Genomic DNA, 144,179 nt, shown 5'->3' with positions numbered 1-144,179 from the left:
TACTCCTGATAACCTTCTTTTCTTCCACTTGCTTGATGATGGCCTCCAGGATAAGCTGCTCCATCACCTTTCCCGGGATGGAGGTGAGGCTGACCGGCCTGTAGTTCCCTGGGTCCTGCTTCTTGCCCTTTTTGAAGATTGGAGTGACATTGGCCTTTCTCCAGTCCTCGGGCACCTCTCCTGTCCTCCAGGACCTCTCAAAGATGATGGAGAGTGGCTCAGCAATGACATCCGCCAGCTCCCTCAGCACTCGTGGGTGCATTCCATCGGGGCCCATGGATTTGTGGACATCCAGATCACTTAAGCGATCCCTCACACAGTCCTCCTCGACCAAGGGAAAGTCGTCCTCTTCGTAGGCTTCTTCTCTTACCTCCGGGGCCTGGGATTCCCGAGGGCCAGTCTTAGCACTGAAGACTGAAGCAAAGAAGGCATTCAGTAGCTCTGCCTTCTCTGCATCCTCCGTCACCAGGACACCCGCATCATTCAGCAGCGGCCCCATGTTGTCCCTAGCCTTCCTTTTGCTGCTGATGTAGTTGAAGAAGCCCTTCTTGTTGTTTTTGACATCCCTTGCCAGCTTCAATTCCAGGTGAGCCTTGGCCTTCCTCGTCGCATCCCTGCACGCTCTCACCATGTTTCTGTACTCTTCCCAAGTGGCCTGTCCCTCTTTCCACATGCCATGCACCTTTCTCTTCTGCCTGATCTCCGCTAGAAGCTCCTTGTTTAACCATGCAGGTCTCCTGCCTCCTTTGCTAAATTTCTTTCTCAGGGGGATGCATTGCTCCTGTGCATGGAAGAAGTGTTGTTTAAAGAGCGACCAGCACTCATGGACCCCCCTGCCTTCGAGAGCCCTGGCCCACGGGATTCCTCCCAGTAGCTCCTTGAAGAGGGCAAAGTCAGCCCTCCTGAGGTCCAGGGTTTTGATCCTGCTTATCACCCTGCTTCCTCCACGCAGGATCCTGAACTCAACCATTTCATGGTCACTGCAGCCGAGTCTACCTCCAACCTTCACATCCTCCACCAGTCCCTCCTTGTTTGTTAACACGAGGTCCAGCAGCGCGCCTTTCCTTGTTGGTTCCTCCACCACTTGCATCAGAAAGTTATCATCGATGCTCTGTAGGAACCTCCTGGATTGCGCCTGCCTAGCTGTATGGTCTTCCCAGCTGATGTCAGGGTGGTTGAAGTCCCCCATGAGAACCAGGGCCTGTGACTGTGAGGCTGCTTGCAGCTGCCTGTAGAAGGCCTCATCAACCTCCTCCTCCTGGTCAGGTGGCCTGTAGTACACACCCACCGTAATGTCACCCTTATGACCCTGTCCCTTAATTCTAACCCACAAGCTTTCAACTTGTTCCTCATTTGCCCCCAGGCCAAGCTCAATGCATTCTACTTGCTCCCTCACATATAGAGCAACTCCCCCACCTCTCCTTGTTGGCCTGTCTTTCCTAAAGAGTCTGTAGCCATCTATGACAGCATGCCAGTCATGCGAGTTGTCCCACCACGTTTCTGTGATGGCGACCAAGTCGTAGCCGTCCTGCTGTATAATGGCTTCCAGCTCCTCCTGTTTATTGCCCATGCTACGTGCATTGGTGTAAACACACTTGAGCTGGGCTGTCAATCTCACCCCTGGCCTTGGCACTCCAAGCCTAGGCTCATCCCTAGTGAGCTGGGCAATATCCCCTTCCCCCTTCGAACCTAGTTTAAAGCCCTCTCAATGAGCCCCGCCAGCTCGTGGCCAAGAATTCTTTTCCCCCTTTGAGATAGCTGAGTTCCACTTGTTGCCAGCAGGCCCGGTGCTGTGTACACCTCCCCATGATCAAAGAAGCCAAAGGATAGCACTGAGGACATCAGTATTGTCCAATTTTGCGCCAGTCAAGCCATAATAAACATTTGTACTGTGCTCTTCATGCTTTTGTTCTTAGCTAGATTTAAAGATTAGCCCTGCTTTCATCTTTTTGACAAGTTTCTTAAATCATTTGGCTTAAGATAGTTTACAGACTGTTTATAACCAGCATCACCACAAGCAGAACCAAATCCTTGACCTGGACAGCACTGAAGTGCAGAGGATTTATAACCCAGCAGTTTTCAGATACCTAAGGTAGATCCTCTAACAGATTAAGGTCAGCATTACTTTTCCATATCAGAAAGGACAGGGCCACATCTTCTAGTTTCTCATTTAGCTCTGTCTTCCACCAAGCTATAAAAGTCCTTCCTAGAGAGGAAATCCAGTGCAGGGCGATGTCAAAGCTATATCACCATACCTCTACTGCACTTCACTGGTAAGTTACTCCTTCTCCCCTATACTACCTGGAATGGTAACTTGCTTCACTTTCATTTCAACAGAAAGCAGCTACGTCTCAAGTACACACACCAGGAACAGCTATGTAGGTAAAGTAAAACACTAGCATACTGAAAATTCACATAACCTCAGTGATCTGTATATAGCAACCATTTCAGATAAGCAGGATCCTTTCCTGCACAGTTCTGAACATCATATAATAATTCACACATCTGTGAAAATATCAAGCAGATGAAAACCATGTGAAATCCAGATAGCTGCGTTTTGTACTGCCACTGAGGGTATGAGGTTGCACATAATGGGTTGCATTGAGAGGAGAGCTTCAGAAACACTGACAGTAAACAAACAAAACTTCTGAAGAGAACAAACAGAACAAACAAGTTTGATAAAGTCTGTTTTGATGTTTGTTAGGACAGCTTCTTGGGTCCCAGTGGGAAAGAAGAAACACAGAAATATGCACACTAACCCTAAGTTCTAGGCACTGATCTCACTTATACATCCCAATTTGAAGGGTTATTTGCCCAATTTGAAAAACATCATGGTATATTTCAGAAAAACATCAATAATTATTCATAGGAATTAAGAAAAATAGCTCCATCCTCTACCTGTATAGTACATTCTAGTAACAATTTAAGTATTTCTTTAAAGCCACAAGAATTAGAAAAGCTTTTATTTAAAGAAAAAAAAGACAGAAGTAAAATTTTCTATTAACTCTAAGACTGCGACTTCAACAAAAGCAAATAAGCCACATAGATATCACACGAATTAACAACACTGGGAAGACCACAACATACCTATTTTCATTCCATCTCAACACAAAATCATTACAGCATTAGCTGGGATCAGAAAACTAGTTCTGCCTTACCACAGATTAGTTCTCCACCATTTTCCCCACAGAATCAGAATATGAGGAGACATTAGCAACAACACCTGAATATGCTCCCAACCTAACTGTGCAGTGGAGAAACAAGCAGGGTGTGGGGGGAGAAAAGCTTTGTTTCTTGTATTCATTTTCTCATCTGAGTGTTATTTTCAATTAATACAAGCAGCTGTGACTCTTGCCAGGTGAAAGACATTACCATATCCCCTTTTAGGCTGAGGGCAGTCTATTCAAAACATGACACACTGTTCTAGGGCAATTAAAGTACACATACCTGGCAGAAAGAACAAAAAAATACTGGAGGGTAATATGGGGTTTTAGGGAAGAGAAAGCATGATTGGCCTAAAACAGCAGAAGTTTGCAACAATTTCTATTCATCAGGCTGGTTGCTTTACAAAAAGACAAAGTAATGTTTTGAATTGACCATTAATTGTAAAAACATGCTAAATAAGCAGTTTTACCTTCCTTTTAGAGTTCTCATCCACCAAAGCTGGCTCCACGCTGCCCATTCTCAGTCTCCATTTGGCTGAACAGGTATAAGGAAGAGATATACAGCCAAAATATTCTGTGATCCTTTCACTGTTAGTTCAGTGAGATTTCAGTTGTGTGTGAAAGGGAGGACTGACTCAGTTTCTCCACGCCTATATTGCTGCTTTCCTTCTTTCCCATTTCACTAATACATTTCACACGCAATATAATCTCTCTTTACATTCTATTGCACAATCACAAGTGATATCTGAACACAATTTTCACTATGGAAAACACTGTTTCATGGGAAAAAAGACCGTGCTCTACCAAATTTCCCTTTGAGTCTAGACAAATTTTATGACAAGGTTTTGTATTTATGAATGTAAAGATATCTTTATCTGATACAATAAAAACCTAAAAATAAAAATTGTCTTATTACAGAAGATTATGCTGAAAATTACTGATTTGTCTATGTTGTTAAATTTTATTCTAACTTTCCTATATTCGTGAAATTTGAGTAACTAGAATACAAACCCAGGATACTTTAGTATATTTGAAGTACTAAAATTTTTGCATTTACATTAAAGGTTTTTTTCACCTCTTGGACATGCATCAACCCCAGACATATAGACCAATAAATGTGTTTTTATTAAGGCTTTAAAACAATGGGGTAAATGCACTAAATACAGCTTTGTTGATCATTTAAAATTGCAAAAACTTAGCAACATCATCTGTCTTTAAGAATACAATAAAGCATACTTACAGAGGACATAATTCTTGATGATTTCACCTTATCTAGCAATTAGTGAATGAGTAATTCAAGTACAAAAACATGTTGTATTTGAATTAAAGCATGTAGCTTTGAAGAACACTGAAAGCAAATAAGAAGAGTATCGTACAAATGGAGGTGGCTAGACACATTAAGTATTGCAGGTAGCCCATAAGTTTAATTAACTATGGATTTCTAAGAGAAACTTAGGAAAAGTGATTGGAAATCTGCAAGTAAAGAAGCATCATTGCAGTTAAATATAAAACAAAATGGGTGTTCAAGAAATTCAAACAGAAATAGTTTCCTAAGGTTGTCGCAGGAACAGCATTTACACTGGTGGAGTAATACTAATCTTAGTCCACCGCATCTGCTGATGCTGCTTGCTGTGTTTGGGTAGTTAAAACCTAAAGAAAATGCCATGCAGAGATCTCAGCAGCAGATGTTGCTTAAAAGTATTTTAATGGAGATGAAACAAGCAAAAAAATCTAGCAGCTCTCACTGGGTTTCTGGGGTTTCTTTATTTTTTCCTTTGTGGAAATTAGCCACAAATCATTTTGAAAAATAATCATTTTCTCCTTTTTCTTGGGCACAGATGTCTGGCTTATTCAATTTTTACTGTCTGTCAAATCACAGAAAAAATATACACTAGAGTATTAAACAAAGCAGATACATTCTTCAGAAAGCAAGACCAACTATGGCCTTACATGTCCCATAATTTAACCACCCTCAAGACAGAGGCAATGCTTATTGGTCATTTCAGCAGTCATTACAAAAACATTAGCTCAGTTACTTAATTAGTTCATTATGTGGGTATCCAGTTTAAGCACCCGAATCCAACATACCTTATTCAACTTCATCATTGTATTTAGTCTAAAACCCACACTAAGCAGGGAGAACCACCAGCTTCAGCTCCATTTGCTGTTAAGTTCCACCTGACTCATATATAATAACATATACTCTTAAAATTATGTTTCCTTGGATTTCAGACCAATAGCAGTTGCACTTAGTTACACAAATACTTATTTTAATCTATACATAGGGTCTGTTTCTCCTTGTATTAGTTATTCACTTTTGTACCCACGTGGAGTTTTTTCTGCTTTGTACCTACAGAAGTGATGTTACAGTTAGAGGTCGATGCTTAATGGCAGAACTGTCATAGCTCATAGAATCAACAACTAAAAATGATCCTTAAGAAACTGGCAGAGCTTGATTCAGCATTATCAGAACCAGGAAGCCTGGGCAACAAAAGAATAATTTCTGCATGATCCTGCTTCAGTTTCAAAGAAAACATCAGTAATGGTAACTCATAGCAAAGAGTTTAAATCTTCTTTGCCAACCTGCATACATGTGCACGCACACACAAAAAAACACTGTCCCAGGTATAGAAGAGGAAATGTTCTGAAACTGAAAATTTCAGATCAGTACCCTACTATTATTGTCGCTTACAACTGGTATCTCTCTTCACTAAATCATATAAAACATCACTCTGTTTTGTTCCCTTGTGCTGAAAGAATATATACCAGTAGTAATGTCAATGCTGTCAATGAGCTAATTATTTCCAAGTTTTTTCCTTTGCAGAAGGACACACGCATATACCTAGTAACTTCTGAAGAAATACTATCCACGAATGTCCTTTAAATTTGTCTAAGGCAACCAGTATCAGAATTTGGCACATTTTTAAGGGTCACAAGTCTAATGTGACTTTGCCAAATTTGACATTAATCATAGAAGTAGATAATAAGAGCTGGAAAACACTGCTTCTTGCAGAAGCGGCTGGCAAAATATCTCACTCCTATTTTCCCCTGAATTTGGGCATTTCTGGTTATTGGGAGCTAGGATTTGCTGCCCCGTGTAACTTATTAGCCTACTGGAAGTCTCTTGGCACTTTTGAAGTTGGCCTCTTGACTCATGCCGATTTTGGGATTTAACTGAAAGCATCAATGTAAATGCCTGTGAGAGGCAGCAGATTCTAGCTCTGAACAGCTCTACTGTATGCAATTCAAAAATCTACGTGCCTTCATTGTTTTTGAACCCTGTACTACCTGTAGTTTTATGTTAAGGCAGCATAGTTCAGATCCCAACCTTTTTCAGAACTGACTTTGTCACTTGACTTCCGCCACCATCCGTGTCTATCTACAGACAGAGAAAGGTCTAGTTCCCTTCTCAAGGATCTCTCAGCGTACGTGACACATGCATAGGGTCAGATGTAGCCCACGGAGCAGAAGTCTATTTATTAAAGTACTTCAGGTATCTTCAAAATTTTTCACTGCTCAAAAACAACAGGTGTATTTGCATTTTTAAGGAAGGAAAGATCTAAGTATAGAAAATGATCTAAATATAGGGAAGGAATCCATTTGGTACACAGTAAGATAGGTTCTGTGTCAAGAGTATGACGGGGAAGGGCATAAAAACAGTAGTGGGAGTAGTCACAGCATTGGACAACAGGCTAACACAAGAAAAGGAAGGAGTAAAGGGAAGGAAAGATCAAGGAGAGGTGAAAAGGGCAGACTACCAGACTGGGTTCCCCTCATTGACAATAAGATACACTTAAACTTCATAGACAAGATCAAAGGATTTAGAGGTAGGCATGAAAAAAACAATGGGGTATTGTTCAATGTACAATCCTTATACAGTGGCTTTATTTGCATCATTTTAAATGGAACAAAGAGGTGAGGAGATGATACGGTGGAAGATAAAGAAGATTATGTTAAAGCAGTTAGGGAAGAGAGGCTTTAGATTACTTTCAGAGGACAATATAAAAGAATCTGATGCAAGGTGGACTCAAGGAAAGAAGAAGAAGGAGACTCTGTAGTTAGACAGTAAGATTGCAGTTCCAGGCAAGAAGCAAAGTGAAATTACAAGACTAGGTTGGGAGGGAAGACTTGTAAAGGGAAGCCTTCATCATGAGTCTGTAAGTAGGAATTTTGGGATAGATGTCGGCAATGAGAGTCTGCAGAAAAAGGGAACTAAAATTCAGCATCAGTTTGGAGTTCTAAGTTTATAGTCAGAGATTAAACCTTTGGCAGGGAATGAACTCAACAGCACAAATTAATGAAAGACATAATTTTGCTAGTTCCAAGAAAATAATTTCCATTTAACCTAATCAGTTATGCTTAGGAAAGCATCTAAACTAATTTTCAATAACCATAAGAAAATAGCGAGTAGGCGAATAGCCCTTAATTAAAAAATTTCATTTCCATGTACAAGCCCACACATTGAACAAAGTACGGAATGTGGCTCAAGTGACTTGCACAATGGTCTGACCATGAATCATTTGTCCACAGATTAATATGCAGTGTCAGCCTGTCAGCAACTTCTTTGTCACTCCCTTCACTTTCTGCAGCACTGCCAGCGGCAAAAGCTCTTGCTAAAACGGAGACTTCTTTGCAAGGGCTGCAATGTTTTGCTCTCGGATGGCACTGTAGAGGATACACTTTCGCAAGCAAAGCATGATTCCCATTCAACCCTAAGGGTAGATTCAAACCGAGTCAAAATACTCTTACAGTTGCAGTTGCTCTTTCAGCTGAAATTTTAGAATTTTCACCAACCTTTAAGAAAATGTTAAGGAAAAAAAAAAAAACTTCAGGCAACCTGACAACACTGGGACTAGGACTGAATTTTCCCCTATATTAATCAGAAAAAGTAATATGTAAGTGGAGAATTGAGATGTTGGCTCAATTTCTTTGTCATTAGACAAGAGTGTCATAACCAGTTTTGGACTTGCTTCCTATTCACGTCTTTTAAAGCAGAAGTTAAATTCAGGAACCCTGTAACAAAGTTAGAGTATGAATCACTGGAAGATTATGGGTAAAGCAATATGAAGACATGTTACTTTGCTTGTCTCCTGCCTGAGAGTGCCTACATTTCTAGTTACTCTGTGAGGAATTTTAACGGCCTTTGCTTTTAGAAAATGCTGGTAGCCTATCCTTTGAAATACTAGACCTCTTAAAAGTAATTGAAGTGGTCCCAGAAAAAAATCGAAAGCTGGTTAAATCTCCAGTAGTTAAAAAGAAAAAAAAAAAAAAGTCCTTTTGAACCCAGGAGAGTTTTTATATTTCCTTCCCCCATCTCTATGACCTTACAGAAAGATGTCTTTTGGCTTAGAGTCTAGGTTTTTATTTGAAAAAGAAATTTGTCAGATGAGGATTTAAGAGGAAAAAATTATATACTCTCAGGTTTTGCTTAATCCTGCAACAATTTCATTGATTTTCAGCTCAGTTTGTTTTGGTTGCATTTTGCTTTCCACAGAGAAAGACTGAGGTTTTAATACAGCTCAAACTCCAGAGCTAGAAATGTGATATTCCCCAGCTCTGCTCCCCTGCTCTGCAATGGTTTCTGGGGGCAGATATTTTGAGTGAATCTGTTACTAAGAGAATTGGAGTACATTTTACCATGAAGTAAATTTAGCATTGAGAGGATACAAGAATCCAACAGAAAACGCATTACCAGTATGTGTTCGAGCAACAGAGTGACTAATTCACTACTGAAAACCCCAAACTTAAGCATTAGACAGCCAAACGATTAATTCAAAACATGTTTGTTACCGGGGAGATCAGTAGTAAAATATGAATAGCCATTTAGAATTTCTTAAAGTAATTTTTCCATCCTATTAGTCCAAGAGTATTTTATACTACTGACGCTTTTAAAAAATCAAACAAACAAAAAAAAGCCCCACAACTTTTTGGCCTTTTGATTGATGAGTATCTGTATATTAACAACCAGGACACGAACATTTCTCTAATACTTGCACTCACTAACGAATGTTTTCCTGTAACTGTTAGGTTATTGTGAACTGCTACTGCAATACCACCACAAAACATCCTGCGGCTTTTGGAGATCCTTTAAGGGTTTTTCCTTTTTCCCATTTCAATTGCCGTTCACCACGGCTGCTGCTACATAGGTCAAATGACAAACTTACTGTTAAAGGGTTAAGGTATAACTTTCCATTGTTGTTTTTATCAATGATAAAACGTGACGTTTCCTGAAGATCTCTGAGCTATAAACTCAGGCTCCTATAGCTACGGCCATGCTGACCCTCACAGACAAAAACATTCCCAGGTTCGTCTGCACAAGCATTTGCATGTTGGTTTAATACTTACTGAGCTTGACTGAAAACCCGTTACCTGCTTAAATTTAGATGTTGAAACCCAGTCATGCGAAAAGGACGACTGACAACACTGACGTACAGCAGGGGAGAAAGTACGGCCCGCTGTTTATCTGCACATCACAGTACCCCTGCGGAACTACCGACTTTCACTCCGCGCAGAGAGCGGGGCTGTGCGGCCCAGAGCGGACTCGCACCGCCCGACGCCCCCAGGCCAGCGCCTCCCCTCGACGCCACCGCGGAGCGGGGGGCACCACCCCCGCCGCGCGCCGCCACCCGACGCTGCGCGCGCCGCTTCCCCCAGCCTGGAGATACCGGAGCGCCCCCTGCCGACCGAGCGGCCGCTCCGCCCAGCCCGCGCGCGGCCGTGCTCGGTTTGAAAAGCTGCAGCAGCGGAGAATTAGAGGTTGAATTTGAAGTTTTAAATTTTACCTCAGAGACAAGGATTCCTTCCCGCTCTTTCCACTGCCACCTAGCACAAATAAATCGCTTTAAATCACACGAACCGTTCAGAGCAAATGCCGAGCCAACACCGTACTACAAGCAAGGCCTTTGATTAAACAACAAAAAAACCCCACCATGTAGTGAATCAAACTGACAAGTAAATTAATCTCGAGGAGAACTACTCTCTTCTACCTGGTGATCTAACGCAGGCGCACGTGGAAGGCACAAACGAAGGCTGGGGACTGAAGGCAGTAAGATGAGTGTCAAGCCTGGAAACTTCCGCCCCACTCATGTGCTCCCCTGGGGTGTCACAGGGGCTCCAGACCTTCCCTTCGTCTCCGAGCAGTGGGAGAAACGGAGCTGCCGTACAAGTGCACACCTTTTCTTCCGTTTAATATAAAAGAACCTTCAAGCAAGCTGGGGCTTCAATAGTCTCCAGTTAAGTGACAGAAACAGAGACTTCGTTCTCAATATCACCAACTATCCTATCTTATAAATGTATATCTCAATCATCACGTAGTTAAAATGAAACACATTCTTGAATGCTGCATGAAAACACCTTGGACAACTCACAATTCCACAGCAGCATTACTGACTCGGAATCCTAGAATTAAGCGTGTGAATGACACCTAGAAACTCAGGCAAATGAGTTGCTTGTCTGAAAGGCAAAGAGATCTGTTGCAGCTCTCGCTTCTGCCAGGAAAACAGGGTTGAAGCAATACAGCATGTCCTCCCATTGGTACGAAACACTACAAAATATTTAAGGCACGTATATTTTCCACATCACCCCACCAGCAGTCACTCAATAACGTGATAATTATTGACATTTCTACAGTTTCCAGTGAAATTAAAGAGAATAATAAAATACCGTATTTCTATTGCACGACTAACAATTTAGTGAAGAACAATGACCTATGAGCATATTTCTATAGCCATTCAAAATATAGAATCAGCAGAATAAGTTATTCTAGTTTATAATGAGTGATGAATATAAGAAGTACTGTGGGTCTTGTCAGTGTTTTTTCAACATATCGAGAAAAAGAGTAAGAATGGAATAAGGAGACAATCACCATTTTATCGCCTTTACTTGCCTTTTTCTAACTAATTAGGTGACTGACAGAAAGAAATTCCCTGTATGGAAAATTCTTATATGATTTAATAAGGGTAGGAAAGAAAAACACATTCTGTAGAAATTTCCTTGCCCCCACCCTTTTTGCTCCTTCCCTCATTTCCTCCACCTTTGTCCACAAAATAATCATTTGCCTAACGGGGAAGGTTTCCTCCCACACCTCTTGGGATAATAAAACACTCTGAATACCTCATGTGCCCTCTGTGTTAGAAATGAGCACTTTCTATTTGAAAAGGACTATGCAGAAAATCAGGACTTGCTTTTCAGTTTAAGAGCTGCTGGGTAGCTAAAGTTATTTGCTAAAATTATTGCATTATTATATATGCATAACCCGTCTATAACCTCTAGACACTTCTAAACTCTGCTGTTTCACTACAGGAATTTAGAATTGGACTTACGGTCCTAAGAAGTGTAGTTAGACACGAAACAAATATGTTTGTATAAAAGTCTTGCCATAAATCGTGTTGCATATTGCACACGCTTGGACACCAGGCACACATTGTACTGGCACACTGCTGCTGTACAATCCAATACACAACATTTCTCTCAACATTTCAAATAATCTTTTAATATTGAAGAATGACTGCTACTCAACAGACAGGTACAATACATCCTTTCTCACCAACTCTCTGCTGTATTTCAGGAAAGGGTCTATGTACTTTCAGGCATTTCCCTTTGGAGAATCACAGCTCTCTTCCACGTAGGCTCTATGGCAGAAGCAGATGGAGCTGACTGAAAAGTCCCTTCAGACTTTTGTTCTTCTTACCACAGAAAAACCAAAGTAAGTCATTTTGATGCAAGTTTTTCTTCTCTTTGAAAAGAAAAATTGTGTCTTTTCATACGTTACTCATTTCTGATTTCTCCACTTTCTCCTATTTTCTTCTTGTTATGTTTGTTCTACTTTCTTCAGTGGAATCAAGAAAAAGAAGAGAGACTCTGTTTCCCTACCTCCTTTTATTTTGCACTTAAGAAGGGAATAATCCACAGAAACTGTGTAACAGCATACAAAACTCTAGTTTCTTTTCCTTTAATTCCAAATGGTGTCTTTTTTCCCCACCAGTTCTGTTAACTGCTTAACCGGAGGGAGAATTTGACATGACATTTGACATTTTTCAAGCCCCAGGGCCCAAAGCTCTTCAATTCATGCAAAGTTCTTTTCAGGATAGCACTCTGCTTGCTTAATTTTCCAGTGAAGAAGCAGTAGGAAGGGAAACAATCATCACTTATCTGAACCATGCCTAGTTTTATGCACAAATGTTTGTCATGCAGCATTTTATTCAATAATCTCTCAGTTCTTCTTGTTCTCAAATAATAAGACCAATAATCATGACACTGGAGCATTGTTAGCACATCTCTGACCACCTGCAAACACCATTAGGCTGTGTGTTCCTCCTATGCTCAATATTATCCCTAAGTAAATCATCTGAACTGAAAAGCTGACAAACACAGTAAATGTTGGGGAATGACTTAAAGGAAAAAATGAGTCAGTAACAAAGTACTCGGACTTTCTGTGACAACATACTCAGGCTACTGCTATTGTGTCCAGCAACAACACCCCGCCCCCCCCTATTTTAAGAAACAATAGCTATTACTCAAGTGAATATTGTAGTGGATATTGCTACGATATCTAAGCTTTTGGTCACAATCTTATCCCTCTGTTACTGCTATTAGGTTCCATGTCAAAGCAGCTTTAGAGGTGAACTGTGTACTATCTTAAGCAAGGATGTATTAAACATTGATGATGGTTTAACAAGGGTTAACTGAGGGTGTAACAAGAGTTAACTGTTTTACTTAACCACCCTTGTGATTAATCTAGAAAAGAAAAACAGGTCTGTGACAGACAATTATATGCCTGCATGTATGCAGGGTCAGTTGCCTACTGTCTTCAGGAGATGGCTGCATAGCCACAAACGCATTTAACATTGTCCTAAGAAAAGGCAATATGAATCTTTGTTTCCCTGTCTGTAGAATAAGGACAAAAGCAGACTTAAAAAAAAAAAAAAAAAGCTTTATGCATCATGTTACTATTTTAACTGTAACTTCGGTCCAGTTCAAATGAGGTAATTAATCATTAGCTTGTTTTTTCCTCAGAAATTCTTTGTACTGCTTTCTATTCTAAAGAGGGTACAAATAAGGACTTCAAAAGAGACATTTGTTGAGAGATCAGATGTCTGGAATCCATTCTCATTTGGCTTTCAGCGGTGCTGTACTTTGAGTGAATGGTTATACGAGTGCTGTTTTGTTACCTATATAAATCTACTGGAATAAGAAGACCAATAAGTAGAGAGATAGCATTATTCTACACTCCCACTGTGACTGAACAACAAAAAAAACACTGGCAGACAGCATCAGCTTTGGCCCTAAATCAAGAAACCTGGCATTTAAGAAAGCTAACAGACTGAATCTGATCTTTATTTTCACAGGGTTAGCACAAGCTTGTGCACTAATCTAGGCCTATTACAGATGCAAAAGGCAGCTACATCCCTTTGCTGAATTTATGCAGAGGAAGAGTTACATCTCAGTATAATGAACACCTCTGACCAGCAGCTTAACAATTTACCATGCTGTATGGACCATGGTGGCACTGAAACAGAGTATTTATTAAAGCAAAACCAGTTTAATCACAGGCTCCATCTTCCATCCAACACCTCCAAAGCATTTTATGAAAGAAAACACAGAGACTATCCAGATGTATAAACTGAACCGAATCATGTTCTCACAACAACACGCAAACTGGAATTAAAACCACTTGACTCAGTGTATTTCTAGCAGCAGCAAAGCAGGTCATAGGAGACTACGTTTGCATTAAGCATACAACTGTGCATCACAAGGTTGCTACACTCAGCAGTGCCTTACTGACTCGGCCTGTGCTAGCTGCCCTATAGTTGTACAAAACATCTTTGGAACTACACCTGCCCCCATGTTTGAAATACAGTAATCATTCCTAATACTGTCATTAGGGGAAACAAACTGACAACACAGAGAAAGCTGCGGTCTGCCACTTTTAAATCCGTGTTCACTGTATTATCTCAGAAAATGTGCTGCAGAATCAGAAAAAATTCAGAGAAAAGTAACGTGCCAAAAGAACACTCTGGAATAATTTCTATACAGGCGATAGCTAGGCAAGCAGTCCCTGGCCAGGACTTAGTAGGGATGTGACAAAAAGCTATAAATATCTGTGGCACTGACAGTGTCTAGAAATTGATTTGTTTGTTGTTTCTTCAGATAGAGTAATTATCTTCCATCATATTAAGCCACCAGAAAGAAGGCTTAAAACAAGCAAAGGAGCTTGTTTCTGTTCAGTGCATTGCTACAGATATGGAACTCCTTGCCAAAAGATGTTGCAGAGGCTGGAGTATCACAAAGTTTCAAAGGCAGACTGGGTAAGTTCATGAAGAGAAATATGTTTAAGAACACTGAATATGAGGAAAATACATGCTTTTCAGAAAGATCCTTCCTTCCTTTCAACTACTTGAAGTTCAAGTGGTTGAAGCACTGGGAGACTTCTAGGAAGAAACATCGTAATGTTTGCCCTGATCTGCTACTTCTCCCTAATCACGTTTTTGCCCCCTGTCAGACAGGACACTGGGCTAGACAGAATCTTTGGGCTGCCCTGTACAGATACTCTTTACATTCTCATCTTCTATTCATTGCTCACTAGCAAAAAACAGCCCTAAATCTTGTTATGCGTTCAGCCTTGTTGCCCACAGCAGGGGCACGCTTTTAGGAAAGTATTCACATGGGATTGCATATGTCTCTATAATCGGTCGAAAACTGCTGTGGGAAAACAAAATCACCCCATGATTAACCGGTACCATTTGAAAGCCCTCTGCTATTAGCTCAGTCCTTTGTTCCACCTCAGACTCAAAGATATACTTGACATTTTCTAGAATGTGCAGAAAATCTCAAGGCTTATAGAAAAGCTGTTTCTAGAAGTATGTGTTCTTAAGCTACTTTGCTTTTGATCTGCTTGTGTGGTATCTAGTACACATACAACACACGCAAGATTATTATTTTTTATAAGATGGAGAATGTATGATCCCTATTAATAGAGGAAGAGATGCTTCACAAAAGACACGTGAATAAAATCTGTCAGTGATAGTCTGGCCCTTCTCTTTTTTTCAGATTAGGTCTTGGTTTTGCCATTTTCATTTACATCTAGGCACTGGAATGAGAAGTGAGCTTTGAAAACATGCAGAATATACCACAGATTTACTATTTAGGTATTATAGAATTTACCACCTCTTCGCCTAGAGTATAATTTCAGAACACAGCTGCACATACTTGTGTCCCAAGGAATACAAATTTTCCATATTTATGACATTTGGAAGTCAGGAACTTGGACCCAGGATGCACAAGTTCTCTGTCTACTCCAGTCTGCTCAGAAAGGCCATACACATTTGGCAGAAATCAACAAGCACCTATCTTGAAAATTGGAACACAGTGAAGACTGTTTTAACTACCTTTCTCCCTACAGATTAATCCTGATCAAAGATGCCAAAATCTTTCCTACAGGTTTCCATAATCTATGTTGGCATTTTCAAAATTAATATAGTTTTAAAGAGTAATAAAGAAATAGAGATCTCAGCTACTCAGCCATGTGGTGGTTCTTTGGCATGCCTAAACTTGTACCCATCTGCTGGAAGAGCATTCTGGCCATTCAGCAAGGTGAAACCACACAGGCAGATGGTGCCCAATGATGGACTGTCAAATTCAAATAACCAGTTTCCAGAGAAGTATCTCCTAATGGCAAACACCAATGTATAAGCCGTTCCAAAACCATCCTACCTATTCATATCTGCTGGCAAGATGAAGACTTAAATCATATTTCTGGACACTCTGCCCCAGTACCTCCTTTTCTGCTTAGGCAACCATTTGAAGTATTCTTCTTACTATAAAGAGTTATTAGCATTCTATTTAGCACCCAAATAATTACAATCAGTTGTTTAAAAACCAAAACAACCAACCAAACGAAACTTGGCCATTCACTGTTGAGTTCCAGGACCAGGAACTTTAAGTGGTTCAGGTAAATCTTTGAAAACCAGCAATTATTAGTAATTTTAATTTACTGAAAAAAAAAATTAATCTTTTTAAGACATATATTAAAGTTACATAGTAATAATACCAAAGCAAGGTCTACATTCATTTGTACGTACATTTCTATGAAAGGCAGTGGGCTGGATCTTCCAGCACCTCAAACACAAGTCATTGCGCAGACAAAATTTTCCATTAGACAACAGTAAACAGAATAATCGAGTCCAACATCTGATTTACATAGCACAAGTCCCTGCCAAATAAGTCATATTAGCTGTATGCTTATCTGTGCTAATATTCACATTCTACAGATTAAGAGCCAGGTATGTAGAATGAATAACAAATAATTTTGCACATTCAAATCTTCAGCCTTATCTTTTACAGATAAGTGTTTTCAGGTATTGAAAGTCAGTATCCCCGGCATGGCTTTTGGGGAGAAGAAAACACTGGCCTCTACCTCTGTAGAAGGGAAGACCTCCCCACTCTGTCCGTGGAAACCAATATGTCTGCCCTAAAATGAACTTAAGAGGAGTTCAATTCATTTGCAGAACCAATTAAAAATGCATAATTACTAAATATGCTATTCTTTGGAATAATCATTGTAGCGAAACAGAGATTAATGGATAAACAGTGCACAAATATCTGAATATGCTGTGTCTTTTATCTGGTCTTTATTTTTATGAAAATTCTATGAAGAAAATTTGGCCCAAGTGTCTAGAACTGATTTTTTATCAAAACATTTACCTTTGACAGGATTTGCCATTTACTGGTTTTGTCCACAAAGTCTCAGTCAACATATTTACAAGCTCTGTGATTTTGTAATGTAACTGTTAACAGAATAAATCACTCAAGAGCTAAATTTGTACGTTTTAGAACGCATGGCTTTTGAGTCACAGCGAAGGTTGTTTTGCTAACCGTTTCCGGAAAACTTTGCCTCAGATATGGCCCATAGGTTAGTGAAAGGTAGCGTGCTGTCCTAGTTAAACCAGCTCCATACCTAAAGGTAATTATGCTGCAATATAGAAGAAACCAGACTTTTTAATATACTCCAACTGACAGCAAATGAGGGAAACACAAAAATCACAGAACACAACTTGCAGCTCTAAAGTCTATCGATACGTCACTGAATTCACACGTTAGGAAAGCAAACAGAAACTAAATACAAAAATCTGCACCAAGACTTTATGTGCATAAAGCATTTAACAAAAGAAAACAAAGGTACTGGGAAACTCCACAAAAGTAATGGTGTCACAGTGATTAAATCTTTCAGTGGCCTCACATGTATATTGTGATGAAAAACAAGCACCTACAAGCAGAATTTACAGCTCTGTCTAGTGATTAATCTTTCAAAGCTTCAGAACAGGTAAGTTTAAACGAACATCACTTACAGTTCATTTCAAATCCAAGCTCAAAGAAAACCTTTAGTCTGTGATTAGAAACATACTGGCAAAAAACTAAAGCATGATTTATCGGTCTTCTTTATTCTGCACTTCTTTAGCAGACTGTCCAAGAACACCGTTAATTCCATTTCACTGACACAGATTCTACTGAAAGTAAAGGAATGAAAGCGGGTATTTTTACAGTACGTTCAAAAGAACAGGTACACAGAATTTTCAGTGGCTGCACAAACACAACAGATCTCTTTTATATATTTTTATATATACACACACAGATCTGATTTTTTTTTTCTTTTTTCCTGAAGTGAGCTTAAATCTTCCATCTAAAATTTTCTGTTGAAAGAGGAAAACTTTCGCAACTAAGGCGAAAGATTCTTCCCTCCCACCCTAGATGAGCAGAAGAGAAGCTTTAGAGAATTTCACTGGAGGTAGTGAAATCCTGACATAAAAAATTCAATTGAAATTAGCAGTACATTCAGCTTTCTGTCATGATTTCGCTTGGGACGGTCACAGTCTGCTTCCTGCATGCTTCCCAGTGCACGCACAGACTTCCAGAAGGATGGGAAGGCAAGGCAACAACAACGCAGAACAACTTTCACTCACAGCAGGAAAGATGCTGCCTTCGTCAAGCAGCATTTCCACCACCTGCTCCCTGGCGATACCAGAAAGCAAATTCTTTCTACTTGATGTATGACAGCTATTATTAATGCTACAATAATAACATACAAATGGGTCTGGCTTGTGGATCTCGCATAACAAGCTAGTAAATTACAAGCTCCTAGAACACTGGCAAAAGAGGAATCTTAGCAATCACGCCAGTAAAGCGTTACAATGAAATTTTAAGCTGGCGTTACACTTGCATTCCTAGTACTTAAGATACATAGAACCTTACTTATTTACTTACATTACAGAAGTCAGTAAAACATTTGGCTGGCAACATCCTCCAAATCTTACTCAAGTATTCAAAGCACCAATAGGTGGCAAAGTGATATCCTTCCTGAAATCCTGTCTGTTAAGATTACATTGGGTGAAGATTTTTCTATTCAATGAATATGAAAAAGTCTAAAAGTAACCACACTCACTGTCAATATCGAACAATTTCCATTTGTTTTATACCGAACTCAGTACTGTAGGTGAAGAGTGAACATTCCAATTCACAGTTGCAGATTTTAATATTACTTGCTTTCCATTATTTATTCTTACTGGACTTCATATATATTCACTGAGATTTCCGTAAAGATCCTCAAGTGGTTTTCATTTATGAAGATCCCTCTTCTCAAGAAATTGCATTTGTCGTAGGTGAACAGTTAGCTCACTGAAAGCCCTCCCAAACTTTTCTGACTACCTAGCTTGTGTTTTTACATAATGTGCACATACACCTCCAAATATCCATTCTTTTTTCTTTTTTGTGAAAGCTGACTAGTACTACCTAATAGCCCTGAGCTTGCATAAAGAGAATGGGCCCTGTGCTACACACCTGGGCATTTATTTTAGCACTTCTTAATCCAATGGTTCTTATAGAGTCTATTTCACGACAACATTCTAGATCTCACACCCATGACTATGTAGTTTCCTTAGTATGTTACAGTAACGCACCTTCTCACACAGATTTTTAAACATGTCAAATAACTTACCACAACGAGATCTCTGGTAGTTACCATTTTGTTGACAAGAAATTATGGAATGTTGGAAGAAGAGCAAGATGCCATTCTATGACAACAATCTTTAAGAGGTCTTGCATATCTGGAACATTTATCTTAAGTACTTTCAAAAGTGTCTTTCCATTTATAACAGAAAAAAATAAATTCAAAAACGCAAAAGGTGTCCGTGCTCAAAGTATTATTATTCAGCCTTAGAAACACAGTAAAAAAGATAGAATAAAGGACATGAGATAAATATTTGCATTCCATTTACAAACACGCTGTATTCTCTTTTATTCCTATGGATATCTGTTCCTACTAACTGCAATGATAGCAGTAAGATTCATATATCTATGGTGAGCCCACCATTCAGAAAGACAATGAACAGTGAATTCCAGTTATGCAAACATGTTACTGAAAGTGTTTATTATATTCAGCATCAGAATTACGACTGAAGTGAATTTAAATAAATGCAATGTCCAAAGACTAGAATTAGCAACTGGGTTTTGTGTGTGATCCATGTATGCTCCTGATGCTTTCTACACAAACTTCTTCGTTCTGATCTTTCATACAGGCTTGCTTCCGTATCTCTTCAAACCTTTCATCTGAAATGTTCACACCAATGTTGCAAAGAATTTGTGCAATCTACAAAACAATACAATTCATGTAATTCTGGTCACCATTTTCTTTAAACTACACCGAGTCTGGCTTTTACATATATTAACGATCTCTATTTGCTAAAGGCTATTTTCCCACTCTTAAATAAAAACTAGACCACATCCTGCATCCTTAAACAAAGAAGTTCCTATTTAAGTAAATCTGAATCTTATTGGAACGAAAGCTGTGGTTTACAAAATTGTCTTTTGTTAATAAAGTAATGTTGATGGAACGTCAACACTGGAAAAATTCAACACAGAATATTCAGGGAAAAGCAAAAGTTTTTTAAAAGCCCAAAGTCAAGTCCTGTGTATCCACTGTATTTTTACTGCTTGCAGTTATCAACATAGATCAGATTATATTATTGTCTGCATCGCACAACAAGAATACTATACGTAAGATCTTCAATTGGTATAGACAAATGGGTGAACTAAGTAAAATTAAATGGTTCACATCAACTTTGTGTCTTGCTACAGTTTTACACCGAAGTAATTCAGCAGAAGTATTTTTTTTCTCCATATTTTCTCACTTGGATGCTTCCTGCTGCATGCCTCATTACACTGACCTGTTGACTCATTAGAGGAACGTGGCTTTAGAAGAATATTGACATGACTTGTGCTTTGTGAGTATTAGCAAACATTTGGCTTCTTCGATTGTATTGTGTGTGTGTGTGCACATGTGTTATATTTATGCTTTTGAGATTTTATGCACGCTTTGATAAAGCAAGACCTTTAACACAGTCAAATCAACCTTGTTGGCAATTTTTCTCTAAAACTGTCTTTTGTATAAATATAGACCTGATCCAAAGTACAGCAAATCCAAAGCTTCATCTTAGCCAATAAATCTATTACAGTTTATGCCAGCTGAAATTACAGGAGGAAAACATGGACTAAATTTTGTTTCTTTAAGCACAGGTGTTGTTTCTGTTAAATCTGTAATATTACTCATGAGGAGAACAAACCAGATTTGACCTAATGTCTTCAACAAGCTAGTGAAATTTAAAAGTTAAACTAAAAGCAATTACAGGATACCACTGCAGGGACCATAAAGGACTCCATGCTCTCATATCTTGGCTTCACCATATTAAAATAGAACTCTGTCCTGGCTCATCAACAGCCATAAAATAATCACTGACTAAACCACAGACTATCAAATACACAGACAGGGTTACACTGACCCTTACCTACTATCAATCTGATCACATTGAATATAAATTATACACTATTACTCGGTTACATAACTTCTATTCTCTTCAATAGACTAGAACGAACTCCAGTGAAGAAAACAGCAGGCCCTAGAACTATTTTGTTCTTTAGTAACACGAACAGTCACCTCATGAAACCGCTTTACAGTCAGAATTTGCATTCATTTCTACAGGCCTGTACAAAAACTGGTAGTATTAAATGACTCTGGGCTATAATAATTAGCTATTACATGTTTGAAAATATTAATGCTCTGTACCAAAGTAAATCAAAGACCGTCACTAAAATACTGAAACTGTCCATTTCATGAGTACAGGGTGAGTACTCTGAACCACACTCAGAGGTGGTTCTGTACTGAACTCTGTACAGCCTGTATAGTCTACAATGGAGGACGACATCTCCAGCCGCATTATAACTTCAGAGAAGAGTTCTATCTAGTGCTTAACGGGTATAATCAGCTTCTCAACAAAGCATTAATTCTATTTACTGTTAGCTATATTCTGCATGCACGGATTTCCTGCTTCAGAGCTAGATTATAAAATGGTAAAATGCTCATGTACACAACATTCTGACAAGCCATTTTATGGATATGCGTTGAACATCACAACACACCTTTTACATCCACAGCCACTAATTAGCAACATTCTTTTCTGTAAAATATGTACTCAAGTTCCAGATCCGCTTTCAAATGTGACTGAATATTTAATATAATGACTAGTAGAGAGGGAGAGGTTGTCAAGGTTTCTTTTTCCATTTTAGTCTGGCATTTCACATTTTCTTACAATTGTCTGATAAACTGTATTTCAGGTAATGAAGTTATCTCATAGTATTTCCTCACTAGAAAATGCATACAAATGTAGAAGCAAAAGAGTAGACAATACTGAAGAAGCAGCAAAGTTGTTTTAGTATTTATGTGGGAGGAACTCTGGGCTGTGAGGTAACAGAGTGGTAGCAGCCCCCAGAGATATCAGACAGAAAAATCACAGAGTCCCCAGGTAAGTCCCTACAGTCTCACGTCCTATCTTTCTGTTCAGAAATATGAGATGGCACAGCATTGGCGTGTGATTCCTTATAGCCTCTATCACTGTACAAGTCCTTTGTAGATCTGAGCCTATGACCGTGACTTAGCAGAGCACTTCAAAGGTATATTCAAGCAATTAGCTGAATTTTCCATTAGCAAAACCTGCAAGTTTATTTGAGGAGAGACATCTTGGGTAAAATTTTCCACTGAACATCCCTCTGTGACAGAAACTAGTTTTACACACCAGTAAAAATCTTCTTGTGGAGCTTTTTAAGACATCAACTCACAGAATCATTGCATAATTTAGGCTGGAAGAGATCTCTGGAGATCATCCATCCAACCACATAATCAAAGCAGGGCTAACTTTACCACTAAACCATGTTGCTTGGGACCTTGCTGAGAAATTGGAATATGTGCAAGGATGGAAATTTCACAAGCGCTTTGCTCTTCTCACATTGCAGAAATGATGACTCGTAGACTCTTAAGCCCTGGATTAATTACCAGCCCTCACCTGACACAGGATTTCAGCGTATGAGTAGCAACAACCTGACATATTTCTTTATATTACTTCTTGAAGTTGGATCTCAATAAAATTAATATCTACCACCTTTATGAATAATTTTGAATGTGAAGAGTACATATTTTTCAGTTAGTTGAATGGATGTAAAGAAAGATGGCAATGTTGTAATGATGAATTTTACCTGTTTATTTGATAATAAGACTTTATTTGATAATATGACTTTCCACCCCCACATGGCTAGAGATCCTTTTATCTTGGAAGAACATTCTGAAGAAATGGACTATACCTCTGCCTTTGGCCTTGTTTTAAAAAAGTCTCTTTCGTACACTCCCTTTTGACTGAAGACAGAAGGGAACAGTAACGCATAAGCATTGGCCTCATCACCATAATTAGTTCTGTCACTGATACGGCGAATTTGAGGAGCAGGAATATCTGAACGAATAGTTGGAACACCACACACTGGATAACCTGTGGAAATCAATCAACAGGTAGCATGGAAGAGCCTGTATGTAAAGACAGTGACAGGGACAATAAAACATCTTGCACGAAATGAGATCAAATTTGATACTTCATCTCACATACATTCAATAAGAATTTTTATAATTTTACTCCTTGGCTTTTTTTCATATTTTTAGCATTCCTAGCTTCAGCTACATCATGAAGCACGATAACAGGAAATATTGCAGTAATATTCTAGAACTTAACCAATGCTTCCAGCTAAAAACATTTCTAGTTGATTCCAAGAAGATATTGTTCTCCTAAAATTACTAGCATAATTTCTCAAAGACATCTAGATTAACTTTCACGTTTTGAATGGATTAACCGTGCCAAACATCCAAGCCATCCCAAGATCCAAGTCACAATCCCAAACAAATTTAGTTTAGATAAATTAATTCACTGTTGTACATTAGTACTTTTTAAACTTGTTCCTGATTTTTTCTTAAATAATGCTCAGAAGTGAGAAGTACAGTCCACTGTACTTACAAGTTGTTGGGAGACCACCTACCACAGCATTACACTGAGAATAAGTTGTCTGATAATTTGCAAATACATGATCTGTTGATCTTGTAAGCATTTTTGGTGTCTTCTCTGAGCTTCCCAGTTCTTTTAACACAAGATCTTTCTGCTTCAGCAGTGGTTCATCATTTCTTTTTGTGTCTTCAGGCAGAAGAGGAGCATCTACTTTTTTCCCTATAAACAAAAGTTATCATACAGCCAGGATTTATTAGCAGCACATCATAGACGAAGAGGTAAAAAACGTTGCTTGAATCCTTGAAAAACTATAAAGTAGATAACAGAAGGCAATTAATCTGCATATCTGATAATGATTCTATGAGATTTTTTATTTTCTCCTGATTTATGGGACATTCTCAACATGCAACACAGAATTTCAGGGTTCTGAAATACATTTGTATCTGAGGCTCCGCTGATGACAGGCAAGGACTAACTGGACTCTCTAAATCCTATCCCTTCTAAAGGAGCACCTAGTCTGCACCAGCAATGTCCTTTCAGTAGCTGTTGTAAGAACAAGAACGTCTCCACAGTTTCCCAGTACTAAGTCATCTACCCTCTGTAATTATTTTTTCTTCAAAGTCTTAATAGCCATTTTGTCTTTCCAGTTCAGAAAGTCTGCAAACTCCAGACAATTAATCAGACCATCTTTATCCAAATCACAATAGTCAAACAAGGAATCAAGGAGCTCATCATCTAGATTCAGGTTAAGCTGAAAACAGGACTTTCGCAGGTCATCCTTGTCTATCATTCCATCACCATTCTATTCTAAATAAAACAAAACAGTTGTTATAACAGCCATTATAAAAAGGCTCTATCAAAAGGAACACATACATATATGTGTTTACATATACAGATAGAGAGATACATAGTGCCAGGCACACCATTTCAGAAGAGCAAGATTGCTGAATACAAAAAGAAATCCAAAATAATTTATAAATTAAAAATCTGAATATAAAAGTGTCAATAAATAATTTTCAACAAGTAATACAGTGATTTGAGATTAAAAGAAAGTCAGTGTGACAGGGTATTGTGACAAGATAAGAATCTAATCATAAACTTTGAGGCAAAGCCCAGATTTCTTTTGAAAGTAAGGCATCAATCATTCTGTACACATTATAATTAATGTTATATGTGAAATGTCAATTATAATTTTTTTTTTCCAGAGAGAAAAAACTGAAAAGATATGAAATTCTGTTGCTTGGTGACTCAATCAAAAAGTAAAGCTTGGAATAAACTACGAACATAATCCCTTCAACTGTATTTCAAGAAGAAATACCAAATCGTGAAGAGCAAAAAATGCTAAGATTATTAATCCTCACCAGTCCCTTGCTTGCTGTTAACTTGGATACTCCAAATACTGTTGTGCATTCCATAGTATATCACAGTATATTAAACACACAATAACTATGAAGTTACCTTGTCTTTATAGTCTTCATTTATATTTGCCTTGCTATGCTTGTGTTCACAGCGCAGGAGTGCTGATGTCACACAGAATCACAGAATGTTCGGGGTTGGAAGGGACTTCTGTGGATCATCTAGTCCAAACCCCCTGCTGAAGCAGGGTCACCCAGAGCAGGTTGCACAGGACCTCGTCCAGGCTGGTCTTGAATATCTCCAGATAAAGAGAATTCACAGCCTCTCTGGGCAGCCTGTTCTAGTGCTCCATCACCCTCAGAGTGAAGAAGTTCTTCCTCATGTTTAGCTGGAACTTCCTATGCTTCAGTTTGTGCCTGTTGCACCTTGTCCTGTCGCTGGGGACCACTGAAAACAGTCTGGCCCCATCCTCTTGACACACTCCTTTATGTTTATATTTTTTCAAAGCACTAACCTTACCATAATGCCTGAATGCTTCTAGTAACAGGTCAAAATTCTCATAGTTAGCTTTCTTCAAACTCTGCCAAACTGCAGTCAAGACAGCTCTCTCTCTGTCTGTACCACGGAGGAACTCACACAGACCTCGCCAGTGAAGAAGATCACCAACTCCTATAAAAACAAACACTGCCTCAATTAGTTGCGCATATACAGCAAATGGACGTTTTAGAAAATGTCTTAAAAGTCTTCAGGAAAAGGAGAATTTCATTTTCGAGATGCTAAATTTCAGCACTGCTGAACATCCAATAAGGCCATTTCATTAAAAGATCAAATGGTCCATACGATGATGTCTCTACTCACATGCAGTTAATATACAAAATTTTGAAACATCTTAATATAGCTTCACAAATCCCTCCACCGCTTCCAAAAGCTTCTGACAGCAGTAGCAGTTACTTGATGTCCAGATAGATGAGAGCAAAAGAACATATATTATTAATCTATCACTTCCAGTCTGTCATATTTCAGGATACTTACAATAATCAATGGAAACGTCAGTGTAATATTTCAGGTAATTATATACCATTGATTTCTAGAAAGACAATGTACTATTTTTGTGTTACTCTTCCCATTTTCTATGTATCCTAACTTTATTAGTATTTCTAAACACTTTGGTACACAGAACTACAGTCTTCATCCAAGCCCCCAAGACACTAAGGTCACTTTCGAGGGTGCAAGAAGTTCATTCACAGTCCAGTAACAAACAGCAGTAACTCACCTAATCCCTTTTTAACAGCAATGTATGTGTACAATTTTCTACTTATTCATAATAAATTTTATTGTTCAGTTCCTTCTGCTGTGCCTTAGAGGATAAGCATACCTGCACATTTAAAATCTTTATTACCCTACATAGTAAAGCATGTATAAAAGTTTACACAGAATTTGAACAAGCCTCCACCGGTCTTGACTAATTAAGTAACTTTGAGCCACTTAAATTTTTTGCTGCCTAACTATTCACTGTATTCCCTAGTCATTACACATAATATTAAAACACCATCAATCCCAACACTGACTATTTGAGTTGACTAGTTTTCAAAATTTTGTCATAATGCAAATTAATATTTTTTAATTTTCATTCTGTTTTCTGTCCCTCTGCTACCTTCAAAATCTTATTATTCTTATTTATAGTTTGTTATTTTTACTCTTTTTGTGGAAGTGCTGGAAAAATCATTGAGAGGGAAGTCACATAATTGATTTAAATAGACATTTTAACTTTGTCACTTAGATGTCAAAACGAGTTTTCTGCCATTTCCCATTTTGTTTACATTCAGATACAGAGGCTTTAAAAAAATACACAACCCCCCCCCCGACATGAACATCCAAACCCTAAAGGTTCTTTATTTCTGACATTATTTTTTTTTCCATTATAGATTTAAATTCTTCTCAAATTTTTCCTCCAAAAATGTAGTGTGACTGTCAAAATTTTGTACCTTGCCTCTAAGATTTTAGGAAAATTATACACCACAAAACCAACACTAATTACTTCAGCCTGGTTTCATCAACAAGACAAGATTTTATTGTGCCCCGGAACTTACCATATTCATCTGGATGGAGTAACATTCCAAATGTATGGCCTGGGGGAACATTCATAGTTTCTGCTATACTGTCAATAAGCACATTTCTTTGTTAATTGTCAAATAGTTTATCAATGGCCAAAATAAACCCTATGCTATTATTAAAAAAAGTGATCATCTGTTATATAATTAGGGATGACACACACAGTTCACCTGAAATTTGTTTATTGGTACTCTGCTTCAAAGCTGCCATTCCACAAAAGCATTCCTTTATGAACCTGTTTAGAACATTTGCTGTTCCCAATATAACACAATCAAATGTAAACATTAACTTTTTGAACACTTATTATAAGGAAAAACATTCTATGCTAAAATATTTTTTTTCCTAACACAACAGAAATTAGTGAGAAAAGTCCTTATAACATACTAGTCAAATAATAGGAATGTTTAGGACAAACCAGATATCCAATTGAAAAAATGTTTCCAAATAAACTACTTTTGGCTAAAGTGGAAAAATTTAATCACATCTCACATGCTTTTTCACACGCAATTTTGTGTCTACCAAAACCAGCAACCAAGCCAAAGTCTACCTTGAAAACTTCGCGGTTTTATTTACCAGAAAATGAAGATGCTATTGGTAACATCAAAGAACTGTTTGCTTCTTGATTTGTAAAAGATGCAATATTCATTTTATCTCTATGTTTAGTAATTAAAATTGTTATATTAATCAGAAATCGCCATCAAAATTGAAAAGAGAATCAGTGCTTTGTTCTAAAATACAAAACAAACAAAAAAACCCACACAGAGACGGAAGCACTGTATTCTAAAAACTACTATGTGTATTTTTCTTTTATCATTTTCATATTACACATAGAATGTGGATGGTGTAAAATTCACTAAATAAAATCAGGTTAGCTTGTATCTATCATGTGATATTAGTGCTGGATTTGACCTTGCACTGCAACCCATGTTGGCTGAAAGATCATACTGCCTCAAGTTGCTTACACTCCAGGTCTACTTCACAGTAAGCTAGGACACAGTGGCTTGTGTTCACTCCCTACAGGTACTATGGGCACAGTTCTTCAGAGTCACAGAAGCCTGTGATCTTGCGCTTAAAATTAAATTTTGCTACCGAAGTCAATAATCTTGTTTGTGAGTCTTCAGATACAATTTTGCAGAAATCTAAAGCATCTGCAGACAGTCTTTGTATACATTCAGGAAGCCTAGATTTGTAGCATAGCTGGACCCTCATCACACTGTACCTTAGAACTACTGTAGCTCTTCATAGGCACTGTTTTGTAAAATTAAAAAGCTGTTCCAGGTCATCTGAGGTTTATGAAGCATTGTAATGATTCAACTGAGATCGATACATGCTGCTAGATAATAACACAGTTTAGTTCCATGTCCTTTTCCAAGGAAGTAATAAAGTGAGAATACAGGTGATGCAACAAAGATGACTAAAAATAGTGTCAGAGTAAGTAAAATGGTCAAATCCCCAAACAATAAATGCGACATTTCAGTTCTTTCAAACCTTCCTAACTGCAAAAAACAGGAAAAAACAGAATGAAGTGTTACAGCGTGCTCGTAATTTGCTTGGTGCCAATCTGATCGATTCAGATATAGACCATTTACACCACACAGACACAATAAAGCCCTCACTGGCAACTTGCATACTTATCAGCCTAATTACGGCAAGCAGAAAGTCCCCTTTCTGTAACTGAGTGCTTCAGTGGTAGCATTGAGTGCACAGTTCTAATTTTCATCCAAGACAGAAAAAGATATCAGAGACTTGGCAAACGTGAGTGAATTTTGTTCTTGGAAGGTATCTTTGCTTACTTATGGATCAAGGACTTTTCCAAGCTGAGGTTGAAATTTTTCCTTGAAATCATCACTTTGTTTTGGTACAATTTTTGCTGCTTTCTTCCTACAAATTATGAAAATAATGCTCACACATATTCATTTAACAATATTCAACAATTTTTCAGCAACATTAAAAATATTATTACATGTTAGAAGGAAACAGCAACTCCTCTGCAAGACAAACACAAATTTAGCAATTGAAAAATCTTGCTACATAAACAAAATTGTCTTTACGTAATGCTAAAGACATGTTAAGTGCTGTTATACTATGGCAGAACTGGTTTGGATAAACTGTTCTGAAAATTACTCCTTGCATTTTCTATTCAGTTCAATATAGCTAAAGATGGGATTGTAAGATGTAAAATTATCTTCAAATATGAAGACTCTTCTTGAGAACTCACTAATTAACTAGTTAACTCATTGCAACTTATGATTGCAGATCACAGAGCCAATTTAAGGATTTGGATACACTTCGCCCATCTTTAAAGTGAGGGTTTTCTATTCCATAAACAAAAGACTTGCTGAAGTTTGGCGAGTCATACTTCCTATTTATTGTTTCCCTGTGGAAAAAGTAGGCGTTTCAACCTGTATAAAATACCTCAGGAAGAAAAATGTACTAAGTATCTTCATTATTATGACAAAACAATGAAGAAACAAAAGCAAACAACTAAGTAACAATTCTGTTCAAAAAGATAACTAATCTGTTTATTAAGTAGTTAGGAATAATCTCATCGTCAAAAGTGAAGATAAAAGGCAAAATAAGAAGCAAAAACTGCTTCAGTGGTAAAACAGTTGTATGTCCTTTTACATCTGACTAAAGACAAGTCCAACAGAATTAATGAAAAAATACTAGGTAGCCTAAGTAGTAAGGGTCATGCAAACCAATCACTTTATAATGTCTGCACCGGAGCAGAGATGTGTACAATTTCATTTACTATTTGTTAAAAGAAAATGTTTTTGAGGTGCTGCACTTTCAGATATACTCTTGCTATGTTGACTACAATGGAAATTTCACCACTGACTTCACTGTAAACAAGATATTATCCTACTTGTTAATGTACCTATTAATCCAGTCTTGCCTGTAAAACGAAGTTTCACATACAAGAATATCACGTAAGTTCCCTATGTGAGTGAGCTGCAAGTACGTGTCTTGTCACAGAAAAAAATACCATTCAGTTTCTTCATGTTCTTTTCAATCACCTTTTGAAAAGAATGGTAATTGGAACTGTCAACAAATATTATTCACTATGTGCTTTCTAATAAGTGCTTCCTCTGGCTGTACTGCAGCATGGAATTTTTATGTTATTGTTCAAAACTGAGGCACAAAATTGTGGTGGTTTTTTTTTTTTTGCTGCCTGCCTGGTTTTGCCTTGGCCTCTCCATGACCTTGTGGATGGAAGTTACTAAGGAGACAGAAACAGATAATGAATAATTCCACTAAAACACCTAGTAAAGGTAGGTAAAAGGGAAATAAAATTACAAGTTTATACCAATTTATACCAATAGTATAAATTTGTACCAATAGTACTTGTAGTGGAATTTCTCAATGAGAGAACACAGGACTGTAATTTCACTTCTATGTAACTGCCTCCATGTAAAATTTACATTATTACGACTGAAATATCTGTATTGCAGTTTCTTACATGTTTGGCCTACACCTACAAAACTGTCTGTACTAGCATAATGGACAATTTTACTATACCACTAACCTTATAGAGCAGCAATGTTAAGTCTCTCAGCCTTTGGAAACGATGGAACTGGGAAAAACAGAAGTGGCTGTGAAAGTAAGACATGTATTGCCTTTCATATTCGACACTCTGTTGCTGTGCGGACTTATGAGACAAAGGGTAATCATCCCCGAGCAGACCACTTCACACAAGCACAGCCCCCAGAGGCTGAAGCAGTGGAGGCACAGCACACTGGAAGGGCAGAGACAGAGGCTGTGGGACAGACTCTCAGGCAGGCTGCTGCAGGCTGAGGAACCCGCACTCCAGAGAGCCCATCAGCAGCCTGAAATTCCTTGTAACCAGCGCTTGATGCTGAGCTCCCATCAGAAAGTCTAGCTGCCCTGAAACTCTGCTTGGATCTTGATAAAAGAGAGGAACCAGAGGCAAAAGTACTGGCATGGGTTGGGCTCACAGCCTGTGGCGTTAGCCTGAGATCACTCTCAGAGGCATAAACAATGCCAAACTCAAGAAGGAACCAGGGCATCTGTGAGTTCCTAGTTTCCTGGAAATACTTTGCTTTTCAAATAGCGTCCAACAGAAATCACAATTCCAACTCCTTCATTAAGTTCTTTTACTGTCTAATACACTCACCATGAAGTGATCTACAGTTCTAGAAACAGGTCATGCCCTCTCAGTTTCATACAAGTATTTTTTTCACATCACTACTTTTAAAAATAATTTATATTATATTAATACAGTAGAAAGAAGTAGTAGTTTATATCTCAAAAAAATAGCACACAATATGTGTTAAAGACACAAAGAAGAACAAGTGCCTTCATTTATATTAGAACTTTTCATGGGGTGTCTTATCAGCCTTTGAATTTACCCACATAATAATCATTGTGTGATACAATGTACAGGTCATGTCCTTCTCTGGATTCTTTATCCAGTTCCTCAAAAGGTTTTGGTGGATTTATAAGCTCTCCAGCTGATACATCTGGAAAGTAAGGAATAAATACATGGCTGGGGCAGGTAAGGAATCTTACAGCATCTATAGGAACCCATAGCATAATGGAATCTTACAGCATAATGACATGGGGGAGGAGATGGGGAACAAAACTGAGATGAACATAATTGTTGTAAGAGACCTATATGGTCAACACGCACATGATTCACTCCAGTCTATGCAGGAAAGAATCACAGGTCAGGGTAGTATCTTTTATTAGACCTGTTAGAATAGTTGGGAAATGGAGGGTCGGTTGTCAGCTACCTAAGCAGTTCTCCTACAAAGACAGGTCTGGATGAGAGCCAAAAGGCCTACTTGTTACCACATGTTCTCCGTTGCTTGCTTGTTCATCCTAACTGAGAAGTACTAGTACATTTTTATGCCTTTCAATACCTGCTGTAATAATAACTTCTCTATTAAGCTGGAATTGTTGGAAGCATAGAATATGTGCTAGATACTAAATTGCAGATTATCTTGCATTTAGAAGAAATATGTTTTAACACTAAACTTTCCTACCTTGGATGACTTTTGTTCCAAACGTAGTATTAATTATATCCAAGCCCTTAGGTAACATAGAAGATTGATCATGTGATTTGCCCAAGGACGCTTGACGATTACTAAAGTAGATTGCTTCTTTTTTGTCTTGTATTTTTTGTTGAAAATTAGTTTTAGGAAGTGGATTTATCAATGAAGCTGCCTAAAGACATCACAAACAACACAAGAGGCAGGAAAACCAGCAAATTTTAATCATTCGGACATCAATATGGATACCCCCTCACACATACATGAACAAAAGTCTGATCCTAAGTGTTCTAATGAGATCCGATATGATTACACTGACATAATTTTATCTACCAAGTTGCAAAACAGAACTTTACTTTGAGAGACCACTAATAATCAACTCTATGCTAAATCTCCAGCTAAATAAAATATATATTGTGAGAGAGAACTTTTTAATTTTATGTGAGTTTATGTGCTAGTTTATAAAATTTCAGACTGCAACCTTTCTGTTCTTAGCATACGTTAGAAACTATAGTCAAATTATAATATGACTAAAACTTCAGTGTGAAAATGATTATAGTTATAACATCTTTGGAATAAAGTCTGCTGGTGCTTATGATTAAAAACATCTATGGCCTAGCAGTTAAGACTATGTATTCTCTAAACAGCTACTCCCAATTCTGCCGATGGAGAATTTAAAGAAAGTATTTCAAGATATAGACTAATATTGCACCCTAAAACAACACACCAACAGAAATTACTTCAGCAGGGTTTTCAAAGCTTAGCACTAGGTTGGCCAAAGTTTTCTTCTCAGTGTACACACTGGGCTTGGGTCAATAGAAGTTACTTGTACAATTAGATCAACTTTGGGGAGGAGGGGGAATCTCAAAACAAAAAAGTTTCAAAAATGTCAAAACAGGGTATTTTGATCTTTCCAAATAATTTGATTTTTCAGGCTACTCAACAAATTAATGGGGACTCTAGACAGCATGTATTATTAGACTCTTGTTGAATGTTCTACAAAGAAATATTGAAAACAGTAGTAGCAAATACAATTGATCCAAACCCACGCTTAGAGAACTCACTAAGATTCCAACTCTTCCTCCATTTAATATTTAATTAATAATGCAAACTGAAACAGTCTTCAACAGATGGTACAGGCTAAAAAAATCAATCCATTCAACATAAAACTTCTGAGGAGGGACATCAAGAACCTGATTTTTTTCATTTTGGATATGCCTAATAAATGTCCTACTCAACATCCTCTTATATCAGGATTTATGTGCTTCAACCTGAAGACTTATTCTCAAGACCTGAACTCCTCTTTGCCTCATCTTCTTCATTTGTAAAATCGAAAACTACTCATTTACAAGCCCAGCTGATGAAATGCATCATAAAAGTGTGTTTTACTAATACAACTGTTATTTTTGGAGACTTGAACAATAATTTTGTGACAAAATCATCAATGATCTCTTCAGTTGTTTGATTACATATTACAAAAACAATTTCTGAAGCAAACAATACACACAAAATAGTCTGACATATCCAAAGCATCACCTTTTAGCTAACAAAATCAGTTTCAAAACAAAGGTAAGAAAGACTAGATAACAACCATACTGAACTATAAGCACATTCTCAGCAGTTCTCTTGCCAAGAGCTCAACAGGTTTTACCTCTGTAATCAGTAAAGAAGCAAGCAGAAAAATTTGTGGGTAGAAGACTGTTCATTAACTTAAAAGTTGAAATCAAACTAATAATTCAGTAGTCATTGCAAAAGTTATTCAATAAAAGTCACTGAACGTCAAGTGTTTTCCAGTCATGCTAATTAAATCCTATGAATTGATTTCAGAATTCAGATAATCTACAGCAGTGGTGAAATGCTGAAGCGTAAATCACCCAGCTATGTACTTTTATCCCTGACTATGAAGGAATCAGTTGCTCTTATTAAGGACATTTTTAAGCTGTCCATTCTTGAACAAATGTAAACGAGTCACACTCTTACACTGAGTGAAGAACGTGACTCTATGCCATGTGTCAAGTGAGATGCAACATCAGGATCATCTGCTCTGCCGTAGAATATTCTTTCAACACCAGGAGCTGGGTTTGTTGTATTTCGAAACTTCTGCACAGTAGCTGGAGTAACAGGCTATACAGAAGGCAAAGCAAAAACAAAAACAATTTTACACCATAACGTCACAAGATATGAATGAAAAGAAAATGTACTGCAGCCATTTCGGTGTGATTCCATGGAGGCAAGAACAAAATATGAGGACATTTTAGGGCTGTAACACACGCATATGCTCCTGCAGATGCTGATATTCTAAGGTCAGCATTGCCCAGCCTAAATTCTATCAAACCAGCAACCGAAGTAGCAAGAGTTGCTAAGTTTCAACTATTTGGTTCCATCTTTAAGATGGATAACAGCTTCTTCACCTACACTTCATGAAAAGTAGATGTTACATTTATCAACTTTGGAAACCTTTAACCTGATTCACAATTCCACCATCAATTAAGCCATTGCAGAAATTATTTTACCCACAGTTCTGGGGTTTTTTTTAATTACCCATTTAAAGGGAGACCTGCTATTTAAGGGACCCATTTGTGTCTCAGTACCCTCTGACCCTTCAGGGGCACGGGGATGCAGCAGTGGGATGCACAATTCTGAGGGGCATCCTTGATACGGAATAAGGACCTCCACCAGAAGCAATCATAATTCCCAATAATAGTCACTATAATCGTATTACCAGAGAAAGACTGTCTAAAACAATTCTATTTAGTCCCTTCTAAGCAGGCATGGCAACTTTTGTAAAACATGCAGAGTGAAAAAGAACTGCCACAAGTGTTTTACAATCCTAGCAGCTATTCTGTACGATCCCATGTGACAAAATGAACATAAGAAAAAATAAAATAGTAGTTTCTAAAGAGAATGGATGCAGAAAAAATGACCAAGGTTTCATTGATTTTCTTTTTTCTTTTTTTAGGGCCTATCTCAAAGCACAATCACTGATGGGAAATTATTACAGAAGTGTCACCAGGAGCGTCTCCAAAGCCAACTCAGCCTGAGTAAAACCTCAGCGAGGCAATTCGCAGCCGTATCGCCCGTGGGAAGCAGCTTTCCAGCCTAAACAGAACAACCAATGAGGCGTAGCCGAACCCATGGCACTAATAAGCACAACCAGCCAAACTGGGATCTGACACCTTGCACGAGATCTTGTCTAATTGTCCCCGCTTTGATAAAATGGGGAAAAAAAGGAGCCACACGCGGTTTTTTTAGGGGGACGGGGGGGAGGACATGACCGCGCCGAGATGCGCCTGCCTCGCACGCTGCCCCTCCTCCAGCCTCTTCCTTCGGCCCACGGCGAGACTCCGGCCCCAGAAAGGCGCAGAGAGCGGGCGGGAGGCTCCGCGGCAACGGTGGGACCCCTTCGGCGAAGGCACTCACGGCCGACAGGTCGGGAAACCCGTCGGTGAACTTCCCCTCGTAGACCGGCCGCAGCCGCCCCGCCATGGCGGCACGGCGCCGCGCCGGCCGCTCGCCCCGCTCGCCTGGTAACGGCGGCTCGCGGCGCCACCGCGCCCCCTGGAGGCAGCGACGGCCCGCTCGGGCGGAGCGGGCGGCGCGGCAGCCCCTCACAGCCGCCCCGCCATCTCCCTTACATCCCCCCGTCCATCTCCTTCACAGCTCCCCCCGCCATCTCCCTCACATCCCCCTGACCATCTCCCTCACAGCTCTCCCCGCCATCTGCCTCACATCCGCCCCGGCCATCTCCCTCACAGCTCCCCCCCGCTGTCTCCCTTACATCCCCCTGACCATCTCCCTCTCCCTCACACCCCCTGGAGAAAGCCAGGGAACAAATTGCACTGAGGCTATTTTGTAACCATCACGACCTAAGGAAATAATTAAGGGCCAACTGCAGAGGTAGTACGTTTCTTAGACCAAAGTCCTTGAAAATCCACCAGCTTTATGACAGATGGGCTGAGGCTTATTTGGGTTGAAAGGAGGGCTTGCGTGGTGGAAAGTCTCATCAAACTTTAAATCTTTATGAATTAGTCTACTAAAAAATACAGCCCCTTTCACAAATGCTGTCACGTGTATAAACATATTAATAAAATATTTTATACTGAGACTGTTCCTCTAGAGAAAACTGCAACTCCCATCTACACAATGGCACGGAGGTGGGTGAGAGAAGCCTGTCAGCACTACCCATGCATCAGGACACATGAATGCTCTTACTGTTCGTCTTAAATGAGTCAACACATCGTACATCTAAACTGCTGTATTTGTCTTTTAGAAGTGGATTATTTCAGAAAAGCAGCATGGGTAAGACTGAGCAAGTATCACCGCTGTTTAAAAGCCCTACAGCTCTTACAAAGACTTCTACCCTCAGGTGACATTCTGTAAACTTTCCCCTTCATCCCAGCAAAACATCTAAATGTAATCACATCCTGCTCCATTCTCTGTAGTCCTATGGTGGTAGAACTAATTTTAGAAAAACATACAGACCTTAACCGTAATTAATTAACAAACATTACCAGCTGTTGCCATTTTATTTCCTGGCTCTAACATTTGTTTGATAAGGATTTAAAATGAAGCAAGCTAGATTAAAACTGAATTCTCAGGACCCTTTCCTACAAATGGAAGATGAGAGGCTCGGGCAGCGATCACTCTCTGATGACGGGGCCACAGGGTGGCAGGGATGCCTGACTACCTGCTTTGGCTGCCAGAGGCATCGATGGTACACGTTAGTACTACGATCACCTAGCTTCTTGCACGCATGAACACAGCTCAGTCTTCTCCAGGTAACATATGTTATCTTCAGCTATTAGCTAGCAGTGGTGGTTGCTGGTGCCTTTTTTCAAAAGCAGGTTGTGTTTTTCTGCTGTAGACATGGCTGTACCACACCGTTAACACAGAACATCCATGACCACTTGGGAACCAAAGGAGCTCTTGTAAATTCTTAACATGTTCAGTTCATTTCAATCATATTTGTTGTTACTTAAAGTTTAAAGTGCTCCTGCCAAATAAAGCAATAATTGTTGGGAGTTTAATAAATAAAATATAATCTTCGGTGATGTCTTGCCTTGTGATCTGCTCCTCTGTCGGGTACAATTTCTATCTAGTAAAGGCTAAATTGTGATTTGAACAAAATTGCAGGTGTTAGAAATTAGGGATGGATTTGATCTGGTTGAGAGGAGTAACAGGGTAAGGATAAAGCTGTCAGAAGAAGAAGGAACTACAAGGAGGAAGAGCAACGTATAGTATCACAAAAATTCTATGGCAACAATAGGGCACAGGAAACTGGGACTTGAATTTCTGTTCTTGTGTTGTATTTCTAGCTGGCTATCCACCTGTGCTCAAGATATTATCATTTTTGTACGTTCTGTTATTTCTGATTTTTTTATTTTTACATTTCTTTTCCCCAGTAGATGGCCACACTTGCTAACTGAAAGAATCCACTCAGCCCTGATGGAGTGCGTTGCATCAAAGGCAGGAAAATAGAACCCGGCAATGTAAAAAGAATACCTACTGCAGAAACAAGTAGAGCAGAAGTCCTTGGCCTTCCCTGTTTTGCCCTGCTCGTTTTCTTTTTCAGCAAAGGTGGGGGTCCCTATAAATCGGTTTGAAACCTACTAACAGTATAGATGCTTCTTTTAGCCATCTTTCGCACATCTCTTCGAAGCAGACCCTAAACTCTCCCAGACTAAAAACATGCTCTTACAAATGCTCTCCTTTGCTACCCTTGTGGAAGAGGGAGATGCCTCGCTGGCTGCTTTCCACGAGAGACGCAGCCGGGTGCCAGAGAACACAAGAAAACTTTTTTATCTGCAGGAGCTGCTTCCATTTTAAATTACTATAGCAGGGTGGATACTGTAGAAAACAGGCTAGTAACAAGGTAGAGAAGAATACATTTCTTTCACTTCCTATATCAAAAAAACCCTCTACTATGAAGCTGTAAAAACTGCATTCATCTTTTCACACTCTATGAGAAAAAAATAATATTCTTAAAAAATGTGAATCTTGAAGTCACAGAAATGAAACTGAAATAGTAGTGGATGAATTTGGAAAGATTTTGCCTTCATATGAATCGCATTAAAAGTAGATAGGATTCAGCCTGGTAAAAGCCAGGCTAAGTGCATTCTCAGCCTATTGTGGGTGGATACACAATATAAGAAATGGTAGTAAAAGCTAAAGCTCCTTACCTCTATTTTCTAGGTATTTTCTGAAGTCCACAGTGCAGATAGAAAATGTGAACTGAAAGTTCCATGTAGATTTATCCAACGAAAGAGCTGCCCCTTCTCCCTTTAAGTCTGCTCATTTTAGGAATCGGTGTCATATTCATTCTTGCTCTGATTAAAAGTTAGTTGGTGTGCAGGAAGAGTATTTGTAGAGTAGAAGGCTCTGTAAATTTTAAAGATAAACTGATGAATTAACAACAAAAGAAATAGCACCCAGTAGAGCAGTATTTTCTTACTAAACAGTGCTTGTCATTAGAAAGTTGGCACTATTTGTTGGCATCCAGTTCTCGGAATTGGCCTATTTCTGTCTTGTGGAGGCTAAAACAGAGGAAAGGAAACTGCCTAAAACCCTGCATTTTACTTTCTTTATGAAGCACAAAGACCCTATGTTCTGCAACACAGGTCTCATTCTGACTATGGTGCTGGCATTGATGGCAGTCAAAGCACTAAGTTTGTAAATTCTTTAAGGTCTCTGAAGGCCAGAGAACCTGACGTAAAATGCTGCAAATTTTGTGAAATTCTTGAAGGACATTAGCCATGCTGATACACTTTGCTGTTGTTACTGCCTGGTTACTGTCATGGTTTTTTATTCATTTACAGACAGGAAATTTCTGCTTTCTATGTGCTGCACACATTCTATATGCTGTGATATGACCAAACCAATGGATGTACAGAGACAATGTACACAAGTGGAGGTAGATGACAGACAGAAAAAAGAGTATTATAGCAGATGGACACATGACAAAAAATTTGGGAAGTTCAAACAGAATAAAGAGATTCTGCACATACTCTAAAATCAGTTTCCATTTATTATTACACATCTAGTGTCAAACACAAAAAGACTGAACAGAACATATTATTATACTCTGCAGAGAAATGCTGAAATAGATAGAAATCCATCTAGTGAAATCACAACCCACTAACATAAATTATTTTGTCAACATCATCCAACAGTTTCGCTTTTCATATCTGATATATGACCCAAGCTGACATAAAATATGAAATCATGATCACAGGTAGGGCTGTCTGGGTAGTTTCAGAGCTATTCTTACACAGCTATTTATCCAGACTACAACAGAAGAAACTCTTCACCTCTAACATTCACCTGTCAAGCCCAAAATAGTTACTGGAACTCAGTCATTTGATTAGTGCTGCATGCTCTCCTGCCTCTGTTTCATACATTCACAGTGCATCTTGCTGTTTGCTGACCCCGTATGTCAGCATCAACCAGCTACGAACAATTTGGGAGTTTCACAAAGCAAAAGCGACAGACTATAGCTCTGTGTTGCTGTCAGGGAGTCAGTTAGCCAGTAGGAACCTCAACCGTGTAACACACGCTTTCTAGCAGCATGCCAGTATTGCAGCTCTGCTGTTGCGGGATCCGAGTCTCGGAGTGCATCCGTCACGTCATCCAAAGGATGAATCGCCCATACGCTTAACAGACAAAAAGCATGTGAGATTTGCATTCATGCTAGCAGTTTCAGCAAAATGGCCTATGTATCTTAAGTCTGCTCACAGGAGTCCCAAGGCCATCAAAAGGGACTTCAGGGCACTGGGGCGATTGGTTGAGGGATCAGGGGTGCAGGTGGTGTTTTCCTCCATCCCATCAGTGGCAGGGAACAGCACTGAAAGGGGCAGGAAAACTCACCTGGTTAACAGGTGGCTCAGGGACTGGTGCCATCAGTCAAATTTTGGCTTCTTTGATCATGGGGAGGTGTACACAGCACCGGGCCTGCTGGCAACAAGTGGAACTCAGCTGTCTCAAAGGGGGAAAAGAATTCTTGGCCACGAGCTGGCAGGGCTCATTGAGAGGGCTTTAAACTAGGTTCGAAGGGGGAAGGGGATATTGCCCAGCTCACTAGGGATGAGCCTAGGCTTGGAGTGCCAAGGCCAGGGGTGAGATTGACAGCCCAGCTCAAGTGTGTTTACACCAATGCACGTAGCATGGGCAATAAACAGGAGGAGCTGGAAGCCATTATACAGCAGGACGGCTACGACTTGGTCGCCATCACAGAAACGTGGTGGGACAACTCGCATGACTGGCATGCTGTCATAGATGGCTACAGACTCTTTAGGAAAGACAGGCCAACAAGGAGAGGTGGGGGAGTTGCTCTATATGTGAGGGAGCAAGTAGAATGCATTGAGCTTGGCCTGGGGGCAAATGAGGAACAAGTTGAAAGCTTGTGGGTTAGAATTAAGGGACAGGGTCATAAGGGTGACATTATGGTGGGTGTGTACTACAGGCCACCTGACCAGGAGGAGGAGGTTGATGAGGCCTTCTACAGGCAGCTGCAAGCAGCCTCACAGTCACAGGCCCTGGTTCTCATGGGGGACTTCAACCACCCTGACATCAGCTGGGAAGACCATACAGCTAGGCAGGCGCAATCCAGGAGGTTCCTACAGAGCATCGATGATAACTTTCTGATGCAAGTGGTGGAGGAACCAACAAGGAAAGGCGCGCTGCTGGACCTCGTGTTAACAAACAAGGAGGGACTGGTGGAGGATGTGAAGGTTGGAGGTAGACTCGGCTGCAGTGACCATGAAATGGTCGAGTTCAGGATCCTGCGTGGAGGAAGCAGGGCGATAAGCAGGATCAAAACCTTGGACCTCACGAAGGCTGACTTTGCCCTCTTCAAGGAGCTACTGGGAGGAATCCCGTGGGCCAGGGCTCTCGAAGGCAGGGGGGTCCATGAGTGCTGGTCGCTCATTAAACAACACTTCTTCCATGCACAGGAGCAATGCATCCCTCTGAGAAAGAAATTTAGCAAAGGAGGCAGGAGACCTGCATGGTTAAACAAGGAGCTTCTAGCGGAGATCAGGCAGAAGAGAAAGGTCCATGGAATGTGGAAAGAGGGACAGGCCACTTGGGAAGAGTACAGAAACGTGGTGAGAGCATGCAGGGATGCGACGAGGAAGGCCAAGGCTCACCTGGAATTGAAGCTGGCAAGGGATGTCAAAAACAACAAGAAGGGCTTCTTCAACTACATCAGCAGCAAAAGGAAGGCTAGGGACAACGTGGGGCCGCTGCTGAATGAGGCGGGTGTCCTGGTGACGGAGGATGCGGAGAAGGCAGCGCTACTGAATGCCTTCTTTGCTTCAGTCTTCAGTGCTAAGACTGGCCCTCAGGAATCCCAGGCCCCGGAGGTAAGAGAAGAAGCCTACAAAGAGGACGACTTTCCCTTGGTCGAGGAGGACTGTGTGAGGGATCGCTTAAGTGATCTGGATGTCCACAAATCCATGGGCCCCGATGGAATGCACCCACGAGTGCTGAGGGAGCTGGCGGATGTCATTTCTGAGGCACTCTCCATCATCTTTGAGAGGTCCTGGAGGACAGGAGAGGTGCCCGAGGACTAGAGAAAGGCCAATGTCACTCCAATCTTCAAAAAGGGCAAGAAGGAGGACCCAGGGAACTACAGGCCGGTCAGCCTCACCTCCATCCCGGGAAAGGTGATGGAGCAGCTTATCCTGGAGGCCATCATCAAGCAAGTGGAAGAAAAGAAGGTTATCAGGAGTAGTCAGCATGGATTCACCAAGGGGAAATCATGCCTGACCAATCTGATAGCTTTCTACGATGACATGACTGGCTGGGTAGACGAAGGGAGAGCCGTGGATGTTGTCTACCTTGACTTCAGCAAGGCTTTCGACACAGTCTCCCATGATATCCTCCTAGGGAAGCTGAGGAAGTGTGGGCTGGATGAGTGGTCGGTGAAGTGGATTGAGAACTGGCTGAATGGCAGAACTCAGAGGGTTGTCATCAGCGGCGCTGAGTCTAGTTAGAGGCTGGTAACTAGTGGTGTCCCTCAGAGGTCAGTACTGGGCCCAGTCTTGTTTAACTTCTTCATCAACGACCTGGATGAAGAGTTAGAATGTACCCTCAGCAAGTTTGCTGATGACACCAAACTGGGAGGTGTGGTAGATACACCAGAAGGCTGTGCTGCCATTCAGCGTGACCTGGATAGGCTGGAAAGCTGGGCAGAGAGGAACCTGATGAGGTTCAACAAAGGCAAATGCAGGGTCCTGCACCTGGGGAGGAACAACCTCATGCACCAGTACAGGCTTGGGGTGGACCTGCTGGAGAGCAGCTCTGCGGAGAGGGACCTGGGCGTCCTGGTGGACGACAGGTTAACCATGAGCCAGCAGTGTGCCCTGGCTGCCAAGAAAGCCAATGGGATCCTGGGGTGCATCAAGAAGAGTGTGGCCAGCAGGACGAGGGAGGTTCTCCTTCCCCTCTACACTGCCCTGGTGAGGCCTCACCTGGAGTACTGTGTCCAGTTCTGGGCTCCCCAGTTCACGAAAGATGAAGAGCTACTGGAGAGAGTCCAGCGGAGGACTACGAGGATAGTGAGGGGACTGGAGCATCTCCCCTACGAGGAGAGGTTGAGGGAACTGGGCTTGTTCAGCCTGAAGAAGAGAAGGCTGCGAGGGAACCTTATAAATGCCTACAAATATCTGAAGGGTGGGTGTCAGGAGGATGGGGCCAAGCTCTTTTCAGTGGTGCCCAGTGACAGGACAAGGGGCAATGGGCACAAACTGAGGCACAGGAAGTTCCGTCTGAACATGAGGAAGAACTTCTTCCCTCTGAGGGTGACGGAGCCCTGGAACAGGCTGCCCAGGGAGGTTGTGGAGTCTCCTTCTCTGGAGATATTCAAGACCCGCCTGGACAAGGTCCTGTGCAGCCTGCTGTAGGTGATCCTGCTTCGGCACGGGGGTTGGACTAGATGACCCACAGAGGTCCCTTCCAACCCCTACTATTCTGTGATTCTGTGATTTTGAACAGAAAAATTATTTCATGAGAAAATAATACTTTATCATTTTGCCCCCCTTTTATTAACGCAATTGTATCACACAAATATAATTCCTGCATCAAAAATCCCATTCGGCCTTGAATCTCAGATACATTTGCTAATCTGAAAGATTGTTCTGGATTTATAAAGTATTTATTCATCTATATTCAAAGTACAGAACACCTGATCCCTTCATATGGAATGTCAGAGTTCTGTGTTATGTTCTATATTTTCTCTCACTCTTCTCAAGTAAACTGAGCATGCGGTTTCACGTTACACCTAACCAAAGTTTACTGCTAAACAGGTGGTTCTTGGCTCTCTGTCTTCTCTGAACTCATACTCCTTTGCTCTCATCTGCACCAGATCTAGTCAGCCTGCAGCCACAGATGAGTCAGTTCGGTCAGCTGAGCCAGTAGAACACCATGTATTTTGGCAAGTAATTCTTGCATGACATCAGTGGTTGACCCAACTCACTCCACAGCTGCAGGGTATCACAACTTGCTCAAGAGGTGCACGCTTGCAGCTGGAAACAGAAATGGACTAGGATCATACCTTCCACCAGTGGCTCTTCATTTGAGTGGATTAAGTGAAAACATGAAATGCTGTGTATGACATGAGCATTTAATCTCAAAATTGAATTTAAGTTCAAGTAATTTGAAAGATTGACGTGCGGAATCAAACTTCACAACTCAGAGTTATAAAGCAGGTATGTTTATTGCGGCGCCGCGTGCAAGGAGGATCGCTCCTACTAACTTGCACACCGAGTCACAAAGCATGCACCTATTTATTACAAAGCTTATCTAAGTAGGCTGGACTATTGTAATTATTTCTAGGAATTCATTATCATACTCCACCCCCCTTTAGCACTTGCGCAGTGTCGTCTGGTGGTCGTCTGTGGGGGTCTTCTGGATGAAGGCTCATAGTCTTCCTCGCTGTGTGCTTTCACCTTTGGCTCAAAAATTCCTGAGTTGTCTGTGTTGGCTGAGTCCCAAACCATAGAAACAGTTTCAGCTAGAGAGTTGCTTCTTACAGACAACAAAGTTCTGGTTATCAGTCCTTGTTTCTCTTCGTCTGTCTCACAAGCAGTCCTTGTTAGCTACATTTGAGCCACAACAGTCCTTGTTAGCAAGATTACAAAGAGCAGAACTAAATTAATTAACAGTGTTTAACTCTTACCTTAACATAGATGCAAAGTTATATAACGAAAGCAAACTAAAGCTGTAGCAAAATCGAACTGTCAATTTCCCACATCAAGATTCAGTGTAATATTTTCATTTTTTCATCCCAAACTGTTCATGTACATACTGGGATGCAGTTAATTTTCTTCATAGCAGCCTGTATGGTGCTGTGTTTCAGATTTGTGACTAAAACAGTGTTGTTAACACAGCAATACTTCAGCTGATTCTGAACTGTGCTTGCACAGGGTCAAAGCTTTCTCTTTTTCCCCACTTTGCCACCATCCCCATCCAGGGGGTATGCTGGGGGTGGGCAAGAAACCTGGGAGGAGAACATGGCCAGGACAGCTGACCCGAACCGATCAAAGGGATATTCCATATCACATAGCACCATGCTCAGCAATAAAAATTGGAGGTAGAGGAAGAAGGAGCTGGTTTCCAAGATGACTGCTGCTTGCAGACTGGTTGGACATCAGTCTGTTTATAGGAGGTGGTGAGCGATTTCCTTCATATTGCCCTTCCCCCCTCCTCTTCCCTTCATCTCTTAAGCTCTCTTTATCTTGACTCACAAGTTTTCTTGCTTTTGTTCTTCCTGTTCTGCTCTCTGTCCTGCTGCAGCAAGGTGAGTTAGCGAGCAAGCGAGGAGCTGCCAGGTAGGCTGGATGGTGGCTGGTGCTTTGATGTTGGTGCTCATAATGTGTATAGCAAAAAAACTTCTGTTTATCAGCATTCTGATGTTTTGCTCAGCAGATCCTGCAGTCCAGTTGAACATACTGAAACCAGTCAGAGGGTTATGGCAAATAAGCAGTGCACTAGGGCAGGATTACTTGATTTAAAGGGCAACTCTTACAAATATGCTAAAAGGCAGTCTTTACTGTAAGCTTCAGCAAACTCACAGCTCAGAAAACCTGCACACTTTCAGACAAGTTTCTCTGGAGCTAGTCTGGCATTCTACATCACTGGTGAACTCAAAGTCTTTTTCACTTTTTTTAAGTTACACATTGGCCTTGTGAAAAGCATTTATGTAAGTGGTTAACTTTTACTGGGTAAAGCAGAATGGTGAAAATGTTACTCTGAGACAAGTCTGTTACCAATGGAAAAGTACATGGAAAAGAAGAATTTAAGAAGAAGAAAAGAAAAAGAACAGTCGGTTTTTATTCCATATTGGTCAATTTCCTTCTCATTCTACAAGGTCATTGGCTCTAAAATTTAACAAATAGTGAGATATTTCTAAAGCAGCACTAAAGAGTGGAGATGATTTTAAAACAAAAGGCTGGATTGATTTAAACTTTCTTTCTGTTCTCAGCATATTTCTAAAGTGGCAGGACAAACCTGCACTGGCAAGAGAATTCACTTGACAGCTAACACTGAAGTCATACATTTTACGAATGAACGGCATAATGGAGCCTTACCTCTAGTATAACACTGGCCACAGGCTTCCCTAATCTATTTTTTGCTTCAGTTAAATACATGTAGTTGAACTAAAACATGTTTTGAGAATACAGCAACATCGAATCTTAATTTGACTGAAGGAAATATCAACCTGTCAACCTCACCTCTGTGCCTGGGAAGATCATGGAACAGTTCTTCCTAGAAGCTATGCTAAGGCATATGGAGGACAGGGAGGTGACTCAAGACAGCCAGTATGGCTTCACCAGGGGCGAGTCCTGCCTGACCAACCTTGTGGCCTTCTATGATGGAGTGACTGCATCAGCAGACAATGGAAGAGCTACGGATGTTGTCTGTATGGACTTCTGTAAGACCTCTGACACAGTCTCCCCCAGCATCCTCCTCTAAATTGTAGACACACAGATTTGATGGGTGGACTGTTCAGCGAATGAGGAATTGGTTGGATGGTGGCATCCAGAGAGTAGCGGTCAATGGCTCAATGTCTGAATGGAGATTGGTGACGTGGCGTCCCTCAGGGACCAGTACTCTTTAGTATCTTCATCAATGATGTAGACAGCAAGATCAAGAGCATCCTCAGCAAGTCTGCAGATGACACCAAGCTGAGTGTTGCAGTTGACACACCCGAAGGACGGGATGCCATCCAGAAGGATCTGGAAAAGCTGGAGAAGTGGGCCTGTGTGAACCTCATGAGGTTCAACAAGGCCAAGTGCAAGATCCTTTATCTGGGTCTGGGCAACCCCCGCTATCAACATAGGCTGGGGGATGAGGGGATTGAGAGCAGCCCAGCCGAGAAGGACTTGGGGCTACTGGTGGATGAAAACTTGACATGAACCACCAATGTGCACTCGCAGCCCAGAAAGCAAACCGTATCCTGGGTTGCACCAAGACAAGTGTTGCCAGCAGGTCGAGGAAGGTGATTCTGCCACTCTACTCTGCTCTGGTGAGACGCCATCTGGAGTCCTGCATCCAGCTCTAGAGCCCCCAGCACAGGAAAGACATGGACCTGCTGGAGTGGGTCCAGAGGAGGCCACAAAAATGATTAGAGGGATGGAGCACCTCTGCTACGAGGAAAGGCTGAGAGAGTTGGGGTTCTTCAGCCTGGAGAAGGCTCCAGGGAGACCTTATAGTAGCTTTTCAGTACATAAAGAGGACTTATAAGAAAGATGGGAACAAACTTTTTAGCAAGGCCTGTTGCGACAGGACAAGGGGTAATGGCTTTAAACTAAGGGAGGACAGATTTAGACTGGATATAAGGAAGAAATTTTTTACAATGAGGGTGGTGAAACAGGTTGTCCAGAGAGGTGATAGATGCTCCCTGCCCGGAAACATTCAAGGCCAGGTTGGACGGGGCTCTGAGCAACCAGATCCAGTTGAAGGTGTCCCTGCTCACTGCAGGAGGCTTGGGCTAGATGACCTTTAAAGGTCCCTTCTTCTATGATTCTATGATGCAGTATTTCCAGTGATGGAGCATTTAAACAATCTTCAATAAATTGTAACAATGATTAAATATCATTATCGATAAACCTATTAAATGTCTTACCAGTTCTGTTTTTCATTTCCTTCAAATGCCAACTACTAGACCTTGTTACATCTGCTAGACTGAAGAAACACCTACCATGACTGTTTTGTTTCCTATACAGCCCAGTTACAGCCTGTGACCAAGCGATCCTTACCTTTCTTTCTCACCAGGTCAGCAGGTCTTTGCATCTTCCATCATGATAGAAGTTTTCCAGTCTTTCGACCATTCTTAAAGGCCATCCCTGAATTATCTTCAAATTTTTCAGAATTACTCCTCAGTTATAGACATAAAAAAGGCACACAGGATTACAAAGGCTTCACAGAATACACGAGAAACACAGAAAAACAATTATGTATGTCCAACAATCTGTACAGCAAGGTGCTATTTCATATTTGCATGTATTAAGTCAGACTGTTCGTACCCACCTACTCAGCAATCAAGACTTGTGTTAGCAACCTCTTAAGTCCTAGACTCTCCCAATAATAAGCCTACCCCTAAGGTTTTATCCGTGGTTGTTCCATTCTGAAAAAAGTTAGGTAATTCCCGATTGTAATTTGGAATTCCCTGTTCGGTTCCTTCTTTCAACTCATTCAACTAACGACTTTGGAAACCGATTCTTCCACAGCATTAAACCAGGACTCCTCCGCCCGCGTGACCCCCGGCACCGCCGGCGGCACCCCCGGGCCGCGCTGCGCCCGCCGCCCCAGGAGCGCGGGCACGAAGACGCGCGGCCGCTGCCGGGACTCCCCTCCCCGGCGCTGAGGAGAAGCAGGCGGCACGGGGCACCCTGCGGAGCGGCCCCGACCCCGTCCCCGCCGACAGGCCACCCCTGCGGGGACCGGTCGCCCCGCGGGACTGCCCCGGCCACAAGGCCCAGACAGCGAGGCGAAGCGGGGCGAAGCGGGGCGAAGCGGGCTCGGCCCCGCCTCAGGCCCCGCGTCGCGCCTCTGCTCCCTCAAGCGGCGGCGGCGCGCATCCCGCCTCGCGCCTCTCCCAGAGGCTTCCGCGCGGGCTAGCACGCGGCCACCGTTGCGGGGGCAGAGGGGGGAGGTATGGAAAGGATTCCGCCGCGTTGCCACGGTAACGGCCAGGCGGCGGGAGACGAAACAAAAGGGAGGGGGGAAAGGTGGGAAAGAAAGGGGGTCACGTGAAGGGCGGGAGAACCGGAAGCGCATGCCGCGTCCCGGCCGTGACGTGCCGGGGCGGAAGTACCTGTGCGTGCGTGCGTGTGTGTTTTGGTCGGGGCAGAGGCGGCGGAAGTCGGCGGCGGGCTGGGTGAGGCCCGGCTGCGCCCCCGCCCCTCGCTCCCACCCCTCTCCCGCGCCCCGCCGAGGAGCCGCCTCCGCTTTTCCCCCTACTCCAGCTACCCTGCCCCGGCTCACCCACCCGCCCGGACGGAGGGACGGACGGACGCACAGACAGACAGACGTCGCTGCGCCGGCGCCCGGATCCCCCCCCCCCCCCCCGCGCGCGGCCGCCGCGGCCCGGCCAGGTGAGGTGCGGAGGCGGCGGCCGGGCTGGCAGGCGGGGGGTCGCGGCGGCGGGGGGCGTGTATGTGGTTCAGGCCCCGGGCGCCGCCGCCGGCCCCTGCGGCAGCACCGGACCGCAGTGCGGGCTGTCGGGGTGGGCAGCTCGGCGTGCGGGGGGGAGAGGCTGGTCTCTCCCTGCCCGTTTCAAAATGGCGCCCTCGATTTTCCCACTTCCCCTTATTCCTGTGCCTGGAAGGGAGCCGCCGGGGAGGGGAGGTGGTGGCGGCGGCGGCGGGGGTTGGAGGGGCTGGGCCCGGGACCGCGGCGAGAAGGGGAGAGCGGAGATCCTCTCCTGCGGCCAGTTACTGCTGTCTGGGTCTAGCTGCAAGGGCAGGGTTGTTCCCTTCGGGTTCCTTCTGAGAGATGGAAGGGGAGGTTGGGAGACGCGTTCCTGGCTTTCGCCTTTGCTTGCGGGTGGAGCAGGGGCAGTGAATAAGATGGGAAGTAAAACAGTCGGCACGTCGCCATCCGGGGGATCACGGCAGGCCTGGGGAGGATCACGGCAGGCCTCGGCTACTGGGTGTGCTCCACATGAGGCTTAACTGGAACGAGGCATAAAGCTGGAGTATGGTGGAGGGATGAGCCTGTGCCCTCTTATGTTTTACAGCAGAGCTGAACTGTTAAAGAATTATCAAAATGTTCCAGACAACAGGGCCACGAAAGGCTATTTGCTCAGCATTTTCGATGGTGGGTTTTTTTTTCTTACTTTATGTTGCTTTCAGAGCTTGGAGATGGAAAAGAGAGGCTGAACAGTTAATTAAGCAGCTGAAAGTAATCAGACTCTTCCATGTAATGTTCAGACCAAGTAAAAAACATGGTGTCTTTGTTTTTTCCAGGTCGGTAGTGACTTTTCAGAGTTGCAGGCAGGCCAGATTTGCGTGTGTGTATTGTTATTCTATAATAAGAATATCAGGAAAAAGGAAGATGAAGTGAGGTGGCTAGAGACAAAGGTAATACAGTCATCAGTAATTACATTTTCTGTATGATAAACCACTTTAGCTGAAAGTATTTGGTACTATACATCATTCGTATGAGCTTATGAGATGGTTATTATCTTTAATTGGAAGGCTATGATTTTTTTGCAGTGACTGTGATTGCCTTGTTCAACGTACTGTCTCATTATGTTTCAATATAAACTGGCTTACACGTGATAAGCATTTTGATAGTTGTACGTATCACTGTCTTGAACACTCTGGTAAGATGCCACACTAATTCTGCCAGACCTGTAAGGGAATCAGGAGTGCCTGATAAATAAGGCTTTTTAGATACTGCTTTTTAAAACATTCAAGATAGTCCAGCAAAAACAAATTTGAAGTGGATAATGGTTGTAACCTCAGCATTGTACGATCTGTCTCTGTTGACGAAGTGTGAAAAAGTTTATTAGCAATTACTACTATAGTAAGTGTGTTCATGGTAAGAAACACCGTCATTTACTCTGACAGATAAAAGTAGTGGAATATTCCAGTTTTAAATTTATCATGAATTTTTGTTGTGGTCTTTGTATTTGATAACACAATCACATTCATTGTAGGAACAGTGTTAGCTGCCTTAATCTTTTTAGTAGGCTGGCTTTTGTCACTAGTGTTATTTTGATACTTCTGTATTAGCTTTCTTGTAGTTTAAAATAGGCGCTGATCTGAACACTTACATGGCTGTGGATTATGCCATTAAATTGTGAGTTTGTAGGTATTAGCTAACACTGGTATTTCATGCACAGACTCAAATGTAGTAAAATTTGTTTAGTCATCTGCTGAAATACTTATGATTCTTCTCTTTCATAAATAAAACTCATTAACAAAGACTGTCTAGCAGCATATAAATTTATCTTCTAAAGTGATGAGAATATCCAGCATCTGGTAGATTACTTGGTAGGATTAACTGGAGTACTTCTCTAATAACATGCTCCAGACTTTGTTGTTCTGACATTTCAGCATGGAGCTGCTGCCCCTTTGGGGGATATTCATGAGAAGAGTGAAAGTTCCTACTTATCAGAAGGACCTATGTGTTTGTTGTGCGCAAGACTGCAAAGTGGCCCTTGCTTTTCAATATATGATGGCGTTCTCTCATTAAACTCCACAGAAGTAAGATCTCCCTCAGTTCTATCCCTATGAAGCCATCCATCTAAGAAACTTTCGTAGTATTTTCCTCAGCAGATTTTTATATAGTTCCCTTGCATAACTTCCATACGTATCAATTTAAGAACTTGGTTCAAGTCAAACATGTATTTGCTGTTGTGTATATGAGTGAAAATGTCTTTTCAAGGTTTTCTTCCTTTGCATGTTCCAAACTTATTGGTTACAAAGTTTGCTTATCATACAGAAATGGGGAGGGAGCATGTTAGTGGATCTTTTCTGGGAGATTTTCACCAAAGCTAAGGGTAAGAAACAGGCATGGCTGCTAAGCCCTTGAAGTAACTCTTCAGAGTTGTCTTGAAAGTGATTTGTCAAAAGAGACTTGAATTTGCAGTGTGTGTAGGGTAATGATTGCAGTATTCCTCGATTCTGTGTTGTTTTTACGGTTCTCAAGGGTCATATTTTGCGGATGAGTTAAAGAACTGGAGAATTAATGTGACCTGAGGCTTGGAGCGTGCATGGGGTCTGTAGCATTGAAATCTACTTGTAAGTCCTTGTGAGGCACCGTGTTCAGCACACAAATCTAAAAAGAACAGGCCAAAAAACATTCTGTAATGGCTATCTCAAACCGTAGTACTGCTTCTCTTCAGAGTAAAAAAATCTTTTTCTCATTTTTCTTGTTTGTATGCTGGCACATTGTGAAATTACTGAAGTTTCAATATCGTCTGAAACTTTGAGATAATGATTTCCATATACACTTATAGAAGGTGTTATGACTTTTTCAATATATCAGAATAATCTGGATGTGCTCTGTCAGGTTTTCAGTCTTACATGTTTTCATCTTGAGCTGTTAAGAAGTGAGTGGTATGACTATGGCAGGTTTTATTATTAAGTTATTGGATATATTGATGTGACTATTGAATGAATGATGTTTGCAGTATGTTTCTGGGACTTGATGGCCTTCCTTGCTCTATCAGCTTGACAGCTGGTTATTTTTGTGCATAGTATCCAAGTGTCTAGAGTGAGTTCTGGGAAGGAGGGAGTGGTGTTAGAAGGGTGTAAGCTTTGACATTCTCCGATAACTACAGCTCCCGTAGCTTGGGCACCTATAAAGATTGAATTAGGTATTTTTCTTGATAACCTGTTTCAGCTTAGGGTCCTGATGGAGTTCTGCAAGGGGTAACAATTCCTGTTTTGTGAGTGATACAAATCTGAATAACGAAGAACTAACTAAATTGCCAGTTGAAACAAATAGATATTACACAAGTGAGATCAGTCTTGCCTGTTTTTCTGTCGTGCCTCCTTTTGGTCTCGATATGGGAGACAGCAAGCAAAACAGTAGTCATAGCGAGCAACCAGTGTCGTGGTTTAATTTCCTCGATGTGTGTCATCTAGAAGTCACTTGCTCCAAAGAGCACTAACATGGTCGTTGGATGTAGCCTTTATGTCTTTATTAACACTGCAGAGTCTAGAAAAACATGGGATGAATTAGGATTAAAAGGTTTTAAATTATTTCATGGTTGTCCAAAGACACTAGAATGCTACAGCAAACAGATGTATTTCATCTTAAACCAGAAATAAATTAATTGCTTTCATTACTTTTCCAAAGGAAAAGATAAACAAATGGCTAACAGTATTCTGAGCTACATGTATTTTGGCTGTGTTGCTGCTTTGTCTCTTGTAGTATAATTAGGGAGAGATTAACTGTTGTCACTGATCCATATTTATCCAAATTGCTCCGCAACTTCTGAAGTGTATTTCAGCAGCATGTGTGAGGGGGCGGAGTCTTACCTGAGAACCAACACACCAGCTGTGCATGAATTGTTTTATGCTGTAAGGATGAAAGATCTGGTATTTTTAAAATAACTAGACTCCTTCCTGTATTCTGAAATAGTCAACCAAAATTAATTTAAAGAGTCACAATTTTGATATGTAATTATCATAGAACTTAATGATGGTGGGTTATGCAGGTGCTTTTTTGCTTTGTAGAAGCATTCTTTCAGTGTGGTACACTTTCTTTTACATGTCTGTAAGAACATATATCTGAAGTGAGATATTTATTAGATCATGCTATGCAACTAAAATTAAAAAAAACCAGTTGATTTAAGGCTATCATAACAGTCAAACAGGACACAAACTCGGGAAAGACCTGGGTGAATACAGGGCTGTAATATCCTACCTGGAAGAAGCTAGATTATTTTGAGAGGTAGGGAAAAGGAGCAATATGAGCAAATAGGAGTGTTTTTAAGGTGTTGAAAATTTTTTTTTTTGAAGACCTGTATCCAAGCTCTGTGTACAGTGAGAAATAAAATATCAGTTTTTCAGCTATTCTGTTGGTGAAGAAATAATGCTAAGATTTCTTTCTCATTTACTGCATGGAAATTAATTCATAAGGGAGTAACTTAATGGAGGATGGGGCTCTGCTAGAGTGCTAGAAGCACTTTCCAGAAAAGAAGATGCTTCAGGACTTGTGTTGAGTTTACAAAAGAGAGTTAGGAAGGAGAATGAAGGCTTGGTGTCTGAGCTAGGCGTGTAATAAGCTGGAATGCTCAAGTGCCTTGTGTGTGTAAAGTGATTTGAAGTGGGAAGATGGCTAAAGACTACTGCTTGGTTTGAAATGTAGTTCCTCTATCATGAGGAAGAAAGAGCGAGATGTCATTTGAAAGTAGTAGGTTTGCTTACTTTTTTGCAACATTATGTATTAAAGCCATTTTCTGCATTAGGAGAATGTGCTCTAAACTAACTTGCTTGCATCCTAGATGCTAGAAAAGCTGAATCGCCAACAAGTGTGCAAAATTCAAGTAAAACAGCTGGAGTATGACAAAGTTTGGTTTTGTTTTTTTTTTTTAAAAAAAAGCAAAGGCTGGTTTTGTTTTTTTAATCAGAAGTACAGAATCAGATGTTTCTCTTGCTGAGAGCTGATTGACCATCACTTAGGTATATTTCCTGTGGGTTCACCTGGAATTTTGTTTTGGTTACTGGGAGGAAAGAAAATACAGAAAATTATGCCAGTCTTTCATACAGCAGTGCCTACCTGCAGAAAGATTTAATCTCTGCTGTTAAGCGTGTAAAAACATAAATCTTGGGCTCAGAACTGATACCCCAGAGTCTAAAGGCTTTGCTGACCACAACAAGTAAGTATAGTGATTTTTTTTTTTTTTAAGGAGTTTAAAAGAAGGGTAGGTAGACTAAGGGATACATTGTTCATACTTGTTCTTAACAAAGATATCTATTGTGAATATTGGTTTGCTAAGACATGTGTTGGTATTGGAAATGCCAATTTATCGTCATACGATAGTTCTCTGGTGGCTTGCACAAAGTGATCTGGAATCCTTACTGGTCAAGATGATCCAATTTTGTACATATGAAAGCCTTTGTATTTTTGCTTCTCAAAGTACAATTGTTAACTAGAGACGGTATTAATGATTTGTATGTCAAGATCTCCTGTACTTGTGTTTAAGGTAATTGCATTTAAAATACGTGATAGAAGTGAATTGATGAAGTATACTTGCAAAGAACTTGATATTGTGATGGAGTTTTCACAATTTACTCAAGTTTTCAGCATCCTTTAGTGGTACTGACTTCAGAATATTGCTTAGCAACAGCAAAAAATTATGGGCAAAATTACTATGTCTTGTCATTTAATATTTTACCAGTAATGTGAAAGTCTGAATCTGTTGTGTTACACTTCAGTCTTGATACATTAAGAAAGAAAAGACTGAAGTCTTGCAAGAAGACACGTAATTGGATTTTAATGTCCTAATTTGAAGCTTTAATGGGAAAACTGGGTATTGAAGAAGATAACTGGTGCATTTGTCATAGGCTTCATCAATAGTTGACAACAGCGATGGTAGCTGTACTCTGGACTATTGACTTTAGTAAATATTAGGACAAGTTATATATAATCCATGTTGCATTAGTGAATTAGTTTTCTCTTACTTGGCTTGTAAATCTAATATCACCCACCGTCTTTTCATAAGCAGGTTGTTACTGGCAGAAGCACCACTGAAATCTGAATCCTGGAACTTGCTTTCAAGAGCCTGAAACAAAGGACTTCTTTCTAATTTGGGCATGGCTAATCGAGGAGCAACAAGACCTAATGGGCCAAATGCTGGAAACAAAATTTGCCAGTTCAAACTAGTACTTTTAGGAGAGTCTGCAGTTGGCAAATCAAGTTTGGTGCTTCGTTTTGTAAAAGGGCAGTTTCATGAGTTTCAAGAAAGTACGATTGGAGGTGAGAAAATTATCCTGTTGATTTGTTTCACGTGGAGTTTATATTGTTATTGCCCTTGATGATCTTGAATGTAATGGCACTTCTGGAATGGGTCATTGATAGCAGGGATCAAATCTGAGCCCTGTGTCTCTAATTGAGATCTATAGCTTTCTAAGCTAAAAGTTGTGGTTGGCATGAGGCTGTAGCAAACATCCATGTCAAGTGGAGAGAGCAAACTTGTGCTTGAACTGCATAGTTTTGGAAGCTGGGCTTGATGTTACATTTTGTTTGTGCGTGGATGAGTGGCTATTTTAATTGTGCTGTATGCTTAATACATGAAATAAGTGCTTAATAAGAATTAAGAACTTGGTTTCTGTGAAAAAAAAAAAAATATTGCTGCATTTTCCAAAAATTTCTGTTGTTACTTATGGATCCTGGCTTTGCTTTTGATTTGGGAGAACTTGTTACACCTCTGAATACACCTTTCTTTGTTAATAATCACAGAATTTAATGTACTGGTTTTACATTTTGTGACTTCAAACATAAGGGATGCTGGCTCTTAGAATTTTCAAAAAGTCTTTAGCTGTGAACATATTTTATCCCCTGCCTCCCCCACCCGGTAGATTTCTTTTGTTGTATTGCGTGCTGAAGTTGTTTGTGTTTTGAGCTGTGTTCCTCCTTGGATTAAATTTAAACTTATCCTAAAACAATTTAGTGCCATATAGACTTAAATTATGGATTTTATGGATTGGTAAATATTCTCTAGTAGTCCCTGTTGCTGCTTGTATGTATCAGTCTGTTTTATTGTAATATTTATGTGAAGCCCTTTCAGTGGTCTGTATGTGTCTTTACACATGAACAGTTGTTGAAATGTAAAAAATGTACAAAGTTTACGAAAATAAATACAAGCTGAATTTCATTGGATCATTTTTTTACCCTATTTCTATCTGCTACATGTATTTATTTTGTATATCTGTCAGTATAAATGGAGAACCACTTTTTTTCTCCTTTAGCAGTCTTACTAATGCTCAGTTTTGGCTTTGTGCGTTTTAGAATGGCTTTAGGATAGATGTTAGTGTGAAAGATTTCTGTGTTACCTCATACAGCTATGTGGTAATATAGAGCGCATTCTCAAAGATATATATATATTAATTTCACAATAGAAGTGTGGGCTTTAGTTAAAAAAAGTTAAAATTAAGTGAAATTCATTGTTCAATTTCAGTTATCTCCAATTCATTTAACCTCCTTTTTTTTTTTTATTTGTTTTAGTGTCTGAGTAGAACTAGGGATAACCCGAACCCTGTTACACTGTTTAAAAACTATACGAAGGTTAAACAAGAGCTTAAGTTAAGTTTGGATATATAGAGTTTAGTGTAATCTGTTAACTTGTGCCTATACTATATAAAATAGAAACAAGGAAATGCCATATAATACAATTGAGAGATACTAAATACAGCAATGTTGAGATTCAGAAAAAGTTTTCTGTAGAGATAGCTGTCTAACTCTGTAGCTTGTAGTTGCCTAAGGCATAATTTTCTTTGTATACAGAAGGGCCTTTTAACAAAGAGAGGCTTCTGTGCATTGTGAATCTGAATAAAAACTTCTGAAAGAGTGTGGTTAAAGGCAGACATTTTGGATGGTGGTGGTGTGTTTTTGCCACCAGACTAGTGTGGCAATGCCTGTTAATTGCTGAAGACAAAGGTATGGCTGTTAAGGATGACAGGCTTTCAGATAATTAACACAGCTGATTGATTATCAATTTACTATGGCCTTGCAAGATAGATGAAAGTTACTTTGCAGAAATTAACTGGCATTTTATGGTGGTTGAAAGGTTCTTTTCAGCAAAAACATAGGGGTGTCAGAAAAAAACCCTTTGTTGTAATTCTCTTCCTAAGTACATACCTTCATTCATGGAGTGTAGATACATTCTGCTGTTGAAAAGAATAATATGTGTAAGAGCTTCAAATTCCAGGTATTTAATATCTTGTCTCTGCCTTGGAGAAATGTAATACTGATTTAGTTCTGAGGAGGAAGCCCTTAGTCTGATGCAGGATGTATGGTTTTTTCTCTTTATTTTGGTTCTGGGCTGCTTAGGGAACTACCAAGAGGAGCCTGTTTTCCAGTGCTTGGGTATTTGGCATTTATAGATTTGTGGTGATTTAACATTGGAACATCAAAGGCTTTACCTTCGCCAACCTGCCTGCTCATCTGTGATGGATGCTAATAACCCTGAAGCAGGAACACCTGACTACTTAACTAGTCAGCTTCTATATGTTAGTTACAGTGTCCTTTGTAAAGCAAGATCGACTTGCTTTTGGTTTACTGTGGTGAGTTGAAAGTTGCAGCAGTTTTGGAGTGATTCATAGGCTGTCGTGTCTTGGAATATGTGCGACAGGGTAACAGCCCAGGTATGCAAGGGTTATGGGTCAGTGCCTCTTCAGACATTTGATTTAAATTGGCCACAATCTGTCAATATGCTTAGCGGTGAGAGTCCCCAGTTCAGCCAAGCAGGGGGCTTCACTTAGCATTTCATCAAGCAGAAGGTCTTAAATTTTACTACTGGTTTGTGGAAGGAGCAAGGGCAAGCCAGTCTACAGTATTTCACTAGACGTCTGTCATGACCAGAAAAACAACTCCAAGCATTTATGCTGGATTGCTTAAACTTTCATCTGAATTCGTGGAATTGTTGCATTTTCTGCCATGAATGTACTGTAACTGGGCAAACAATGTGACTATAAAGCAAGTAATCAAGACAGCTTGTCAGACCACTGTAATAGTTATGTGTTTATTTTTAAACTTCAAAAGCTAAGGTAGAACAGATGGCTAAGTTAAAACTCAGAGTTAAGAGAACCTAGTAGAAGGAAATCTTGCTTTTCAGTGGTTTTGTTTCCCCAGGAAATTCTTGAGATTCTAGCTTAGTTTTGTAACACAGGTTTCTGTATTGGGTGGGGACTCACCTCCATATTTCTAATATGTACGTTAATCTGAATGGAAGATCATTACTAGGACTGTTTGAAAACTTGGAATAAGTTACTTACTGTTTTCTGTGATTAGAAGACCCTTAATTATCGTAATGCATTCAGCCGTAGTGGCAATGGATGCAAGTTGCCTGAAACTTCAGGCTGTCAAAATTATGCTGAAATTAATTCTTGAGATCACTTGCAAAGTCATAAATATGGCTGCTTTAAGAACAAGAACTTTTGTGAAGTGATTCTTTCTTCCATACCCAGTAGCTAAGGTGGAGTTGTCAGGAGCTGAAAATCCAGGCTTTAAGATACTATTCAAGTAATGTAAATGTGTAGAACTGTAAATAAGTGAACTGTTGGATTATAGCATGATGGGGTTCTCTGAGTAGTCTGTTGAAGCAGGATGAAATGTATCTAGAAGACTGAAGAGAAGGCTTGTGGTTACTCAGATTCACTATAACAAAAAAATGAATTCTTACCAATTATTGCTTTCTTATGTCTTTAACTTGAGGAAAGACTGGCTGTTTAAATAACTGTTCTGTGTTGATCAGTCATGGTCTGTCAGCTAATGCTTGATTCAGACCTGCTATGTTCTAATAATAAGCTTGAATTGTTGAAGGAAATCATGTTTGCATCATGTGAACAGAATTTTATATGAATATAGAGATATATGCAGACTTATAGTTTCAGCACCTCTGTCTTTTTTTGTAGCTGCTTTTCTAACCCAGACTGTATGTCTCGACGATACAACGGTAAAATTTGAAATTTGGGATACAGCTGGGCAAGAGCGGTACCACAGTTTAGCACCCATGTACTACAGAGGAGCGCAAGCAGCTATAGTGGTATACGACATTACAAATGAGGTAAGTACTGTATTAGGGAGGCGCAAGGGGGATTTGGAAGTTAGGAGTCTCGCATCGATCTTTCCATAATTTTTCTTGTGTGAATCAATTCATCATTTCATAGAATCATAGAATGGTTTGAGCTGGAAGGGACCTTTAAAGGTCATCTAGTCCAGCCCCCCTGCCATGGGCAGGGACATCTTTCACTGGATCAGGTTGCTCATTTCATACTAGACTGTGTAATGTTAAATTGTGTCTGTGAGCTATTCTTGCCAAAAGACTATTTCTAGGGTTTTTTATTGCATTAAAAAAAAGAGAGAGAAAGAAAAATTCCATTGTAGAAGTGTTTCAAACCCATCTTTAAATCAGTTCACTAGAATTGAGCTGTTACTCTCACCACAGTGCTGGTGGCAGTTTACTTCTGATGGTAAAAGATACTGTATTATTGCGAGTTACAGGTGAGGACTGGAAAGGTAGCACACGGCATTGAGACCATAACCTAAGGTTATTTGATATATTTTTGTGTGAACTTAGATCAGATAAGCTTCACTTGTTTTTGGTAATATGAGAATTAAAACCCAAAACCCTCTAAAAACCCAGAAACCATGTACTGTAATGAACAGTGGTCAGTAATTAGAAAGTGTTTTGAGACCCTTTCAATATAGCTGTTCATAAACTTGATTCTTGAGGAGAAATTAAAATTCCTGTTTTCTCTCTTAACCACTTCTCTTTCCTTACTCTGTCTACATAAAGATCTTCCTATCTTCACTTACTTTTTCAGCATTATCCCAGCTAAGCACATTTGAGAACTAAGGTAGGAATGTTTCATTTTAAAAGCTCGGTTGGCAAGTTGGAGTGTGCCTTTGGACAAAGGTAGCAGCCTTGCGTTGGCCTTTTGCTTGAAGTATAGATAACAGAGATTGGGATAATAGGTGAGTACAAAAGGATGATAACTCAGTTGCACCATTTTGCAATCATTAACAGGAGTCCTTTGCCAGAGCGAAAAACTGGGTCAAAGAACTTCAGCGACAAGCAAGTCCTAACATTGTAATAGCTTTAGCAGGAAACAAAGCTGATCTAGCTAACAAGAGAGCTGTGGATTTCCAGGTATGTGCATGACTTCTGTTTATAGAAGTAGCATTTTGTTGGAATAGAAACTAAATAAACCTACGAGGAGCTTATATTTATAGCTTAGGTACTTGTTATAGGTCATGCTGTTGAATATAAACGTCAACTGAGACTAATTAAATTATACATGCTGCTAAAAAATCTACTTCTGTACAAGTGATATGTAGCAATAGACTTCTTTGAATAATGAAGTCTGACAAATAATTTATTTGCATCGCTTTACAGCTAGTTGAATTTTTGCTCTTTGATGTGACCTCTTCCTCTCTTCTACCTGAAATTACCAGTAACTAGAGTTTCAGTGGATGAGACAGCAGTAACTCTCAGTGCAAACCATTCTCTCTGGCTTGTCAGCAGGAGAATTCTGATTATCCTGGTATGAAACAGATTGAAGTGCTTAACTTGCTTAGGCTAGACGTTGAAGCAGTGTTTAATTGTGCTTTTCATGGCATTCTTTTTGGTTTAGTGGATATATCTGTGCTCTCACTGCTACCTTTTATCTTCTAGAAAGTTTAACCAAGTCATCAGAAAATAGCTTCCAAAGCAGATAAAACTTACTGCAGGTGGTTCTGGTCCATTCCTGATTGATTGAGTTTGAATTAAGATCGTATTTATTAGTCACTGATTCTCTTAAGGTTTTAATTTGTTTGGTGTCACTGCAAGAGATACTGCTGTATGTAGTAATGAATCCTTTTGTAACTATAGGAGTCAGACTATGAAGGTTAGCAGTGTTTTAGGTACCTTTCTGCCAGAATTCAACTTGGTTTTCTAATTTTGTGCTTCCATGTCAATTGTGACATAAAGCTGTGTGATGGAAGACCTTTGTCTTCTGTGAAAAATTGTGCTATTTACGAAAAATTTCATACATGTGTGCAGTCAAAAACGTAATGAAATTTAATTATCACAGCAGAACTACTTCCATTAACAAAAAAAAAACATTTGAAAAATATCAAGATTTTAATTGTAGAAAAATTATTGTGGATTTGCACAGTCCTTGCAGGCTTGAGAATCCTTTCTCATTGCAAAGCACATTTTGGATTTCAAAGTATTCTGTTAGTTATTTCAGATATAGTTCTTCTCAGATCTTATCATACCATATCACGGATCTTATCAGATCTTACACATCTTATGAGGTGTCACTTGAATATAGAATGCTACAAATTTTTTTTTTCTGTCAGGTATTTTATACTTTGGCTTTTTGCAGATCTATTGAATACAAAGGCAGTTACATAATTAAAAGAAGCTGAGTATTCTCAGCTGAATTGGCTGACGGGAAGTGGCGAAAATAGGAAACTTTTTATGAACAGTTATGTCAGATCAAAATATGAACTGAAAAGGGAGATAACATGGCAAGATATTTAATACAGTTTGTTTTACAATTGTGAATTTGTGTCAGGATAATGAAATTGTTCTGATCCGACTCAGTTGTTGAAGGATTCAAGATAGTTCACAAACTGCCTTCTTTCCAGGGTAATAATAGACTTTCTGATATTTAATGACACTTTCTGGACCTTATTTGTTCTTGCTATCTCAGCTAGTGTTCTGGATGAGGGTTGTCTTTTCAACAAATATTTTTATCTGTTATTTAGTTTTGCCTGAGATTTTTCCGTGTGGGTATTTTCAGGATGAGTAAAGATTTTTAAGATTGCATTTCTAAATGTTTAGCTGCTTGATGGAATTGTAACTTCTTCATAGCTGATGAATAACACATTGTCATATGAGTGTTTCAACAAACTTTCTTTCACAGTGGTATAGAAATTGCTCCTTAGTAACGATAAAAGTACAGTGTGTAATGATTGTGTGATTTTTTTTGTTTTATTTTATTTTTAATTTAATGAAGTAATGCATTCTTATTTTAACTTTCAGGAAGCACAGGCTTATGCAGATGACAACAGTTTATTGTTCATGGAGACATCTGCCAAAACATCTATGAACGTAAATGAAATATTCATGGCAATTGGTGAGTTTATGAACAGACTGAGAATTTGAGGGAGTTATTTTCATGAGAATTCATACCATCTGTCTTCCTAACACAAGATCTTTGTTTTTCCCCTAAGTTATTTCTGGCACTGAAGTTTGCTTAGGCCCTTTCATATCCCTTTTGATGTTCAGAAGTCAGATAAACGTACTTGAAATGCAGTTGTACAGCTCTTGTGGCAAGCACCAGAACACTTGGGTTAACTTGGAATAGCTAAGCTAGGTTACATCTGAATTCTGTCAGCAAGTTCCATGTACCTGTTTTGATTCCATTATCAAAACTTGTACTGCTTCAAGTTCAAGCAAAATTAAGCTTTAGTTACCTACAAAAATACCCCACCTTTCCCGTGGTATAGGTAACCATAAAAAGCTTTATACAGCTTTTCTTAATTGTAGGTTGTATTTGGCATCTGTTAATCAAATTAGTGTAAGAATGTAAGTGAAAGAGTATAAATGTGTACCTTTTCATGGTATATCGCTTGCAACAGTCTCCACGCTACCCTGAATAGGTGTAGAGCCTGTAATAATGCCCCTTTTGTGAGACAGTGGTAATTGAAGCTGGAAACATTTCAAAATGGCAGAATAATGGACTTGCTTAAAAGTCAAGTATTCATTTTAGTCTAAACAAAATATTTGTTAAATACACTTTTGTTTTTAAAATTTTGTTGGAATTCCAAATGCAGCTCTCTGAAATCCGAAAATTGTGCCAAAGATGACAGTGTGTGCTTAAGTTCAATATCCAACTATAAGTAAAGGACACTTCATGTGAAAAGTCCATTTACTAATACACTTTTAGCTCTAACATAGTATCTTTACACAAATCCTTAAGACTAACATGTAATAGTAAGTATAAATTACTAAGAGATTTTGTGAATTCCATTGAGAGACAGAAAATGGTATTTCATTCTTAACAAAAGAAGGAGGAAAAAGAAAATGTGTCTTTCGGTTGGTCACCAACCTATATAATAATAACCTTAATCACAGTAGTAGCTCTACTACTGGGGAGTAGTAATGTATAGTGTCAATTAACCTTATTAAATCTGTTTCATATTTTGCATTACAGTGACCTCTTTATCCTACTTCTTTTTGTGAAAAACCGCATTGCTATCAAAATTAGAAGAGCTCTTACCTTCTGCTTTCCAAGTCAGAAAAGCAGAAGGTAGTTCGTGGTGTGGTTCAAACTTCCAGCAGATGCAAATTAAATTATCACTATAGCAACACTTTATAACAAGTACTTGCTTCATATTAACTATAAATACTGGGGGGGAAAAAACCCACAGCTGTATGAGTGGAACGTATTTTTTTCTCATAAATGCTTGAGATAGGCCTGTATTTGATGATACAGAAATGCTCAATTACACTGTTCCTGGGAAATTTTAAAATTAATTTGTTTAAAGGTACAATTTGCATCTTGTTTAAAAAAAAGACAAATTAATCCCCAAAATCTGATATTTTTTTCCACATTGATGGGTGAAATTCAGCTTTGTCAGTGCATCAGAACAAGATCTCCCTGAAGGAGAATCTTGACGAGGCTGTAAGTGTTGCATGGAACTTGGAATGGCCTTTTGCACAACATGGATGCAGTTTGTTCAGGACCATGTATAAATACGATGTTCAAAAATGGGAGAAAATGAAAAATGAGAACATGGATGGAATTGAGGGATGCAAGCTACAGCTGCTTGTAAATTGACTGCTTGACAGCTGGTTGAGAACTTCCAGTTAAAAAAAAAACTGTTAATTTACAATTCTAGAATGTATGTGTAGAATCCAGACCAGTGCTCTTTTTCTGCTGATGCTTTGTCCCTTCGTACTGTCTCAGCAGCTGGTCCAGCCTTCTGTGGGAAAGAGAGCCTAGATGAGATTACCAAGCACTCTGAGATTATCTAGCACCACAACGCATCTTGCTGATGTGTACTCTATTGGTTTTCTGGCTGTCATGCTTCCATTTCATTCCTTTTAGGAAAAGTTGTTCTTTAAAAAGCTGGCCAAAGTAGTTGCTTTGGAGTCGAAGCAACTCTAGAACAGGGATGGTGGTTGGGTCCTAGTAACATGGGCAAGATGGCAAGACTTGGCTTTCTCTCCATCACAAAATTGCTAGGAGGAGCTACTGCTCAGAATGGTAACATTTTTCACCCTTATTTTTCATGTCAATGACTGAGGAGGTACCCTGGAGCTACAAGGTCAACAAAGAAATCACAGTCAATTGACTCACAAGAGCTGGCGAGAAATGGCTTGGGGGGAAAAAAAAAAAAAAGAAGAGAGACCTGATTTAGTGCTGAGGGCCATTTTACATGTTGTATGCAAATACTTATTCTGGCTAGATAGCTGGGCAGTAGTTTGACCCGCTTCTGTCTGTTTTGTGCCTTTTCATTCCTTTTGTGTCTTTCAGCACTAACATCCTGATCTTAAAGCCTGTTCTGTGTAGGGGGATTCCCACAAGAGCCTTTGTTTACTGGCATAGCACACCTGCGCAGTTAGCATTTTGCTGTTTAAGTTACTAATGCATTTCACTCTTGAAATTTGTAGATGAGGTAGTTAATTATTAAGAAGTGTCTTATTACCAGTGCACTGAATAAAATGAGATTTTATAGTGATTATATTGATACGCTTACAGAGTAGTAAAGTGTTGACTGCTTATGTACTCAGGTGATTTAATCTTAGTACAATCTCACTTTTAACTCCTATTTCTTGTTGATTTTATAGCAAAAAAATTGCCCAAGAGTGAACCACAGAATGCAGGAGCCAACTCTGCCAGAGGAAGAGGAGTAGACCTTACTGAACCCACGCAACCACCCAAGAGTCAATGTTGTAGTAACTAACACATAATTGCTTTAAACTGTTCTGAATATTCTTCTGCTTCCTAACTGTTAATAACCATGGAATTGGAGTGCTTAACCTGGCCCAGTACAGCTTCCAAACAGTGAAGAGACTTATGATAATAGTCAAGTTCATGATACAGAGTTTTCTTTTGACTTAAATTTTTAACATGCATGTATCCACCGCTGACTGTAATGTTTCAGCAGTAGAGGAGAGATGGAAGCGGAATAAACTTCCTTCAGTTGAAAGGTTTAAAAATCGCTTACCATTAGGGGTCTAGAAGAACTGCTTTCCATGGACCTAATTGGCCAGTTCCTGTAGCCTCAATACTGATTACTGTTATAATAAATAGAATTGGGACTTTTCATAATTCTCAATTGTGCTATAAAACCTTTTTAGAAACAGGGTCTAAAAATTACTTAAACTTATTCACAGTATTGATGCAACCAGTTGTTTCTGCAAGTATCTACTGTTTAGTTATACATTCCATAGTTTATTAATTTAATTACAAATAATACTTATATTAACAATCTTAAGAACCCTATGCTTGCAGGAAAGTGGAGTTTTAGTTGGTACACTGTATGTAAATTATATCAACCCAGTTAGTTATCTGAAGGAGTCAGTGAAAAATCAAGTTTAACTTTATTTCTGGTCTGTTCAGAGGGTACAGACCAGTAAATTCAACTTTATGACTTAGGATTTTTTTTCCCCTCTACAAACTGTAAGAGCTCTTCAAGTAAAACCACAACAAACTGGGTGTCTGTGACTTCTTTCTTGTTTTTTGATCATTGCTGGCCATTACAGTTTGTTTTTCCCCTAAGGAAAAAAACAGTGCACTAATTATGTACATCCAACTTGATTTTAAATTTGGATATTAATGTACTGTAAATAGGTACTCTGCATTATAGTCTACATTTGTTTAATACTTCCTGTAATATTTAAGAGTTGCTTAAAGGTATACAGAATGTACAGTTACTTAAAGCTAACTTTTTTCCTCATCTGATCAAAGGGGGTTCTGAGTTCTAGCCTTTATGGCTAGAACAGTAATAAATGATGCTCCTGTATCTGTAACATAAGTACTGCTGTCTGTCAGTAATGAACTTTGCAACTTTGTTTTCCAAAGTACATTTTATTTTGATCTGTCCAGTATATTGCACTAATTCTTTTAGTTATTTTCATTATATGAAATCTACCAAGTGTGTCAGAAGAGATGAATTAGTCTATTTAAATGTTGAACTGATAGCAGAAACTTACCTGTGCAGATTTTAAATTTGCAGTAATCTGGGTTGAGCAAGGAAAATGACAGTTCACCAGTGTTTAGTTTTATATTGAGGTGCTCAGGTTTGAATAAAGTGGTTTAAAAAAAATTTTTTTTTTTGATTGCTGCTTCTCATTCAGAGTTTCAGAAGGTTTTACTGCATTTGCAAGGTTTCAGACAGAATGTCTGGTTTACTATGTGGCACAGCATTTAAGATGATTACAAGTAAATTCATGACAGTTAAATATAAGCTTGAACTATATGTACTGCGGCACTTCAGTTATCCTATGATAAAATTTCAAATGTTGAGGTAATTGGGTATCTTATCGCATCCATTTAGAAGTACAATCAAAATAGCAATATTATCTCTTGAACCTGCAGCTAATGCAGTCTTCACCAGTTGTTCACTAATGTAGCTTGCAGCGTCGTCATAGAGTGTCTCAGAGGTGACTCTTCCTCTTCCTGCAGTTTGTGATTTGCAATTGCACAGGTACATTTTTGTGTCCTCTTCAAACTGTGGTGGTGGTTTAGAACCCACTGGTGATACAGTCTTTAGCACTTCTTGACCTGTGTGACTTGTAGGTTTTTCACAAAATAACTTGGAGTCCATCTTTTCTGCTAGTTGTGGACTTGAGTCATAATTAGATAGGCATATTTCTGTATCTCTTGGGGACTGTTTCATGTCTTTAGACCCTATTGCCAGTACATTATCTGGCAGCTGTTCGTGGGTGCAACTTGGGTCTGTCACATGGAAAGTGTCAGTGTCTGTTTCTTCTTGCACTGCAGTCTGTGACTGTGGTGGAGGACTGTTACATAGACACACTTTTCTGTCCTCAGACTGTTTCAGTTCTTCAGAACTACTTTGTGTGCTAGAATCGGACAGTTTTATATCTCTATTCTGTGAATTTACTTCATGGTTACTGAAAAGAGGCGGTTTGGGATCAGCTTGATTTTTGTGGTCATCAGTTTGTGTAGGAGCTCCATTTTCACTTTGCGAATAGTTCCTCCTAGAACATTTTGGCTTATTTTGTTTCAGGTTGCCTTTTGAGTCAGTGAGAAAAAATTCTTTATTGGAATACAGTACCTCTATTCCATTTTGCAGATCAATAGCCTTTGAGTCATTTAAATAGTCTGCAGTGAGGGGCATCAAATACTGACACTTACACAGAGAAGTTCCATTTTGTTGAACACAGTCATACATTCTCAAATAATGAGTGAATGTTGTTAGAGTTAATGCAAGTACTTCACTGTAATCCAAAACTTCCCATAGCCCATTAGAAGCTAAAATAAGGAACTGACAAGTGTCATCAATAGGGACAGATATGGTATGAGGTACAGGTATAACGGATCTTTTCAGTACTGGATCTCCATGATGTCCAAGACCCCTTGTTGTTCTCAGGTGCCCCTCTACTAATCCGTCTGGTTCATTAGTGCTGATGTTTCCACCGTTCTGAAGTATGCGTTTTCTCTCGCTTACATTAGAAGTGCTGTGCTCTTTTGAGAGGCAGTGACTCTTCCCATTTTTACATAAGACTGCATGTGCATTACCTAAAATTGAAATAAGGTAATATTTTGAATTATAGTGTACTGAATTTTTTAAGATACTGCTGTTACATTAACAGTTAGCCTTTTGCTAAGGACTGGGGAAAAAATGAAGTCATAGTTCAATTATCTGCTGCTGCAGGCAACAATATGTCCATCAGTGAATCTGGTTCTATTTTACAGCAAAGTCTTCTCTGTTTTTTTTTCCCCTTCCATTATTCAGAAGACTATTGCAGAACCTTTTCCTTCTGACTGTAGCTGAACACTTAGGAGGAGTCTTAAGTGACATTTCATTCAGGTTAAAGTGCAGTTTGATAGAAATGTTGCACCTTGATTATTTTTTTTAAGCAAGGGTGCATATTTTTCTCAAATACCCTTTTTTTTTTTTCCTAGGAGAGTGTGTGCTTTCAAAATATTATGGCTGAATGGACTCATCAAGAAGTTTCAGGTTCACACTGTTTTTAGCAGTACGAAATTTCTAGTACCTGAAAATAATTTGGACATTGTGTAGAATTTACAGTTTACTAACATGATGCCTTAAGTTTCTTCCTTGGTTAAGCAAGAATTCTCACAGTCATCATGAGAAGTCAAGGACTGACTTCTTTCCTTTGGTAGGAATAGGTACTTTACCTTTCAACACTTTTGAAATCTAGAGGGTGAGAATGAAAAGTGTTAGAAACTGAAGCACTGCAGGTGGCTAGTCTTGTCAGACTTGAATGCAGACCGTAAAGGAAAGCAGTTCTGAAACAGATGTATTGTTTGAGATCCTCTATGGCTGTGCTGGGAGAAGACCATTTTTTGTGTTAGGGGAGGTGATTGCTCTGCTTCCATGCGTTGGCATAAGGGCAAAAGTGATGTCTTGCAGAAGGAACTTGAGTGGGATAGTAGCTTTCCAGACACTAAGCTGGCCACAGTGTGTTCATTTATATTGTATTTTTAATATCATCTGGCTAGACTAGGGCATAGATGTCTGAAAAGTGTTTTTAAGTAGGCACTGCTTATACAGGGGTTGTGTTTCTTGGAAAGTATTAACATTGCCTAGTGTAGGAGACAGCCAAGTGTCATCGGTATGAAGGCAGACTTCTCTAGAAGATGATTCAGAACATCAAACTGAAGGATACACCTTTTGTATTGATTATAGAATGTAGATGCCTTAAATTATGTTGTGTGAATGTTTGCTTGTGCTTGCTTCCCTCCTGCTTCCTGATTTCTGTGGAGAGCTGGAAGATTGTCCAAAATTTCCGTTGAACCGCCTGAGTAAGGCCACCAGCTGTAAACTTAACAAAGAGCATAATATAACCCACGTGGGACGATTTGGCCGCAAGAAAGAGTAAAATGTAGTCGCTTTTGGATGCAAGTCTCTTGTCTGCATGCCAGGGACAGGGCAAAAGAATCGACATAAACTAGCCGACCTATTGATGTGGGACTAAATGAAGAAGACAAAGCTGGCCATCGCCACCGTCTCCTGCTCCTTGTATCTTATCATCCTCTTAGGTTGCTTACCTGGTGCTGAAGGAACATGTCTGTGCTTCTGTAATAACACACTCCTGGGGGGAAAATGAAGCTTGATGTTGTGCAAATCTTTTTATTTGATGTGATACATTTGGTGGAAAATTGAGTGTATTAGATTAAATAAACGTATATTTAGAAGTGGTTTTAAAATGTGGACTTTAATGATAGAAGGCTTAAAGTATCTCAGATCAACTTCAAGCCTGAACTCAGTAGCAGAGCTTGAGTTCATAGTGTCTTTAGTTGCAGCAAGCATAAAGCCTCATCTGGGAGGGAAGGATGCAGGCTGGTAACTAGAACCAGAAAACTTAAATTGGGTGAATTCTCTACCAGATTTTCTTACCTTCTTCCTACCTCTCAAGCCTATTTTAATAAAAATGGGTTTCTTCCCCAATAAGGTGAAAACAAATGCGTTTGTTAGCTCTGAAAGCATTACAACCTTTATGTGTGTTACTCCTGTATTCTGTTAAAATTGTGACTGTGTCTCCTGCAAGAATACCCGAGCTAGCACTAAGCTACCAATTTTGATACCAGTAACAGTAAAGTTCTGGTAGCTGCAGAAGTGCTTGTTGGAGGTAGAGGAAGTACGGCTATAGCAACAAGCATCGGGAAAATGGGCGAGAGGAAAGGGAGGGGATAGGCCACTGTTACTTATTTCACTGTCAGTGCGTGTTCAAGTTGGTTTATAGTGTTCCTCAGACTGGCAGAGGATTGCATACCACTGTTAAGCAAAAATATTCTCTTTTTTTTGTTGTTAAATCTGGGGTCAGTTTTTCCAAATGTAGAGTACATTTTTGTTATGTTTTGGGTTTTTTTCCTCCTGAAGAAATGAAGCCTCCTAAATGGTTTTCTCTTACCCCAGTGATCTTTGACCCTCTTGATTAATTTCAGACAAATTTCTTATGCAGAAATATGAAGAAGTCTTTCAAGATTTGTGAACACACTCATATGAGGAGGAAAGAGTGTCCCTGTTGATGGAAAGTTGCAGTGTTAGCACACTCCTTACTAGTAGTGCTAGGGAGAGCGATAGGAAAGTGTTACAGTGCTGGGCACGTGCTTCAGGCATGTGCTTCAGGCAGAGACTGAAAGGCATGAGAGAACCTAACTGTAGACACAAATCCATCTGAAACTCTTCACCCAACAGCTTTTTTATATAATTCTGCTTTATACTCCTTTGTGGGAAAGCAAGCATCTTGCTTGTAATGTTAAAGATGTCCTGTATACACAAGAGAACTGGCAACAAAAATCACCAGGTGGAAGGGTATAATGAGTAGAGTTGCTAAGAGCTGCCAGAGCTTTGTCTAGTGTTGCCTGCAGCAGGGCTGGGTCCAGAAGCATTGGGAATGCATCAGTGTTTCTGATTGTAATTAATGACTGATTTTCTAACTATAGAAAGGCAAAGCGGGGCTCTCGTTCATGAGGAAACAGGTCTGAATAGATCTTCCATAACAACAGTAAATAACAACCAATTCCTATTTCAGAAATTAATAGTTCACATGATCCCCACAGATCGTGTTTTCAGTTTGTTGGTAGCAAAACATGGGGTCATTTGTCAATGAAATTAATATCTTAACAATGTTCCATTGACACAAGGGACTTATTAAATCTAAAATCAGAAGGCTTATGATTGTCTGCCCTAAAATGGTGACACCCTAGACCTCCTCTTGATTTAAAAAAAAAAAAAAAAAATTGTCCTTACTACTCTTTACAGAGGTCACTTGTGTATTATGGAATGTTTCTTAACTGTGTCTTTTGCATGAGTAAATTGACTTTATTGCTTTAACTCAAACATATTGAAGGTACTTATCTAATAAGCTTAATACTTACTGCCTGATACTAGTATCAGTTGCAAGGGAATTTATCATGTCTCCTTCACATTGTCAAGTTAAAACAATTGTGTCTACTGTCAACAAACCTCTAGATTATTTTTTTTCTTTTTATTGGGCAGAGGGGAAAAAAGAAATCCTAGTGTGGAATGTACATACCTACATTGGCAATGTGCAGTAACCCGGCAACACCTTTGGCTGTCCTGGCTAATGGAGTGTGTGTGGTGTTTTCAGAACGTTTTCTTTCTTCTTCCTCAGTGCCACCTGTCTCTTCGCTGGGGATTCTTTCCACCAAACAGGTAACAGCTGAGCAGCCACTCCAGCGAACTTTGGAAACCTCATTCCTTCCCAGTCGTAACAGTCTATCCATTCTCCAAAAGGACTTGGCATATGCTTTGTGAATCCATTCGTAAGTATTGGTCTTGCTGGTCTCATCATTGCCTGGTTTATCAGAGAAGATCTTCTCTTTTTCCCTGTAATCTGCATTGATTACTGTGGCAAAAGAATCCAGAATTTGCTGTTCATCCTCACTCTTTCTGTAGGAGGAATCCATTTGAGCAAGCTGGTCAAGAAATAGAAGTGGAAGCTCGGCTGCAACTGTTTCTGCAGCTGCCACACCATGAGAGCCGTCAACTAACCCCAGAAAACATGTATCTGGCCGATTTCCGTAGCTGTCAAGCACAATGAATCTGTCTTCCATGTCTGCCTGCCACTTGGAGTTTTTATCTTGGCAAATTGATAATGCTTTTATTAAAGAATTATTTACTTTCTGGAAGGTACCAGGAATATTAGGAAGATCGCAATATGATGTAGGACTGTGATTATTCATAAGCAATTCAAATGAATTATCAATCTTCTGCCTATGTGCCTCAGAATATTTAGGAATCTTGGTCAATTTTGAAATTATTTTCTGTCTCTGGGCTGTAAGTGTTTTGTTGTCAGTCTTCGAATGTGGGCTATCAAAACCCAGCAAAGTTAGGGCTTTGTGGGGTTTTTTATGATAAAGAAGCTGGTATGGATATATTGTTTGTTGACATGCAGAGCAAAAAATTGAAATGCGCTTGGAGTCATCATTCTCGGGTGCAATTGTGACCTTCTGCAGCTGATCTTCCTCATCTCTGGAACGTTCAAAATCAGGTGGGGGGTTTGTTTTGTCTGGTGATTTTTCCTCCCATGTCATTCTGTGAAAGGGTTGAATATGTTAAGAGTTATCATATTTTTGTATTCCAGTATTTTAAGATTAGGTAACACTACATTTACCTAAGCCTTGTTCTCACTCTCTTATAAACTCTTTTAATTGCATCATTGTCTGCTAATGCATACATGATCAAAAAACTGGGAAGCCCATGTGAGATGATATAAAAATTATAACAAAGAAGTATGTTAAAAATCAGTAATACAGCAAATTCAAGGAGTGAGAAGTTTGGAAATACAGCATTCGTGACAGTTTAGATTATTCTTTTACCTAGTGAGGTCTCAGTTGTTTCTTCCTTGTGATTCAAGGCATAGCCCTGTGCCTTCACACTGTTAGAACGGTAAATATAAAGTAGTTTCTCATTAGCTTTTGTGTATCTTTTCATCAGTTCCCAGACATTGTATTGGAGTGTGATTCCTACTTTAAAAAAAAAAAATTGAGATTAAGATAAAAAAAACCTGCCAATCTTGCATGGGAGATACCAATGCTTGTGGCCCTGTTTTCGTATCTCTAATCAAATCTCACTCTCATTGCTATCGGTTTTGGTTGTGAGACCTTTAGGAGTCAACTGGAAAGAAATTATTTCATACCATTGTATTTAGGCACACAGAAGATAAATTACATTTATGTGGACAATATTCTATTGTTTTTCTGGCTTGCAAGAGCTAGATTTCGCAATGTTCATGTTCCTTTAATGTAGGATGGATTTTGAATGTGTCAGTTTCTGAATGAAGACAGCGCAATGAAGAACAGAAGTATTAGGAAATGGTCCAAGTGCTGCTGGAGCTTTTAAGCCTGTGGGAAACACCCTTGCTCCCCGCGCTGCGAGACCTGCAAGCAGCAGCGCACGCTCTCCAGCCGTCAGGACGGACGGAGGGACACGCTTCGCAGCAGAGCTTGATGAAGAGCAGTGAGGCTGAGAATGTGGTGTCGGGGCCAGGAACTGCAAGCATGTAGGGTCTAACCAGCGCAAACCCCTCTGCCTGTTCCCCGGCCAAAGCTGATCTCTTCCTCCTGTCCCCACACGCCTCCTCTCTCCCACTGCAGAGCCTTGCTCCAGTCTCCCCTTCAGCCCAGTCTCTCGTTCTTGTTCCTGGATGCTGCGTTACCTCCCGAGTCCTGGGACACTCCACGCTCCTGCGCAGACGTTCTCTTCAATATCTGCTTCCCAATATGGCTCCTACTGCTAGTGATGGGGATGTGTGCATACAATGACACCTTCAGTCTGCTCCCGTTACTGGCAAAGGGAGTACTGAGAGCCAGGACAAAACACGAGACTGTTCTTAGGTCTGGCACCTGGTGCTGTGAGCGCAAGAGTCGGAGCAGCAGCGTGAGCCCCAGTGAGCTGCTCCCTGGCAGAGGCCAGCCGGTGCACAGGGAACTGCCCCAATACAGCACCTGCACGCTGGCGGGTCTCCGCTCAGCACTGGCAAACTGGTGCCTCTTTTTAAATACTGTAACTTGCTCTGATTGGGGTAAATTTACAAGAATGACAAAAGGGGAACCACTGGTGCAGTCTCAGCCAAATTTCCAAGCCCTAGTTTAAAACCTGACAATCTTAGAGCTTCTCTATAAAATAGTTATTCGAATTTTGGCTTAATACAAGCAAAATAACATATTTTTAAAATTGCATTATCAGAAAAAGGTAAACCATATTACCTGAAATTTTTTCAAATGATTCTCCTTCAGGCTTGGAAAATTTCAGTATGAACAGTTAATATCTGGCAGAGTTTTAAGTTACTGAAAACAGGAGGCGACCCTATTAGTAGCAGCACTAATAATTCTGCCTCTCATTTGAAACAGATAAGAAAACACGCTGGGTTAAGCCACGGCAATAACATACAGAGGAAACATCAGTGTTGCTTAGGCAGCAGATGAAATTAAAATTGTTCGAATGGCTGCTGTGTCCCATAAAGTGATGCGCAGCTAAGCCTTACAGCTGCTTGCGTGGCATCCTCTCGCCCTAGATCAGCACGTAACGTACATGTGCAGACACCATCATAACACAAAGTCCTGATGCCACGTGAGAAGCTCAGCTTGACGGACTGTAGCCTTTGGTAATTTCATCGTGCTTCAACCTCGTCCATTTTCTGGGTCTCTTCAAACTTGATAGAGCCCCACCTTAAAGTAACTATTTTGCAGCTGGTGTCTCTTACAGGATTTCAGCTGGGAAGTACGTTTTCTTCTCGCTCATTATTACTGTTCATCACCTCTGGGTTATAAGCATTTCCATAATTTGTTTTTCAAGGCATCCACTTTTTCCCTCTGGTGACAGCTGTTTAACAAAATTCCTTCAACTGTTTGAGAATTACAGGAGCATTAAAAGACAAAGCCCCAACCTCCTCCAGCTCCAATTAATCTTGGTAAGTCATAAAGAATCAAATGCCCCTGGTCAGCTGAGGTAGATTTCCTTTTCAACATTTTATAATTGATCTCTTCCGTAGAGGCTGATACCAGTTAAAAAACCCTTGTGATGCTGTAGTATGCCTTGTCCTTGCAGAAAGGAGCTTGCAGGTGGCTACAGCTCTCATTCTGCTGTAGGACCAGCTTATGGGAAAGTCCGTCTCTCCACAAGAAGTGAGCATCAGCCTCCTCTAGAAATGCTGCACCACTTCAGTGGGGCAAGATAAGGAGGCACCTGATTCAAACAGCAGGGAAAGATGGGCTTGCGCAGAGCCCTTTTCCTTTATTCTGCATGGTTTGGATTTCAGACTGAAAGATCACACAAGCTTTTTCATTGCTGTCATCGTGATGATGCATTCAGGCATGAGAAAAATTACGACTAATATTTACAGAAAACCTGGTAAGCTGCTTTTTGTCAGCCTGTTAAATATCAACCCATTTTATATTTAGTGTGTATAAAAAGCCCCTTGGATTAGAGACAGGAAATTGAAAAATTTCCACAAAATGCTAGTTTGACCTCAGTAAACTTAATTCATAACAAACATACTTTACAGATGTTTGTATCTCTGTAAGTGAGTGTAAGTGCTAACAAATCACAGTTTCGGAGCACCAGTAGTCCCAATTTATTACAATGTGTAAATAACTAGGATAATATACGTAATAATTCATGTAGAACAACAAGATATGCTACAACTCTTCAGTTGTAATCATTTTGTTCATAGTTATTAAAAGGGCAGCCCTGATGTTAATTTTTTACAGTATCATAGACTGCTTATGTTAATAGCTGAAAACCTTGTAAAAATTAAATTAAAAAGGAAATATTAGTCTGTATTTCCTTCTCTCCTTGCATTTCCCCCATCAGGAACAGATACAGACTCAGAAGGGATTTGCTGTCAGGTTAAAGGGTAACAGCGAGATACTGAAAACACAGTACACAAAGCTGAAGTGCTCCCAGCCTTAGAGAGTGAAAGACAAAATTCATCTTTCTAGCTCATTGCAGTTTCCCTGTGCCTATTTATGGAGCCAAAACCCAGCACTGTTTAATGTTCTGAGCTGAAAATAGAAGCACATAAAAAAAAATAGAAGATATAGAAGAATGGGGAGCAAACAGCGGTTCAAAATCGTACATGTTTTCAAGGCAAAAACCGTATTTAGTTTGCGTCACAACAAAGCGCCTCTTGGTCAGCGCTTAGTCCTGCTACTAGGGAAGGGAGGCTGCTTCACCTCCCTGCCGTATGCTGCCCTGCCTGTGAGAAGGGCAGAACCACGGCAGAGCATGAGACTGCAGGCCAGGGAAGAGGACACTGTCATCCCAGCAAACCTCGTGTTTCTGGCAACCCTCTCCAGCTGTGGCACTTGGAGATTTGCGTGCTGTTCATGCAGCAAGGTGAGGTTATTTTCTGTTTCTGCAGCTTGGCACTACAATCTCCTTTTTGAATTAATGAAGGTGTCACTAGCTGAGCTTCGAGGACCCAGGTTCTGATTAGTATCCGAACAGACGAGTTCCGTACACAGTCATCTCCCTCTGACACATGTTCGTGTCTCCACCTAGAGCGTGATTCTTCCTCACTTGCCTTTGTCACCATCAGCACTTAATTTACATGATCTCAACTCCTGAACTCCTTCCTCTGTAGGATCTGGTATTTTATTATTATTACTTATTACGTACTTAGAATCATAGAATCATGGAATGGTAAGGGTTGGAAGGGACCTTACAGATCATCTGGTTCCAAACCCCCTGCCACGAGCAGGGACATCTTCCACTAGACCAGGCTGCTCAGAGCTCCATGCAACGTGGCCTTGAACACTTCCAGGGAGGGGGCATCCACAGCTTCTCTGGGCAACCTGTTCCAGTGTTTCACCACCCTCATGGTGAAGAATTTCTTCCTAATATCTAACCTAAATCTGCCCTCTTTTAGTTTAGAGCCATTCCCCCTTATCCTATCACTACACACCCTTGTGAAAAGTCCCCCTCCATCCTTCCTGTAGGCCCCTTCAGGTACTGAAAGGCTGCTATAAGGTCACCCTGGAGTCTTCTCTTCTCCAGGTTGAACAGCCCCAACTCTCGCAGCCTGTCCTCGTAGGAGAGGTACTCCAGCCCTTGGATCGTCACTCTCCACCTGAGAAGACAAACTCATTTGCTCACCCAGCAGCCATGCCCTATGTCTTCCACCAGGTTTACCAGAGCTGGCCCTCTCATTCTCCAAACCATCTGCAGAGGGAATGATGCAGAAGGAACAAGACATCTTCTCTCAAGTGAGTCAACTTAGGTGTGCATAGTAGCCTACTTACTGTGTCCCCAGAAGGAGTGATGCAGCTTCCAGGAAGTCTTGTTATGAAAGGTGTGGGAAGAGATAAAGATGAACCTGGTGAGTCACAAGAGCATGTTGGAGGCAGAGCCTGCCTTCGCAGCTTGGGAACCCTCCCACCTCCAGACCTGATAATAGGCAAGAAAGAAGGAAGCGATTAATAATTAAAATAATTATGGAATAAATGAAGATAATTAGTCTCCTTATGCATCTTCTTAAGTGTTGTCCAAAACTGGAATCTTGGGATTCCAGGCCCACAGGTTTTGTGTCATCCTATAAAGCGGAAACAGCCCCCATCATTAGGTCTTCTTGGGTGAGAGTTATAATTTGTGAGACCGTCCACTTGGGCAGAGCTGCAGCTCCTCAGCTGGGAGGAAGCATCAAAGTGGGAAATGGGGGTAGCAAAAAAATGGCAAAACCAGCTCTTCCCACACCCCAGATATTTTACACCTGGTAGCTGGGTCTGTCTTGGTGGGGCAGAGGTGGTGGTTTGCCAACCCAACAAGTGCCCGCGTGGGGCAAGGCAAGGGGCTGCAGAAGGGCTATGAAGCATCGAGCAGGGATGGCAAGCCCACGGGGCTCAGTGTGGGAGCGGAGGCACAGCGGACACGTGAGGGTTTGAGGATCCACAAGGAGAAAGCTGTGGCAAAAGGTGGAAGATGGGTGAAGATAACATAACTGTGCCTTCTGCTTTCTCCTCCCAGCAACTCCCTGCCTCCCTCACCCCACAAAACCACAGCTGGGGTTACTGCTGTACTCCTGGGCTTCCTCTGCTTTTTCCAGCTGTACACACCACAGTTATGGTTGCTCTAGACGGAGGGTTTTAACCTGTGCAGTTTCTGTGGTTTAGCCAAGCGGTTGGCCATGGCGCTTGTGGTTGTGTCCGCAGTTCTTAGCATTTCCAAGCACTGTCCCACACAGGTAGCAGGAAAGCCCAGGAGTCAGGTTGCGTGGTCAAGTGTGCTTAGGCCAGTGTAGCTTCACCTTACAGAAATAAAAGGGATTTTCTATGCAGAGTTTTATTATCTAAATCAGTGTTATATCAAGGGTGCTAGTTGGTGGCTACTCAGGTGCAAGCAGCAGAAAGGTGGCCCCTTCCCTCCCTCCCACCCGCTGCCAGCTGAGCCTGTGCCAGTCGCCCAGAGGTCTGTAAGGCTGCCAGCACCGACCGACCTGCCCTGCGCAGGGACAAGGGGCTTAGCAGAACTGTCGAAGCACAGGCAGCCAGAGTACGCCGAGCGGGGTCCCAGAGAATTGCGGGGATCTCTGCCACATATGGAGTAGCAGGAAAAAGAGGACAAGATGTTAAAGAAAGGAATAAACAAAAAATTGTGGGGAGGCAGAAGAAAGAAAAGGTAAGGGAAAATAAATAGTACATCCCATGTTTGCGTGAAGCAATCTAGAGCTCTTGCCACCACGAAATAATGCAGTGTAAGCCTGCGTAGTGACTGCAGATGGCTAAACAGCTTTAATAAGCAGCTTCTGAACTTGGCGCACACAGTTTGCATTGTACTGGGAAAGGCAGTACATGTCCTGTGCTGCTGGAGCCCAGCCCTCAGTTTTCTCACTTGGTTTATGTTAACTCAAAACTCTGACTGCAGTCAAGAAGAGCATCCTCTGGGTAAGAAGCGAACAAAAACTGCTAACTGTGCATCATTAACAAGAAGTTTGTGTTACGAAAAGAGCAAAGACATTTTATCCATTTTTTTTCCGCATTTTTTTCCTTTAAAAACTGGGTAATTGGGGTGTGAGGTTCCCTATAACTGACAAAGGCCTAGTGGGAAGGTCTGCCATCTGCATTATTGAAGTCACATGTAAGCACCACGGGAAGCTGACAAGATGCTAGAGACAGCATAATGAACATAACTTTTGTACTGTTAATACTTCCAGTGACTCATAAAATATTGATAGCAGCCCTGAATGTGTGGTGGCCAAGAGGGAGGCCACTTCACCCACAAGGAATGCGCTAATGAAAGGAGACAATAGGATTTTATACTCGGAGAAATTCCCCGGAGGGGCAAGCGCTCCGCTTTTCACATTTGCATTGAATAGCAAGAGTATAAACAGGTGGGAGAGCAGGAAGAAAGTCCCATCTTGAGCAAAAGGAGAGGGACAGAGGGCTGTGTTGGGCACACTCGCTCCGACTAGGCTGGGAGATGGGGACGAGGGGTAGGGGTGAGCTCCCAGAGCTCGGGCGTGGGCTGGGAGGTCCCTCTCAGAGAGGCAGCGTTCAGCACTAGGCGGCTATTAGTTGAGTCATCCTTTAATTTACGTGACGAGATAGGCCCCAAAAGCCTCAAATGACAACTAGGTAATAAGCAGGCATCAGGCACACCCTAAACTGCATTTTGATTTCCTCTTTTGTGACTCAAAGAATGCAACCACCTCTTTTGCTGGAATAAATGCACGCACACGCTCTTGCATTTAAGCCTGTTGGGTGTTCGGAGTGAACTGGGGCGAGAGCAACAAACGCGAGAGCAGGCATCTCCTCGGGGCTCTCAGCAGCATGAGAGAGACCTAAGAATCCCAGGAGCTGGCACTCGTTGTCTCATCCATCTCCTGGCTTGCTTAATTTGGTGCAGATGAGTAGTCTTCTTGAAGTCACCTGGCTGCTCACCTGAGTTTGCGAGCTGAGCAGCACAGGCAGGCAGTCAGGCTTGCTCCACTCCCACCAGCGCTTGCTAAATGCCAGCTTCAGCGTCAGTTCGACTTGTGCAAACCCTCTGACATGCCCCGAAGGACAGAAACCGGAAAAAACGTGGTGAAGGTTTTCCAGACAATGCTTCGTAGTGCATGTTTAATGATGAAAAATAAGCAACAGAGCGACTCTGTTGTGCTCAAATGGAGTTATACACGCATCACAATTAGAAAATTAATATGTACTTGCTTGTGAATTCAGGCAACAGAAAAGAACAGCTTGGAAATATGAACCCAAGAATGACATCTATATACTCACACGTCAAAGCATAATTTTTTTTCTGTTTTCCTGTGCGACCTGTCATGGCCAAATTATATTCACTGAAGCCACCACAAGTTAACATAGCCCAAGTTATAATCCCATGTTTCCAGTCAGCAAATGATCTTTTCATTCCTTGTTCTTGCCAAAATTGTGAATGTAGTATTTTACCTGTCACTGGAGGAGGTTCAGGCAAAGTCAAGTTTTGTTTTTGTTTTTTTTTTAAACAATATATTTGCACAAAGGTAGAATGAGAACAATGATTTAAATCAGGCTTAAAGCTAAAAAAAAAGACTTACCTATTTGCACTTACAGAGTGATTTCTTTCTAAGCTTCTTCTCTGCAGTAGCAGGCAGTAGTTCTGCATGTGTAGTGAAATTAGTGTTTGTAAATGTTGCTATAGTAACTGTATCCGTAGCCACAGGCTGGTAGACACTGTTCTGGTTATCATCTACTGAGCAGCAAGGTAAAAAGGGGGGAAAAAAGAGACAGTAAGGCAGCTGTGCTCTTGAGGATTCAAGGAGGAACTTCAGCAGAAGTATTTTTTGCCTTTATACTAACCAGTGTCTTACTGTGTGCAATACACAGTGTTTTTCCCATTGGATCCTCAGAGATGCACCATGAAATGCAAACAAATGTTTGGGCACTTAACCAAAGTCAGTATCTGCTCGTAACAACTTTCAGCTTTGATTTTGCTGTAATGGAAGTAAAAACTTCTCAAGCTTTTAAGTAGCTTGTAGAATAAGGTGAAAGAATGAGGTCGTTCTCCGAGGCTGTGATCCTGTGAACACTTGCCTGTGCAGCTTCAGACATAAATGCAGGCTGAGTGGCCTTCATAAACATCACTGGAGTTACTCACCAGTGTAAAAATAGTAAACGAGTTTTCAGAATTGAAACTTGTAATTCATTTCTGTGCAGGTGTGCAAACATGATGCTGGGTTACACATCACTACCTTTTGTGCAAATGAGAAGCTGGTGATGAAAGGAAGAGAAAGGAAGAGAAAGGAAGAGAAAGGAAGAGAAAGGAAGAGAAAGGAAGAGAAAGGAAGAGACATACTGGGGGATGCAAAGACTATAGCATCTCCCAGAAAAAAATGAGAGTCTGTGTTCAAGTAGGGACATTAAGTCATCCATAGCAGTCAATACGTTTTTCCAGATGCGCTCTTGGCTTGTAACATTCGCTACCGCAGAAGAGCAGTGGGAAAGCTGAAAGTGAAACTAAGCAATAACAGTTTCATTTTCAAGCCCGGGAGGAAACCAGAAGCATAAGGAGCATTAAAAAAAGTGCAAGCAAAGAGTTCTTAGGTGGCTGTTCCCGTACAGAGGCTATTTATTATTTTAAAACATGATTCAGACACTTGGGGGAAAAAAAAAAAAAAAAAAAAATTAAAAAAATCATTCTTTCTTAAAGAGAAACTGGGTTTTTTTATTATTATTATTATTTTTTGCCCCCATTTTAATTTGCAGTAAAGCTCGGGGCAGCCGAGGGCAGCGTCTCCTCCACCTTAACAGTCCGTCTTAAAAGCACCGGGGATGGCAGCAGCCATTTTACGGGTCGCTGTCACAGCTGCTGGGAAGACCGAAGCCAGCCCCGGCCTCCGCCGCGGGCTGGGGGGGGCAGGTTGCGACTTTCTGTCGAGGTAATACAAACCTCGACAGCGTTTTATTCCATTTTCCCCTCCCCTATCATTCAGTGTAAATACCAGCTCGCCATGGAACTTTATGCTTGAAAATATCCCCGGGAGCTGAGCAAGTGAGCCAAGAGGGAGACCACAGGGAGAAGTGTTTTCGCTCGTTGTTTGTGCTCGCTCCCGCGCACGGGGAAGGGCCGCGTCCTTCGTTTCAGGTTGCCATTAAAAGGAAAAAAAACAAAACAAAACCCGAAGCGTTTCAAGGCGGCTGCGAAGCGCACAGCGGGGAAACGCCATGCCGAAGTCGAACAAAGTCGTGCGGCTGCGGGGAGGCGGGGTGGGAACAGCGGCCGCACCGCGGGCTCGCACCGGGGCTCCGTGCCCGCAGCCGGCCGTGCCGCCTCTCCCCAGCCCAACTTTCCCCGCACCTTCCCGGGGGGCTGGGACGGCTCCGTAGCGGCGTCCCCGCGGTGCGCAGCGGCGGGAGGCGGGAGCCGCCCCCCCCCCGCTCCCGGCGGGGCAGAGCCGCCCGCGGAGCGCCGCGTCCCTCCTCCCGCCCCCCCCCGGGGAGCAGCCGGCGGCGGCGCGGCGAAGGGGAGGGTCTAGGGCCGGGCGCACCGCACCGCGCCGCCCGGCCGGACGGGCGGCTGCCGCCGCGCCGCGGGCATGGCGGAGGCGGGCGGCGGCGGGCCGCAGCAGGGCTCCCCGGCCTCCGGCGGGGGGGCCGGCGGGGGGCCGGCCCGCAGCGCTGCCGAGAGCCCCGGGGGGCCCGGCTCGGCGCGGACGGCGGGGAAGAAGGCGCAGCTGCGCGCCGCGCCGCGGGCCAAGAAGCTGGAGAAGCTGGGCGTCTACTCCGCTTGCAAGGTACCCGGCCGCCGGCGCCCACCCGCCCACGGAGGGTGGGGATTGACGAGAGGGAGGGAGGGGAGGGAGGCGGTGGGGAAGGGCCGGGCCGGTTGGGGGAGGTGGCCCGGCTGCAGCCCGCCGCTCCCCGCGGAAGCGGCAGCTCCGGCGCCGGTGGATCCCGCTCCCCCCGCCCCCAGCCCCGAGGCGGGCGGTGGCCGAGGTGCCTGTCCCAGGCGGCGGGCGGGGCGGTTCCCGGTGCCGGCGGTAAGCACCGTGTAAACACCCCGGCGGGGAGCGGGGACACCCGCCTGCTCCGGGGAATCCCGGCCCCGGGCTGCCGGTCGGCCGGGGCCCGGCGGCCCCGCAGCGCGCAGCCGTTGGCATGGCGAAAGCGGCTGCCGCTTTGGCAGGGAAGCGGCGGGGCGCGGCCCCCGGCTTGGGACGGCTGCGTCCCCGCCGGTCATGCACCGCTGTCCCGGTGCCCGGGCCGGCAGCCGGCACCGCCGCCCGCTGCACCCCGCCGCGGCGGGGGTCTCTCCTGCAGCCCCTGCCCGGCGATCGTCTCTCCTGCCCCGGGGGGCTGCCCCGCGTCTCCCTCCGCCGCCGGTTTTCCGCTTGGCGGGAGAAGCAGGGCTGGCGGGGGGCGGTGGCGGCTGCCGTCGCCGTCCGTGGCCGGGCACAGGCGGGGTGAGGAGGAGGAGAGCGGGGTGCTCGGAGCACCGGGGGCACGGCGGGCCCGGCGCGGTCCGATCGGCGCTGCTGGTGTCGAACCCACTGGTATTGCTGTTCGTGAGGAGTGCGCGTCTGGTTTTCTCTGTTGCTTTGCTTTGGAAGCCTCCAAAGGTCAAACGTTAAGCGAAAGGCCGAGCTAAATGCGAAGGAGCATCGTAGTACGGCTCTGTCGTCCCGTCTGGGCGTGAGGAGCTTCAGCTGTGTGCCGAGGGCATGGCGCGATGCTGGCGTCTGGGGGCACGCTGGGGAAGCTGCACACATGTGAGTTTCTTAGCTGTCTCCGAATATGCAGGCACCTCCACTTCAGGCTTCGGTGCCTGCGTGGGATGTTGCAAGGTGACGCTGGTGTCAGTAAGTGACGAGAGCAGCTGGTGTACTTGGAACTTTGCGGCTCTCGCTGCAGGATGGGTGGCACGGAGCGAAGCTTTCCCGCTGCCGAGTCTGCTTTGCACCTCCATATTTTAATGTTACCAAGACTTGCTGTTAAATGAAGCTGGTTGTGGGGTGGATAAGGTTTTTCACGGGCTGTTAGGAGTGCATGTGTGTGTGTGTGAATTGCTTTTTTCTTCCATGGTCAGTTCTTTTTTCTTTCCCTGATGTGCAGATGAGCTTTGTGAGGACAAAAGCCTTCTCCTGAGGTGCTTTGCCCCGCAGAGGTAGCTGTGCCGTGAAGCATGGGCAGCCTTGTCTCCTCCCAAACCCTTTGCTTTTTCGGGACTCACCAGCCCCACATGCGCGGTGCCGCAGGTGCCTTGTTGGGAGGGGGACGGCTGCCGTTTGGGAGGGAAGGGGGGCACGCCGCGGCCTGCCGCCAGCCCTGCTTTCCCTCCCGCAAGGCTCCGGCGGTGGGGTGCGGTGTGGTGACAGCTCGTACTGCCCATCCTCCGCTGGGGTGTCCTTGCTGGCCCTCTTCTGTGAGAAGTCCTGGGTGCGAGCCCCGTTGGCACTCCAGTGATGGATGGAGCACGACCCACGCTGAGGGCAGCCCAGGGCCGCTTCCTCCCGCCAGGATCCAGGCACAGCCACGGCACCAAACACTGCTCCTTGTTCGGGTTAAAAACCTGCCTTTGCTGTTTCACTTCTCTTCAGTAACTCAGTGACAGGCAGCTTGCTTTCAGGTCTCAAAACAGCAGCAAGCAGGCAGACGGGAAGCTCCTTGTAAGCTAATCAAGCGGCTTCTCCTGTGGGATAAAGGGGGAAGGATGGAGCGGGGTGGAAGAAAGCGTTAGGATTCTTCTTCCTGAACACCTGGCAGGTGCTCCAAAACAACGCTGCTTGGCTTGTAACGTCAGTGGCTTGCAAGAAACTGTAGCAGTGCAGAATGTAACTTTGAACTTTTTCTTTCTTTGGGTTGCAACTTCTCTTCCATTTATTTTGAATTTGTCTCCGGGAGTGCAAAAGAGTGAGAGGAGGCAAACGCTCACACCATCTCCGAAGGGGACACCTGTGCTCAAGTGGTGGCCACACGTGAATCTTGTGTAAATCTGCATAGAGCTGTACAAGTTGGAGTACAGAAAATGTGTTATGGCATCCTTACCGTTGATCACCTTCTCCCATGTAAAATTCATCGCGAAATCCAGCGTGCAGAATTTAGTAGGAACTTGAGCTCAGAGATGCTGGGAGGAGCAGAGGCAGGGAGCGTGTGCTGGCTAGGGATGAAGAGCAGCGACAAAACAAGATGGAGAGGTTGGTGGCCATGTAGAGAGCGAGTCTCACCGGCGACAGCAGACATGCCAAGCAGGAAAGGATGGGGGGCACTGCTCTGGGATAGGATGCTCAGTCTCCAAGACGGACCTCCTGGTCCTCCTTCAGTGGTCCCTTTTCTGCATGGGAAACACGGACAAAGGCTGCTGGCAAAGGCGTCTTCAGTGTGCACATGTTCTAAGCAAAACGAGAGTGAAGTTTAGGGAGCTGCTGCCCAGGATAGAGAAATGCGGGATTTGTTTCTTTTTCCTGAAAAAGAATTGGTTTGTAGCTGTTGAGCTGCTCTGTTTGACTTTTTCTCCTGTGAGAAAAGGTCGGGGTGGAAGGGAGAGAAGAGGCTCTTCTGTGTAAAAAAACAAACAAACAAGCAAAAAAACCCACCCACCTTCTTAAATGCCTAAGTTTGCATGTGAGGGGAAGAAAGCACATTCTGAACAATAAGATATACATTAGGGGTCGGCACAGTTTTCATAACTTTTGGAAGTGCACATTAGAGCTGTGTGCTGTGCGAGGTTTTGTATTTGGCACTTGCTCTGTCTGTGCACCCATGAATGGCTGCATACGTCGTTTTAGTTTTGTCCACTGTGAAATTGAGCATAAGGCATTTGAGCTTGCAGCATTTTTACATAAAAGCAGCACTGTGGGACTTACACAGATAAATATGTTTGATGAAGATGTAGGAGGAAGTCTCCTTGGCCTTTTTTCCCTATTGGTTTACAGTATGTAAAAATACAACTCTCTCTCCAGTCTCACTGGGAGTATTTCTTATAAACGAGTTGAAATATGTACTGTTTTAGTGCATGAAATTTTCTGTTAAATTGGTTATTTCTCATTATATATATCTCACAGTGATGCCAGTATGCTTATAAATGTAACCAGAGCCCAGTAGCCTAAGGCATTTGCTCAAGTAGCAGTGCATAATACCTCCTTGAAGAAAGACCTTGTGCTTTAGATAAAGAACATGGGCAGAGAGTGGGAAGGGTTATGATGAGACGACTTGGCCAGGGCCCTGTGGCAGGTGAGTGGCAGAGTTTGAAGTAAAATCTGGGTTTCACGCTCCAGACCAGCTGCTGACCCTTGGTAGAGGCACTTCTTCCCACTTCTCATCCTAGAGTGATGTCTGTGGGGTTTTCCTGCTCCTACACACAAAAAAGAGGTCGTATGGTAAATACATACCACCATTTCTCTAACAAAATATTTTTTTCCTGACTTTTGTAAAGCAGGTGAAGATGAGGCAGACTCAGCTGTGTTACTGCTGGATGCTGTAGAGTGTGTGTACAGCTCCTTGAAGCTCAACTGGAAATGGATTACAGTTGTTTTCTGCAGAAGTGTATCAGAGACATACAAGACATCTAAAGCTTTCTTAGGATCATTTTCATAGTGGGGTGAATCTCTTTTACAATGTCTTACAGGCCTGATTAAAGCATCTTCCTTTGGATTGAACAGGAAACCTACCATTAACTTTACAAGGTGGGAATTGGGCCCCTCTATTAATAAAAGCTTTATACAGTAGCCTACATCTATTCTGTAAGTGAAACTGGAAAATACAGGGAATAAGATACTTGGCTTGATCAATAAATGAAGAACATGTCCTTAGAGCTGAGCATTGGTTATGTTGTGTTGTTAAAGACAGGTGGGTCAGCTAATTTCCTGATACGTATGAGTAGCTGTCGAAGCAGTGTCCAACTAACTGGTTGCTGGGTACTGGACATTTGAGTGGGAAAAATGAGTTTTAAATTCATCAGTGTATTTCTTATGGTTTGTGTGATGTTCTTCATTAAAAGCATCAATTTGAGATTATTGTTTGCGGGAAAAAACTTACAGGGTACTTCATGTGGTTTTTGTGTTGGGAGGAAGAGTATTTTTTCTAGAGTAATTATACTTACTGGAAATAGAAAGATCTGTAATATTGTGTGTATCTAATCTGTTGAGTCTGCTTTGCGTTTCGGTTACCAGACGGGGTGACCTGTATGCTTTTGAGTTGGAAGGAGAGCCCAGCACAACAGCTGTTTTGAAACCCAGTTTTAAGACAGTTCGGGTCTTTTGCTTTTTAGTGAAGTTAGCTTGAAGTTTGCAGGTTCCTATGCTCATCTGTTTTAGTCCAGAAGTTACTGTAACATTAGACACTGGAAACCCACTTAAAAGGGGTTGAAATGTGCAATGTTGTAACTTTCAGGTGCTTTCTTTTTCAATAAAAATGCTAACAATGTGTGTTAAAATGTGCTGTATTTTTTCAATGTCCATTTTTGACCTGCTATCAGTATATTCAGTTCTTTAAAGGAAACAGTAACTTTAGTTTGTCCAGAGTTGCAGTTTTCACTGCCCAGAGCTACTGGACAGCTTGATTTCCCACATCGTAACGCTCCATCTAACATGGAAAGGGTCAAAAAATGATTGAAATTATAACATGCAGTGCAAAATGTAGGTAATTTCTGCACTGTTTTTTGGAGGGAGGCAGGCAACGGTGCGCAATTGTTGAGAGGCAGAACTCTCCAACTTTGTCCAGTGGCTTTGTCAAAGCTCTGCAGATGTCTCAGAAAACAAGGCTCCAAGGACTGGATGTACTAGTTCAAATGCTTCTTTTCCTTCCTCCCCCACAAAACTGTTTTGATCTTAAATTAAGTTTTTGCAGAGGTGAAGTCATACTTTATTTTCTAATGAAAAGCAAATGAGTGATGTTAAAAAAAAAAAAGAAGAAAACAAGAAAGAAAGGAAAAAAATGAAGATAGTCAAAGAAAGGATTAGATGAACAAAACGCCGTGGAAGACCTAAAACAACTCAGCAATTTAAGCCACTGAGGAATGCGCATTGCGTAATCACTGCAAAATACTTGCACTGTCAACATCTACAGTGAAAGCTTAGTTTTAAAGAGGACCTTTTCGGGTTGTGTTTCCCCTTGGTTAACAGAACATTTATACTGATTCTGGGGTTTTATAGAGAGATTAACAAAAAACCCCCTACTCTAGTGGTTGTTTGAGAAAGGTCTCTGGAATAATTTGAACAATACAAATTAACATCTGCTTCAATAAGATCTGGCAAGGAAATACTACCGAGGGCAGAAAAATCTGGCGTTGAACACGCTGTTTTTATTCTTCTGTGGGTGGGTTGGTATTTATTTTTGGCAGTTTAACTGAGCTGTTATCCCGATTCGTACATCTGTTTGTTTGCATCTTTGCTGTTAGTTATTGTGTGACACTAGAGTTTGTGTAGTTACTCACTGTTTATAGTTTTTAGGCTTGATAGTAAACATTGTGTGGTAAGCTTCTGTGAAATACTGCTTCCACTCAGAGAACAAATTCACAAAAAGCTTGTGCCTAGTTTGAGGGGGTTGTTTTGGACATGTTATGCTGTGGTATGGTGTAAGGCAATTAATAATAAGCATGATATTATGTCAGTAATTTACAGCATTGAACATTTGTCCGGACAGCTGCATGGGAAGGATCAAGTCTTACTTCCCTGAAATAATATTAAATCAATTTTTGTTTGAGAACTTCTTTACAATTGCCTCTTGAATTTTCTTTGGCAATAATCTCATTTTCTGACAGTTTTTTCTGTGACAGTTTCTCTATCCTTGTCTTAGCTGCAAAAACTCTCATGGCAACGTTGCCTCTCCCACAAAGCAAATGTGGATAGCTTATTTGGCTTTGGTTTTGTCTGGCTCGAGATGCTAATTGAAAGTGGGGTTTCACATCATCTTGCTGATGTCCAAAGTCCCGGCACCAGGGCAATCCTTGGTTCGCAGGTGCCACTCAGTCACTGACCTCTCTTTCTAGTCATTAAATTTTCAGAGGTCTGGATAATAAACAAAAGTAAAACTGGCTGAATGCCTGTGAAACTGTAAGAGATGGTTTCTGCTGTAAAGTAACATCAGACTGTCTTCCATTCTCTGCCAATCATATTACTCAGAGAAAATATGATAGAAAAAGAACATAAAATTCACCATAAACCCATCCAGCTTGCATTTTATGAGTGTTAGTTTTTTAACTGTGTTAATCTTCCCCCCATTTCATACTGAAACCTCCCTAATGCCACATGATCAGTGCGTGGGGTGGCAGGCAGTCTGCACCCGCGCAGCAAGCTTGGAGAGCTGGGGGCTCAGGCGATGGAGGTTGTTCCCTTTCCAAGGGATGTACGTGGAAGTGGTTTTGCTGGGAACTTGCGAGTGGATTTCTCAGTTGTCCTGGTGGCTCCAGCTGCTGAAAATGCCACTCACACCCCTTCATACCTGCCAGACCACCCTGGGCGCAGGCAGAGGCCGTGGCACCTGGGGCCAGGAGCCCAGCTGGATAAAGACTTAAGTGTTAGAGATGGTAAAAACATCATGTGGTGCTCAGCAAGCTGCAGACAGCAGTTTTCTGGGTGCTCAGGTTGTTGAATATTGAAGTGAGTTTGGAAGAACAATTTACCATCAATCTACAAAGCTGTCAGTCTCGGGAACTGTCAAGCTGTGATCCTTGCTGCTTCTCCTGGGTGCTTCCTCCATAGGTAGGATGGGATTTGGAAACATAAAAGGAAAATGAAATAGATTCCTGAAGTAGATTGCATTAAATATATTCAGAATTGGTTCTGAAAAATGACACATGAGTGCTGGATATATTAACATCACAATTTTTCCTACAAAGGTTAATTCAGTCATAAATATTATGCGGCAGTTGGCATACTTTCCTCACTGAGTTCTTGGCAGCGCAAATTCATGAGTATCTTCTTACAGCCCAGCGCGCAGATACCACTGAACAGTAGAAAAGCACGCTTTCCTTCCGATTAGATCTTCACATAGGAGTGTGAATGATGTTAGAGTACTTTACCATCAATATAACTGATACCTTTTGGATATGCAGAAGAAAATCCTCTGCTATAAAGCTGCTCTTGGGACAGCTAGAATCAGTACTTCAAACTTCTGAATAATTTGAAACACAATTACCCGAGTCACAACCTCTCCCTTCATGGTTGCCCCTTTTAGCTGCAGTCTGTCAGTGATGTTTTGCTGTCACTGAGCATAAACACTCTTTCCAGGGTAAGCAGCAGGTTTCACTGGTGGCGTCACTGTCTTTGGCATCCGTTGCTTTTGTGGCCAAGCCTGGCTTTGAACAGCTTTCTCCAATAGTGCAGTTATTTTTTGCTTATTTCAGTATTTAGTTAACCCTGCTTGGGTTGTCCTGGGCTTGGTTTTAGTTGCGTGATTCCTTGTGGCCAGTATGGCCCGATAAGGCAGTGATTACCTGTTAGATAAACTGTTTGTGTTTAAATCATTAAAACCGTCTCGATGGCAGGATCTGTACATGTTGATATACCAGTAAAAATCTGAGTACTTGTTTCATATAGGAGCTAGAGTGAGGGCTTTCCGTAAAGGGATTAGCCAGAGTTTGTGTATGTATTTTTCCAAGCACAGTTTTTGATTACCAGAACTGTGTTAATCTTAGTGTTTGGGCTACTATTCTATTTCTGATTATTTCTAGAAAAAGTCTAGCTGTGTGGTAGATAAAAAACCAAAAACGAGCAAAGCAACAACAAAATACCCTGACACCCCCCCCCCAAAAAAAAACACATCAAAACAAAACAAAAACCTCCTTGAAATGAATAATGTTACTTTTTATTGCTTCTGAAATACCGCAGTTTCAGCGAGTTCCTGTTTTTTGCGCTGTTGATCGATACCCCTTTGCTTTGCTTTCAGGCTGAGGAATCCTGTAAATGCAATGGATGGAAGAACCCCAACCCGCCTCCCACGCCGCCCCGGGCAGAGCTGCAGCAGGCGGTCGTCAGCCTCTCCGAGCCCTGCCGCAGCTGCAGCCACGCGCTGGGTGAGCTTCTGCCTTTCTCCTGCCATCCATGGGCTTACACCCAGAAGTCTCCGCTCTTGCGAGACCAAAGTCAAGATGCTGTGCCAAGGCATAGAAATGGGGGTTACGATTGGGCATAAATGTCAATTAACTTAGGTTAAAATATTTCAGAAATATCCTAAAGCGAGTTTTGAAGAAATTAAACTAAGGTACGACTTCTAACAACACAGACATCTTTAATTGTTAAAACGTAAAAGCACTTTTAAGCTACCCATAACAATTTTATTACTTTGTGTAACATATGCATTAACCTCACATCATTTTAGCTGTCAACGGCCTTAGTTACAATGTGAACGAGTCTCCCCAGTAGGCTGTGTTGCGTTTTCTTACTATAGAATAAAATATAAAATATTCCTGAACAGTGCTAGAGCAGGTACTCTTACCTACAAAACGAACTCTGCCTTTTCCACGTCACAGAAAATAATACTGGGGTTGTACATCTTAGCGTAGTCTAAGTTATTATGCAGACAGCTTGCGTATCTTGGAAGGAACTGCTCAATACACTCTTAAACACTGTTGTGGGTTTGGGTTTTTTTTTTCAGACTAATAATAAATAATGATTTGTTACCCACATAGCCTGAAAAAGAAAGGTGAATCACTGTATTATTTTTTTAAGAATTTGTGCTTATCCAGAATAAAAGCTGCTGTCTTTTTATGTATACATTAGCAAATATTGAATAAAAATTGAGCTAAAATAAAATTTAGAACTATTTGAAAAGAAGCAGTTGCTATTTAATCTTTGTGGATGTCCAAAACTGTGGACAGTCAAATAAGAAAAAGGAAATATAAAACCTTCACAATGGACCATTTTTTTTTCACTTTTGAAAATAACCTTGTACTTTGTATGGAATACCTTTTTTTTTTTTTTAATTGAGATTCATTTCTGTTTCTGCTGTTTTTCTTTTTATGCTGTCATTACATTTGATCTATTTGTGGGCTTTTCAGCAGATTTCTTTCTTTTCCTGATCTCTGGGTTTGTTTGCAGGAGAAGATTAACAAATGCATAGTATCACAGAAAGTTCAGTTGCTTTAGCCAAGTTAGCTTCAAACTTTTGTCACAGAGCTTCTCTGTGCTGCTTTTGGTTTTGCAGTTAGGGTAGCTTGTGTTACCCGCCCCTTTCATTCCTGGCCTTTGAGGAAAGAGGTTTTTCTTTTTCTTGTAAATCTTATGAGATGTTGTGTCTGTCAGCTCCCTGTTCTTCAGCAGAATTTGTAGATGGATATGTATTTTGTAGGAAAAAAAACCCTACTCAAGTCTTCTAAAGGCTGACACTGTTTTTGGTCTATTAAAAAAATCTTACATTGCTCATTAGCTAGGGAACCAGGGAAAACCAGTACTGTAAAACAAATACCAGTGGAATGCACCTTATGGGACAAACTGTATTTTTACTTACTGCTGGTTTTGTAAAATGTGAAGTTTCTTATTCTGACAGCTGCAGCTAATGAGGATGATGTTTCATTTGAAATAACTGAAATGAGTTGCTGCCTGCTTCCTCATACTATTGGCAAAAATATGGCTTTCAGCGATGTTTTCCAAGATAATTTTTGTATTCATCTCCTCTAAATTAGTGTGTTCTTACTGAATGCCTTTGAAACCAGACTGGCCACAAGATTTGCAGGCTTCAGATCATCATCTGCACTGCATTTTCTCTTCCTCAGAGAGCTGTTGAAATAGCGATGTAGAAATTCCTGTACTCATTAAAGCCATACCTGATGTAAAGTGTAGGATGTTTGGTTTTTTTGCCTTTTTGTTTAAATTTATAATTTTCTTCCAAAGGTAATCCTAGACATTAGTCTTGCCTGAGATATCTCTTTTTGGGGGTGTGGTTCAATCTGCAAGCGAGTGCAGGCTTTGGTGCATAGATCTGTTTGGTGGTGCATATTAGCTTATCAAGCTTATTTCTGTCTTTTTTGTATTCTTTTCTTGCATTCTGTCTGCTTACCTACAACTTGTATTCTTCTATTTGTGACTCATACCCACAGCTTAGCTCTATACTGGGTTTTTAATGAATATTTCTTTTATTTGGGCGATGTACAGGGTCACTACCATAACACTGTGAAGGGGCGACTGAATTGTGTGCTGGGAGAATTCGCTCCCCGCCAGCATCAAAACCAGGTGCTACATAGACAAAGGCTCTTTTATCTTTTATATTTAATTGATTTCTCCCGTGTTACATGATGTATTTTCCTGCTGGTAGACTTTTTCACTGGAGTTGCTTTTAAAACTGGTTAATTAATGTGTTAGTACACTACGTACACACTCAGTCTTTCTTTTTTCCCCAGTACTGTCTTTGGTTTCTGCTATGCAGTTTCACATAGTGTATTTGGGTATTTCTTGGTTTGCCTGTCCTATATGCATGACTATTGTTTTTACGTACACACTGATTTTGAGGTAGACTCATTAGTCTGTTTTCTAACTGCTCCTAATTTGTACACTCAAGTACTTGCTTATTGAAATTGCACAACTTAATTATTTAAGTTGCTATTTTTTGGGTCTTCATATCATTGCGTTGGCCTTGCTCTTTCTACTTGCTTGCTTCTTCTGTATGCTGTAGCAACCTATACTTGTGATTTGGTTTTTTTAAATTTTTTTTTTTTTTCATGCATAACAGCAGCTGAGGAAGGATGCACCAGTTGGGCAATGCAGATGAATGGGACTGTGTAACTCTAGTCAAGAATAACACAGTATTTGATGTCAGTGTACTAAAGCTCTGATTTTAATAAAAGGTTTACTAAGGAATTGCCACAAGAATTTGGGGATGGGCTGTGAACATCTGAAGAAAGATAGTTTGTTGGGCTGGTGTACAAATGTTGGTGACTCCACAGTCAATGATAACAAGTAATAAATACATGCTGATATTACTTTTATGTTATTTTTAAATTCACAATATGGGTAATAATTCTCTAGTTTAATAAAATATTTAAGTGCAGCCACTAAGTAGTCAAGGTAACCTTCAGTGTTGTTATGAAAACTGCATGGAAATGGCTTCTTTTGATGATGTTTTATTCATTTGTTAGTCGAGCTCAAGGTTTCTTTAGTAGGTTATCAATTCCTAATGCAGTGCTCATCTAGGAGGGAATTTATTGCTTTTACAAGATCATAGCAGACAGCTGGTTATATTAAACCTTCATATATGGCTCAGGGACAGAAATGGAATCATTTTATTCTGCCCAGAATGCTGAATATTTGTCCTTAAAGAAAGCCCATGATGGCCATCGCCCTTTCAGTTCTGGGCATACGCTCAGAACTTAAGACATTATAGATGTTCATTTAAGTGGAAATGATTGCTGGCATCTTTCTGAGCCTTTTTACTTGAAGCTGCACAAATTTATTGAATTCAAATGTTTTGGCAGGTGTCATACCAAGCTTTCCAAAACAAACCATCTTTGCTGGGTGACCAATAAATATGGTCGTTTTCAAATCAAGTGTTATTTCTCCCCAGTTCCTCTCCCCTTAAGGAATCAGATTTATGCTGAAAATTTCTTACCAGTCCTAATCACACTGGCATATCTAATATAATAATTGTCTAAGATGTAAATATTGATAGAAGTTATTAAAATATGTAAAAAATAGTATGCCCAACCTTTTAAATAATTTTCCTTTCCTTGTAAAGGATATTTTCTGGTCATTTCAGAGGAAAGGAGATGTGTACCATGTACATTGTCCTGGAGTCTGTGATGATCGTTGCTTTTTGTAATGCAAGTATCTTCTTTCTGGGAATTGACTTTTTATTTTAAATTGCCTTCTCTCTTCCTGGGGCCAGTTGTTCAAACTAGCTTGAAATGAATGTCCCGCTTCACGTGTACAAACCTCAAGCATTTGAAAATTACGGATGCGGAACTGTATTTAGCCTCGGACATGGCAAAAGGAAGTTTGTCACTTGGAAATTATGATACGTTGAAACATACTCTTTTGTAAACTTCTGAACAAATGAGCATGTATATCTCCAAAAGCTTTGTTGATGTAGTGTGCACAAAGCATAGTTTGGCCTTACATGATACAAAAGAGATTTAGTCAGTAATGTCCAATTTAAAACAAAAAGCTTATTTACAGTGCTATTTTTTTTTTCAGTCTTCACAGAATAACATGCTACTTGCATCAGCAGCTGCGTTACCTAATTTATGGAAATTATGGATTTATTTTCTTTAGTCAAGAAACCTTGTCTCAAAAGCATAGCTCTTGGACAAAAATGTATGTATTTATTTACATATTGCAACATATTAATACAGACATGACTTGTGCAGTCTGTTTTAAGTGTTAACAGATGCTGTGATTCCAACCAGCCATCGTTCCTCTTCTGTGGGAATTGCCACCACTGGGCTACCGTTAGAAATTACTCTGATGTGACACGTATTTCAGTTACCTCCGATAAGACATTCTGTTTAAATAGGTTATTACAGGAGCAGTGCCTTTACCATTAGGGCTTAGTTTGAGGTATCCTGGGGAATACTTGTGCTATTAGTTTTCTCAGGAGACTTTTTACAGGTTTGGATTTTTATTTCATTCAGCTGCTCATGTATCTCACCTGGAGAATGTGTCTGAAGAAGAAATGAATAGGCTCCTGGGGATTGTATTGGATGTGGAGTATCTGTTCACCTGTGTCCACAAAGAAGAAGATGCAGACACCAAGCAAGTTTATTTCTACCTTTTCAAAGTAAGCTGAACTTGTGTAGTATCTTCTCAGGTTTTTCACTGTCTCACACATGAGCCAATTTCAGTGCCCCTCATGCATGTATTGACTTCATCTGGTGAGAGGTTTTCTATTCTTTTCTCTGGTGTGATGCTTTAGTGTGGGCTAGAAGTTGTGGCACTTGCAATGTACCATACCTTATTCTGAAAGACATCCAGATGATTTAGGAGCTGACCCCGAGTCCCATCCATAACCTGTGCACACAACCACCTGCAAGCCTTACCCTCTGCACTTACACGTGGGGAAAACTCAGCTGACGTAGATGCTGACTTCGCTGCCTACACGCGCTCAGAGAAGCCTCTTGTACGCATTTCAAGGGAGACATGAAGCAATTCGCAGTGAGGTTACGCAGCTGTCTGTTGAGATGACTAAGGAAGCGGATAGATAGCCAGGAGATTTTCAGCACTGCTTGCAGCGTGTTGTGCACCTGTGATTTCCATTGACCCTATGTGTGCAAATATACTCATTTAAAAAAAATTGTCTGTGTTTTAACAGCTTTTGAGGAAGTGCATTTTACAGATGGTAAAACCTGTAGTAGAAGGATCTTTGGAAAGTCCCCCATTTGAGAAACCTAGCATTGAACAGGTAAACAACCAACACGTGGGATTGTTTGGTGGGGGGAGGTTTTTTTGATTTGGTGGGATTTTAGGGGTTTTGTTTGTTTGTGGATTTGTTTTTTCCTTTTTTTTTTTTTTTTTTGTAAACATAGGCACTGTTTATGAAAACTTTGCATTATAGGAAGTTTGCAAAGGTTCCTGTGTATTGCTAAAGACAAGTAGGAGACTGTAGGGAACTTCCACTGCTGCTTCTCCTTTAGCATTGGTACAATAGTTACATTATTTGACTTCTCTCATCATTCATCTTTAATGAAACTGACCTTTTTTTGTGGTTTTAGAGAATGAACTTAAAATACTACTTTTATGTGTAGTAGTTCTAATCTTTCTTTGTTTCAAGTGATGAAAAATGCTGTTGAAGTTCTGAAATCCAATATTAAAATGACACTTGTCATCTGTAAAGCAATGAAAATGTTGCAATCCAATTCAGTGAGATCATAGCCTTCTCTTGCAAAGGGTACACAACACAAATAAAAGCCGAAACCAAAAAAATAACTGAGGCTTTTGTAACTCTCAGTGGATAAATAACATATGACCAGTTCAGACCTTGGTTAAGCAAGCTCCTGAGAATGCACTTTTGGCACAAAAGTGGGCCCATTAGCTCCAGTGAGACTGTGCAGAGCCTCACATACCTTGCTGAAACAGGAGCTTGGTGTTTTCTCATCAGTGTATGAATGGATGCTCTATTGTTAAACAGAATATTTTAAAAGCAAAGACTGTTATGTGTAGTAATTATTTCCTTGCAGCTCTCACTTCTTATAATTCAGGAAAATCAAAACACTTTATTGCTGAATTTCTGGGAAGCCTTCACCTTAAGTTCTCCTTTGGTTAGAGTATAAAAAAGAGTAAGTGTGTGTAATCCCCACACACTCCTAGTCCTTAAAATATGCTATTAAAAAGATTTTGTACAATATAATTTGTTGTCACATTCTTCATACTGTTCAATTTGCTTAAGAAAGTAAAGCACAGGTAATTCTTTTTGCAGTTTATTTTGAAGTAATTTTCCCTTATAATAGATAAATATTTTCAACTATTTTCAGCAATTCAATCACACAAATTTTTTTGCTAAACAGCACTGTTATTACTTATTTATAATATGTGTGTGTTGTAACACTTTTACTCACACATTTTAACTATCTTCAGTAGCTTTTTTTAAAGTAGACAGTATACAAAGTGCAGTGAAGTGATGTGCTTGTGAAATACTGGCACTTCTTGAAGAAATAATATGACGTGTAGACACAAACTTAAATAGAAGTCCACAAGCCATCGTCTACTATTGAAATGTGGCTGGAGATGTTTTTTGGTGATACTTGATTACAGAGGGAATAAATCATGCAGCGTGGTTATCAGCAAAATTGTGCAGAAGTGAGCATATAGAATAAAGCCCCCTGGATCTTTCTTTATTCTCTGGCAAAGTTTTTTACTTCGAAAAGCAAGGAAAATTATAGAAATTTTGCTTCTCTCCCTTTAAGTCAGCTGCTGGAGATGGATAGAATAAGAACATCTGGAAGTACCGACTGCTGTGTCCAGGGGGATCAGCCTGTGGCAGCTACAGAAGTAGCTGAGCAAGGAGTTCATGGCCTCCAGTATTTGTTTTCTTTCCCATGTAATGCAGGCTCAGGGTTAATAACCATAAAGCGAGGAATGTTCGAGGACACTCCTGCAAAAATTGTGGCTAAAGAGTTAAACATAATTTTCTTCTGTTTTAAGGGTGTGAATAATTTTGTGCAGTACAAATTTAGCCACTTACCGTCAAAGGAAAGGCAAACAATAGTGGAGCTGGCTAAAATGTTTCTGAACCGTATTAACTACTGGCACCTGGAGACACCTTCTCAGCGAAGACTAAGATCACCTAATGATGATATTGCGGGGTATAAAATGAATTATACCAGGTAATGCTGCTTTTGCTTCTTACAAATCTTGCTTACAAATACAGCACGTACACACTTCAGGAATGCACTGGTACCGGTACGCCATAAGTGCACCTTGTGAATTTTTACAGTCATGGAGTTTATATGAAAACCTGAGGATTTTAGTGAGACTATATCAGAGTTTCACATGCATCCTCGTGGTTTGAGAGGAGTGCTTTATCAGCCAAGAACAGGGAGTAGAGCTCCCGAACATCTGTGTCTAACAACGCTTTTGGACGTCCTGTGTTTGCAAAGTTGCTCTCAGTCTTCTTAAGAGATCAGTCTCATGTAAGATACTTATTTTGTGTACGAAAAATTCAGGCACTTTGTTATTCAACTTAAAAAAAAAAAGGAAAAGAAAGAAGATAACATTAAACATTGTAAAGCATTACAGTTTGAAACCAAATCATGGAAGATTCGAAAAATTAAAAAAATTTTGTTAAGTGCCTGAATGCTAAATGGTGAACAGACATCATAGAATCATAGAATAGTTTGGATTGGAAGGGACATTTAAAGGCCATCTAGTCCAACCCCGCAGCAATAAGCAGGGACACCTTCAACAAGATCAGGTTGCGCCGAGCCTTGTCCAACCTGGCCTTGAATGTTTCCAGGGATGGGGCAGCTGCCACCTCTCTGGGCAATCTGTGTCAGTGTTTCACCACCCTCATTGTAAAGAATTTCTTCCTTATATCCAGTCTAAATCTACCCCTCCTTAGTTTAAAACCATTACCCCTTTTCCAGTCGCAACAGGCCCTGCTGAAATGTTTGTCCCTTTCTTATGAGCCCCCTTCAAGTACTGAAAGGCCTCAATAAGGTCTCCCTGGACCCTTACATTCCTTAAAATGATAGTTCTTGTTATAAGCTTTTAATACACTGGCAGAATTCAAAGGAATAACTTAGTCACGGAGGGAGAAGAGCCGGGATAAAAAGCTGGATGTCTCTTAGTTATGCTTTTCTCGTGACAATGGTGCGAGGCCTCTCTGAGTGAGCACAGCGACAGCGGCTCGGGTCCCTGTGGGTGCAGGCAGCGGCTGGCCCACGTCTCCGCCAGCACAGCCGACCCCAGGAGTGGCCGGGGATGCTTCTCGTGGCTGAGTATGGCCGCCACCTGTTGCCCGCTTTCCTGGTGGCCTCTCCTCTGACGAGCCTCAGCTCCGCGAAGGAGAGCAGCAGAGCCTGGTGTGAGCTGAGATGGCGGCTGGTGACACTGTGTCTGTGTCCGACCGGGCTGCTCTCAGATGACCGGTCACCTCAAATATCTGCCTGTCGTAAAGGACAGTTGCTGATAGTCCACGGGGCTCCTAAGACTGTGTTTGGCGGGTCTTTGGCCTCCATTTGTTTGTGATAGAGATGTCAGATAGCCAGGGTTGGTTGGAGTCAACTTTTGTTAGGAATCAATAGCTAGCATTGGCTCTGACTGGTGACATTTTGTCACTTGTGGTGTCTCAGACCTTCCTGCCCGCAATCCCAAAGGTTCCCTCTGACCCTGGGTGCCGCCCCTTTCTGTCTGGTCTAACCTGCCGTTGTGAGCTGCTCCCCTCCGCCATGTTCAAGGTGCGGCTCGGGGTGCTGAGGAAGCTGCTGTGGACCGCGGGAATTCCTGCAGCCACCGACTTCACGTGAAAGCCTGATGATTAGAGTGAAACTGTATCAGAGTTTCACATGCATCCTCATGTTTTTCCAGGCATGCTTTATCAGCCAAGAACAGGGAGCAGAGGTCTGCAAACAGCTGTATCTCACTACTCTTTCTCAACTCTTGTGTTTGCAAAGATGAAGACACAAGAGTTTGGGAGAGCACTTTGAGACAGGCTGTACTTTGAGTCTGGATGAGAAAACAGGGTCCAGCACAGTCTGTTTGCATCCAATTCCTAACATTTTCTTTTCAGTGTTGGAGCTTTCATAGTAGTTGGGGTCTGATTCTGCTAAAGTAACAGATACCATTGACTGTTGACTTACATGCAGATACTGAAATCTTGCTTATAAAATTAACAGATACCATCACCTACATAGTCAGTGTACTCCTGGTTTACCTCTCCAGTACCATCATCCCTTTTCCAAGAGTAACACTATATGCTACATTTTCACATGTACTTCTTAATGCAAAACTCATTACTGGTAAATGACAGAGTATCAAGCCAGGGTGTAATGACAAGAAGCCAGCTGGTGGGAGACCAGGGTGGGAGTCCAGTCGGATTGGGATGGAGCTAGTTAGAAGTGCCACCCCTTTTGTGTCTATGTGGGGAAATGTAGAAGTTTAAAGAGTGGAAAATGGGCCAGCTTAGGGTATTTGGAATCATAGGTAGGAGATGTGGGAGGCTGAATGAATAAGCTGTGGAGAGAATCCCTGACATCAACATGAATTTTATGTGATCTATGATTATTGTCTGGAACAAGAGCACTTTGTGGAAACTAGCCTGCAGAATATATGGAGACCTAAAAGAACTTGGCTGTCATTTCTTTAAAAAACTGGGCAGTATAAATGCTGCTTAACTGTGTCCAGACTTGATGTGGAACTGATTTATATGGTCATGTAGCTCTCAGCTGTGTTATAAATGATTTGGGTAGTGGTTTTATTGCATTCATTCATGTGTTAGATGGAGATAGTTATCTGGCATTTTTCCCCTTTGCAGGTGGCTTTGTTATTGCAATGTCCCTCAGTTCTGTGACAGTCTACCTCGCTATGAAACAACCCAGGTTTTCGGTAGGACATTGCTTCGCTCCGTTTTTACTGTAATGAGACGGCAACTGTTGGAGCAGGCCAGGCAAGAAAAAGACAAGCTTCCTCAAGAGAAACGAACACTAATCCTCACCCATTTTCCAAAGTAAGGGGTCGCAATGTGCCTGCATTCAAGGTTAACCAGTAGTATACTACTTTGGCATGGAAATGGAAAAATTACCGGCGGTTTAAAATAATTTCTCCTTTTATTCAGTAACGAGTTAATACTGCAGCTTTCTTTTCTGCCATAGCTTGAACTAGTGTATTTTATGTACACAACCCCTTGTTTTGCTTTGTCCTAGAGCTTTACTTTATAAAAGGGATTATTCATCTTGCTGGGGGTTATGCTTATTGCCTATTAGCAGGTATTGTTGGTCACCTACTTTTTTTTTTCTGTAGTCCTTGGAAGCAACATAGGTCTGGGCCTCCAAAAACATATGCTTGCTTCTGCTTTTGTGATGGAGCAGTGAAAAAGGAAGTGGTGTACTAGAGTTTATATACACCTAAGAATTTCAGCTTCTTTCAACATTGTAACAGGGAACAAAGCAGTCACCCGACCCCCGGAAGAGGTGTCTTCATTTGACAAGGAACAGAGTAGTCAATATGAAGCTGCATCAGTGAATTCTAAACTCATGAATTTCATATTAACTACCTGTTCCAGCACTGGAATATTGATGACAATCTCTCACAATTAATCGACGATAATTACATATTGGGGTATGTGGGAGAATGACTTGTCTTGAAACATGCTCAACTTTGACAGTCCTTAATTTCAATCATTTTACTCATGGTGAAGGATGGTGGTGGTGGTGACAGGATCGTTCATGGTATGCTTCCTGTTAAAACAGTGTGTCCTTATTTTGGGAGGGGGGCTTGGCTCTCTAGGCCATAATATAAAAGTCTGTCCCTCCTAACAACAAAGGAACTAAACCTGCAGGAGAGCTGGTGGCGCTGGTGCTATGCAAGCTACTGCCTGGGGCTGGGATTTGGTTAGTGCTCAGAGGAATGAAAAACAACATGAGCTTTCCAAAGCTGGGTAGAGCCAGGATTTGTTACTCCTACTATTCTTAATAGTGCCTGTTACCATTCTGAGAAACATAACGGTAGACTGTGATGGATAAAGGAATGTTTGTGTATATCTGGGAATAGGATCATGGTCTGGCACTGAAATAGGTATAGAAAAGGATTTAACACTGCATTGATACAAGGAGCAGATTTGCAGAGGAAGGAGGTGTGCATACGCCCCTGTGTTCCCACTGCCTTTTACAGCCTAGATAGGTAATTTGAAAAGCATTGTTATTCGCTGCAGTTCCTTTTAATATTCTGCTGGGGAAAAAAAGAAACACCAGCACTGTTTGCTGATGATCTGTGGGAAGTACGAATAACTTTTTAGATCTTTTATGGGCTGTACTTGTCACTCTGCTGGCGTTAAGCAGAGTGAACCCTGCGGAGGAGCTGCAGCTCAGAGCACGGAGCTGGTGCCTGGCTTCGGAGCAGGGCTCCTGGCTGCTCCTTCCTGGGCAAAGGGATCACCCACAGGTTGTGTCTGTAAGGACCTAGGAAATAGTCACCAAGGGGTCTGAGCACAGAGCCTCTGTGCTGCCTGTAAATGTAACCTTGGCTAAAGTTTAATTTGTGCTTCTGCTCCGTCACAGATGGCCAAGTAGCTGTTATAAGCTTTTTAGCCATTATCAGCTGTTAGATAGCAGAAAACAGTGCACATTGCTGTGCTTGGGTATAAATGCCCTATATATAAAAGAGCAGGACTTGATCCTGAAAATCCTTGTCCCGTTCAAGAAAGTCTTACTCAACAGTCCTATTGATTTCAGCTAGACAGTTTCTATACATATAGATGACTCTAGAGAGTAAGAATGTGCTGTGTCAACTTCTGGTCTGAAAACTCCTTTTGTACGACATAGGGTATGCAGCTATCTTGCTTCTGAAATGGAATTGATGTGTTAGCCCTGTGAAGGCAAGCATGCTGGATAGTCTGGTCTGTCGAATTTCTCTCACATGTAATAATACCAAGAGGTTTAAAATCACGCTGTTTCTGTAGGTGTACCAAAGTAAGATTAAAAATACTGTTATACAAGCACAAACATGCAATTAAATGTTACAGTAGCACACTTAAAGCTGGATAGTCTGGTCTGTCGAATTTCTCTCACATGTAATAATACCAAGAGGTTTAAAATCACGCTGTTTCTGTAGGTGTACCAAAGTAAGATTAAAAATACTGTTATACAAGCACAAACATGCAATTAAATGTTACAGTAGCACACTTAAAGGAATGAAGATATCTTCCTAAGAGCATTGTTAATAACTAACACTGGAATTTTATAAATCTAAGAGGCAAAAAGCAAGTGCCTCTGCAAAACATTGGTTTATCAAAACAGACATGTTTTGTCATCGTTGTACAGCATGAGTACCTTGGCATCTGTCAACTCATTGCTTTCTTAGTAGTGCACAGTTTTGTTCTGTAAAAGTAGTTTGTAACTGGTTTTTTCTGCATTTGCAAATTACATAAATATTGCTTATAATAAAAGATAAATTTTCATAGGTGAAAGCACTCTACTGAATTAAGATACTAAATGTCTACTCTGGCTTGTGATATTGTGTGTGTGCGTTTGGTTTGGTTTTTTTTAAAGGAATTGGCCAACAGCATTTTCTTACTGTATCGTTAATATTTTTAAATTACAAGAAAGTTGCAAATGCTTATTCTGAAGAAGAACCTGTTTTGAATGATCCTATAAAGTTAATATTTCACCTGGTTTTGTGCCTAGGTTTCTGTCAATGCTGGAAGAAGAAGTGTACAGCCAGAATTCTCCCATTTGGGATCAAGACTTCATGGTGTCTAGTTCCCGAACTGGCCAGCTGGGAATCCAGACAGGTAATTTGTGTTTAGTTACAGGTAAGGGAGCACCTGAATGTAAAGATAAACCTGCACAAGTGATGAATTCTAAGGAACGAGACTTAGATATGCAGCTTTATAAATAGCAGGCTATTTATAAAGACCAACATCAGTCTGCCTCGAGTAAGCACAGCTGTCTGACTCTCTGGTGCTTCCTCGTATAAAGATCGTGTTTTGAAGATGAAATCCAGCTAATTGGAGGTGCCAGTGGAGCAGGCTGGGCACTGAGGCAAACCGCCTGAGTATTCAAGCAGCATAAGTGCACTCAAGTGTGGGCAAGTGAGAGTGGTCAGTGGGTGAATGGCTATGGTGGGTCACCTTGCTGGACTGCGGTCCCCTTGCATGAGGAACCACACTGGTCCTCTGATGCCATAGCCGTAGCGATTCAGGGCCTAGCGGTCGGGAAGTTGGGACCTTTCACATCAGATGTCCCATTGCCTTTGCACACATGCCTTTGATTTTCTTGGGTTGTTTTTTTGTAGCTTTTCCTTGCTTTGTTTCTTATTCATTTACCTCATCAGCTATTCTGCAGCTTTATTCACTTTTCCTCAGTTAGGGTGCTGAGGTGTAAGTCATCCCTAAAATTTCAGGGAGACATTGATGATGGTTTTCTTTCACTTTCGCCTTCTCCTCTTCTTTCTGGCTCAGAAGTATTTAAAATCCATTTGTGCTGCTCAGGGCTTGTCTTAAATTTTCAGGCATTTAATTTAATATTTTGTAATAATCCAGTGTTTCGGAACAATTGTTGGTTATCAGTTGAAAAAATCATCATGTCAGCACTTTATCTGATAGTGAATTTCCTAGAGTAGCAGGGAAATTCCACTGTGACACATATAGGCTTTTTTTTTTTTTTTTTTTGTGAGAAATTCCTGGTCTGCACCATGAACTGGTGAATTATGCCTTAGGCACAAATTCATTGCAACTCTAAAATCGTGTTGCTCTCTGAGTTCATTCTATAATGTACGTTTCTGCAGTGCTTCATTTTAATGTGCACCTCTTAAGCACTGGATTCTTGGCATGAATATGGCACAAAAGAGTTGTTTCTTGTGATGACACCAGGATAAAGCCATGTAAAGAGAAAGACTCCAGGTGTCCAGACTATGAGCTGTCACCGAGCTGTCACTGAGCTGTCACCTTGCCCCCTGTCTGCCTTCCAGATGTCCTGACACAAATGAAAACTGGATGATTTGGGATGAGTGGGGTTTTTTTTTTAAATATTAGAGGGAGAGAGATGTTAGTCTGTGGCCTTTTAAAATAGTAGTTTCATCCTTTTAATGGGTGCAATAACTTTTCCCTTTACTGAGCTGATTTGTCCAGCCAGTCTTTGAACACTGCTAAAGTGGACAGCTGAAGCTGAATGATGGGGTTTTGCTTTTCAATAGACCCCTGCAAAAAGCGTTTTCATGAAGCTAAACACCAGCAGGCTTGGCAGGTATGTGAAGCAAGTTTATTTTCTTAGCTTGTGTTCAGCACTGCAGAATAATAAAGTCTGATATTTGCAATCTCTGCCAGTGGTAATACAGTCCCTCGTTAGGCAGAAGCTTAGAAAAACAGGTTGAGAGAAAGCTCTAGTGTCTCTGCTCGAGAACTGGTGGCATTGCTGTGTTGCACAGTGTTACCTGTTACTTCTCAGGCAGTGGGTGTGAAGTTCGGTCCCTTGTGGTGACAGTCCTTCAGTCAGCACCGTAATGGGCTCCATGTCCTGATTTTTTTGTGTTTGTCATTTATGCCATTGCAGTTATCAGTCCTCCTCCTGTTGCAAGATCTGTTTCGTACAGTGCAAGTCCTTCGTCTCTGGAGCAACCCAACAGTGGGAATACGAGTCCTGCTTGCAGAGTTTCTTCTGCCCTTGACCCAAACCTAGGTAATGAAGAGGGAGACTTGCTTTTGGGCTTCTGCTGATTTATCAGTAGTTGCAGTATATGGTGACCATTGCCTTCCCTCTGTGACCTTGAGGTGTTTTTGCTAAAAGACATGCACAGACATTTTTTTCTCCACTATGGTAATGTTTAACTAGCAGACATGGCAACTGTATCTGGGGGAAAAAAAAAAAAAGATTTGTTTAAATTCAGTTAAAATGGGGAAAGGTCTGCTGGTGTCAGAGGTTGTCGAATAATATTTTACTTCGAGTACATGTATTATGAGCAATGAAAAAATATTTTGTTTAAATAAAGACAGAGTAGAAGAGGCTCTTTCATTTATTTATTTTTGAAATCTTTCAAGGTACTGAAATTGGATACATTTGAGCAATAAAGAAAAGCACAAACACACCAACCAGGTTAAATTTAAAACCTGAATGAGGTCAGGTTAAAAAAACAACAACAACAAAAAAACGTTTTGGGGAAAAACAGTTGTTGAATGCATCAATTCTCCTAATAAATCCTTTTTCAAACACCTCAGGATTAATGAGCCTGTCAAGAGAGTTTGTAGGTCAGAGAGATGATAATGAGCACGTTTAAAGTAAGTCCTCAAGACAGTAAAACAAACTAAATGAATTCTTAGCCTCGGCGTTCACTACAGAGTAACTTAAGGAGTCCCCTAAACTTCAGCTGTATTTGAGGGACAAGTTGAGGAATGGCCTTAAAAATTAGAATAAGTAGAAGTTTTTGTTTTATTACAGATCAGTAAAATGAGTAGTAAGTAGTCGGTTATACGAGAGTGCAAAAAGAAACATGGTATTGGCAAACTAATAGTTAAGTTGTGCAGCTGAGTTGTCATTGGAATTGCCCTCAGCACTACAGAATTGAAACACACAGATGCAAAACTAGTTTTTTAAATAGGAATTCAGGAAACTGTCAATTGTAAGTCTCCTATTTGACACAATTAGAAGAAACATAAACTGATTAAAAATGGAATGAATAAATGTGTGAATAATGTGATTCACGGAAATTCAGTGTGCCTTTTGTAGAACTCACAACTTGTACGTATCTGTGAAGGAATTGGTGAGCATTTGGAAGGAGTTTTGTGTACCTGGATTTCCAGAAAGCTTTTTACAAATTGCTTCCAAAAAATTCTGTTTTAAACCAAGAAATTAGTCCCTTGGGAACAAATAAGGAAGGTCCGTTCACATATGAATAATTGTTTAAAAAGTAAGAAATAAAGAGGGGGAATAAACCTTTTCTGCAATGAAGAGAGATTAGCAGTAAAATGCTATTGTGAATAAAACAACTGTACTTCTGGAAAGTCTGAAAAGGGGAAAGAAGTTTCATCCTCATACATCTAGAGCACTATAGTTGTGGAAAAAAAAATCTTTACAATATGTGCAAAATAGTGGGCATAGTGGGCCCTAAACTATCTGGTTGTTTCAGAAATAAAATCTTAAAAGCATTGTGGATTTTCCTTCTGGGGAAGGGGGGAACCCAGCAAAAACCAAACCAACTTACCTCACTGCTAAGTGCTGATCACAAAGGCAAAATTCTGCATCCTGGCTCTGACAATGACCAGCAGCAGATCTTTAGGGAAAAAAAATACAGGAATAAGGTAAATATGGAGTAATATTCCTGTTTGTATGCTTTCCTAGTACTTGGCAGCTTGCTGCTTGGATAAATCCTGAGCTAGCAGCTGGCTCTGCCAGTATTACTGTACCTACTAGTCCTTGGTGGACTTTTCTTTCATGAATTTGTTTAACTAGTTGCTTGTGCTATATTACATGTTGGTCTGCAGTTAGTAGGGCGGTTAATAATTAACATGCTATATTTTGATTTGGAAACTTCATATGGATTTTCTAAGTCAAATATGTATGACGTGTCAGGCCAGATGTGCGGTTTGGTTTACAAAAAGGGTAAAAGAAATCTGTAATGGATACTTAATTCCAGTGAATCTCAGAATGGGATTTCATGTTATCCAAAATATCCACTACAATTTCTCTATTGAGCACTGACCTTCCAAGACGGCAGCACAGAAGCTCACTGCAGAGGACGGTGAAGCAAAAAGAAAAGCAAGTAGTTTTACTGTGAATTTACAGAGGTGTGGGAGAAAAAGTATATTCATCCTGTGTGATGCTAATATCCTAGTACAAAGACAAAATTGCAGCAGTTATAAGTATTGTTTGGATTCCATTTCTTTCTCCCTTTCTATAGGGATTACAAAAAAAAAAATCCCCAAACTTGGCATACAAATTAAAGAGTATATCAGAAGTGCTAGGCTTCACAGTGCTGGTCTGTGACAGTGTGGTTGTTTCTAATTTATCCTGGGTTTGTTTTATAGGGGAAAAGAGAAAAAATAATGAACCTTATTCTCTGGAGGATTCAAAAAGACCAAGGGTTATAGGAGATATTCCTATTGAGCTAATCAATGAAGTAATGTCAACAATTACAGATCCTGCAGCAATGCTCGGTCCAGAGGTGAGAAATGTATAGATGTGGTATGTTTCTAAATGGTCTGTTTTCAATAAGTGTTCCACGTGGATAGAGTATGATAAGCTAAGAGTCCACAAAACTTGCCAGGCTGTCATTAAGGAAAATAGAGACTTTCGAAGAATGTGATTTGCATCATTAACATGAAGAATAGTACTACCGTTTTTTTTAATGCATTGTGTAATGTTTGCAAAGAGACTCAGAAATGAGTGATAGCAAAAAAAAGTACATTCCAGGTTATTTTGCAAGGTGCTTCTGTTACAGAACAGTTCCAGCGTATGCTTTTTATTGTTAATCAGAGATGTAGCTCATAAGGTGAATAGGGTTCAAATCTTGCAGCAGAATAAAAGATCCAAATTTAAAACCTCTGTCTATTGCAGAAGGACTGATCTAAACAGTTATTTGCTCTGTCTTCCACAGTTGCTCTTTTTTTTTGGCTGGAAGAGAAAAACAAACAGAGTTGCAGAATTGTGCCATGTACAGAATTGCACAATTTTTTTTTTTTTTTGGCTGGCTTTTCCTCCTTCTGTTCCCCTCGCCAGGCTATGTTTTGCCAGCAGCTCTTGTTTGCCAAAGTTTAGCTAGAGACTGCTAAAGATTTGGAACCACCTACATTCTTACTCAAACGATATACTATGACTGATGGCTCTGCATATTACAAATGCTGTGCCAGTGTGGCTGTTGGGGCTGGCAGTGACTAGAAACCTAGCAGCCAAACTTTGCTCTGAAAAGTAAACAGTATGTGCATGCAGAGATGTTTTGGCATTGTAAAATGATCTTCAAAAAAAAAAAGCTACATAAATTGACTGTATTGATTTCATCTCTATTCAAATATATGGATGCAATTGCTACATATGTAACAGCAAAATCAGTAGGAATTGAAATATTCTTTTTAGGCTTTTAGGATAGTGGCATAGATAGTGGACAGCACTATTAAAATGAAAAAATATGACTTTGCCTGCACTGCCATTAAAATATGTGATCCGCAATATGCGCAGGCGAATCCACTACTTTTGTCCAAGCTGGCCATACTAAAGAAAATGTCTAAACTTAGTGGCATAGGCTTCAGCTGGATGAGTGCTGTCCCTTGAGAGATTTTGGAACTTGTTGAGTAGTAACCATTGCTGTTGTTACCTAATCTTTACCAAAAGAAGTTTGAATAAGCCTTTGTACACTGTAGTGGAGACATAGCCAGCTTATTTGATGGTGTCACTTCTGCTAGAAAAAGGTAATCATTGGCAGATTTGTTTTTGTAAGAAGATGACTTGGAAAAAAGAGGGGGTGTGATTCCTTAAGGCTGTTGCATGAGAGGATGTGAAATCTCCAAAACGTGATTTTGTTCCTCTTTTGTGTGGTGCAGACCAATTTCCTCTCAGCGCACTCGGCCCGGGATGAGGCGGCAAGGCTGGAGGAGCGCAGAGGGGTGATCGAATTCCACGTGGTCGGCAACTCCCTGAACCAGAAGCCCAACAAGAAGATCATGATGTGGCTGGTGGGTTTGCAGAACGTGTTCTCCCATCAGCTGCCTCGAATGCCAAAGGAGTACATCACACGCTTAGTCTTTGATCCGTGAGTACCGCTGGCAAGGGGTCTGGCGGCTGAGATGGAGAGAGCCTGGTGCTGCTTGCAGGCAGTGGTGCAGGAAGGGGCCAGCTGAGGTGGTGTGGAGGGCGGGTCTACCCGTGCTACCCTTTTCCCATCTTGTGAAGCCCCTGTAATTCCTGGCCAATCTAATTGGATTGTACCCAAATACCGTCTCGGTGGCTGCATTAATGACAAGTGGCTTCCTGTTGTGGGACATGAGTCTGTGGGGAAGGCTCCTACCTATCTTGTACATTAAAATGTTGGAACTTAAAGTCAGAAAGTAATTGTGATGCTTATTAGTGGTTTCTGGGCCCATACTAACTTGCAGGCTGCTCCATCCTTTGTGGAGATCATGAACCAGCAGAGACTGAAGTTTTTCAATGAGAAGAACTTGTGGGATTTATGAAGAACAGTAGCATTTAAGGCAGCATGGGAGAAATCACTCCTCACCCGAGCACATTGCTTTTCTCTTTATCAGTGCAAGTTTCCTGTCTTGCTTTGGGTGCGTCTCTACACTGCAGGCACTTGAAAAGAGACACGTTGGCTGTAGCAGCATCTACAGGCTGTACAGTCTTCCACTCACCCAAGTGTCCTGACTGAATTGTGCCTCAGCTGCTCAAGCACAAAGGGAAATTCATAGAAGTGTGCATTTCTCCACCATTGTGTTTCTTGTAGAGCCTGCTTCCCCTCAACCAGTATGTTCTTCCAAAATTTCTGCCTCCTAGTGATCCATGCCCAAGGATAGCCTTAGGGGCCTGCCGTACTGATGGCAGCCCTTCGCAGTGGAGGATGCCTGTGGGCTCATTGCTGTGTGTCAGCAGTGACCTTGAGGAGCTCTGACTGAGCTGACTGCAGCCAGCTACCCAGCCTGGTTCGTGGAAGAGCCTTCCTCCACCACTGGTGATGTCAGCCTCTGTCTTTGTGCCTGGTATTGTAGCTGCAGCAGTTATGAAAACATTTCTGGAACCATTTCCTCTGCTGTTAGGCTCACTGGCATTCCCTGGGCAATACTCTCTCGGTGCCAGCAAACGCTGCTGCTGCTGGGTCTGTGCCATCCCTGAAGCACAAACAGCCCAGTGCGGGGGACTGTAGGACAGGACTTCGGTCTCCAGGCACAGGAGACTCATCTTGGGGCCTTCTCCTGGGTTCTTCAGAGGCGAACAGCACTGTTCTTGTGAGGGCCAGCACCAGTCCAGACTCTCTTACCTCTCCTATGTTGGGGAGGCACTCGGTTGAGAGAGAGAGGCAGCAACAGGATCTTGTCTGAGTTTAGGAGCCTTAGCAGCACTGTGATCTCAAGCAGAGGTTACTGGTTGAAGAAGTCAGGTTTCCTCATGACCAAACATCAAAGCAAAATTTTGAAGTAGTGATGTTGAGCCATCGCCTTCTCCCATGTTTCTCTAGGCCCTCCCTTACTGAAAAAAACCTTTCTAGTAGGCTGAGAGGAACTGCTGGTAGTTTAAGTGCTCTTCAGTATAGATATCTATCTGGAGAGTGGTCTGTGCTTGAGAAAGAGGTATGGGTATAGCTACAGCAAGAAAATGCGCTCCCTTATGTGCCTGTGGCAAACAGTTGACCCAAAGGAAGCAAAGCGCATCGCCTGGACGGCACAGAGAATCCCAGCATCTGCCGTGAATCTCCAGAGACACACACTGGGCACCTCTGCTCAGTAGTGGGTACACACAAACCTACATTGAGCAGGAGATATTGGAATCCAACAGTTCTCTTCCCAAATTTCCTTCAGCTGTTACCTTACTTATTATCACCTTTAATGTTCTTATTTCTGAAATGGCCATCTTAACCGAATCTTGTTGCTTAAATAACTCCAAACATGAGGAAGGAAACAAAATTAAAAGATTAAGCTACTATGTTACTGCTGACATTCCACAAATAAAAAGCACAAAGTAAGTACAAAAAGAAGAGTATATAAAATGTATAAAATTTCTTTTAACGGTGGAACATAAAATATTACTACTCTTCAGACTAACGTTTTTTGGAAGGGCCTCACTTTCGGCACCAACCTCCCCCTCTGCCTCCAAAAAAGATATCTTCTGTAAATTTACTGTATTGTTTATACAAGTTATGTGATACTGTGTATTGAATAATCTAGAGACGGATGCCGTGTAAATATTTCCAGACCTTGAGGATGACACTAAAATTCTTAATCCTTCACACAAGAGTTCAGACTGCACCTTGTTTTATCTTTTCTGTCAGGCAATGTAAATGCAACAGAAATGGATATTTATTCTCGTCTTGATTCCACTAAATATGAAATATCATTTCTTGCTTCATCAGCTGTGTTTGAAACTGATAGCTTACCTATAGAGAGTGCTCGCAAGGGAACAGGAATCCCTTAGGAAGAACTTACTGTCCTTTAACTCCATTAATTTCTAATTTATTCAGGGTAAAATCCTGAGAGCTGCACAATGGTGTAACTGTCGGCACTAGAATCAATGAAAGCGATACAACCCTTATTTATTGGGCATTACCCTAGTATCTAGCAGTAATTGGCAAGGCCAGAACCTTACTGCATGAATGATGAATTTTATGGTAAATTCAAAGCATGATGTTAAAATAGCAACTCTTCTGTACATACAAACAGCTAACTTAACAGAGGCATATACAATTGCATTAGCATCATGGAAAGAAGTGAATCAAGTTTCTGAAAAAGGAGGGTAATGGCACATTATGTACTATGTACATGAATTAAAGTGACTGTTATTTTTGTCTACTCAGGAAACACAAGACCCTTGCATTAATAAAAGATGGTCGTGTTATCGGTGGTATCTGCTTCCGGATGTTCCCCTCCCAGGGATTTACGGAGATTGTTTTCTGTGCTGTGACTTCCAATGAGCAAGTCAAGGTAAAAATTCTCTACTAGTGTTCATTAAATGTATTTGAGTCCGATTCACCACTGCATATGCTTCTAAATCTGTTAGTCACATTGAATATATTGCAGAGTTGAAAGATATAGTGATTCAGAATATACTACACAAAAACTAATGTGCAGATTTAGAATCATCAGCATAATAGTAGGATTATTTCTAATAATTAAAAAATCGTCCTCAACACAGAGTGGTCAGTTGTCTCCCATTCTTGGACTACTCACTCCTCTGTCTTCAGCAACAGTGGTGTAACACCTCATGGTTGACTGAATTAAGTATTGCTTGTGTGTGACAGTAATTTGTGTCCAATCACACTGTGATGTTACGTGATTTGAATGAAAATGAGCTATATCCAGAATTTTGGTATAGTTTTATCTCAAAATAAGCACATGCACTATTCTCTAAGCTCTTTTTTCAGTTCCTTTCACAAAATGTTCTCAGAGTGTTGAGAATTAGCTGCTATGTTGAGAGAATGTAGAGCGCTATGAATACAGGAGATTCCTCTTGCTTTCTCGGGGACTACAGGTAGATCTAACTATGGCCATGTGATTTAGGATTTTGCCTATAGATGGTGCTGTAGCTTTAGGTTTTTCAGTTGAAACTGTTAGAGCCAATATGTGGATTTATTTAGAGTTTGTAGCAGTTGAACATGCAGAAATTGTATGCCCTACTTTAGAAGGGAATATGTACCCTACTTTGGAAGGGTAACATGGTGGGACTGAAAGCCTGTGACAATTTTTAGTACTTGGATTATGTTTGATTTTATTCAACTCTGGTGTTAGAGAGCAGTGGCCTGTCATAAAAGGATCCCAGTGTTTTAGCAAATGCGTACAATAACAGAAGATGCTTGAAGTATGTCTATTCTAAGCTTGGATAATTCATACAAATTATTTTCATTCTACTAAAACAACCAACTGCACTACACAAGTTAAGCTGCCGAAGGTGTGTTGTGATTCTCTAGGAATAACCTTTCAGAATATAATAAAGCAAATAAATCTAACCTCTCAGAGAATTTGCCTAGGTTGCATATGCACACATAATGCACAATTTCTGCAATTGCCCTCTGGGCACCTCGCTGTATGTGAAGATCTGTTGACTATTTCTGAAAACTGGCCTTCCCACATTCCTGTCTGAGTAAGGTGACCCCAGCAACCGGTAATTGAGAAAAACTGAATGTTTATACATGGGTGAGCTGCCTACTCTTGGGAAAAATAAATTCAAAATTTATTTTAATTTGAGGCTGGAGTAAGAAATACAGGTACTGTTTTCCTTTATATATGATATTTAAAAGCTGGATTGTTTTTGAGGTAGTCTGATCCCATGCTACAAAATTATTTTACATTTTACTGTACATGGCTTAGTTTCCTTTTAGGATTGTTAGACTTTCAGAAGGGTTTGTGAGAATGGATAAATCCTGTGAGGGTTATAAAAATAAGTGTCCGGCAGAAAATGTTTGAAGTAATTGTCATTATAATTGCTGGAATTTCTCTGAGACACAGAGTTGACATTTTTTGTCAGAGATTAGATGCTTTAGAATTGCTGGGTTGAATTGGATTGTTTCAGGTGCAAATAAAATGTCAGTCTGTCTCATACACTTTTCCTTTCACCCTGCTGGTGAGAAGGGAAGTGAGGAGCTTGGCTGGCTCGTGTACTGCTAGCTTGCCTTTAAGGAAAAGATTTTTCATTCAGATTCTTGGTTCAGGGTTTTCATCCCCTTCAAAGAATTTGTGAACAAGAATTTGCAATTAGAAAGTCTCTTCATTATCTTGAGCACATCTGAGTTCTAAGAAATGCTGTGCCCCACTTAACATGTCATCGGTTGTCAAACCACTTCTTTGTATTTGATGCCATGCATGATGTGTGCCACTTTAACAAGTGAACACATGGCTTTAAGAGCTTCCTCAAATTTGGAAGTACTTATTTTTACATGTATGAGGTCCTAATTTTGAACACGAGGTCTGAATACAGATGCTCCAAGCACTAGCTGGAACGGAAGTAAAATTTTCCCCAGTTTTCAAGAACAGATTACCCTAAACCATTCCATGTGTATTTCTGTAAGGGTCCAGTTATTCTCCATGATGTTAAAACTGGAATATATGCAGGAACAACACATTATTATGGGCTTTCTTGTCTTTTTTACATTGCTTCATCTCTCAGCAGAAGGGGAAGACTATAGTTTTCCTGAAAATGTGAATAAACGGAACGTTTTGTGTATTTTGGGGTTGAACGAAAATGCAAATTATTCCTGTGTGCAGTCAGAAGGCACAGCTATTTATTTGGTTGTGGACTCAGTAATTTTCTGCTGCTTATTATGGTAATAACTGTTCCACTGTTCCCTTTTATGCCTATGATAAGTTCAGATTATAAATCCTTTGAGGCAGAGTCTGATTCGGTGACAGGTGCAAAAAACACAGTAAAACAGAGATCTCATCTCAGAATGGGTTCCTCTAGAATGAGTCATTTTGATATTCCTACTGCTTTGCAGTTTTGAAGTGATACAGTGAGGAACGGATGGCCTATTATTGCAATAGGCGTAGCTTTGTTATTGGTGAAATATGTGACTATTATTAGTTGATATATAACTTAAAAGGGAAAAAATATTTGTGCACTTTGAGTTACAACTTTCAGGACAATGTACCTCTTTAGAGCTACGCTTTACCCCTAGAGAAAGTCTAGGTTTTGATCTCTTCTAGGTTAAAAGTGAATCAGATGCTAGAAGACGTGATATTTTGTTTTTCCCTGATGGGTCACAAAGATACCCTTACAAGACTGAAAACCATTTGATCTTGAGTACAGCTCACCAAGTTATGAGAAAATCTGTAAAACACTATCTAGAGGAAAAAGTGCATTTTGAAAAACAGTATGTAATAACCTTCGGTCCACAGTTTCTAATATGCGCAGTCCCCAAAGGCTTTGTAATAGTTTTTTTCCTCATACATTTCACACAGGGTTATGGGACTCACCTAATGAACCATCTGAAGGAGTACCACATCAAACACAACATTCTCAACTTTCTCACATATGCAGATGAATATGCTATTGGCTACTTCAAAAAACAAGTAAGTCAATGTAAGAAATTACCTGGTGCAAGAAATTAACATCTAGCAGTGATGAACTAAACAACTAGACGTGACAAAGTAGTTGGATAAAAGATAAAGTGCAATTTTATGTATTTATGTTTTATTTACAAGATGTGCTCTGTGTTCATCTTGTGTAATGATATTGGCTTATAATGCATTTTACTTTGATGGAATCATCTGAATATAGTTGTATGGTGTAGCATATAATTTATCAATTCTAAAAACCAGTCGAATATGGGTTGGCTGCTTCTTCATTCATTCATTTCCTTCACTGTTTCTAGAAGAAGTGTAAGAAAGGACCAGACTTACCTGCAGTAGACTAAAACTTACTTGACCTGTGCTCACAGCTGCCCCTGATTTGAAGCATGAGGTTCAAGTTCAGGAAATATTGTGATGTTTGATCTGTAAAATAGGTTTGATAGATGAAAACAGGTGTCAACTATCTGGTCAGACAATAGAGCGAAGATGGAGTCAAACTATTCTCAGAGATGTACAGCAATAAGACTAGAGGTATCAGCCACAAGTTAGATCATGGCAAATAGCAACAAGATACAAGGATTTAATTTTTTTAATGGTGGGGGTGGTGAAATACTGGAAAGTGGTGCCCAGAGAGGCTGTGGAACCTCTGTCCTTGGCAATTTTCAAAAGTGGACGTGGCCTTGAGCAACTGGATCTGATCAGACCTGCTCTGAGCAAGAGTGGGGCTAGGTCACCTCCTTAAATCCCTTTCAACCTCAGTTCTTCTTCGATTTTATGTACAAAACTGTTAGAATTAGCTCTTCACATATTCAAAATGATAAGAAGATGGGCTTGTGATACTGGTGTCGGATCTATGGAGACAGAGCCATTTCACGTCTGAAATGTCCCTTCTCCAGTTTGGACTCTCTTCACATCTGAAATGTCCCTTCCCCAATTTGAAGGTGCTCAGTCTGTATGTAAATCTGAAGCCTTTAACGGTAAATTGTGAGGCAGAAGTCCTGGTTAGGTTCCTAATTTTGTGAGGTTTCATAGATACCACTGTAACAGAAGAATAAAATTCAGCCAAAGTGAGAGTCCTACACTGCTTTTGATTGTCTTGGTTGATTCTTTTGTGGGTTTGTTTTTCCGTTAACTTTAGAACTGTATGAAGACTGTAGTATAACTCTGGAACTTTTAATAGGGTTTGTTGTCTTTTTTTTTCCACTTGAAATACAAAAGTAAAAAAAAAAATCATTGTTTTTTCTGGCTATAAAGTTACTGTCATCAACTTCAGCAGCAACTTTCCTTGACTAATGAGGACTGGCATCCACATTTTTTCAAAAATCCAGTCAGTTTGTCCACAGTAAAAATCTTTTCCTCGATCTCTTTATCTCCCCCATCTCCTTTCTCTTCCTGTACATATAAGCGATTAACTGTTCTTGTATCAAGTGACTTCCATGAGAAGGTGTTTATAACACCATGAACCGTGGTCTGTAACTCTTTCCATTGTATTGTCTGTATTTTAACATTATGATGAATTTGGTTGTAAATCGTCATAGCATTTCAGTTAAAACAAATGTAAAAGGAAAATAGCATCATAACAACATTAATTTTTATCTTCTTCAGGGTTTCTCCAAAGATATTAAAGTACCAAAAGCAAAATATGTTGGCTATATCAAGGATTATGAGGGAGCCACATTAATGGGATGTGAATTAAATCCAAGGATCCCCTACACAGAATTTTCGGTCATCATTAAAAAGCAAAAAGAGGTAAAGGCTGAAATGAAACACTGAACATTATAATCTATTCAGATGTTTAGAAACAATTCAGTCAGTGCCAGGTTAGGTCTCTTCTCTGCTTTGGTGCTTAAAACATTGGAATGTGTACTTTTATTAGTTAGACGGATTGTTTCGTTCAAGTCCCAGTGCCATATTTTTTGCAGTTGAAGCATTAAATTCTACCTTACTAACTTTATGATAACAGAAGTGTTGAAAAGTACTGATCTTTTGAGGGGTATTTCATATCTAAATTTTGTCATAGGTGATAACTAAGCAAAATCTTATGAGATTGATTTGTTCTGCAGCTTTGTCAATTTTTTCTTATGTTTTCCCCCCCAATGACAGTAGTGTTCATTAGAGTGACTTTTGAATTGAATATTTATACTTCATGTCCTGTATTTTACTTGAAAGAAATAGGTTTATTTTTTTTCTGCCACTACTTTAACATGCAAATCAAGAATGGGCTGTCTTAAATTCCAGGTTGTCCTTCTTTGGAGTTCATGTGGGATATTCTTTATTTAGTTCATAATAATATTCCATATAATAAGACAGTTTATTAGCAAAATCATTAAGATATTTCCTGTTGTGTTTAAATACCATCCTTGGTTTTTAAAGAAATACAAATTACAAGGATAATTTGTCCTTCCAAGCTGGTCAAATCTCATGACTTTTTAGTTTGTTAAAATGCTTCTTCATAGAACCATCATTTTCCTTCCATTAGAGCTATTTGGCCCATGCTGGCAGAAAGGAAGGCAATATCTCAGTGCTATACATTTAATTTACAAGGTTTCTTAACTTCACTCATTGGGAAAGTTTTCCTATGTCCATACAACATGATCATATTTTTTTTCTCTTTCATTTCTGCCTGATTGGGTTACTCTTCAGATCCCAGTCTACTGCTAGACATGTCACGTTTCCCTCAGGGATGGGATGTTTTCAGGGCGGGCAGAGTGGATGGACCTTTGGAACTGCACTTTAAGATTGCCTGTTTGACACTCAAAACACAGATCAGGCTTTTTATTCTCCCTGTTCCAAGGAAATTTAGAAATAGCCCTCACAGTCTGCAGCTTTATAAAGAATGTTTGCTTCTCTGCTCAAACTGAAAGCAATGAAGATGCTACCTGAACAGCAGTGGAATTTTGAGTGTTGACAGTATGGATTACGTACTGATGAAGTTTGGTGCTGGTATTGGCCAGTACTGGACATCAGACTTCTCTAGCCCTGTTCTTTTAGAAGTGAAGCTTTTCATGCAATCTAAGCTTTTATTTAAAGAATTAGAGTATGCGCCTATGGCTGCTAAGACCATGTCACCCAACACTGGGTATCGGTCACAGACCACCATTTGTGAGTTCGCACTGCCTGAGCTGTAGCTCATTTACAGTCATTCGGAAAAATATTAAAAATCCCTCTATGCAAAGCTTTGTGACCTGCTGACTTGTGAGTAATCAGTGTTACTGATTGAACAACTTGTTTTAATCAGGAAAAGCTGCCAGTTCCTAAATTACAAGAAGGATTTAAGATGGATTTAACAATTAGTTTAAAAGTATTTTGATGTTATGCTGGATTCTGGCCATGGTGCTATGTATACTGTATTTCTCTTAACACCTGTAACCTCTGTGGAAAGTCTGATTTTCTTCTTTTGCTCATCTTTGAGAGAAAGTACTATGCATGGGGGAGTAAAGGTCCTTAAAAATAAAAATATGTCCATCTTTGTTATTTCCGAAGAAAATAGTCTCTCAAACTGTGGTGATCTGAATGGCTGCACATTTGTTTACTCCCAGTTACGAAGTAAGTAATTTTGAAAGTGACACATTCAGGACACACAAAGCTTAGGTAAGCATCTAAGCGTATATCAAGATCTCCAAATCAAATTACTTAGAATTGAGGTAATGAGATTGCAAAGCAGAACAGAGCATACCTCAGAACTGGGAAAGCCTTCTCTGGTATTTATAAGCAGAGTAGAATATCAGTTCTGAAGAGTGGCATCATTCTGTCTTCCTCAAGGGAAAATCTTCGGTAAGAGTATCTCTGACTGATATTTAAGCAACTCCTACAGTTATATGGAGACTTGGGAGGGAATAGGTATTTCTAAAATTTTGAAATATAAACATATATGTGCATTCAATATGTGCCTGGAAGTTTCTGACCAGCTGTGCCGAAGGAGTTCAGAAGAACCAGCTGTTAGTATTAGAACCAGTTCCCAAACCTGCTTCCAGGAAATATCCTTCCTTACCTTTGCTGCCACCTTCCCAGGAGTTGTGCAGCTTGTGATCAATACTGCAAGCAAGGACTCCTTTTCTTCAGATTTGTGCCTAAATAGGCAGCTGAGAGACTCAGTAGCCTCATATGCAGAATCAGTGTTCGGCCAGGTAGCTCGCCCCCGTGACCAGCTTCGGGGGGTCTACAAGGACCATACGCTTAGGAAGTGACCGTGTTTCTGTTCATCACAGTTTTGCACTAGTCCTCTGGGTTACTTTTGTGTAAATCGGCTCTTTTTTTTGTTTTCTCTGCCGCTTTATTACAGATCATTAAAAAGCTCATAGAAAGGAAACAAGCTCAGATTCGAAAAGTTTATCCTGGGCTTTCTTGCTTCAAAGATGGAGTACGACAGATTCCTATAGAAAGCATTCCTGGAATTAGTATGTATCAACTTCTTTTAATGTAGAACAGAGGCAGAACAGCCCAAGAAAGGTCCAAAGCTAGAAATACTAATGTAGTCACATTTCTTTCATATTAAAATGCAATCGTTTTGGTCTGTTGATTTGATTTCTATGAAGATTGTTGGTTTTCCAATTGCTGTCTTTGAGACTTCCCCAAGGCATCCGAGGCTGATGCTCTTTTATGTACATGTGTCTAATTTTATTTATATGTGATCCCTCTTTGATTTGTATCGCAGTGTAGTCAGCAATTTCCCTCTGGCACCACTGTTATGCACTGCGCTCCTGTACAAGGACGAATTCTGTGCTAAACATGGAACAGAATTAGAACATTTAAGTAACATCTTTTGGGGGATTTTTTTCAACTGTGCTTTCCTGCAATTTATTCCTCTGTCCCTAGGGAATCAAATTGGATAACTTTGATGCCATTGTTCTTTACAGAAGCTATGGTAAAATATGTATAGAATTATTTAGAAAAATGTGTTTTTCATGTAGGAATATTTTAGAAACTTTTCAGCAGTCTGGAGGAAGAGCCTTGCAGGACATTGAATGGGGCTGTAGACTAGATGGTTATGTTACTTATTAAGAGTAGCTTTTATTAAACCAATTTTACTGTAGCAGTGCTGAAATGGCTTATCTTTTTAGAGTAGCAATAAGTTACTGTTTTGATGTACTGTAGTTCCCATGTAATCTCTCATGTTGTTGGTGTACAGGAGAGACTGGCTGGAAACCAAGCGGAAAAGAAAGAGGGTAAGTGCTGCACAAAGTAAAAAGATGAAGCAGGTTGGAGAGTCCTTTGAGAAAAGTCTTTAAACAATGTCGTTTGTTCTTTCCTTCCATCCGTTGGAAAATAGATGAATAATCTGCAAGGGATGAGTTCTTAAGTAGGTTTTGGGGCTTTTTAGGGGATGGTGGGTTGTTTGTTTGTTTGGGTTTTTAAATTTTATTTCTTCTATAAAATGCTTGAAATTTTGAGTTGCTTTTAGGTAAGATGCATGTCATAGGAATGAAGATAAGAGAGTCAAAGCTAATCTTTTTATATTCATATTTTCTTTCAAGTAAGGAGCCCAAGGATCCAGATCAGCTTTACAGCACATTAAAAACCATTCTGCAGCAGGTGAAGGTGAGTGCTAGTTCTAGTCTACCTTCTGTAAAGATTTTTAAATGATTTCTAATATAGAGTTTCCATATTAGATACCTTACTTTTTTCTTTACCAAAGAGCCATCAAAGCGCTTGGCCCTTCATGGAACCTGTGAAGAGAACAGAAGCTCCTGGATATTATGAAGTTATAAGGTTTCCCATGGGTAATGCCATTAATGTTTTTTAAGTATAGAGTTTAAAAATCGTTATAGCTGGAGACATAGCAGTTAAATTGTAATCTGATTGTTTTATGTTGAAAGATATATATTACTTGCAGCTGAATAGCTTGCAGCTCTGAAGTGCCTAGAGTACAATGCTGTCGTTTGAAATTTATGAGTGCTTTGTGACCTTTGTGAAGCATCTATAAGTGTACACATGTGAAATCTTAGTATGCCCTAGAGAGCCCTAGCGAGCTATTAAATGGTGCAGCCAGCTAGAAACTTTCAGGACTGAGATGGTTTATGCGAGTTGTACGAATTTGTTCTTGTGTGTGGTAACTGGTCATTGCAGATCCTATTGTTACATTAAAAAAATCTCAAAGCAAACTTTCAGGAACACCTGAGCATTTGAATTGCTTTGAAAAACAGATTTAAGCTTTGTAAATCACGTAGAGAAAACCTTTTCAAAAGTACCAGGGTTTATTAATTGAGTCTTAACAGTTTGCTCCAGTTTAAGTTTATGAAAATGCTTCATGCCACTGATTGTAAGAATAATTTTTTATAACTTTTATCTCTGTGTAACTGCCAAAGTTGTCTGAGTTTGCCTTTTTGCTGGCTTTTTTTTTAAACATGCAGCTATTGTTTATGCAGGATTACTTGCAAAAGGAAGTACACAAATATTAATAACATTTTATCTTTGCTTTTGTCTGCTGGGTCATACAATTTCAATGAAGATTCAGTGCTGTTCTAAACAGGTGCTTGTATTGATTCATATTGCAGCAGCTTTAGAACTGAATCCTGCTACTCCTTCATTGTTTGTGCAATACTCACCTCCATCTTTCTGATTACAGTTTCTGTATCTTTTAATGTTATTAGAGAAAGAAATACAACTTCATTGCAGGCTACCATCAGTGAGTTTCTCAGAGAAAGAAAGTGTTTGTTCATGTTGCTTTGTATAGACTCCTAGCCTGTGTGTACCAATTTGACTTAATGATTTTTATATTCAACTTCTCATTTCCAAATAGCAAATATATGTGTACTTTATAAAACAGTAGCTGGCTTCCTGTATCCCTGACACAAAAGTATCTTCTAGCAATAAAGAAAAAGGATTTTGAATACCCTCCCTTGGCAGAGTTTTCTCCCTCTGCTTTTCTGTGCAGAGATTAGATCCAGACAAGTATTTAATCAGAACACATCTTTCAGTGGTTGAGAAAAACTTACTGCCTGTTCTGGCAAACCCAAATTAGGAAAGTTTTCTGTCCTTTCCTTGTCCAGATGTATTGCACTGGAGGTGCAGGCAGCAGCTCTCATTATAGGATTAAGCTGAGGTCTTTGGTGTAGTTTTCCTTTATTTTTTTCAGCTAAGGAACCCAGCAGAACAACTAAACCGTGCTTTGATTCGTGATCAATTTCTGCTCTCTTTCTGCTCTCACTGCCAGCAGGCTGATGTTGTACAAATATCGTTCAGACATAATTTCAATTAAAAAGAAACATCTTTGTCTTTTCTGGTGCTATCACATACAAGATGTAACATTTGTCTTTATATTTGCATACAAACTAAATTGAACAGTATTTGAGAGATATGTCTGTAGGTTTTTTTGACTACCTCCTAAGGTCAGTTTTCATGAACATACACTTTTTCCCGCCTGTTTTAAGTGCTCTTTCAGCTGCTTATTTTGAAGAAATAATTTGAATTTTTTTTCCTTTTTATCTGCAATACAAAAGATGTATGGCTGAGTGACAGATAGAGCCAAAGTTTCACTGTAGTTAAAGGAGAGCAGTTTAACTGACCAGCCAGGCAATGTTTGCCCCAGGGTGAGCTGAACAGCCTTCTCAGTTGAATAATATGATTAGACTATGGACATCTACTGTAGATGTAGGCACCTAAATTTCAGAAGCTGAAATGGGAGCTGAATGAGCCTTTGCTTTTGCAAAATGTTGTGCAATACTAGTGAATGGCTAGTTATATATCATTGGAAGAGGTAATCTGAAAGCATCCATCAAACTTTCCTTAAATAATCCCCTCTTGTCAATGCGACCGGACTTTTCTCTATTTTACCAAAGTCAAATCTCCCTTAAAAACAAACCAAAAACAACTCCAAAAAACAACCCAAAACAAAAATACCCACAACTATATTTTTAAATTGTAAGTTTAAAGGTTTAATTCCTTTGCGTTGGAGGTCTTTGGTCTCTGCTTTCCTTGCAATACTTGTTGGCAGTGAGTGTTCTCTGTTTCAGCTCTTTCTGTTATGGTTTCACAAAGGTGTTGCTGAAGCCTGACTCCAGCATTGCTAAAAAACAGTGGTTAGAGTACCTGAGGTGAGAAAAGCCAAGACATCCACCACACTTCTCACTACTTTTATTCCTGTACTCACTCCTGGAACAGTTCACAGAATCACAGAATGTTCAGGGTTGGAAGGGACCTCTGTGGGTCATCTAGTCCAACCCCCCTGCCAAAGCAGGGTCACCTACAGCAGGCTGCAGAGGACCTTGTCCAGGTGGGTCTTGAATATCTCCAGAGAAGGAGACTCCACAACCTCCCTGGGCAGCCTGTTCCAGGGCTCCGTCACCCTCAGAGGGAAGAAGTTCTTCCTCATGTTCAGCTGGAACTTCCTATGCTTCAGTTTGTGCCCATTGCCCCTTGTCCTGTCACTGGGCACCACTGAAAAGAGCTTGGCCCCATCCTCCTGACACCCACCCTTCAGATATTTATAAGCATTTATTAGGTCCCCTCGCAGCCTTCTCTTCTTCAGGCTGAACAAGCCCATCTCCCTCAGCCTTTCCTCATAGGACAGATGCTCCAGTCCCCTCATCATCCTCGTAGCCCTCTGCTGGACTCTCTGCAGCAGCTCCTCATCTTTCTTGAAGTGGGGAGCCCAGAACTGTACAGAGTACTCCAGATGAGGCCTGGGAAAGTGACTATGTTGAGAACACTGAAATGATTTACATGTCTTATGGATGAATGATTTTAGTATAAAGGAAAACATTTCTTAAAGAATGTTCCATAAGTAAAGGTGTCGTATGATGCATGGAAAGCAGGAGAGATCTGTTCACACATGACTCTTAAAGTGATATATGACTATAAACTTCGAAGATGTGCTTCAAATATGTGTAGAGTGTGGAACAAATTTAATCTTTTTTCAAAGCTACAGGTACTGCTTGTAGTATAGACAGATGTCTCTGCTGTCTTTGCACAGAAGTGAGGATTTTAGGTTAACATGCACATTTTGTGCTGTTTGAATTCTTTGCTTATACACTCCAAAGGCCTCCTCCAGCAGAGCATAGAGCAGTTCGAGGAGAGTTAGGGACCCTAATACCTGCAGAAAGCTCAGAGAAGTATGAGAATGCAAAAGAACGATGCTTGAAGCTTTTAAAGAGAAAAATAAACTACACAAAATCATTCTTATAGTGAAATATTGCTTAGTTCCAGGGGTTCAATTGCTGTTGAAACTGAAAAAGGGACTGAGCCTTAGATGAAGGCAATTAGGAATTCCAAATCCTAGCTTTGCCAGTTCATATTAAATGGCAAATCAGTCTGAAGTGATGTGGCATACAAAACGTATTTGAATTGAACGCTGTTAATCTATTTTTCTCCTGTACAGATCTCAAAACAATGAGCGAACGACTCAAGAATAGGTACTACGTGTCTAAGAAATTATTCATGGCAGACTTGCAGCGAGTCTTTACCAATTGCAGAGAGTACAACCCCCCTGAGAGTGAATACTACAAATGTGCCAATATACTGGAGAAATTCTTCTACACAAAAATTAAAGAAGCTGGATTAATTGACAAGTGACACTGTCTTTTTTACAACCAAACAGTGTGCCTACTTTATGGGCAGGGGAAGGCATTATATTATCCGAGTTGTGGAACTTTAAGGTTTCAAGAAACTTCTGTTTAATATTTAGCACTTTTGAAAACCCTTTTAGTTTTGCAAACATGTATTATACTGAAGTTACAAAAATTATTTTATTAAAATGCTTTATAATGTAATTAATTATGAAAAATTTCTTTTGTGTGCCCATTACCGTATGTTCATAATAAGTTTATCAGCTACAGCCTCAGAAACCCCACAGAACACGTGGGAAATTGCACATGTTTGGGAATGTAAAGAAAATTCCCAGACAACAGATGTTATAGCTTACCTAATGCAGTACCTATTTGATAAAGTTTTATTACTTTTTTTCCAGTAAAAAAAGAAAACAGTAAGGGAAAACAACAGTTGGGGGGGTTTCTGAAACACTTGTGTCTTTGTAGAATCTTTTTATAAGATATTATTTTTTAAAATAAACACTCAACTGGTTGAGAAGCTGTGAGAGAAGAGCAGCCAGTTCTGAAAAAGCACTGCCTGTGATCTTTGTTAGATGCAAGTTTTTCTATTCATTTTGGGTTTTGATAAATACTTTACCTGCAAACTGTAATCTCATAACCACTATTTAAAAAAAAAAGATATCTGGCTAGATGTGTAATGTCATAGTGACTTGGCTTATGCAGGACATAAGTACCCCAAAATAACTTCAGATGATCCAATTTGCCTATACTAGACAATTTCAATTGGCTTAGTAGAGTTAAGGTTTTGATGCACTCCTTGATCCACCCTATTTCCTACTCTTCACTGATGAATTCTTTAGATTATTCAGCAGAGATGAGACTATCATACACAAAAGATGTTAACAGATGACAGCTTCTAGTTTATACACTTGGCTCTGGTAAACTGGATTTTCTACCAAGCTTTATTGTAAATGCTTATTAACTGTGATTATTTAGACCCAGGAACATATTAACATTTTACAACTCGTGTTAGCATATCTTTAAATTGAGCACTTAGATATTATATATATTTTGCTGCTTACACTACATTTAAGAGGTACACCTAACTTCCTAATGGAGATCAGTACAAGACAAAAAGTTGTCACTTGACATTTTCTAATTAGAGTTTGTAAGTTTAAATTATAATTGCTTTTCTGAAAAAGAAATTTAACTTTCATTCTTGGTGTTTTATATTTACAGATGTTACACTGGTAAAATTCAATAGTTATAAGACTGAAAAAAACCCAATCCTGTGCTGTGTCAAAGAATATATTCCTGCAAAATGCCTGTGCAATGTTAAATCACAAGCTGATTCAGCAAGTAGATGTCAGGAACTACCTGGAAGTAGTAGATGTGGTACACAAGGTATTCAAAATGTTAATGCTAGACTTACCATAGTGTTTTGTATGAGATGAGTCTGACCTACATTTGGATCTATAACAAAGGTACAGTGAGGTTTTTTTTTTTTTAATAGCCAGTACTGGATGCTATAATTCAGTTGTAGTAGATTGGGCCTACAGATGCACCTGTTAAGCTTGGTATCCTGTGAAATTTTGTTATTTTCAGAGTAGATTTTCTTATTGTCTTTCAATCAGATTGTCTCTTCTATATTGAAACATTTGTTTTCTAATTTAAGAATTAATATTTTCATAGATACTGTGCAATAAAGTTATGGTAGGATATGTGGTTTTGCAAATGCTTTAACAGCTGATGAACTTTACATTTGTAAAATTAATATATTGTACTGGTACAGAATAGTTTTAAATTATATATGTACAAAACCCTACTTTGGTCTCTTTCATTAATTAATTCTTGCACTACAATATACCCACTGAAGCAATTTCACAACTAAGCACAGTGAATCTAGAAGAGTGCAGTCAGCACATCTTCCAGGTACACTAGAAAAATATGCAAATAAAAAAAAAGCCTCCAAGTTCGGTGGGAGCACAGCATGCAAAGCTGAGCTGAGAAGTCAGTAGGGAAAGCTGTGACCATTCCAGGTAGGATTCCCAGCTCCCTACTAACTGAGCCACAGTGTTGTTACTCACCACTCCTCAAACAGTTCTTTGACAGAGCTGTTGATCTTCATGCTGTTTTCATTTTTGTCTGTTAGAGTCCTTTATTCACAAGACACAATATACATAGGAGCAAACTGCCATCCCTGTTAAGCTCGTACACACCTACTATGACCAAAATAAGCGTACCATCCGAGTAACATCATGCATACTATAAACCCTGCACCTGCCTGATACTTGTCAGGCAATTAGACAGTGTGAAGAGATTCCCCCCCCCGCATTACAATTTAGTCCTGTGCCACATGTGAAAGTGTGTTGTTCAGACAGTAGCAAATAGTCATTTTCATGTAAGATCAGCAGAGGTAAGGCAAGCTAGACTCAAGCCTCCTTGCTGCAGTTGTGATGAAACTGCAGCCATTCTTCAAGCTCACTCAATCCAAAAAACCACCAGGCCCACCACACCTGCTATCACCACCTTTTTCTGTCTCTGCTAAACAGCTGTTACAGATTCTGCTTAAGTTCCTAACAAAGAACCTGTGTTTTTGTACCTTCCTATTATATTTGATAAGTGTAATAGAATTTTAAATTCTAGGATTTATTTTCAATGTAGTTTGTGTATTCATGTATGCATTAATATCTTGTACATGTTTCTCAAGCTAGTCTGAGTGCTCTGCAACCTTGAAATCTTGCTGGACAGTTTCTCTCAGTGTTCTAGCATATTGCCTAGTGTGGTACCAAATGGTACCAGTTCAGATGTGGCAGATCTTCCCCTGGCAAAGGCACTTGGCAAAGCAGGGCCAAAGTCAGCGTGAAGTTCTGTAACAGCAGTTTACTTTACATTCCACCAAAGCACAGCACTGTGCACCAGCCTTCACAGATAACCAGACAGGAACAAAGCAAATCTAAGTTGCTTATAACTTGCATTCATAGTATTAACAACCAACCCTAAATTGCTACTTTTGAGAGCTCCGGAAGCCGTGCAAAAAGAACATCAGCCAACTCCAAGCCGTTTCCAAACACCAAGACATTTATTACAAGCTTCAATATGAAACTACAACTATTACATAAACAAGATCTGTACAAACATTGCTACTAAAAAAATCCCCAACAAAAACATTAAATCTGAAGTGCCTAAAGTTCACCTTTTCCAACCATTGTGAGGTCAAAGCAGGGTATGTCATGAAATTACATTGACCATCTTTTCCATCAGATATTTCTGATATACTTACAGATCCATGATGTAGGGATGCCTCCTCTCAAAAGTTTGAATGGAATCACCTTAGTTATAAAAGCAGTCTTGTGTCTTCTATATCATTAAAAACAAGTCACTGGATTAAAAGCAAAACCCCTTCATTTTATATCCTTAATATTAGACACTTAGTAAAACCATGCTTGCTTCTTGAAGAAAGGAAGTCTTTCATCCAGGAGATTGTTGCACAATATTTCACATAAATGTGCAATTATTTCTATCACAACTTGAAATCTCAACAACAACCAACAAATTTCTCATTGTATTTTGACAGAGATTCCTTAAGAGAATGGCATTTAGCATCTTTTTTCTGCTTGAAAATTGGGGAATGCAGAAACTTTGTATCCGTAAATGGATCTCCTCTCCTGAGTTTCCTGTTAAAGAAGAGGCAAAATTGAGTTTTGTTCCTCAAGTCACTTAAAACATTAACTTCCAGCTATTAAGTTCAATTTCACATGAACTATTTCACATTACTAACATCAGACCTCTCTTTGAATGTCTTGTTAAGAACTTATTTCCAATATTTAAATAATCCCCTCAAATCTTCCATTTGATGGAATATCGCAAACTTTATATGAAACTGGAAAGTAAAACACCTACCCTGAAATACTTGGTTCTTTATAGCTCACAGTAAGAGTACAGCTTCGCTTGCGTTTTGAAGACCGTGGTCCTTCACCTTCTGGGACAGTAGTTATATTCCCAGCGCTGGGGAGCAATGAAGTGGTGTTGGTAACATCACAAAGATAACCACGAGATGGCTCAGAAGGCTGCCCTGGGGAGAAATTAGGCGCTCTTAACACAATTCAGGGAAGCTAGCTTAAAAGAGAATGTCAATGAAATACGAGATGCAAAGTAACTCTCAGCCAGAATATTACCTTCATCTTTCCATTTAAGAATACATAAGAGGATCAACAAATATTCAGGATTTTAATTTGGAAAAATAGATTAATACTAAGCAGTACCAGGCAAAGTGTGATTTGTTATTCCACTTCTCTCTCAATTTATACTCTTATTCTCCTTTTTCCTCAGCTTTAATACATCATTAAACACACCTATAGTATTAATTCACTGTTGACTAATTTCTTAAACAAAACATCATTAATTCCAATATCTGCTGAGAAAAAAGGCAGACAGAAGAACGAATCTAATGATTTTTATAACATTATTCTCTCTGTATTTGTTAAGAAAACCCAAAAAGCCTAAATCCCTTAAACAACATTATCTCTGAAGGAAACAAAACCAATTACAGAACACTTTCTACACTTACTAATAGACTTGTCACTTAATTGATTGCCTTCAGTCTCTTTTTCATTATGCAGTTCCTGCTCACGCTGTGCCAAACATCTTTTAGACCTTGGCCTTGCATGGACTGGCAATGCATCTTTCTTGTCCACTGAACTTTTCCTTTTTTTCGATTTACTCTTGTAAGGCTCATAGAGGCTATCATCTGAATCTTCTTCGATATCACTCGACTCGATGGTATTAGCTTCAGATAAGTCTGCTTTGTTATCCACACCAGTATCTGTGCCATTCATCTTATGCTGTCGAAAAGGCGTAACATGGACACACTCTTCAAAATGGAAGTCATAAGCATCACTGGAGCCCCCCAAGAAATCCAACTTTTCTTTGGAAGCCGCTTTAACTTGTCTTTGTTCTGGTCTTCGTCTGGAAGTATTTTTAGGCCATTCCAGTCTTCCCTTCTGACGGTTCACTTTCCTTACTTGAGAGTTTTCTTTGCTTTTACACTCACGTTGTTTAAGGTCAGAATTATTGTTTAAGTTGAACTGTGCAGTTTCTGAGTCTACCCGCCTCAACACCAGCTCTGGATCTGCCTTGGTTTCATTCGACTGAGAAATATCTAAATTTATGTTTTCTACCATACACTTCTCTAGACTTTCCTCAAGTCTAATTTCATTCTGTTTAGAAAGCTCTCTTGTTGAATTGGATGCTTTGGGATGGTCCAAAACACCAGTGCGAAGTTCATCGTAATTTCTCTTTGAACAGCGACGCCTGGTGGACACGGTTTTTGGTAACGTGTTACCAAATCCATCCTCTCCACTTGAAGACACATTTTCCAGCTCTGACCCTATGTTGTCCGTATGAAAATCAGATATTTGTCCTTGTAATTGAAGAGAAAAAGTCACATTAAAGCTAAATAGTAGCAACCTGTTAAGTTTTTATGCAAATTCTGAACCTATCAAAGATCAAAACTATTCTTAGGATTTTCTCCACAGATTTGTATAAACCTGTATTTGGCAATCAAGATAAGCTCTGTTTAATACAGCTTCCAGACAGAAAGCAGTTAAGTATACTACATTATGATTTTCTTCTAGACTATTCTGTTTGGAAAGATTACCTACAGGTCATTTATTTCTGAGTATTTTGCTTTGTTAACAGTTATTGATTTCATAAGTGATAACGCATGACTAAAGATAACTTTACTCTGTCACACTGTGTGGTAGATAATGAAACTGGACTGCATGTATATAGAAAAAGCATTTTCAATTCAGTCTCCCTTTTTGCTAGGCAACTTCATTCAAAAAGTTTACCAGTTGCCAAAATTAATATCTAACCTTTATGATATGTGGAAAATTACTTGACAGTTACTTCAAAAGCAGTAATTACTTTTTAAACTTATACTCGCACATTTTTTTCCTGATTCAGAATAAAGCAGAGTCTGATATTTTGATTTAGTTACCTTTGTCTGGAACCATTCCGATTAAAGAAATGGCATTCTCAGATTCCTCACAGATCTCTGACACAGAATGAGCCAGCTCATTTCTATCACTATCAGCCTCCATCCCACTTGGTAGTACTTGATCATCTCTAGAGAAAATACCAAAGGTAGTATTTACTGAATAGCAATCTATTTTATTACAATGAACTACTTCATTACATCAGATTTCTTCCTTTTTTTCCAGTCAGAAAATGAAGCTTACTCTAACAGAAATTTCAAACGTAATAAATACTAATAATAAAAGATACTTACACTGAACATATTTGTCCTAAGACATTGGAACTATTTTGAAGAACTGAAGAAAGCACTCTCTGATTCTGTCAACAAAACAAATCTTACTGTGACTAAACAGCCAAAACAAGCTTGCACTATATACAAATTTTAGACAGCAGTCAAGTTACCCACAGAAGGGCCAAAGAGGCTCTTGACTCTTTTTCCTTCTGTCTGGCCAACAAAAAGTGCTGTGGGATCTCGCATACTCAGCTCCTGCAAGCCAGACATTCATCACCAGCCCAATCATACAGATAGCAGACAGGGGAAGAAACTGCGAGGATGGTACAGGGAAAAAGACACAAAGCCATAGAAAATCAGGGTGCCCCTACCACCTCATAGCAGAGCCTCAGTCCCACTAATAACCTACAACACACTCCCACAGTGTGGGTCCCATGTCATACTGGGAACTGTGGGAGTAGTCATACCTCCAAGCTAAGGCTCAAATCTCAAAAACTACATGCATCTATACAGGAAGGAGTAAGGGGAAGAGTTATTAGAAATCCCACCTCTCAAGAAGAAAAGGTACTTACCGCACTTATGGAACACAAATTCTTTGCTGGGCCAAGGAGATCAATTGTGTCCAGTAAATTCTGAGAAATTTTTGAAATTATCTCATTCAAGGCCGCCAGTCGATTCTAATAGGCAAAATGAGAATAACACCATTACTATCATACTCCAGTATCAGCTACCAATGTAATAACTTCTCATCAGTCTTATGAGATGACTAAATCCTGAAGATACCTGAGGCAGGTACCTTCACAGAATCACAGAATAGTAGGGGTTGGAAGGGACCTCTGTGGGTCATCTAGTCCAACCCCCCCGCCGAAGCAGGGTCACCTACAGCAGGCTGCACAGGACCTTGTCCAGGCGGGTCTTGAATATCTCCAGAGAAGGAGACTCCACAACCTCCCTGGGCAGCCTGTTCCAGTGCTCCGTCACCCTCAGAGGGAAGAAGTTCCTCCTCATGTTCAGACGGAACTTCCTGTGCCTCAGTTTGTGCCCATTGCCCCTTGTCCTGTCACTGGGCACCACTGAAAAGAGCTTGGCCCCATCCTCCTGACACCCACCCTTCAGATATTTGTAGGCATTTATAAGGTCCCCTCGCAGCCTTCTCTTCTTCAGGCTGAACAAGCCCAGTTCCCTCAACCTCTCCTCGTAGGGGAGATGCTCCAGTCCCCTCACCATCAATACAACTACAATATCACCATCAATTTCAACTACAATAAAAAAAATAAAATTCACAGAAGATAGATTTTAATTAGAGTAACCATAAAAAATATAAAATGACCAGATTAGGTGAAAATATGAAAAAACTTGTTCTATATATTGAGTTCACTTCTTTTGAAACATTTAAGTTGATAAAGGTATCAGTGGATTGGTGTAGATTCTGATGTTCAACTTTGCTAAATCATAAAGTTATTTTCAATGATACCTCAACAAGTCCTTGTGCTTGCTTGAGCCCAAGATTTCTTTGCAAATCGAACATCTGAACCTTAAGGTCTTGATACTCTTTGTGTAAGTGAAGAATGGTAGCCTGGGCATCCCTCAGTTTGACCTTTTCTTCTTGCAAAGCCTGAGCTAGAGCTCTGTTGTTCGCTTGGATGCTCTTCATTTGCATGGAGCTGTTGGCTGTAACAGAACACTGAGTATTTCAACTTGGTTTAAAAAAAAAAATTATGAAAACTGTTGAGATATTTAAGCATCTTACTTGCTATTTTGCACTTTACAGTGGAGTTCTGGCTAATTTTACCCATTCTGGTCCATTTCTGATTTCTTTTCTCTCTCATTCGTTCTTTTATGTCTCTCAGACTGTCTCTGAAGGGCTTTTTCAAGTATTCAGCCATCTTCTACCTTTAGAAATATAAGGGGTGAAGAACTCATTAAGCTGGCGTTGCTCAGCGCTCCCCAACAGCAAAAGAAACCGAGAAACAAGAAGAAAGCTTCCGGCGCTTTTAAGTTGCACGTACGCACAGAGAAGAGACCCACAAACGCGAAGAGACGCACAGCTGTGGCCGTTTCCAACACAGCCTTTGCAGAACGGCTGCTGACGCCGATTATCTGAAACGCAGCGAGGGCCAGGCCGAGGCCTCCGAACACGGGTATCGGGGCGGCACCACGGGCCGGGGAAGAAGAGTCTGTGTGTGCGCGTGTCCCCCCGAGGCGCGGGAAGCGGGCCCCCAGCTCCCCCAGCGCTGCAGAGCGGCCCTCACGAAACCCACCGGCCCGGCCCGGCCCGCCTCCCCTCCTCACCAGGGCGCCTACCCCCCCCGGGCCGCCAGCAGCGGGCAGCTCTCGCCGGGCCTCCCCCGCAGAGCCCCCGCTCACCTGACAGCAGCAGCAACTGCCGCCCGCGCGCTCGGCCTCGGAGGGCGGCCGGGGCGTCCCCCCCCCAGCCTCTCCCAGCGCTTGTGGCCAGACGGTTAGCTGCGCTCCCCGGCGTTCAAAAAACACCGCCGCGCCCTCGCATTGGTGGGACCGCCGCGTGACGTCACGACGCGGCCGTCGCGCTCATCCGGGCCTCGCTCCTGGCCACACCCCTCTGGGGAGGCAGTGGAGGCCCTGCCTCCACCCCTCGGTGCTGTGGCGGTGCGGCCTAGACCGCAGTGGAGGCGTCGCGCTCCGGGGGCTGTTGGGGCCGTTAGAGGTGCTGGCGGCCCTCGCCTTGCGGCTGCGCCCGGTGCCGGGCTCAAGGCTGCCCCGCCGTGGCTCCCCCGGCCGGACCCTCTCCCCGAGTCCGCTGTTCGCCCGCAGCCCCTCGGCTGCCGCGGTGGGAAGACGGGCGGGCAGAGCAGCAGCTGTCTATTCAACAGCAAAACGAGGAGATAAAAGCCTGAGGTGTTTTACTTCGCGGTAGCTGCTTGTCGCAGCGGTGGCGAGCTCAGCCTTTCCCACTCTTCCTGGCCCGCGCTTCTGGTGGAGCGCTCCTGACTCTTCCTGTTAGAGCTTGAAATGAAAATACCGCCACAGCTGCAGCGTTAGGCCTACTTTCAAACGCTTGTTTTACGAAAGAACCTCCTCCAAAGTCCTATCGATACGGTGATGGCAGCTGACGCTCAGTGCCCGGACCCGCATGGCCGAGGGGAGGCCTGGCAGTGAGGGAACCCTCCCCGGAGGTGCCAGGCCTGGGGCTGCTGTTGGCCTCCCTGCCGCCCCGCGAGCGTTTGCTGTGGTGGTGTCATGTTCATGACGACTGTGACTGAGGAGAGTATGACAATATCTCTGCATGTTGAACATGGAGTGCAGAGCTGTGATTAAACACTGCGTCGCGACGTGAAAAGAAAAAAAAAAACGGGCACATTTTATTAACAGTGAAATAAATGGTATTCTTGTATCTGAGAAATGAGCGTTTTGTAGCTACTGCATTTTTTGTTGTCTAACAGCTACTCTAGCCTATTTGATTTTACTCATTACGGCTTGGATGTGGTGTAGCAAGCTGATTTCAAACTTGGAAAAATCTCATAGCTCGTGACAGAAACCATTGTCTGTGATACATATGCATTTAACCTTTCCCATTTCTTGGAAGATTATGTATTTTTTATTTCTCCAGCTCTGAACAGCCGCCCTCATCTATGTAGTTTTTACAGTAGTGTGAATAAATATCATTTAACTTAGTCCCTTACTTCATCAGTAGATACTGATGAGGTTGGGGTTGCGTTTCCTGTCAGCAAAGAAGGTGCCCTGCAAACAGTTCCTAATGCGGTGTGGCAATCCCCTTTAGAGACATGAGATGCTGTCAGAAAGAATCACAGTTTCTTTAGAATTCTGCATGAGAAGTTATGAGCAAATTAAACACATTAGACCCGCTTACTCAGTAGTGTCACACAAAATCAGAGCAGCACAATTTTAGTTTCCCTTTACATCTTTTTGCTTCTTTTTGTCTGCTTGCTGAGTCTACCAAACACCTACTAACCCACCCTTCCAGCCCCCAAACAACCCTCCCAAAACTGAACAAAAAAAAATCCCACAGGCCAGAGTAAAAAAAGAAAAAAAAAAGAAGAAAAAGAAGTACTGGATGTTAAAAAGCACCCGTGCAGTAGAAACACTGGTTTTCTGGTACTGTACAATTAACCTCGCATCCAGTTCCTACAGGCCTCTCGCTGCTTTACAGGCAATAATGGGGCACGCTCCTCCACTCAACAGCAGCCTCTGCTGGACCCTTGCAAACAGCCCACACTAAACATTAAGTGGAATTATCTCACTGAACTCAGTTTCTGGGGGTCTGGGGAGTTGTTGTTTTGGTTTTTTTTTCAAGCTAAGCACCAGCTAATCTAACCAGAAGTAATACCTTTCTCTACAAAGTTTGTCAGCTTTAGAGCTAGCAGGTGTTCTGCGTTTGGCCGAGTGGCAGCTGGTAGTTTCCAGCAATGCTGGTAAGGTCTTTTAGCCATTAGTCATTCGTTTGCTTAACACAAATACACTGGTTATGATTAAATGAACCATGCTTTGATTGAAAAAGAAAGCTTTCCTCATTGCTATCTGGTAAGTCCTACTCTTAATTAATTTTTCCCTCCCTGACTATACCTGTACCAGGATTAAAAAAACTGTCTTCACCTTGTTCTTTCTTTTGTATTTAATGTTACCCACTGATTTTGTTGCACGGCTTTCAGAAACAGTTTGGGATCTTTCTGCAGATTATCTTTTGGTTTTTAATGTTGAGTTTCTGTTCCCCAATAATCACATTTTCACTGTTACCAAGGTGTTGTCATTTCTGTATTGTTCTCATCTCGGGATGGCTGTATTTCTATTAGGTTACGCCCTCTGTATTATTTTATTGATTTATAGTGTGGGATTTCTAGTAGTGAATTTTTCTAGCTCGACTGACTCTCTACTGTAAGCAATTTCCCATTTTCCTCTATGAAGATTGGTGCTGTGAGTGATGCCAGAGGTGCTCTAGATTACTAGTTTATATCTAGCAAGTATACTCATGGCTGAACAGCTGCTGCTGTGACTGCAGTTGGAGTATTAAAAGATTTGCACTCATCTTAGATTTACTGACTTACATTACAAGGAAAGATTTGCTTCAAATACTTATAGCAAATTGCAAGAATTGGAGCTGTGATTCTGGAAGCATTCTAGATACTTCTCGCCAGAGTTAAAGTCTGAGTGTGGTGTTACACACTTATTGTCCAACACACTCTGATAGTGGCCTGTGTAAATGGCTCAAAGTTAGTAAGTTGTTCTTCCCAACTAAGCAAGCAATCAGATATGAAATATGCTATGGAATGTTAATTAGTTACTTTTATTGCCACCAATATCAAAGTCTTCAAATAAGTGGAATTTTAACTTTTTTAGTGGATGCTTATGAGAGGTGTTGATAATCCAGTCCTGGCTGGAGAATATTTTTAAAACTCCTGTTGCTTTCAATGGCAGGATAAATTTGTATGGCACTATGAGGACAGATGATAGAATCATAGAATCATAGAATCACAGAATGCGTTGGGTTGGAAGGGACCTTTAGAGGTCACCTAGCCCAACCCCCCTGCAGCGAGCAGAGCTATCTTCAACTAGATCAGGTTGCTCAGAGCCCCGTCCAGCCTGGCCTTCCAGGCATAGGGCTTCCCCTACCTCTCTGGGCAACCTGTGCCAGTGTTTCACCACCCTCATTGTGAAAAATTTCTTCCTTCTATCCAGTCTGAACCTACCCTCCCTTAGTTTAAAACCATTACCCCTTGTCCTATCTCAACAGGTCCTGCTAAAAATATTTTCCCCATCTTTCCTGTATCACAGAATAGTAGGCCTCCTTCAGTTACTGGAAGGCTTCTATAAGGTCTCCCCGCAGCTTTCTCTTCTCCGGACTGAACAACCCCGACTCTCTCAGCCTTTCCCCACAGCAGAGGTGTTCCAGCACTCTGATCATTTTTGAGGCCCTCCTCTGGACCCGCTCCAACAGGTCCATGTCTTTCCTGTGCTGGGGGCTCCAGAGCTGGATGCAGGACTCCAGGTGAGTTCTCACCTGAGCAGAGCAGAGTGGCAGATTCACCTCCCTCGACCTGCTGGCCACACTTCTCTTGATGCAGCTCAGGATACGGTTGGCCTTCTGGGCTGTGAGCACACACTGGTGGCTCATGCCAAGCTTTTCATTCACCAGTACACCCAAGTCCTTCTCCTCAGGGCTGCTCTCAATCCCCTCATCCGCCAGCCTGTATTGATAGTGGGAGTTGCCCCAACTCATGTTCAGGACCTTGCACTTGGCCTTGTTGAACCTCATGAAGTTCACACAGGCCCACTTCTTGAGCTTGTCCAGGTCCCTCTGGATGGCATCCTGTCCTTCTGGTGTGTCAGCTGCACCACTCAGCTGGATGTCATCTGCAAACTTGCTGAGGGCGCACCCGATCTCACTAAGTCATTGATGAAAATGTTAAACAGCACCAGTCCCAGTATGGGCCCTTGAGGGACACCGCTTGTCACCAGCGTCCATTTGGACATAGAACCATTGACCACTACCTTCTGGCTGCGACCTTCTGTCCAATTCCTTGGCCACCAAACAGCCCACCCATCAAATCCATATCTCTTGAATTTAGAGAGAAGGGTGTTGTGAGGGACTGTGTCAAAGGCTTTACAGAAGTCCAGACAGATCACAGCCGTAGCTCTTCCCTTGTCCACTGATCTAGTCAGCCATCATAGAGAGCCACTAGGTTGGTGAGGCAGGACTTGCCCTTGGTGAAGCCATGCTGGCTGTCTCGAATCACCTCCCTGGCCTCCATGTGCCTTAGCATAGCTTCTAGGAGGTTGTGTTCCATGATCCTCCCAGGCACAGACGTGAGGCTGACAGGTCAGTAGTTCCCAGGGTCCTTCTTGCTACCCTTTTTAAAAATGGGCACAATGTTTCCCTTCTTCTAGTCACCAGGGACTTCCCCTGACTGCCATGACCTTTCAAATATCATGGAGAGTGGCTTGGCAATGACATCAGCCAATTCCCTCAGGACTCTGGGATGCATCTCCATCTCGTCAGGTCCCGTAGACTTATGTAGTGTAGACTCACTGTAACTACTTTTTCTCTCATTTTTGGTGATCATGAGTTGGTAATACAAGAACAGCCATGAGATGGTGACCGATGGCAAGCTTTTGTTGATGCAGGCAGCTGGATAACCCCCAGATACCCAACTGTAATACCCCATCTGTCTTTTCAGCTGCCCCATGTCCAGCCCTACATAAGGCAACCGCAGTGATCATGTTTTACTGTCTGGTTTTAACCATCAGAGTATCTCAGTTGGGATAGGGTAGTAGATACGATTCATGTTTCACTACCTCTGTCAAAACAAGGTGCAGAGGTGGAAACTACAATGTATGCAATGCAGTGCATACTGTGAGGACAAAAGAAAAAGTACATACAATATACTATTTTGTGTAATACCAAATTAATTAATACTGCGAGGTGTTCTATGTTAGAGGACATCCATAGAAGTGGCTCTTGTGCACTACCAGTATTTCCTTCCTTTAGCTGGAGAGGAAGAGTGGTTAGTGGCACACAGGACTGCCACGCTGTCTATTACCTTTGGAGTTGGGGAGGATTATTTACGCTCCTATAGCTTGCTGGGTCAGCTCTGTTCTCCTTGCTTATGACTTGCACACTCATGCTGATTTGCAGTGCTTTTCTCCTTGACTGTCAGATGGCTCGTTTGTGAGCTCCCTTCAAACTGTTCCATTGTAATCAGTGTTGAGTAGGACGTGTGTAGCTGTCATCAGCTTGGAAGTGTCATATCAGGAGTCTAAGAATATTTGGTATGTGAGACCTGTGGGGTCTGTAAGATGCTGATGCACCCACTGCTTCCCTGAAAACAGAAAAACATCAAACATTTTTTGGAGAAACTGGCACAGACTTACCTGAGCAAAAAGGTCTTACACTAGCTTGACCAAGTTTGGCTGCAAATCCTGTAGAAATAATGAGCTGGAAAGATTCTGATGACCAGACAATTGATACTTGTCCTTCAGCAAGGTTAAAAAAAATTGTGAGCATCATCTGTGTGTCGGCATTTTTTATGTATGTCCATATGTGCTATTTCTTTCACGTTTCAGAAAGATTTATCAAATTAGACCCATAAGCTGCTACAGTTCAGACCACTTATATTTTGAAAGAAGTTATTGGTAGTGTATTCTCTACTTTACGTAATCCATAACCACTTCCTAATTAAAATTTTTGTATTTTTCTTTCTCAAAAACACTTTTTTCTGCTTACAGCTAGAACCACATATGTAAGAGGAAAACAAGCATCGGTTAATTGAAGCATGAGACAACATGAGTTTTGTTAAGCTAAAATTAATAATCTATAAATCAGTGTACCTACATTAATTGTATCAGTGTCTTGTTGGTGTACATATATATTCTAAAGTGTTTTCAATTATTAATCAGTTCAATATAAGTAAGGAGGTGAAAGAATAAGAAGAGTCTTGATCTGTTCATGAGAGATTCCAGAGAGGAAAATATATGCAATGATTATTAGGTGGGTCAGATACAACTGTCCCTTCCACTACAGACATAATTTATTATACGTACTGTGATATATACTCATCTGAGTTGCCACAAAATCTTTGCTTTCAGTGCCAGGGCAAATCCTGAATCCAGAAGGGTATCTTAATTCCATGTCACTATTGCAGCAAAAGAAGTACCAATCTGAAACCTTGAAACTATGTAGATATGATGAGCAAAGAAAGAATCATGAGTCAATAAAATGCGTATCACACTGTAACATTTTCTCAATGTTTCCATTGAGTATGTGTCTTAATTTCGTCATACCGTCTGTCAGTTGACTAGAACCCTGACTTTCTCCAGTATACAATCGGAAGAAACCTGCTGCCCCTCAAATTTTCTACCTCCGAATCTCATACCAACCTCTGTCTCACATGGCTCAAATGAGACTGGTGCTGGGTTTCCAGGTAATTTTAAGTAAGTAAAGTTTTTTTTTTTTTTAAAGCTTTAAAGTTTTGTTAACTGTTGGATGGAGTATTTACTGGAAAAACTTTTTTTTTATTTATAGTGATTGTATAAATATGTGGCTTTCCACTAATTATTACCTATTTTTTCCTGATAAATAAATAGGTCAGGGACACACTAGTAGAATAGTTACATAAAGAGACAAAAGCAAAAATGTGCTCTTTTATCTGAATGGTGCTTCTTGATAATGATGATGATGATACTGTCTGACACAATGGAAAGAAACTCATTCGTGGATACAAGAGCATATCTTAGCGTAGCTTTTTTAAATGCTAATACATCTGTTATAATTGGAGAGGTCAGTATTAACCATATAATTTTATGTGTAGAATCACTGGTGGTGCAGAGTGCCACCAGCTTCCCACCCTTGTATACCTCTCCTGTGTCGGTACTGTGATGTCAGTGGAGGTTTATATGGTTTATATGAGCAAACCTAGGGTTAGAACTGATTTCTTTTCTTTTACCTTTCTCTCTAAACAGAACTGTTCTATATGTACATGTTAAATACAAGTACTTATTTGAGGCCTTGTAGCAGTAGGTACTGTACAATGCTTACTGGCTCTTAATGCCACTGATAAAACACAGTGAAGGACAGAAGACAGAGGAATTTAATAGCAGCATTCTACATGTGCATTGGCTAGAGCACACTGGCATCAAGCAGGGGAAAAACATCTAGACACCTTCGCTGCTTCTAGATCAGAATGTTTGGTTAAGGAGGATTTTTATGAAGTGTGGAAAAGCAATTTTCCTGCCTGCTGGGGTTGTATTACTGCAGTCAGCTCTCAGAGGTTTGGGTCACGGGTGAATGCCTTTCAGAGAGCTAATCATTGTTCATAGGTAGAAGACATAGATATAGACTGACACTTTGTTCTCTCACTACAGGTCCTGTGGAAGCACTTTTTAATGACTTCAGTCCACCACAGAGAACAACAGAGAGAAGATAGGGTATAATTTATAACCAAGGATATATGAAGAAGCAAACATCGTTACCCAGTAGTAGTCCATTCGGTTCTGCTCTAGGTACTCTGCCCATGTTAAAGTAAGCAGGGTCATTTTATTACTTAAGCACTCTGTGGGAAATGCTGTGGGCAATACCAGACAGAACAAAGAGGCAAAAAATATGAGTGGTCGGTGCTACAACAAAGCAGTACACCAGAACCATCATTCTGTGCCTGTGTTGATAATGTATCTCAGCTCACGCAAAGGCTGCTGTTTCCTTGTGAGAAATGAAGGACTTGAAAGACTAGCACTCATAAGGATCAAAAAAAGTAATAGCTATATGGCCAAAATGACATTATAAGGTTTGACATCAAAATGTCGTATAAGGGTTGGGGCTGTTTGGTTTCTGTAGGTTAGCCTGCCGCTTACATTCTGATGTTTATTTAAACAGTTGAAGCAAATCAGTCACCAGAGGAAGCTGTAAGTGGCATGGCAGTGGTAAAGAGATATGGAAAGGCAACTGAACTGCAGCAATGTGAACTTCAAACATGACAAGATTTTTGACTGACAGAAAGGCGGAACAGTGGAAGAATTCTCTGGGCTCTGTTATCTTTGCACTTCTACTTTTCTGTATCTTGCTACCTTTTATCATTCTATTATCTATATTCTATATTCTATATTCTAACACAGTGTATGGTGTTATAGCTTTTCATTCCCACAATTTCATCTGTTTTCTCTCCTTTCAGAATGCTTTCCCTCAGTTTTATTGGAGAAATCAGAATAAAAATATACCAATATTGATATTTTATATTTATATGCAGATGCAATAAGTATGGGAAGAACTAGAGATTGTATTAAGAAAGAGGAAGCACAAAAGCAGTATGTTGAAAAAGACTGTGCTTTAATGGAAGTTGCATATTGTTTTAGTTTATTTTGTGTGATTCAAGTATTTTAAAATTTGAAAACATTTGAAAAATGAGATACTCTGACCAAATTTCCTTCAATCTTAACAATATTTAAATAAATAGAAATAGAGCATAGCATTTGTCATGATAAAATCATTATGAAATGCTTGAATATTACTGAAAAAAGTAGTTAAGCTATTATGTCACAAATTTTGATGTAATCAATTGTTCCCAGATAGTTTTTCACTGTGGTTAAGCCAACACTTTCTGATATAAACAGGGTGGGAGAAGACATAATAGAAACTTTCAAAATGCTTTAGTACAAAACTATTTTGTAGACATTTCATGAGATAAATGAGAATGAAGTAATTGTTTATCAAGAAATAAGCACAAATCTAAACAGAATTGCTCAAGTGACAGTTTTCTGTGCCTATGATGTAGAAAAAATGAAAGTGCAGGCACTGAGCCCACTCAATATTCAGTCACACAGAATCACAGAATCACAGAATGCTAGGGGTTGGAAGGGACCTCTGTGGGTCATCTAGTCCAACCCTCCTGCCGAAGCAGGGTCACCTACAGTAGGCTGTAGAGGACCTTGTCCAGGTCGGTCTTCAATATCTCCAGAGAAGGAGACTCCACAACCTCCCTGGGTAGCCTGTTCCAGTGCTCCATCACCCTCAGAGGGAAGAAGTTCTTCCTCATGTTCAGAGGGAACTTCCTGTGCTTCAGTTTGTGGCCGTTGCCCCTTGTCCTGTCACTGGGCACCACTGAAAAGAGCTTGGCCCCATCCTCCTGACACCCACCCTTCAGATATTTGTAAGTATATATTAGGTCCCCTCTCAGCCTTCTCTTTTTCAGGCTGAACAAGCCCAGCTCCCTCAGCCTCTCCTCGTAGGAGAGATGCTCCAGTCCCCTCACCATCCTTGTAGCCCTCCGCTGGACTCTTCCTACACATCTCTCCTACTGTTTGTGCTCTGGAAAAAGTACATGCAAACTGTCACAAGAGAGTCTGTCTGGGTTCCTGTTATGTATGTTTAGGTAAGACTACTTCTTTCTGGCTTTCGTAGTTTCATAGAATTGTAGAATGGTTTGTGTTGGAAGGGACTTTATAGATCATGTAGTTTCAAGCCCCTTGCCATGGGCAGGGACACCTTCCACTAGAACAGGTTGCTCAAAGCCCCATCCAGCCTGGCCTTGAACACTGCCAGGGAGGGGGCATCCACAGCTTCTCTGAGTAACCTGTGCCAGTGCCTGGACACCCTCATAGTAAAGAATTTCTTCCTAATATCTGATCTAAATCTACACTTTTTCAGTTTAAAACAATTACTCCTTGTCCTATCACTCCATGCCCTTGTCAAAAGTCCCTCCCCGGCTTTCTTGTAGGCCCCTTCAGGTACTGGAAAGCTGCTATAAGGTCTTCCTGGAGCCTTCTCTTCTCCAGGCTGAACAGCCCCAACTCTCTCAGCCTGTCCTCACAGGAGAGATGTTTCATCCCTCTGGTCATTTTTGTGACCTCGTCTGGACCCTCTCCGACAGGTCCATGTGTTTTCTGTGCTGAGCACTCCAGAGCTGGATGCAGGACTCCAGGTGGGGTCTCACCAGAGCAGAGTAGAGTGACAGAATCACCTTCCTCGACCTGCTGGTCACTTTTCTTTTGATGCAGCCCAGGATATGTTTGGCAAACATACAGTTTCATTCCTACGGATACTGTCTCCCCTTCGTCAGATGTGCTGGCTGCTGCCCCAGTCAGAAAAAGAAATACAAATACACACACACAATCTTGGTCAACTTAGGCCAGCTGAAAAATGATAGGTAACCTGGGCCTTTTTTTTGTTGTTGTTAAAATAGATGTAGAAACACAGAAGTCTTAGAAATAAGAAAAAGGTACTGCTACTCATGACATGGAAGCTCAGTGTTCACACTGTGTTTTATATGATTGCCTGTAGGCTGAATTACCACATCTTACCCAGATGCCAACCAATTTATTTCTGACATATTTTATTTAATTTATTAAACTATGTATTACTTGGTGGTAAAGACACTCAGGTCTTAGTCCGTGGTCTTCTATAGTCGACCAGAAAGAATGTGCTAGTGAGGAAGTAGTGAGGTAGTCTGCATATGCCATAATCCTTTTGCTAAAGGTGATGTTTTGATTTGTCTGCCTTGGTACTGGTGTATTGTGGCTTCTTTGTTGCCTCATTCACTCTTTTCTTTGTTTTGTCCTGCAATCTTGCACCAAAGTACAACTTGAATGCAAAATTATCAGCTTACTGCATTTCAGCTGAGTATTTCTTTCCTTCAGTGCAGCCTTCAGCACAGGTTTTACCGGGATCTTCAACAAACACCTCAGTATGTTCTTCAAAAGGAATCAGTTCAGATTCACAGGTGGTTTTCTCTGTTGTTTTATTCACACCCCCTGCCCTTCCTCAGAATAATACCAGGATCTAGGACACCAGCAGCTACTATTGGTCTGCAAGGTTGT

At 40.9% G+C, this 144,179-nt stretch overlaps 5 protein-coding genes across 9 annotated transcripts; 2 read left to right on the top strand and 3 right to left on the bottom strand.

Annotated features, from left to right (window-relative positions):
- Positions 1–19,650: 19,650 nt before the first annotated feature.
- On the bottom strand, positions 19,651–35,496 carry EFHB (EF-hand domain family member B). The gene is given in 14 exon segments (XM_075417897.1): positions 19,651–19,803; positions 22,845–23,026; positions 23,543–23,749; positions 24,126–24,152; positions 24,155–24,332; positions 25,401–25,555; positions 26,977–27,044; positions 28,796–28,875; positions 29,243–29,366; positions 31,359–31,479; positions 32,005–32,185; positions 33,991–34,135; positions 35,048–35,109; positions 35,431–35,496. Coding segments are annotated over 14 exon segments (1,749 nt in total).
- Positions 35,497–48,300: 12,804 nt separating this feature from the next.
- RAB5A (RAB5A, member RAS oncogene family) lies at positions 48,301–66,039 on the top strand. 5 transcript variants are annotated; one of them, XM_075419035.1, is made up of 7 exons: positions 48,301–48,605; positions 49,479–49,592; positions 54,698–54,948; positions 58,605–58,756; positions 59,720–59,842; positions 61,727–61,820; positions 64,541–66,039. In XM_075419035.1, the coding sequence occupies exons 3-7, from the start codon at positions 54,786–54,788 to the stop codon at positions 64,654–64,656; spliced, it is 648 nt and encodes a 215-aa protein (XP_075275150.1). In that variant the 5' UTR covers positions 48,301–48,605; positions 49,479–49,592; positions 54,698–54,785; the 3' UTR covers positions 64,657–66,039. The 5 variants fall into 5 exon arrangements, with proteins under 5 accessions (XP_075275150.1, XP_075275151.1, XP_075275154.1 ...); XM_075419036.1 differs by having other exon boundaries at positions 54,695–54,948; XM_075419039.1 differs by lacking the exon at positions 49,479–49,592 and having other exon boundaries at positions 54,695–54,948.
- Positions 66,040–66,106: 67 nt separating this feature from the next.
- Positions 66,107–72,384, bottom strand: PP2D1 (protein phosphatase 2C like domain containing 1). Its single transcript, XM_075419040.1, has 3 exons — positions 72,255–72,384; positions 70,949–71,974; positions 66,107–67,460 (listed from the first exon to the last, which is right to left on the bottom strand). Exons 1-3 carry the CDS (start codon positions 72,367–72,369, stop codon positions 66,211–66,213), a joined length of 2,391 nt encoding a protein of 796 aa, XP_075275155.1. The 5' UTR covers positions 72,370–72,384; the 3' UTR covers positions 66,107–66,210.
- A 9,565-nt stretch (positions 72,385–81,949) lies between these two features.
- KAT2B (lysine acetyltransferase 2B) lies at positions 81,950–126,434 on the top strand. The gene is made up of 18 exons (XM_075417896.1): positions 81,950–82,147; positions 90,237–90,363; positions 94,912–95,057; positions 95,589–95,678; positions 97,418–97,599; positions 100,248–100,439; positions 103,114–103,220; positions 104,980–105,105; positions 107,448–107,584; positions 108,957–109,165; positions 111,917–112,043; positions 115,014–115,124; positions 116,730–116,873; positions 119,407–119,521; positions 120,253–120,289; positions 120,599–120,662; positions 120,760–120,844; positions 124,441–126,434. Exons 1-18 carry the CDS (start codon positions 81,950–81,952, stop codon positions 124,632–124,634), a joined length of 2,391 nt encoding a protein of 796 aa, XP_075274011.1. The 3' UTR covers positions 124,635–126,434.
- A 1,713-nt stretch (positions 126,435–128,147) lies between these two features.
- On the bottom strand, positions 128,148–132,766 carry SGO1 (shugoshin 1). Its single transcript, XM_009938827.2, has 8 exons — positions 132,631–132,766; positions 132,355–132,551; positions 131,453–131,557; positions 130,902–130,966; positions 130,611–130,738; positions 129,180–130,031; positions 128,513–128,684; positions 128,148–128,286 (listed from the first exon to the last, which is right to left on the bottom strand). Exons 1-8 carry the CDS (start codon positions 132,764–132,766, stop codon positions 128,148–128,150), a joined length of 1,794 nt encoding a protein of 597 aa, XP_009937129.2.
- Between the last annotated feature and the right edge of the window lie 11,413 nt (positions 132,767–144,179).

Source organism: Opisthocomus hoazin, chromosome 4 (genome assembly GCF_030867145.1).
Source record: "Opisthocomus hoazin isolate bOpiHoa1 chromosome 4, bOpiHoa1.hap1, whole genome shotgun sequence".
Lineage (NCBI taxonomy): Eukaryota > Metazoa > Chordata > Aves > Opisthocomiformes > Opisthocomidae > Opisthocomus > Opisthocomus hoazin.
Note: the sequence above shows the minus strand (reverse complement) of the source record. Positions and strands in the feature narration are given on the sequence as shown.

Bases quoted from the DNA above. Each gene is read 5' to 3' on its own strand.
- RAB5A (XM_075419039.1), top strand. From the start codon at position 54,786: ATGGCTAATCGAGGAGCAACAAGACCTAATGGGCCAAATGCTGGAAAC. The intron at 54,949-58,604 runs GTGAGAAAATTA...CTTTTTTTGTAG, and splicing joins TCAAGAAAGTACGATTGGAG to CTGCTTTTCTAACCCAGACT. The intron at 58,757-59,719 runs GTAAGTACTGTA...AATCATTAACAG, and splicing joins TATACGACATTACAAATGAG to GAGTCCTTTGCCAGAGCGAA.
- PP2D1 (XM_075419040.1), bottom strand. From the start codon at position 72,369: ATGAAAAGATACACAAAAGCTAATGAGAAACTACTTTATATTTACCGT. The intron at 71,975-72,254 runs GTAAAAGAATAA...TTCAACCCTTTC, and splicing joins AACAACTGAGACCTCACTAG to ACAGAATGACATGGGAGGAA. The intron at 67,461-70,948 runs GTATGTACATTC...TTTCAATTTTAG, and splicing joins ACTGCACATTGCCAATGTAG to GTAATGCACATGCAGTCTTA.
- KAT2B (XM_075417896.1), top strand. From the start codon at position 81,950: ATGGCGGAGGCGGGCGGCGGCGGGCCGCAGCAGGGCTCCCCGGCCTCC. The intron at 90,364-94,911 runs GTGAGCTTCTGC...TATTTCATTCAG, and splicing joins CAGCTGCAGCCACGCGCTGG to CTGCTCATGTATCTCACCTG. The intron at 115,125-116,729 runs GTAAGTCAATGT...TATCTTCTTCAG, and splicing joins TTGGCTACTTCAAAAAACAA to GGTTTCTCCAAAGATATTAA.
- SGO1 (XM_009938827.2), bottom strand. From the start codon at position 132,766: ATGGCTGAATACTTGAAAAAGCCCTTCAGAGACAGTCTGAGAGACATA. The intron at 130,739-130,901 runs GTAAGTATCTTT...TATTTTCTCTAG, and splicing joins TTAGGACAAATATGTTCAGT to AGATGATCAAGTACTACCAA. The intron at 128,287-128,512 runs GTAGGTGTTTTA...CTTCTTTAACAG, and splicing joins AAAGAACCAAGTATTTCAGG to GAAACTCAGGAGAGGAGATC.